Genomic DNA, 144,179 nt, shown 5'->3' with positions numbered 1-144,179 from the left:
CTCTCTCTCTCTCTCTCTCTGTAGATCTTGTAAAGAGTGTGCCCTATCATGCCAGTTCCTGCTCTCTCAATAGTTCAGAGAACCCGTATGCCACCATCAAAGACCCTCCTCTGCTGCTGGCCAAGAGCTCTGAGTGCGGTTATGTGGAGATGAAGTCTCCCGCTCACAGAGATTCACCCTATGCTGAGATAAATGCCTCCAGCCCTGCCAGCAAAAACGTCTACGAAGTCGGTAAGAGGATAATAAATCCAGCAATAGCAGAGACCTGCTCACTATTTGTGTTATTCAAAGCTGACATAATCACTGTAATAGAAATGAACCCGACTAGTAATATTTTCTCAAATATGTTTCAATATTTAAAAGTTCTTATTTGTACTTGATATGATGTTGCTCCATGGGAGAACAGTCTTTCCTTGATGGTGCTACACATGGGAATCCACTCCGTAAGAACAGTCTCTAGTAATTGCTAGAGATGTAATGTATGTCCAAACCTGGCAGGAGTGACTCCTGTGCTTCTGCTGTGTTGAGTTGTACTGCTCCTCTACACCTGAGAGCAGCTGTTGTGTTAATGTCATGTCGGCTGGGGAACGTGCACATACATTATAATCGGGGTCGCACGGCTGTCTCCTATCAGCCCTGCATCCAGATGAGGAGACCTGTTTAATAATGACACTTTCCAGCTGTTAGCCTATCATGGAAGAATCGGCCTGTCCACTAGGAAACCTCACCACGTCTCTCTATTACCTTTTAAACAGTTCTGATTAAAAAAGATATGACATCAATACAAGAAAAAAACTCTCCAAGATATTAAAAATGTTTTCAAAGAAGAAAAAAAACTTTAATAAATCTTCTTTCTTGCTAATAATTTTAGGTTCTTTGAATTACACAGCTGTTCACTATAGGAACTTAAACTACACTGCCTGACCAAAAAAAAAAAAAAAAAATCGCCTGTTTGGATTTAAATAGGCAAATGCTTAAGAGTCTATGATTGGATCATTATTGCAGTTCTCTCATGACAACTCTCGGGAGATTGGTATTCTTATAGAGATTGGCATGGTAATGAATATGGCAAAATTAATGTATTTGGTTTTGCTACGGCTTAACTTGCTACTGCTGTCAGGAACCAATCAGACTCAGCATCCCTCACCACACAACGATCACTCTCCTCAGAATACTAATCACCCGCACCTGTTCACAATCAGCAAGTCCCATAAGAACACTAACCACAGCCTCAGTCTTTGTCAAGCCTCCAACAGGAACAGACCATTACTCACCGTCCTCTGAAGTCTCTGATGCAACCAGTACCCGCTAAGTAAACGTATACTCACCTGTGAATTACTAACCTCTGTATCCTTGTTCTGCTGTCTTCAGAAATTCAGTCTGAATCCATGTTTCCTGAGACCCGGTGTTCATCTGAACTTCCTGTGTTCACGCTGAGTTTACTAGCTTGAGACTGCTTCTGAAAGAGAAGAGACAAGTATTAATGAACTGTGACTGCTTGACATCAACTAACCTGAAGATAACCTGCTCACCTGTAATCTGCCCAGCACGTTGTGATCTTCACCGAATCTGCACCTGAACTTTGAATACTCACCTTTGCACTTGTGTCACATTATAAAACTGTGTTTGGATTCACTTACCTCTGTCTCTGTGCCTGTATCCAGACAGAAGGCTTGACCGAACGAAACAGATCTACTACGGTATGGATCCAACACAACCACCACCCGCTGCCATTCCAGTACAGCCTCCAACCAACGCGGCGAATCCGCTACCACAAGCCACCAGCGCTTCTGCTAATCCCGCTCCCACGCTGGTCTGCATCGCTAACCCCACCTCCCGACCAGCACCATTCTCCGGCCGGGCGGAAGACTGCAAAGGTTTCCTGTTAAAGTGTTCACTCGCCATTGAACTACAACCTCACCTGTACCCTACGGATCGCTCACGAATCTCTTTCATCATTCAACAATTATCTGGAACAGCATTGAGATGGGCTGAGTCACTGTGGAGAAGGGAAGCTGAGGTTCTCACATCTTTGCAAAGTTTTGTTAACCATTTCAAGGAAGTGCAGCGGGGAACTTTATATCGGGACGGCTCTGTAAGGAACTCAACCTCCGGAAAATCAACACTCCCAAGCCATACTCCATCCATGCAGTGACTGGCGAGCGGATTAACACAGGGTATGTCACTTCTCAGATAACACCCATCCAGCTAAGTATTGAAAATAGTCACCACGAAATGTTCGAACCTCTCATTCTCAAGAATAGTCAAGTGGACATAATTCTTGGTCGTCCATGGCTTATTCATCATCAACCTACCATAAATTGGCAGTCTGGTAAGATCAACAGTTGGGGTTGTCATGGCCCTCTTGGTGAAGTCACACACCCTGCTCCACCTGGTGCCAAACCGCAAGAAGTGCTAACAGTGAGTTCCACATTCATCGAAAGCCCCAAAGAAAATCTATCTACGAATATCCCCTCCTGCTATGCTTCTTTCTCTGACATTTTTAATCCAGTTACTGCCTCTAACTTACCTCCACACCGGCCTTGGGATTGTGCCATAGATCCGGTTCCTGGCGCATCAATTCCCAAGGGCCGAATTTACTCCCTGAATCCATGCGTATGTACATCGAGGAGGCTCTGCAACAAGGCTACATTCGCCCGTCCACATCACCTGCTGCTGCTATCTTCTTTTTCGTTCCCAAGAAGGATGGGGGTTTAAGACCATGTATCGACTACAGAGCCCTAAATCAAATCACCGTGAAATTCAGTTACCCGCTACCTCTCATCCCATCAGCTCTTTAGCAGCTCCGAGAAGCCAAAATGTTCACCAAGTTGGATTTAAGGAGTGCATACAATCTGGTCAGAATTCAAGAAGGGGAAAACTGCTTTCATTATGCCTGCAGAGCACTATGAATATCTGGTCATGCCGTATGGATTGGTAAACGCCCCTTCCGTTTTCCAGAGTTTTATGGATGAGGTACTCCGGGATTTCCTCTGAAAGTTTGTGTTGGTGTATATCGATGATATTCTTATTTTCTCCAAAGATCCAGTTGAACATCAACTCCATGTGTCCCTGGTACTCCAAAGACTCCGAAAATTCACTCTGTTCCTGAAAGCTGAAAAGTGCACATTTCATCAGACCAGTGTCGAGTTCCTGGGTTATCATCTTAGTGAGAAAGAAGTGGGAATGGATGATCGGAAGACTGAAGCTATCCTGTCTTGGCCTACACCTCAGTCTGATAAGGAACTCCAGAGATTCCTCGGTTTCGCCAATTTTTATCGACGATTTATACACCAATACAGCACCTTAACAGCTCCTCTAACCTCCTTGCCAAAGGGAAAGCCGAAGACACTTCGCTGGACCCCATGTTTCCTGAGACCCGGTGTTCATCTGAACTTCCTGTGTTCACGCTGAGTTTACTAGCTTGAGACTGCATCTGAAAAGAGAAGAGACCAGTATAAATGAACTGTGACTGCTTGACATCAGTTAACCTGAAGATAACCTGCTCACCTGTAATCTGCCCCGCACGTTGTGATCTTCACCGAATCTGCACCTGAGCTTTGAATACTCACCTTTGCACTTGTGTCACATTTAATAAAACTGTGTTTGGATTCACTTACCTCTGTCTCTGTGCCTGTATCCTGACAACTGCCAATACATTTACAGACATTGCTGTGAGCACGTAAGACATGCTGCTGCTTGCACATGTAACATACACGATTTAACAAAAGGACACAACACAAACATCTAATCAGATCATTTACAGGTTGTACAGCCAATGCCAATAAATCTGTTGTGCCACAGCTGAAAAGAAGACTATTGCTATACATTTGTAAAGCACTCTACTAAGTTGCACATGGTAATGGGAGGAATAGACAATACAAGTAATATGTAAGTGTTGTTGAGTGAGAAAACAAGCTACTGCATCGACAGATATGCATATATCTGCACAATGATGCAAAGATCTGCACAAATCTCCCTACTGCTGCAGTGCTCTCTCCTGTCCTGACGAAATGGATAAAGTGGTGCCCATCAGAAAGCGGTTTACGATTCTTCCTTGCCTGTTCCACACCATCCGCCAACCGAGACAGGATCTTATCGTGACGCCACCGGAATTTCCCGTCTGCCAAACTTGACCGGCATGCTGAAAGGACGTGCTCAAGATTGGCTGTCTTTCCACACATTTTTCAATATATGAAAAGCAGCAATTCCTTATGTATTATTCAATATATTGTAATCCATAACACATTATATTAACGCAATATATTATTGCATCTTTTTTTAGTATATTTACACCATATAATATATTGATCATAAATATATGGAAATATATTTTCTCTCCGTAAGGGTGTAGCTTTTTCATCTCATAAACAACCATCATGGTCATATTCCAGGATGATAATGTCAAGATTGGCTCAGATTGTGAAAGAATGGTTGAGAGGAGCATGAAGAATCATTTTCACACATGAATTCAGAACTTAAATCCACTGAAAGTCTTCGGGATGTGCTGGAGGAGACTTTACAGAGTGCTGGATTCTTGCGTTGACAATACCAGATCTTGAGCAAACATTGATGCACCTCTTGATGGAAATAACATCAATTTTCAAAATACAAAGATCTTGTATTGACAATGCAAATCCAAACAGTGATTTTTTTTTTGGCCGGGCAGTGTATATGTTCTAAAGAATAAAAATAAATTCTACTATTCAGTCCGTTTTATTGTTAATGAAATAATAACATGAACTGTCACATTGTTTGGGCTCATCAATGTCCTAGGCATGTTAAATGCCGTCTTTTGCGTATATCTCATTTACACTGTTATTTTCTAACTTGCATCAGTGTTTTTTCTTGATGCAAATGAGAGCAGTGATCCAGCGGTGTTCGGCTGATCCGTGGCACTTCTGCATGTTCATCTAGTGCTGCAAACCGATAGGAAACATATTAATCATGATACAGTATTCTAGTATTCTTCCATATCTCATCTGCATCTCTGGTGGCTGAGCTCCTATGATATTAAATGACATTAAATGTAGCACTATTATATTATTGCTTTATCATCTTTTCAATACTTTAATAGTTTTTAAAACATCATAACTGTTTTTTGTATCACCGTGTTTGAAGCCACTGGTTTTCCCACAGTGGGACTCGACTTTCATGTGGAACAACTGTTGAGTTTTTGTCACAACTGATTCTTGGTATTGATAAATAATTAGTCAGATAAAAATATATAACCTCAAGTACCATGCACATAAGACATGTGACTGCTCATTATTGCTAACAGCTTGAACCTGTATTCTTCCATTTCCAGAGCCGACCACCAGTTCTGGTCTCACGCTATCTAACAACAACTGCAACGGGCCGTTTTGTCAAGATCCATACGACCTCCCAAAGAACAGCCACATCCCGTGCCATTATGACCTCCTGCCCACGAGAGACAGCAGCCCGTCGCCCCACGAGGACAAATGAGGACCCCACACGGACCGCAAATAACCGCTCGCAGACGTCAGAAACCAGCGTCCTCCACTGCCATTCATCATTATAAAAGCTCTTCTGGCTTACACATTTGAATAGTTCTCGTCAAAACAGTACTTGTTTTTCAAGTACCTGTCCTGTGGAGAAGAGTGTTTCAGCAAACATTCCCAATATTCAGCTCGAAATAAACTATTCATTCCATTCATTACTAACCACATATCAGAGACAATCCTTAATGGTGGTGATAGAAGATATCAGATTTGTGAAAGATATGATAGAAGATATGATATTTAGTATTTTAATACTGTTTATTGAGACCAGACTGTTGGCTCAATGTTTCTGTTCATATTTTTGTTTTTTGTCCGAAAGTATTTCAAGTTTACCAAAGATTGACGTGCCCTGATAAAGCACTAATAAAACATGTTGTATATATATTGACAGCTGCCCATTAAATATAGTTTACAGTCACAAGTTTCAACATTAACATCCTTTTTTTAGCTTGCGCCTTTTGATTTTATTTCTATAAATCATGATCACTGAAAGGAAGATATAAGGTAAGGACAAATACTTAATAGTGTTTAGTACTTTATAGTTTTCAAAGTAAAGCTAAAGCTGGACTTTTGCGAGGAAAGACAAATCTTAAAGATGATGTGATGTGGTGAGTTTGATATGAATAACTCTTTGGAGTATTTAGGACAAACATTCATATGTGTAATGAGTCTTAAAGCACTCTGAGCCTGAACTTTAACTGTTTAATTTTGTACATAGAACCAGTTAGTCTATGAATTGCATTTATTTGCTATAAAAATTTAACATAGTCCTAAATTCCTTTATAACTTGACCAATATTGTTCAAACCTGGACATGCAGTGAAGACATCCGTATACTGTGTTTTCAATAGATTTTTTTTTATTTAAGTTTACTATATGCCACACAGTGAAATGATTAATAATACTGATTCCCAAAACAACTGAGTGTGTATGAGTGTGTGCTGTATGTATCTTAAAACTGTATCTTTGTTTTGCATTTCTCCTGATTTTTTAAAATAAATGCACAAAGCTGCACAGTGTGTGATATTTCCCTTCCCAAAGAGCATATCCTTTATATGAGAAAATAGCCTCTAAAAACACGTTCTTTCTAAATTTTTTAGCTGAAATATCCTGTATTTTGAGATACAAAATGTGATACAATAAAATGACGAATTGTCAAGTTGACATATTTAGGCAAGCTTATAGTTATAATTCTTTGTTATTGCTTCTATCATTGATTTCAGTAAGGGCACAGTGAATCACAGTGAACATATGTTTCAGACAAACCAATTTCAATCAATCAATCACTGAATACACACAGCAAAAACTCCAGTGTTACACTCTCCTGGGGGTTTATTTGGCTCCACATTCAAGAATGTAAAAGTGGTCAAATATGAGTTTTAAATTAACACTGAAGCTGTGTTAAAGTGAATGAGATAATTAGGTGATTAATTGATTGATGATTGAGCATTATCAAAGACACCTGATGTTAACAAGCAGAATCAAAATATTTACGTCACCAGAGATCAGTGTTTGCTTTAGTTGGGCTCATGAGCTTCAAGTTATTAATATTAGATTTATTTTGACTACTGTAACTGAGTTATGACAGAAAAAGGAGGAAATGTGATCTGGTGGTGTTTTGACATAATCATCATTTAACCTGTTTCACAAACACATATAGAGCCTTATTTCTGAATTACGTTTACTTTATTGATTATAGCAGCACTGTGATTCTACAGCATAAACTCAAGCTTTTTCAAAATAATCCAAAGGATTTCTTAAAAGTTGCTCTGAAAGAAAAAAAATTCTTTCTTTTAGGCACACACAGACATCAAGATTAAGCGTATGAGTCTTAGCAATGGTGACAAACAGCATATGTCAGATAAACAGATCAACTCTGAATATTAGAAAACAAGCGACTTAAAAGTCACATTAAAACAGCAAAAATAAAAGAAAACATTAAGAATAAAGGAAATTACTAAGACACTTCAGATCCTAATTTATTCATACCGCAGTGCATGATGGGAGCCCTGAATGAGTTTTGATTTTTGGAGACTGCACTGCAACATGTTCTATAAATGTCACCATTACTGAGATTCACATGTTGATTCCTGATGTCTTTGTGTCTAAATAAACATTTTTTTCAAAGGTTTTGCATCAGAAGAAAGTTTAAATAATTCTTTGGATTACATTGAAAATGCTAAAAAATATTAAGCTGTACAAGGACAGTGCTACTATAATTAATGAAGTAAATCTAAATCATTAGGCTTCAAAATGAGATCAGGGATTCAGGTCAAATAATGATTATGTATATAATGATTATACAATAAAGAAGTGTAAAGCAATCTTCAGATGCCATCCTTATTTTTCTAGCTCAACTGTCACAGAATGGAAAGCACAGGATTGTGGGATATCAAAGGCAGTGATGGATACATCTATGCTGCTTTCAAATATCGATCAGATCATTGGATTCGGACGTGTCCTGAATTTCAGACCTCGGAACAAATCCTCCGAAGGCAGCATTCGGACCAAGCTTTCGGACACAGCCTTAGTTTCCCGTATTTATTACAGGGGTTCTCAACTTTTGCCCTTGAGGTCCACTTTCCTGCAGAGTTTTTAACTCACCAGCATCCTGGATAATGACCAGCCCGTTCTCATCCTTTGGCGTCATACATGTGACGCTTTGGACATTTCGTTGAAATCTTACGCACATGGCATCCTTTAGCATCAATATGAGACGCAGAACCCAAGGAGTCATACAGGTGACGCTCGTCTAAATCCAACGCACATGGCATCCTTTAGCGTGAATATGAGACGCAGATCCCAAGGCGTCATAACCGTACCCTACCCCAGACCTAAACCTACCCATAACAGTGCGTGTTATATTGACGCTAAAGGATGCCATGTGTGTAAGATTTCGACGAAATGTCATATGGCGTCACCTATATGACACCAAAGGATGAGAATGCGTTGTAATTACAGTTCCCCTTATGGGCTACAGAAGGATCAATATCAACCTTCTCTTTATAGGTCACTTCAACTTCATACTCAAAGTTTTTATTTTCTTCTACATCTTTCTTGTTCTGCTCCAGAGCTTCTTGAGTGTGTTTCAGCTCATTTTGTTTTTGTTCCATCCTTTGAACTATTTGCCTTTAACTGTTTCCACTTTTGTAAAACATCTTGTCATCTTCAGGGATTTTGGTTTTAGGTTCCACTTTATTTCGATAGTCCATTTTAGACATTCTACTAACTATGCAACTACATGTCAACTAACTCTCATTAGAGTATTAGTAGACTGTAGTAGACCGTCAGTAGACTGTTAGGTTATGGTCAGGTGTTATGATTCAGGTTAGTAGAATAAGTTGACTAGTAGTTGCCAAGTTACTTATAATCAGTTGAATATCTTTTGGGGATCATCAAAATAAAGTGTTAGCAGATATTAAGCAGACAGTCTACTAATAGTCTAATGACAGTTAGTTGACATATAGTTGCAAAGCTACTTATAGTTAGTAGAATGTCTAAAGAGGACTATCAAAATAAAGTGTTACCTGGTTTTATGTTTAAAAAAAAATTGTATTCCTTCAAAACAGATTCAGCGATCATTCCAGTATTTCATCTTCTTCATCTGCAGCTTCTGACTGGCAGTTGTCAAACAGGAAAAACACAGGCTGATTCTGCTCATTTACTACACACTTGATTTTAGCTTCTTTAACAGCCGTCAGGGCATTTTTAGGGTGAGCTCCAGTTGTGTGTGTGAACAGCAAGACAATGTTTTCAGCAATATCTCTTTCAAAATAAAGACTCAGCTTAAAATATGTATGAGTCTATCAGAGAGTCGATTTTGTTGTGCCATAATCACCAGACACACTACATCTATTTCATGAACCCAGTCATCAAATCTGCTTTAACTAAGCAAACGCATGGCAATCTCTTTATCAACTGCCATACCATGTGTTTCTCCGTATCCTGGAGTGTCAATGATTGTTAAATCAATTGAACTCTCTTGAAGATAAAACCCATAAACAGGGATGATGGAGGTCTGACTGTGAGCTGATGTTCGTTCACTCTGATAATCTGTGTTCTCAAACCAAACCTTGTTCTCTCTGAACACCCAACATGTAGTTAATCATCGCATTGATCAGGGTAGTTTTCCAGTTCCTGTTTCTCGGAATGGTTTTATGGCGTTTGTTTTTGTATCTCTCTCCAATGGTAATTTTTCTATGGTTCAGATTGGTTCAAATTGTCTGTAACTTGTTGCCAGACGGTATCAAGCAGGATTTCCCTCTTCAATTAACATGCTTGTCTTGATGATCGTGCAATTTTTTTTTACTTAAACTGGTAATATCTTTTATCTGTAATGTTAAAACAGAAAACAAATTATTTAAGATACATCATTGATACATTGGAATTTTTTAATAGCTCAGCAAAAAAGCTAAAGTACATTTAACATGATACATTCAAAGACCACTATAGACTTTTAACCAGCTTTTTAATGTTAGCATGCTTATTGTGCTTATATAAACTCAGCAGCTGAGTTCTTACCAGAACCAGGAAGTATGACCATATTAGACCGGTTCTGTCAAAACTTCATTGGCTCCCTCTTAAACATTGTATACATTTTTACATATTACTGATTACTTGCAAAGCACTAAATGGTTTAGCTCCCCAGTACTTGAGCGAGCTCTTAACACATAGTCCTTCACGTCTATTGCGATCTCATAATTCTGGCCAGTTGATAATACCTAGAATATAAAAATCGACTGCTGGCGGTAGATCCTTCTCTTATTTAGCACCAAAACTTTGGAACAATCTTCCTAACATTGTCCGGGAAGCAGACATAGTGTGTCAGTTCAAATCTTGACTAAAAACGCATCTCTTTAACCTGGCATTCACATAGAAAATTATACATTCCGATTATTCAAATCAGTTCAATGATTATTAGGCTGCATAATTAGGTACTATACAAATATGATGTAATAATTATGATGTACTCGTTACATCATAATAAGAATGGCATCTACACTAATGTTAGTCTTTCAGCTTATTCCAAGGTTTACTGTAATCAGCCGGTTCCAGACCAGCGCCTAGATACGACCACATCGCATCCCTGACGTGTCAGCAGAGATTGTGTCAACTAGACTCTCCCCTGTGAAGGCCTCATCAACACGACAGACTTCAAAACTGATCCTCAACAAACCATCTCCATAGCGACAGACTCTGATCTTCAACCAGATGGAACTGGATAATATTCTGATTGTTCCAATCCAATATGACTTCTGACCTTGTAATGCTGCCTGAATCATAGTCATACACTGTTTGGTCGTTGGCCAGAGAAGAACTGGCCCCCCGACTGAGCCTGGGTTCTCCCAAGGTTTTTTTCTCCATTCTGTTACTGATGGAGTTTTGGCACTGTCGCCTTTTTTCACCTTTATCGCATTTGGTGTTATGTGGATGGCTGATGAACCCAGGCACAGACAGTATGCAATCACAGAACGTTTATTGTAGACAGAAAACAGGGAAAACAAAACCCACTATGGGGTAAAACAAGGACAACTCTGACGAGGGAAGACTAAATTAGACTAACACTTGACAAACTAGACTATAAACTAATAACAGAAACAGGATCAGTAATACACTAGACAAAACTCTCAAAAGGTACTCACAGGTAAGTTAGCAATGACTCACAGAACGTATGACAAAGTCAAACAATGAATCGATACAGGACAGCAAACACAAGGGGATTATAAAGGGAACACTAATGACAAGGACAGGTGAAACTGACTAGACAATAATGACAAGACGAGGATAACAATGGGGCGGGGTTACGTGACGAGACAACACAAGCACATGGCCCAAGCAAAAGGCCATGTGCTTGTACACAAAACATGGGTCTGTCATGACTCTGCCACCAGACCAGAGAAATCAAAAGACATGATGGCAGAATCATGACATTTGGCTTTTGGCTTGCTTAGTCTGGGACATTAATTTAATATTCAACAATAATATTGATCTGCCTGCATTGACAGCATTATATGAGAACTGAACTGAGCTGGACGATGACATCACGTTTTTCTCCAGAGCTGCTATATATATATATAAATTAACTAAATAACTTTTTTACAACAAAAATTAAACATCACTGAACTCACTTAAGCTGGACTGTGACTCTATTTTCTTCTGGAAACAAACTTTGTTGCATTATTTTCCTGTTATCTCTGTAAAGCTGCTTTGAAACAATCTGTATTGTAAAAGCGCTATATAAATTAACGTGACTTAACTTATATCAAACTATTTTATGACTCACTTGAAATCTTTACTTATTAAAGATTTAATTTTGTTATGTTTTTTTTAAATAAACTTTCTTTAGGCAAATAAATGCTTGCAAACCAAAATCCGAATCCCATTCTGTCGGTCACGTTCGATGTAATATCGATACTGACGTATTGTGGTCTCACCTCTGAGTAGTAAAAAAGATTTTTGCTTTGGAGCCGAGTAGTTGCGCACAGTGATCCCTCTCGTCCAATCACCTCACAAAGAGCATTGTTCCTGATCTTAAAGAGCTTGCCTACATGAGGTGATCTCTCTTGCCAGTGAAAAGGGCACATTCATTCGCCATTCAAATAAGAGCTTTTTCACAGTTACATGCAGCGATTCCCCCCTGTGCGCTTTGGCACAAAAGAGCAGATTTCCCTAAAAGTGCAGTCTTTTTAAAGACACCTCTCCGTCCATGCATTTCTGGATGCAGTCATTTCCTGTCTTCATCTGACGGCCACGATCGCTGTCTCACATGTCTGGGCCATAAGCATGCTGAGACGCTGTTCATGGAGGGCGTTCTCACAATGAGAACATGGCTTTGTTAACACAGCGTTCGCGACTCGCCTTTCTCAACCTGAGGGTTATAGTGGGAACACTTCTACTGGGTGAATCCCCACGGACCTCCCCCTGCTCTGATGTGTCGTGTGCCGACAGCGCAGTCCCCATCACGGCGTCATTCTCCTCTCTGGATGAGGATCAGATGTTGATAGCTGGAATTGACAGCCATGCTTGCCTGGGTCACCACGCACATCGGACTCGAACCGAACATTCCACCGAGCACTCGCTGTTGGATGATAGGTTTCTGGGCTCAGAGCATGACGCGACGATTGCCCCGCCCCGTCCCCGTGTCTTTCTTCCCGTATATGCATGGAGGGCAAACAGTGCCAAACTCTGCTTCAAAAGTTATTCTTTTCTCCCTACCCTTGACAATGGGGCGGTCAGGGGGTTCGTGGGGATTCCCCAGTTGGAGTGTACAATTGCGATGCATTTATTCCCATGCCACCTGGAGGAATTTTCGGTGGCTCCCGTCCAATTTCTCTGAGGCGACCACAGTTCTGGCTGCTAAGCCTCACAGTGCCTCCACCTTGCACGCGATGGCCGTCCTGCAAGCCAAAGTGCCCTATCATACACCCAGCGTAATTCAGCCCCAGGCGTGACGCAAGTGTTTTTTGCTAGTTTCAGCCCGGCGCAGTTAAAATTTTCACGTCCTGCGCCACGTTGTTTAAATCGCAAATGCATTTGCACCCATTTGTTCTCCCATGGGCTGCTGGTCTGAAAACCAGTGTGTTCAGGTGCATTGTTGCCACGTTGCTATTTTGAGGAACTGAAATAGACTGAGCCATTGACCAAGTGAAACCTGGTCTAAAGTCAATGGTGCAGTATTTATTTTTGTTATTTAAAGAGCGCTTTAGTAATGTGCGTCTATTGGCGGGTCCACAACATTTTTCAAACCGTCAGATTCAGCTATGTGATTCAGTTCGCCAGGCATACCCCCAGCTTCGTGTCCTATTTACCTCGGTAAGATGTCTTGCGTGCGGAGATTGCGGTCCTGCTAGCAAAGGAGATAAAGCTTGTCCCTCCAGCCAAGATGAACAGTCAGGGTTATACAGCCCGTACTTCATCATACCTAAGAAAGGCGGTGGGTTACGGCCAATCTTGGAACACGGTAACGCTGCTCAGATTGATGCATATGAGCTTTAGTACTGGCTACACGGCTGAGTCCCGAGATCAGGCCCGGATTGATACAGTGTAGTGCCCTTGGGTGACCACATTTGAAGTGACCTTACCTTTAGCAAAACATTTTTTTTCTAGACTTTGTGCATGCAAAATCGTTAATTAAATCCTCAAAGTCCATTCCCTTGACTAGTTCGGATTCAATAGCCAGGCAGTGAGAGTGCAGACAGCCGCTTCTGTCTCATGGTTGTCCTGAGTTCATTCTGTTGAGCTCTCGCCCTTGCAGTTGGTAACGGGCAGGGTTAAGAACAGTCTGAGTGCAACAAATACACTTGGGAAAGTAGTCTGTAGCCCTTTTTTTTATTTATTTGCAGCATAACCTCTGGTGAACGATTTTCAAGTCTTTGTCCAGGTCATGTGGATATGTGGATGAGAGCGCAGCAGCACGTTATTGCACACAATCACAGTCTCTATCGGTCTGTATCAAACAAAACCCCCAAATAGTCCATTCAAGTCCCTATATGCATCAATGCGTTTAGCAAGACAGGACTGCAACTTGTCAATGATCACAATATATGTTTCCACCTTATATCGCTGACTTCCATTTAGGATCTTGTCATTCTATGTGGACTCATCTAAAAATATTTTTCTTTTTCTCACCCCGCTGTGTCTCATGTTGATAGAAATAAGTCACACACTTCGTGTCCCGAGATGACTTTTCAAACTGACAAAATTTATCTCTGAGTGTTACCACAAACAAATGCAGAGATTCTAGCAAACGCTGTGCAGTATCTAAGTTTATGTCAAGCTTCTGCAACGTGTCACTTGTGGCTTTGGACCTACTCAGCACAGTATTCCATAGATTTGCCATTATTGCAGTCTCCAATTTATTAAGTTTATGACAGAGCGCAGCTGCCTCACGCTTTGTGTCATTCTTCTACTCTGCATCTGTGGCGAACCTTCTTATAGGACTGTAGTTCCCTTTCGTCCTGGGAACTCCGACGTGTCGTCGGGGGAGTTCCCTGACGAATTGGGATCACGCTAGGGAGACCAATTGCCTTCGAGTGAATTAAAACGAGCCAATGAAAATTGGCATGCAAGATTTGCATTCCGCGACCCGCCTACCAGCGCGGGTATAAAAGGCGGAAGTAAACATTGCGCAATGCTTTTAGCTTCGGAGCCGACCGATTGTGTCCTCTCTGAGTGAGTGAGCTTTAAGATTGTATTTTTCTTACGGCTACGAGTCTGCTGTTTCGGGAGGGGATCTCTCTGTGTTGGTGAGATGGCGTTTCAGCGACCGCGCGGTTTCCTGTCTGCCGGCTGCGTCTATATGCTGTTGATTCAAAAGCTGTTTTCACAGCTGGTAAACGGTTGAGTGCGCACAGCGGGCTTGCAGTTTCCCCGCTGTGTTGCCGCGTTGGGTCCCTGTGTGCTTCAGCACGATAGAGAGAGTACTTTCTTCCTGAAAGAGCAACACGAGTGAAGATCGCGTCCTTTTCAGGATGACGTTTCACTCGTGCGTTTCTGGGTGCGATCGTTCCCTGTCCTTATTTGACGGCCACGTTCATTGTTTCACATGCCTAATCCGTGTGTGAGACTACGTTCGTGGGTGGTTCATGTTCTCTCAGGGGTGCATGACCACGTCGGCACGTTGTTCGTCTCCCCTTTCTCGTAAAGGCTTGAGCCGCTCAGCGTGCCGTGTGCCGTCGAGCGCCGGCTGACAGCGCGGGTTGTCACGGCAACCCAGCGCGCGTCATTCGGCGCTCAAGATGCGTGGTCAAGATCAAGACTCGCGTGCCTCTATGAGGTGAGTCCCTTTGCTTATTTCCCGATCTAGTTTCTCTTCTGGTGCACCAGAGGAGGGCTACTTTGGCGAATAACATTGGTGATCTGAGGGTTTCAGTGAGCACGAACCACTCACTCCTCTAGCGCATCGCAAACATGCTGAGACTGTGTTCGTGGGTGGTTTATGCTTTCTTATGAGAGCATGACCACGTCGGCACGTTGTTCGCCTTGCCTGAAGGCTTGAGCGCCCAGCGTGCCGTGTGTCATCGAAGCGATGGCCACGTTCACTATCTTGCATGCCTGGTTGACGGCCACGATCACTGTTTCACATGCCTAATCAGTGTGTTGAGACTGCGTTCGTGGGTGGTTCATGTTCTCTCAGGAGTGCATGACCACGTCGGCGTGCTGCTCGTCTCCCCTTTCTCGTAAAGGCTTGAGCCGCTCAGCGTGCCGTGTGCCGTCGAGGCTTTCGGATGGGATTCTGGTCCTTCTCATGAGGGACCAAGCATTTCATTCGGGGCCCCAGGGAGGACAGATGTCGATCGCTACATCGGAGAGAGGGCTGTTATACTCTGAAAATGATGCTGAGTTCCTACTATAATGTCGTGTTCTCATGCTGAAGATTCAGACTTAACAGCCACACTTTCCTGGGCTGTTCTAAAGCGCCTGGATGTGTGTGAAGAATTTTGGCAGTATGGAAGCGTTTTGGTGCCAATATGGCAAGCCAAACATGCCTAAATCTGCAGAAGTTTTTCCTCTCTCACTACCACTGCACGTGCGTAGTTCTAACTCGGGGTTCAGCTGTGCTTAGTGACTGACCGTGATTAGTCACAGCGCTGGCCCTCGGTTAGACGATGTCCACACTGGTGGTCCAGAAGCACCTCAAAACCAGCCCGCTCGGAGTTTGTTTTTCCCAAGGGAAGGGAAGCAACCCTGAGAGGAGCGACCCAGAGTATGTGACGATCTGCTCTTTGGGAGTGCGTGTCATCACCACTCCTTCCCCCGGGGGAGGGCCGGGTGGAGAATTTAGTTTCTGTTCCGCCGCTGGTTATCCAGTAATCAGCGGTACCCAAAGTTTGAGCAGTCCACTTCCTCTGAGTCGTTCACGGGCCCCAGCGCTCAGATGGCAGTGAGGGCTACGGCCTTGTCACTCTCGTCTCTCGCTGGGTGAGGGGAAACCAGGACTCGATGCCCCCGGGCCTCGTCCCTCGTTTTCCCTCACGGTCGAGACTGGCAGTATAATAAGACCAGTTTCCTCCGTCCGAGAGGGTCAGAATGGCAGTGCGTGCCGCCCCCGAGCTGCACCACTCCCGTTCCCCTCTCCCCAGCTTGTAGATAGCAGTGACGCAGCCTCAGCTGCGTCGCTCCGGTCTGCAGCTGGGCCCGGAGGCGCAGAGACCAGCATACGAGGAGTCAGGGCCTCGTTCCTCGTCTCTCCCCCTCCCCTCGCCACCGGACAGTCCGCAGCAGAACGCCCACGAGCCTTCTCTGCCGTCTGCCCCTCGGTGGAAGCAGGTTGGTGTCAGGCGCACCCAGACCCCCGCTCTCGGTCGCTACAACGCCACCAGAGCCGGGTCCCTGTCTTCCACCTCGCTGCCCCTCCGCGGGTACGCCGGTGGTTCGGGTGGGTTCATTGGGACGGTATCTGGACGCCTGGCTAGAAGCGCTTCCGGGTCCGTCCCGATGGCTCATCCGCACCATCCGGTTCGGCTAGGCAATTCAGTTTGCACGCCGGCCTCCCAAGTTCAGGGGCGTCCACTTTACCCGTGTGCGGTCGGTGGACGCCCCTGTCTTGCGGAAAGAGATCGATGTCCTGCTGGCGAAGGACGCGATCGAGCCGGTCCCTCCTGCCGAGATGAGGTCCGGGTTTTACAGCCCCTACTTCATTGTACCCAAGAAAGGCGGTGGGTTACGGCCAATCCTGGACCTGCGGGTCTTGAATCGGGCCCTGCACAAACTCCCGTTCAAGATGCTCACGCAGAAGCGCATTTTCGAATGCATCCGTCCCCAGGATTGGTTTGCAGCGATCGACCTGAAGGACGCGTACTTTCACGTCTCGATTCTCCTTCGACACAGACCGTTTCTTCGGTTTGCTTTCGAGGGTCGGGCGTATCAGTACAAAGTCCTACCCTTCGGGCTGGCCCTGTCACCCCGCGTCTTCACGAAAGTCGCGGAGGCGGCCTTGTTCCCATGAGAGAACAAGGCGTTCGCATCCTCAACTACCTCGACGACTGGCTCATTTTAGCTCACTCGCGAGATGTGTTGTGCGATCACAGGGACATGGTGCTTCGGCACCTCAGCCGGTTGGGGCTTCAGGTCAACTGGGACAAGAGCAAACTCTGCCCCGTGCAGAGGATCTCTTGTCTCGGTATGGAGCTGGACTCGGTCGCCCGGACTGCGCGCCTCACGGAGGAACGCGTCCAGTCAGTGCTCACCTGCCTCAGGTCTTTTCGAGGCAGGACAGCGGTTCCACTGAAACAATTTCAGAGGCTCCTGGGGCATATGGCAGCCGCAGTAACGCCGCTCGGCCTGTTACATATGAGACCGCTTCAGCGCTGGCTTCACGATCGAGTCCCGAGGTGGGCGTGGCACAGCGGCACGTTCCGGGTCAAAGTGACCCCGCACTGTCGCCAAACCTTCTCCCCGTGGTCGGATCCTGCGTTTCTACGGGCCGGAGTGCCCTTAGTCCAGGTTTCCAGGCATGCTGTGGTTTTCACAGATGCCTCTGCCACCGGTTGGGGGGCCACGTACAACGGGCATGCAGTTTCAGGTCTGTGGACGGGGCCTCAACTGCATTGGCATATCAACTGCCTAGAGTTGCAAGCAGTACGCTTAGCCTTGCGTCGCCTCAAAGGGGTTCTCAGACACAAGCACGTACTGGTCCGTACGGACAGCACTGCGACCGTTGCGTACATCAACCATCAAGGTGGTCTACGCTCCTGTCGTATGTCGCGACTCGCCTCCCACCTCCTCCTATGGAGTCAGAAGCATCTGAGGTCGCTTCGTGCCATTCACATTCCAGGGGAGCTCAACCGTGTAGCAGATGAGCTCTCACGGCTGCCTCCCCTGCCAGGAGAATGGCGACTCCATCCCCAGTCGGTCCAGCTGATTTGGAGTGTCTTCGGAGTCGCACAGGTAGACCTGTTTGCCTCTCCGGACACGACCCATTGCCAGTGGTTTTATTCCCTGTCCGAGGGGACCCTCGGCACGGACGCCCTGGCTCACAGCTGGCCCCGGGACCTGCGCAAGTATGCGTTTCCCCCAGTGAGCCTTCTTGCACAGACTCTGTGCAAGGTCAGGGAGGACGAGCAGCAGGTCCTTCTTGTGGCGCCGTATTGGCCCACCAGGACTTGGTTCACCGAATTCATGCTCCTCGCGACAGCCCCTCCTTGGCCGATTCCTCTGAGGAAGGACCTTCTTTCTCAGAGACGGGGCACTCTATGGCACCCGCGTCCAGACCTCTGGAAACTCCATGTCTGGTCCCTGGACGGGACGCGGAGGTTCTAGGTGGTCTGCCACAGGCAGTGGTAGACACCATCACTTCCGCTAGAGCCCCCTCTACGAGGCGCCTCTATGCGTTGAAGTGGAACCTGTTCGTCGATTGGTGTTTCTCCCGTCAGGAGGACCCCCGAACTTGCCCGATCGGAGTCGTGCTTTCCTTCCTGCAGGATGGGTTGGAGCGGAGGCTGTCCCCCTCCACCCTCAAAGTGTATGTCGCCACAGTAGTTGCGCATCACGATGCAGTGGAAGGTAAGTCCCTAGGGAAGCACGACCTGGTCATCAGATTCCTTAAGGGTGCCAGGAGGTTAAATCCACCTCATGTTTCGCACTCTGTACCCTCTTGGGACCTTGCTCTGGTACTTAGAGCTCTTCAAAGTCCTCCCTTTGAGCCTTTGCTGACGGTGAGATAATATCCTGTCCATTAAGACAGCGCTCCTGTTGGCATTGGCCTCTTTCAAGAGGGTCGGGGATCTGCAGGCTTTTTCGGTCGACGAATCGTGCCTAGAGTTTGGGTCGGGCCTTTCTCACGTTGTGTGAGACCCCGGCTCGGATATGTGCCCAAGGTTCCTACCCCTCCCTTCGTGGACCAGGTAGTGAACCTGCAAGCGCTGCCCCAGGAGGAGGCAGACCCAGCCCTGGCTTTTCTCTGTCCCGTCCGTGCCCTGCGGGTTTATATTAACAGAACGCAAAGCTTCAGAACCTCAGATCAGCTCTTTGTCTGTTACGGAGGCCAGCAGAAGGGGAGGGCTGTCTCCAAGCAGAGGTTAGCCCACTGGTTAGTGGATGCTATCATCCGAGCATATGAGTCTCTGGGTGAGCCTTGTCCTCCCAGGTTGCGCGCTCACTCCACTAGAGGTGTTGCCGCTTCCTGGGCTTTGGCTCAAGGCGCCTCGCTGACAGACATCTGTAGAGCTGCGGGCTGGGCGACACCTAACACGTTCGCTAGGTTCTATAGCCTTCGTGTGGAACCTGTTTCCTCCCGAGTTCTGGCTACGGCCAGTGGGTCGAGGGAATAGGTTGTGTCGGCTTGCTGCGCCACTCCGCCTCAAACAGCGGATACGTGCGTTCTTTGCTCCGTATGGCGCCCTACGTTGGTGAGCCTCGTGAGTTCCTCCTTCACCCCTCCGGTGCTGGGCGTGGCGGACCGCCCGGCACCAGGTCTGCTACCTCTAGTAAGGAGCTGCTAGTAGACTGGGTGCTCCAGTGGTTTCTATTTGTGACCCATGAGGCCACGTGCAGTTCAGCTGTGTCTTCCCCTTGACGGACTCGTTCGTCGTCCCTGTTGAGTACGCTCCCACTTCCCTTGGATTGGGACTACCTCAAGGACTGCCAAATGTTTCACTATTCCTTCGGGCTAGTACATATGTGTATTCCTGGCCTTCCTCAGTCAGGCTGGGGCTTCCGCAGCGTTCCCTCCTCTCTTGAGGGAACGCTTTCCCAGTGTTATCCAATATCCACTGTGCGGGTCTCGCGGAACAGCAGTGTGTTTCCCGTGCTAGCTCCCGCAACTTATTTCAAGAAACTGCTGCAGGATAGCTTTGCCGGGCGCTGGAAGGGGCCAGCACCATGGCGTTTTATTAGGGATCCCAATTCGTCAGGGAACTCCCCCGACGACACGTCGGAGTTCCCAGGACGAAAGGGAACGTCTCGGTTACGTATGTAACCCTCGTTCCCTGAGTACAGGGAACGGAGACGTGTCGTCCCTTCGCCATGTTGCTGTACCTTCGCGGAGGACTGGACACCGTTCGGCTCCTCAGCGAAAAGCATTGCGCAATGTTTACTTCCGCCTTTTATACCCGCGCTGGTAGGCGGGTCGCGGAATGCAAATCTTGCATGCCAATTTTCATTGGCTCGTTTTAATTCACTCGAAGGCAATTGGTCTCCCTAGCGTGATCCCAATTCGTCAGGGAACTCCCCCGACGACACGTCTCCGTTCCCTGTACTCAGGGAACGAGGGTTACATACGTAACCGAGACGTTTTCTCTCAAAGCTTTGGTGGAGTCAGCTCTACAACTCCATCTAGTATTTGAAAGTGGTTTAAGAGTACAACTGATCTTAAGATCCTTGTTGTTAAATATCCGACCCCAGCGGTGAGGGGATCCGGCACAAAACACATACAGTGACTGAAGTAGATCAAAGAAATCACTTGCATCTTTACAGCTGTTGTCAATGCTGTTTACACCAAAAAGATTAAGCGAATGTCCAGCACAAGGCACATAATGAATCGGAGGGTTAACCTTTTTCAGATGTGCCTGAAGACCGTTATATTTACCCGGCATGTTACTGGCGTTGTCATAACTTTGTTAGAGGCAATTTGACAAGTCTAACCCTAGATCATGAACCATATTTCACTAGTTCACACTTACATACAATTAGAGGGAGTAAATTTAATGCATATTTGGCGTGCTGTCCGGGGGGAGGGCTTCGAGCTCGGAATTCGGCCTGAACCCAGAGTTCCCCCCAGTTTCCCTTCCTCGCTAACAAATCTAAAAACAAATGTCAACTGGTCAACGTGAGACATATCAGGGGTTGAATCTACGATGACTGAGAAATACTTAGCATGCTGTAATTCTTCTACAATGAGGATAGCAGTTCTGTACAGTACTTTCTCACCCATCAAGCAAATTAACTCCTCACACACAGTGGATGACAGGTATGATGTTGTCCCTCGTCCCTTTTGACCATACTTTTCTATGTGTTCTCTTAAAAACGGATCAAACTGGGCAATAAGTTCCAGTAATCCGAGGTTATTGCCATTACTTGATGAGCACAAAAGTTCATCATCGCCTCTGAATGCTAGGCCTCTCTCACTCAAGAATTTATTTACAGCCACAATACGCCTCAAAACCTCCTTCCAATATTTTCCCTCAGCATCCCTGTGAGCAAAAGCAAAGCATCCACTGTGCATACTTCGATCTGCGCAGTAAAGCCAGCATGCTGTGCCTGTGGTTTGCACTCTTCTCATGGTCCGAAATTCGCTCAGGATGTCTCCAGTCAGAGACCCCAGATGTAAAAGCATTACATTGTGAGGATAGCAGTTAACATGCAAAGCAGCAAACCATACCTGCTGATGGTAAGTAAATGAACCACTCTCTAGACACTACCTCGTTGTTTGGGAGGCAACAATGCAATAAATCATTGGTAAGTGATCACGTTTTACTTCCAGTACAGATGTCCCGCACAGATGCTGGGTATTTAGGCGCCCTATTCTGATAGGGCGCAGGACCTTGAGAAACAGCTACTTCCCTGACGTGGTGCGTGATAGCTCCTCATAGTTCAGGGTCTGTTGAAATGATAAAATCCTCTGGCGGCTGCTGCACCTGATCCTCCGACCTACGTGTACTTGTATTTCCATCAATCTCGTGAGCCTGATCATCCTCTCTGTTGCCTCCACTCTCCAGCACCTGGATACCGTCTTTGCTCACATTTGCTGCTGATTGAGTCGTATTGGTTGAGGCATTAGTTTCGATGCAAGTGCCTTCTGCTGGTGATGCTGATGTCTCTGTCTTTTTTTCATTTCGACGAAAAAAACTTGATATCGCAGGTACTTTTTGAAGGGTGGCTATGTGTCATGTTATTTTCTCATTTTTTAATTTACGTTTCGCAAAAGCTGAGCTAAGCTGATGCTGCCTATCAATTTTTAATTCAATATTATAAATTGGCGGGCTCGACTCTCGACTGACTGGGGGGAGGGGGCAAATGACCTGACCCAATCACAATTCTTTATTCTGTATTTATTGTATCATTAACTGTTCATTTTGTATCTGCATCTCTTCCAGTAAAATAATATATAAACAAAACATGAAAAATATTTTAAAGTCTAGTCATTATCTTAATCACTTGGTGCACTCGCCCAATCCCGTCTATGGATAATCCGGCCCTGCCCGAGATACACTCCTACTGTGCTCTCCAGGTGAGTTCACCACTCGACGAACCCTGAGTTGAGTTCTTCCAGCAGTGTTAACAACACCGGGCAGAACAGGTGTTCAACAAGCTGTATGACTTACAGTGTCTTTTCTGAGTCTGTTCCCCTTGTTCCTCCTATATTTTACCTAGGTTAATGTTAGGGTTAGTTAGGCGCTACAAGGAACAGATAGGGGAAACATACATCCAATCACAAAACATTTTAGACCCAGTTTAGATGAGGTTTAAATGTGAAAAGATAAAGACTCATAATGGTCAACTGCTCCTGAATTATTCTATAGATTTGAAAACCAATAACAGCTTTTCTACTGAACCTTAATTAAGTCTTGCAATATTGTCATGTTATTTATACTAAAATGAGACTGATACACTTTTTTCATTTACCTTCTATTGGGAGGAAAATTGCACTGTTTTATTAATTATTTGTGCTGGGACGCGTCTGGTTTCTGAATCACACCAATTTTCTCAGAGTTCTATCCCCTGCAGCCACTATGGGAGATGCTGAATCGAGGCAAAGAGATTGTTACTGGCATGAGTTCCGCAGTTTGTTTGCATTACTCCGGCATATATTGCTTGTTGTATAGGCCTATATTTTCACTCGCATAATTATTACATTTGGACCGGTGAGTAGTTATATGATTCGGCTTATGTCAAAATGATTTATGACCCTATGATTGACAGGTGGGCGGGGCTAACCTTTGACCTTCCGGAGGGTGTTCCGGAGGTCCTTTGATGTAGGGATTAACCTTTGACCTTCCGGAGGGGTTGTTCCGGAGGTCGCTTAATGTAGGGATTAACCTTTGACCTATCGATCGATCAAGTTGACAGTTGTCTTTACCCTATTGACCTTTGTATGATATATGAAGTTGCCAGTTGTCTTTGCCAGTTGTCTTTGCCAGTTGTCTTTGCCCCATTGATTTTGACCTATTGACCCCGGGGGAAATCCCCTCCGTGTCGGGGTGAGAAAATAATTTTTCTAATGTTGCATATAGATTAGAATAGATTAGAATTACAAAAGTAAAATCATCTTACCGTTTCACTATGGTGAAGAATTGGATTAAAGTTGACAGTCTCCGCACTGTGTGTGTGTGTGTGCGTCTGTCTGTGAGTGTGTGCGTGTCATCCGATATCCTGGCATTCCTGAGCACGCTATATAAATAGGGATAGTGAGAAAAAGGTTTTCTAATACTCTCACACTAAAGTTGAAAAGCATGCTGCTCCTTTAAAATGGTTATAAATTTTTGTCATTTACAAATATCTTTCACTAAAGTTGAAACACATTCTGTTCTTTAAAAGTATATAAATGAAATGTACATTTAGTCATTCACAATTATCTTACACTAAAGTTGAACACATTGATCTTTTAAAAAGTATATAAATGATTATAAAAAATCTTTTCAAAACAAAAATAAATATCTTACTAAAAATCTACTGAAGCAGTCATTTCAGATTAAATAAGTTTAAAGTTTTTAAACACTCTGTGATTCAGAGTGGTGGAGGAATGTGTGTGTGTGTGTGTGTGTGTGTGTGTGTGTGTGTGTGTGTGTGTGTGTGTGTGTGTGTGTGTGTGTGTGTGTGTGTGTGTGTGTGTGTGTGTGTGTGTGTGTGTGTGTGTGTGTGTGTGTGTGTGTGTGTGTGTGTGTGCGTGTGTGTTTCATGACACCCTCCCTCCCCTCAGTCTCTCAAACACCAGCGCATGACAGCAATGGTCTCCGCGCTATGTGTGTGCGTCTGTCTGTGAGTGAGACACCACCCTATTCCTGCACCCCCTGCTGGGGAGTGAAAGTGAGAAAATATCTCCCAGTAACTAAAGTTGATAAAGCTTTGATCTTTAAAAGTATATAAATGAAATGTACATTTAGTCATTTACAAATATCTTACACTAAAGTTGAAACACATTCTGTTCTTTAAAAAGTGTATAAATGAAATGGTTGATAAAATATCTTTTCAAAAACACAAAATAAATAAATACATTTTCACCTGGGTTGAAGAAGTAAATCTACCGCCATATGTCTGGCCTCGTGGGTATAAGGGTTTGATTTAATGGAAGTTGTGAAGGTTTTATGTTTGAACTTTGACACGTGGCTTCGCAGGATCTCCCTCCATATTCCAGAGGACAGGGGATTGCTGAGGACGGTGGAAGTGAGAAAATATCTCCCAGTAACTAAAGTTGAAACACATTCTGTTCTTTAAAAGTATATGAATGAAATATTTATAAAATTTACATTTAGTCATTTACAAATATAATATTTTCACACTAACTAAAGTTGAAAACGTTCTGTTCTTTACAAGTATATATGAAACGGTTATAACATTTAGTCATTTACAAATATATTATCTTCACGCTAAGTAGAGTTGAAATACATTCTGTTCTTTAAAAGTATATAAATGATATGATTATATCGTTCATTTTAAAAATAACCATCTTTTCTAAATTTACTGAAACACAGTGCACCAATTAGTTTTGTTTTAGATGAACACAAAATAAAGAAAATCATCTTACATTTTAGAGAGTTGAAGAAGTAAATCCCATCACATCATTGTCCATATAACGTATGGATGTATTTATAAAGATGCAATAAGTTTTGATACAAAATATCCCAAAGTATTTTTCTCCCACACCGGTCATTTTGACACTCTGTGATTCAGAGTGGAGGAGGAATGTGTGTGTGTGTGTGTGTGGGTGTGTGTGTGTGTGTGTGTGCGTGTGTGTGTGTGTGCGTGTGTGTGTGTGTGTGCGTGTGCGTGTGCGTGTGTGTGTGCGTGTGCGTGTGCGTGTGTGTGTGTGTGTGTGTGTGCGTGTGTGTGTGTGTGTGTTCAGCCAGCAGTATGAGACGTTGAGGATGTTTGTATGTTAGTATTAATCTTAAAAGTTAATCTTAAAAGTTTAAAAATAAAAGATAATTTAAATTCAATTCAATTAATTATTTAAAGTCTTAATAAAAACGTTTTAATACAGTCGAATCTTCTATTTATCTTTTAGAAGATTACTGTAATGATTTTGTTTAACGGTGCTCTAAAGTATAATGTTTATTAATTTAGTCATAGCCATAATGATTTTTGTACTGTATCCCGTACACCTAAACACGACCATCACAGAAAAAGGCATTTTTACATTGTTTTACATACATTGCACTCATACTAACTCAGTTCCATAAATTAACTAATCTCTATATTTAAATTAAATGATTATAAATAAAGTATATAACTCAATGAATATTAACAAGTATGTTACTAAAATGAATTCAAACAATTTAAACATAGTTTTAGCTAAATGAATTTAAATAAAAAAGTATATAAAAATAAAAAAACCTTACATTTCCACAGTGCTGAAGATGTAGTTCTTTATGCAATGATAAAAACAATCCAAAGTCATAAACAAAATTGTATTCCTTTTTTATTCCTTCAGTGATAAACTACAGGGTGAAATGAATGCATGACCCCCTCACAGAGACGAGAGGAGTTACAGGACAGATGAGCCTCTGGGATGTGCCAATGTCATAGCATATGTAAAGTTAGTCTGCTTTCCAGAGTTTTATTCATACTAAATTCATTTGAAATATTAAAAGTTTAAATTAGATCTTTTAAAATTAAAAGACTGTTTAAATCAAAGCTTTAACGTTTTTTTAAAGTCGTATCTTCTATTTATCTTCTTAGAAGACTTCTGTATGATATAAATGATTTTACATAAATTTAACCTAAGGTATTATTTTTACTAAAGCGTCTGTTCAAAAAATAAAGCAAAAACTGTACTTTGGTATCTTAGATATTATACAAATTATTTCAAACAGTATTTTTGTCCATGCCGCATGAAATATGTTGTCAAAGTTTGTCACAATGTTTTTTTTTGTAGTTGTTGTTTTTGTTTTTAAGAAATCCCAGGACTCTACATTGCTCTTATTTAGATTAAGTTGTATCATTTAGAAAACCACTGTACATTTTCAGAGACGCGATGTACCTTTTTTGGTCCATCACACAGCATATTTAATTTTACTCCTCTTAATTCAAAGCATGATCTTACTTTTTCTACGGTAGCTATATGATCTATTGCACGTATAAGGTGTATATCATTTTTTACTTTTCTTGTATCTCCCAAACTATCCTTAATCAGTGTGGAAACACACAGGGTGAAACCCTTTACTGAGAATATACTATCGGTTATCTACTCAAAATATATGTAGAACTTTAAAATGTTAGCATTTGTTGATGCGACAGTTTGTCTGTAGGCTGCATGAACAGCCTTTGGGAGAGCAGCTGATGATACTATATAGCAGGAAAACATGCCCTTTGACCTCCTCCATTTTGGAGGCTTTTTTGTTAAAGACCCAACAATTTAGTCCTTAAGCGGCTATAGTAATTTATTGCCATGTGTGACCTGAAAAAAAAAAACTGAAAGAACATTGTGGACAAATAGCTCTGACGTTTTCCAAGAGTATTTTGCCCAGCCTCTTCTTTATAAACAGCCAAGACAAATCATTTCTGGACCAAAAACTTTTGCACCCTCACTCCTCTTACCACCTCATCAAAAGACATGTCTAAAAGTGAGTATTGTCTTTATAATTCATTTATGCTACAGTGTCTTATTTAAAAAGATTGTTTACACATAAGGAAAAGACGGTATAATTCATTAGTGTTTTAAACATGCTATTGCTGTTATAGCATGCTTTGTTGCTCTTACACATTGTTATATGTTCTATATCAAATGTTTTTGACGGCATATACGTTTCAGAAAAAAAAAAATATATATATATATATATATATATATATATATATTTCCCCCCCATCCAATCACATTTTACTGTAGTTGCCCGCTGGGGGGTTTCCATAAAGGACATTAAAATAAATGTTTTAAATATTATTTAGATTATTTGAGTCAAACATGGTTATATGTGCATAGGCCTATTTAATTATTTAATCTGTATTTTATTCCTCTTCAGTTACTTACTTTTTAAATTTCGGTAGGCTACTTTTTAATTCTTCCTTTACTTTGTCTTTGATTTTAACTTTTAGCACTTTGCATGATAAAATTGTTTAAAATGTAAGCTGTAAATATGAATGGCACAATGTGATAACCAAAATAATAAAAGTTAAGTCAAAGCTATTTATATAGCCTAGCGTTTTTCACAATACACATTCTCATAATTTAGTTATACATTCTGACGCTGGGGACCGTCCAGCGTCTTCTTTCAGATGGTTCAATATTTATGATATTATGCGCCCCTGAATTGAAAAGAACTGTAAACTTCATCATTGTACTGTAATGAACTGCGTTACTGCCTATAGGATGATTGCATGATTTTTTTCCATTTAAAATAACATGGTCTTTCCTTTTCTCTCTCTCTCTAGAGACAGCAAACACTGCAGGACGACCGGACATCCAAGTAACATGTTAGTGTGGTTTATATTTATTTTTAATGAGAAACATTATAGAGTGCAACAGGCGTTTTCTGGAAGTAAAAACACTTCCGGTAACCAGCGACAGTGAAAAAGGGGGCAGGTACTCTATTGGCTGTATAATGAACAGATGAACTGACAGATATTTTATGTAAACAGGCAAAATCTCTTCATCTGATGGTGTGTTTTCGCCTATCATAACTGGTTTAACTCATGGCTCCACCATTGATATCAACATGACTTCTGCCGAATCAAATGTACCGGCAAATTGTAAGTGTAATACATCAGTTTTGCCTATGCGATGTATTAAATTAATCTTAATTAAGCAGTCCGAGTTAACTATTTGGGGTCAATTGGAAATTTACATTCTGATGTAACAGCGTCATGTACAAATTTTTCATGCTCCTGGATTATTTTACTATACTACATTACTATAGCCTTTTATTTACTGATGATTTTATCAAAGCCACGAATTAACTCAATTCATGGTTGCAATAATAAAATAAATGAACAATTGACAGATGAACTGACAGATATTTTATGTAAACAGGCAAAATCTCTGCATCTGATGGTGACCATGTGTTTTCGCCTATCTTAACTGGTTTAACTCATGGCTCCCCCTTTGAGATCAGCATGACTTCTGCCAAATCAAATGTAGCGGCAAATTGTAAGTGTGATGCATGAGAAACTATTAAAACAGTTTTTCGCCTATGTAATGTATAAAATTAAGCAGTCGGAGTTAACTATTTGGGACCAATTTTAAGGAAAGTTACATTCTGATCTAACAGCGTCATGTACAAATTTGAAATATTTTTGGTACTATTGAATCAGGTTTTGTAGAATTAGCCATGATGAATTTATCTCATCTGGTGTCATGCTCCTGGATTATTCAGAAATGTTACTATAGCCTTTTATTTTGCGTCACTTATTTATTTTACTACAGATTTTATCAAAGCCAAATACTGTCCAAAAGGGGCGACTGGGAAAGAACAGAAACGGGTCAATACAAGGTTAGATTCAATCTTTATATTCTTTCCCCATTTTGCCTTCATTTTCCTTTTCCTGTTTTAATTTTTCAATTTTTATATTCTCAGATCATCAAGGGTTTCTGAAAGCAAACACCAGTCAGTTGGTTGAAAATATGAAGAACATTGATCCAATCATTGACGATCTTGACTTGCACAATGGATCAGTTGCAAATGTGCGAGCGAATCCAACACGCCGGATGAAGATGAGGGAACTGCTGGACTGTGTGAATTGTGAAAGCATTGCCAAGAACCTGGTCAATGCTTTGTGCAAGCCCATCATCAAAATGTTTTAACATATCGTAAATTTCAATTGTTTGATAAATTATCTAACGATTATACCTAACTATCAACAGTTATATGTGAAACGAGCTCAGTCGCATTAGAGATGGATTCTTGTTTATATTGAACATTGTTATTGAACCACATGTTTAACAGCTCTAGGGTTCTTAAATTGTTTACCGCGGTTTCATTTTGAACAACACTATCGTAACACTTATCTTATCGCCGGGTGTGATTGTAATGTTTTGTATGGTGTTTTTCTTTACACTTTCCCCCTGGATATCTATTTTACTACAGTTAGCGGTAATGTTAGTCAACTCTATGTCTTCTCTTTGTTCATATACGACAGTATTCGCATGAATTGGCGTGATTTAATAAAATGACGGTTTAAACCATCATCTTCGCTTGAGACATTTACATTATATTATACCATCCTAGTTTTAAATAGCGCTTAAATGTATATTTTACCCCCTTTATGCGGCTACAGAATACCGCACAAGGATCTCTGAAATATTTTTTGTGTAAAACATCTATGTAGATCTTTCTATGTTTTTACAAATACACCAAAACAAAGAATGAAGACATCTTTCTATAAGTGTCCCTCAAAACACAGTGCATCCGTGTACGATGATTTATCAGAAAATTACTTTTGTCGCTTTTTTCTGAATAATCTCGCCAAGTGCGGGTGTTTGATAACTATTGAACAACCCTGAATTCGGTTACTCAATAAAAAAACTCAATAATGCGCTAAAGGTCTATAACTAAACATCTTAATAGTTGGTAAAAGTTCACTTAAAGTCTGCGCAAAATAAAATACATCCTAGCTACTTTCTAAACAGAGCTTATCGCGATCCATTCACCCATCCATATGTTTTGAACTTTTAATGTTTAATCAACATTTTGTTGGAAAACATATGCTGGATTTACTCAACTTTTTATGTCAACAGGTTCTGCATAGCGGGGTAATGTTGCATTTAATTAACATTGTTTATTTCAGATATTTCATAATCAACATTTTGTTGGAAAACATATGGATTAAATATTTAAACATGGATTAAATATTTCAGTGAGCCTGTGGATTTCCCCATCCCATCATGCTGTATAGGGGTGTACAATTTGAAATAAAACGTTATTTATGTGTTTTAACAGCAAGATAAAAAATTTTCATGTTTATATTTAAAAGAGTTTCTGATATGTTAGTGTTTTACCATAAAGTGTAGACCATGATAATATTAATTAAAGCAGTTTTAATCATTATAAAAACAACTACTTTGGGGATGCATTGGATGCGACAAAACCAATAAGAGTCTTTACCGAGTAAAGATTTTGTAAAAGGTTATCTTATTAGATATATTTGTAAAGGTTGTTGAACACAATCCCTAAATAAACGAAACAATTGGATTATTTGAACTTAATAGTTTTGGACTAAATTAAGAATGTTAACCTGATTCAACTAAATGGCATTGAATGAATCTTATGTAATAAACTTAAAGGGTTAGTTCACCCAAAAATGAAAATTAAGTCATTAATTACTCACCCCCATGCTGTACCAACCCCGTAAGACCTTCGTTCATCTTCGAAACACAAATGAAGATATTTTTGATTAAATCTGAGAGGTGGATCACTGCTACATAGGCTGCCAGAGGGAATGAAACTTGACGGCCCAGAAAGTCATTAAAGAACATGTTTAAATATTCCATGTGCCTACAGTGGCTCAACTATAAGTTTATCAAGCGAAGAGAATACTTTTTTTCCGAAAAAAAAACACATAAATAACGACTTTATTCGACTTCTCCTTTTCTTCCTTGTGGGCCTGAGACGAGAGTTCAAGAGATTTCCACGACGCATGCGCGAGAACTGAACAAGAAGTATTAGAAGAAGAACGTCCTCTTCTCAGTTCTCGCGCATGCGTCGTGGAAATCTCTTGAACTCTCGTCTCAGGCCCACAAGGAAGAAAAGGAATAGTCGAATAAAGTCGTTATTTATGGGGGTTTTTTCGGGAAAAAAGTAGTCTCGTCGCTTGATAAACTTATAGTTGAGCCACTGTAGGCACATGGAATATTTAAACATGTTCTTTAATGACTTTCTGGGCCGTCAAGTTTGATTCCCTCTGGCAGCCTATGTAGCAGTGATCCACCTCTCAGATTTAATCAAAAATATCTTCATTTGTGTTCCGAAGATGAACGAAGGTCTTACGGGGTTGGTACAGCATGGGGGTGAGTAATTAATGACTTAATTTTCATTTTTGGGTGAACTAACCCTTTAAGTTTACTGAAATAAACAATGTTAATTAAATGCAACATTACCCCGCTATGCAGAACCTGTTGACATAAAAAGTTGAGTAAATCCAGCATATGTTTTCCAACAAAATGTTGATTAAACATTAAAAGTTCAAAACATATGGATGGGTGAATGGATCGCGATAAGCTCTGTTTAGAAAGTAGCTAGGATGTATTTTATTTTGCGCAGACTTTAAGTGAACTTTTACCAACTATTAAGATGTTTAGTTATAGACCTTTAGCGCATTATTGAGTTTTTTTATTGAGTAACCGAATTCAGGGTTGTTCAATAGTTATCAAACACCCGCACTTGGCGAGATTATTCAGAAAAAAGCGACAAAAGTAATTTTCTGATAAATCATCGTACACGGATGCACTGTGTTTTGAGGGACACTTATAGAAAGATGTCTTCATTCTTTGTTTTGGTGTATTTGTAAAAACATAGAAAGATCTACATAGATGTTTTACACAAAAAATATTTCAGAGATCCTTGTGCGGTATTCTGTAGCCGCATAAAGGGGGTAAAATATACATTTAAGCGCTATTTAAAACTAGGATGGTATAATATAATGTAAATGTCTCAAGCGAAGATGATGGTTTAAACCGTCATTTTATTAAATCACGCCAATTCATGCGAATACTGTCGTATATGAACAAAGAGAAGACATAGAGTTGACTAACATTACCGCTAACTGTAGTAAAACAGATATCCAGGGGGAAAGTGTAAAGAAAAACACCATACAAAACATTACAATCACACCCGGCGATAAGATAAGTGTTACGATAGTGTTGTTCAAAATGAAACCGCGGTAAACAATTTAAGAACCCTAGAGCTGTTAAACATGTGGTTCAATAACAATGTTCAATATAAACAAGAATCCATCTCTAATGCGACTGAGCTCGTTTCACATATAACTGTTGATAGTTAGGTATAATCGTTAGATAATTTATCAAACAATTGAAATTTACGATATGTTAAAACATTTTGATGATGGGCTTGCACAAAGCATTGACCAGGTTCTTGGCAATGCTTTCACAATTCACACAGTCCAGCAGTTCCCTCATCTTCATCCGGCGTGTTGGATTCGCTCGCACATTTGCAACTGATCCATTGTGCAAGTCAAGATCGTCAATGATTGGATCAATGTTCTTCATATTTTCAACCAACTGACTGGTGTTTGCTTTCAGAAACCCTTGATGATCTGAGAATATAAAAATTGAAAAATTAAAACAGGAAAAGGAAAATGAAGGCAAAATGGGGAAAGAATATAAAGATTGAATCTAACCTTGTATTGACCCGTTTCTGTTCTTTCCCAGTCGCCCCTTTTGGACAGTATTTGGCTTTGATAAAATCTGTAGTAAAATAAATAAGTGACGCAAAATAAAAGGCTATAGTTACATTTCTGAATAATCCAGGAGCATGACACCAGATGAGATAAATTCATCATGGCTAATTCTACAAAACCTGATTCAATAGTACCAAAAATATTTCAAATTTGTACATGACGCTGTTAGATCAGAATGTAACTTTCCTTAAAATTGGTCCCAAATAGTTAACTCCGACTGCTTAATTTTATACATTACATAGGCGAAAAACTGTTTTAATAGTTTCTCATGCATCACACTTACAATTTGCCGCTACATTTGATTTGGCAGAAGTCATGCTGATCTCAAAGGGGGAGCCATGAGTTAAACCAGTTAAGATAGGCGAAAACACATGGTCACCATCAGATGCAGAGATTTTGCCTGTTTACATAAAATATCTGTCAGTTCATCTGTCAATTGTTCATTTATTTTATTATTGCAACCATGAATTGAGTTAATTCGTGGCTGTGATAAAATCATCAGTAAATAAAAGGCTATAGTAATGTAGTATAGTAAAATAATCCAGGAGCATGAAAAATTTGTACATGACGCTGTTACATCAGAATGTAAATTTCCAATTGACCCCAAATAGTTAACTCGGACTGCTTAATTAAGATTAATTTAATACATCGCATAGGCAAAACTGATGTATTACACTTACAATTTGCCGGTACATTTGATTCGGTAGAAGTCATGTTGATATCAATGGTGGAGCCATGAGTTAAACCAGTTATGATAGGCGAAAACACACCATCAGATGAAGAGATTTTGCCTGTTTACATAAAATATCTGTCAGTTCATCTGTTCATTATACAGCCAATAGAGTACCTGCCCCCTTTTTCACAGTCGCTGGTTACCGGAAGTGTTTTTACTTCCAGAAAACGCCTGTTGCACTCTATAATGTTTCTCATTAAAAATAAATATAAACCACACTAACATGTTACTTGGATGTCCGGTCGTCCTGCAGTGTTTGCTGTCTCTAGAGAGAGAGAGAAAAGGAAAGACCATGTTATTTTAAATGGAAAAAAATCATGCAATCATCCTATAGGCAGTAACGCAGTTCATTACAGTACAATGATGAAGTTTACAGTTCTTTTCAATTCAGGGGCGCATAATATCATAAATATTGAACCATCTGAAAGAAGACGCTGGACGGTCCCCAGCGTCAGAATGTATAACTAAATTATGAGAATGTGTATTGTGAAAAACGCTAGGCTATATAAATAGCTTTGACTTAACTTTTATTATTTTGGTTATCACATTGTGCCATTCATATTTACAGCTTACATTTTAAACAATTTTATCATGCAAAGTGCTAAAAGTTAAAATCAAAGACAAAGTAAAGGAAGAATTAAAAAGTAGCCTACCGAAATTTAAAAAGTAAGTAACTGAAGAGGAATAAAATACAGATTAAATAATTAAATAGGCCTATGCACATATAACCATGTTTGACTCAAATAATCTAAATAATATTTAAAACATTTATTTTAATGTCCTTTATGGAAACCCCCCAGCGGGCAACTACAGTAAAATGTGATTGGATGGGGGGGAAATATATATATATATATATATATATATATATATATTTTTTTTTTTCTGAAACGTATATGCCGTCAAAAACATTTGATATAGAACATATAACAATGTGTAAGAGCAACAAAGCATGCTATAACAGCAATAGCATGTTTAAAACACTAATGAATTATACCGTCTTTTCCTTATGTGTAAACAATCTTTTTAAATAAGACACTGTAGCATAAATGAATTATAAAGACAATACTCACTTTTAGACATGTCTTTTGATGAGGTGGTAAGAGGAGTGAGGGTGCAAAAGTTTTTGGTCCAGAAATGATTTGTCTTGGCTGTTTATAAAGAAGAGGCTGGGCAAAATACTCTTGGAAAACGTCAGAGCTATTTGTCCACAATGTTCTTTCAGTTTTTTTTTTTCAGGTCACACATGGCAATAAATTACTATAGCCGCTTAAGGACTAAATTGTTGGGTCTTTAACAAAAAAGCCTCCAAAATGGAGGAGGTCAAAGGGCATGTTTTCCTGCTATATAGTATCATCAGCTGCTCTCCCAAAGGCTGTTCATGCAGCCTACAGACAAACTGTCGCATCAACAAATGCTAACATTTTAAAGTTCTACATATATTTTGAGTAGATAACCGATAGTATATTCTCAGTAAAGGGTTTCACCCTGTGTGTTTCCACACTGATTAAGGATAGTTTGGGAGATACAAGAAAAGTAAAAAATGATATACACCTTATACGTGCAATAGATCATATAGCTACCGTAGAAAAAGTAAGATCATGCTTTGAATTAAGAGGAGTAAAATTAAATATGCTGTGTGATGGACCAAAAAAGGTACATCGCGTCTCTGAAAATGTACAGTGGTTTTCTAAATGATACAACTTAATCTAAATAAGAGCAATGTAGAGTCCTGGGATTTCTTAAAAACAAAAACAACAACTACAAAAAAAAACATTGTGACAAACTTTGACAACATATTTCATGCGGCATGGACAAAAATACTGTTTGAAATAATTTGTATAATATCTAAGATACCAAAGTACAGTTTTTGCTTTATTTTTTGAACAGACGCTTTAGTAAAAATAATACCTTAGGTTAAATTTATGTAAAATCATTTATATCATACAGAAGTCTTCTAAGAAGATAAATAGAAGATACGACTTTAAAAAAACGTTAAAGCTTTGATTTAAACAGTCTTTTAATTTTAAAAGATCTAATTTAAACTTTTAATATTTCAAATGAATTTAGTATGAATAAAACTCTGGAAAGCAGACTAACTTTACATATGCTATGACATTGGCACATCCCAGAGGCTCATCTGTCCTGTAACTCCTCTCGTCTCTGTGAGGGGGTCATGCATTCATTTCACCCTGTAGTTTATCACTGAAGGAATAAAAAAGGAATACAATTTTGTTTATGACTTTGGATTGTTTTTATCATTGCATAAAGAACTACATCTTCAGCACTGTGGAAATGTAAGGTTTTTTTATTTTTATATACTTTTTTATATAAATTCATTTAGCTAAAACTATGTTTAAATTGTTTGAATTCATTTTAGTAACATACTTGTTAATATTCATTGAGTTATATACTTTATTTATAATCATTTAATTTAAATATAGAGATTAGTTAATTTATGGAACTGAGTTAGTATGAGTGCAATGTATGTAAAACAATGTAAAAATGCCTTTTTCTGTGATGGTCGTGTTTAGGTGTACGGGATACAGTACAAAAATCATTATGGCTATGACTAAATTAATAAACATTATACTTTAGAGCACCGTTAAACAAAATCATTACAGTAATCTTCTAAAAGATAAATAGAAGATTCGACTGTATTAAAACGTTTTTATTAAGACTTTAAATAATTAATTGAATTGAATTTAAATTATCTTTTATTTTTAAACTTTTAAGATTAACTTTAAAAGATTAATACTAACAAAACATCCTCAACGTCTCATACTGCTGGCTGAACACACACACACACACACGCACACACACACACACACACACACGCACACGCACACGCACACACACACGCACACGCACACACACACACACACACGCACACACACACACGCACACACACACACACACCCACACACACACACACACACACATTCCTCCTCCACTCTGAATCACAGAGTGTCAAAATGACCGGTGTGGGAGAAAAATACTTTGGGATATTTTGTATCAAAACTTATTGCATCTTTATAAATACATCCATACGTTATATGGACAATGATGTGATGGGATTTACTTCTTCAACTCTCTAAAATGTAAGATGATTTTCTTTATTTTGTGTTCATCTAAAACAAAACTAATTGGTGCACTGTGTTTCAGTAAATTTAGAAAAGATGGTTATTTTTAAAATGAACGATATAATCATATCATTTATATACTTTTAAAGAACAGAATGTATTTCAACTCTACTTAGCGTGAAGATAATATATTTGTAAATGACTAAATGTTATAACCGTTTCATATATACTTGTAAAGAACAGAACGTTTTCAACTTTAGTTAGTGTGAAAATATTATATTTGTAAATGACTAAATGTAAATTTTATAAATATTTCATTCATATACTTTTAAAGAACAGAATGTGTTTCAACTTTAGTTACTGGGAGATATTTTCTCACTTCCACCGTCCTCAGCAATCCCCTGTCCTCTGGAATATGGAGGGAGATCCTGCGAAGCCACGTGTCAAAGTTCAAACATAAAACCTTCACAACTTCCATTAAATCAAACCCTTATACCCACGAGGCCAGACATATGGCGGTAGATTTACTTCTTCAACCCAGGTGAAAATTTATTTATTTATTTTGTGTTTTTGAAAAGATATTTTATCAACCATTTCATTTATACACTTTTTAAAGAACAGAATGTGTTTCAACTTTAGTGTAAGATATTTGTAAATGACTAAATGTACATTTCATTTATATACTTTTAAAGATCAAAGCTTTATCAACTTTAGTTACTGGGAGATATTTTCTCACTTTCACTCCCCAGCAGGGGGTGCAGGAATAGGGTGGTGTCTCACTCACAGACAGACGCACACACATAGCGCGGAGACCATTGCTGTCATGCGCTGGTGTTTGAGAGACTGAGGGGAGGGAGGGTGTCATGAAACACACACGCACACACACACACACACACACACACACACACACACACACACACACACACACACACACACACACACACACACACACACACACACACACACACACACACACACACACACACACACACACACACACACATTCCTCCACAACTCTGAATCACAGAGTGTTTAAAAACTTTAAACTTATTTAATCTGAAATGACTGCTTCAGTAGATTTTTAGTAAGATATTTATTTTTGTTTTGAAAAGATTTTTTATAATCATTTATATACTTTTTAAAAGATCAATGTGTTCAACTTTAGTGTAAGATAATTGTGAATGACTAAATGTACATTTCATTTATATACTTTTAAAGAACAGAATGTGTTTCAACTTTAGTGAAAGATATTTGTAAATGACAAAAATTTATAACCATTTTAAAGGAGCAGCATGCTTTTCAACTTTAGTGTGAGAGTATTAGAAAACCTTTTTCTCACTATCCCTATTTATATAGCGTGCTCAGGAATGCCAGGATATCGGATGACACGCACACACTCACAGACAGACGCACACACACACACACAGTGCGGAGACTGTCAACTTTAATCCAATTCTTCACCATAGTGAAACGGTAAAATGATTTTACTTTTGTAATTCTAATCTATTCTAATCTATATGCAACATTAGAAAAATTATTTTCTCACCCCGACACGGAGGGGATTTCCCCCGGGGTCAATAGGTCAAAATCAATGGGGCAAAGACAACTGGCAAAGACAACTGGCAAAGACAACTGGCAACTTCATATATCATACAAAGGTCAATAGGGTAAAGACAACTGTCAACTTGATCGATCGATAGGTCAAAGGTTAATCCCTACATTAAGCGACCTCCGGAACAACCCCTCCGGAAGGTCAAAGGTTAATCCCTACATCAAAGGACCTCCGGAACACCCTCCGGAAGGTCAAAGGTTAGCCCCGCCCACCTGTCAATCATAGGGTCATAAATCATTTTGACATAAGCCGAATCATATAACTACTCCGGTGGATTACATACAATCCGATCTGAGGTTGCAACAAACCCAATAATTTAAGAAAACCCTTTGAAATAATACTTTAATGATAACTAAAGATTTTGGAAGTGATCCGTTCACTGAATGATGTTGAACATGTTGTAGGGATTTTTATTAGAACCAGGGTTAAAGGGTTAGTTCACCTAAAACTGAAAATTCTGTCAGTATTTACTCATCCTCATGTTGTTCCAACCCCGTAAGACCTTAGTTCATCTTCGGAATACGATTTAAGATATTTTTTGATGAAATCTGAGAGCTGGATCACTCCTCCATAGGCTTCTTCAGGGACTGAAACTTGCCAGCCCCAGTCAGTTAGCGTAGTGTCATCGGGTAGCGCTACGTCACACGTAGGCTCACTATTGGCCGACGCTGGTCATGTGTGTGATGTGTGTTACGTACAACAACAGAAGCTTACGCTATTATACTAGTGCAGTGTTTCTCAACCGGGGGTACGCGGACCCCTAGTGGTCCGTGGCAAAATTGCAAGGGGTCCGAAAAAACATTAAAAATATATATTTTTTTAAATATCCTAAAATGTATTTTTTAGCTTTATTGTTTACTTTAGTATTACTAAAACCACAATTAAGGTTGAAATTACAAATTATTTTAAATGACCTCTTGTGCGTTTTTATTTTTGCCGCGATTTGCCGCCATTTTATTCAATCCAGTACATTTACAGCACGTTGATTTCAGTCAGAGAACTGTCGCATGGGCCGGGGAGAGAAACAATCATGGACAGGTGGCCTAAAAAAAATTATGGGCCATCTGCCAGCGGGTCTGACACAAGACAAGTAAATTCCAGCCCACCAGAAAAGCGAATTAAAAAGGACAGAACAAAAGCACGTCAATATCAAGACAGTTACAAAATGTTTGGGTTTACCACAACAACTACTGAGCCTCCACAGCCATTGTGTTTTCTGTGTGGTGAGGTCCTGTCTAACCACGCAATGAAACCATCCCATTTACAGCGAAATCTGACAACGAGACATGCTTCATATGTAGGTAAATCTGCAGACTTTTTCTACAGAAAACTTTCTGAATTTCGGAAAAGTCAAGACACACTAAAAGAGGCAACACAGATGACCAGTTCTTCCCTGCTTGCTTCATATGAGGTATCTGCTTGTAGCCAAATCGAAAAAACCATACTCGGTTGCTGAGGAATTAATTGTGCCAGCAGCTGCCATCCTTGCAGAGACAATGTTAGATAAGAAGGCAGCAGATGCAATTCAAACGGTGCCTTTATCCAACGACACTGTATGCAGTCGGATTCATGATATGTCTGCGGATATCTTTGCGCAAGTGGTGGAAAAATTAAAGCAGTCTGACTGTTTTGCTTTACAATAAGACGAGTCAACTGACGTTAGTGGCAAATCACAACTGGTAACATTTGTTCGTTTCAAAGACAAAGATAATATCACCGAACATATTCTTTTCTGCAAGACAATGCTGGCCAGAACCACCGGCGAGGATGTTTTTAATGTTGTGGATTCTTTTTTCACGGAGCACTCGTTGAACTGGCAGCGCTGCTCACATATCTGCACGGACGGAGCAGCATCAATGACGGGGCGCACCCGTGGATTCCTCGCACGCGTAAAACAGGTAAACCCTGGCATTAAGACAGTTCACTGCATAATTCACAGGGAAGCTTTAGCTTCAAAACGTATGTGCCCCAAATTACACGAAGTCCTTAATGATGCTGTTAAAATCATCAACTTCATTAAATCCCGACCTCTAAATGCCAGACTGTTTGAAAAACTATGTGATGGAGCAAATTCTGAACACCAGCAATTGTTGCTTCACACTGATATACGCTGGCTCTCAAGGGGAAAAACACTCCAGAGACTGTTTGAGTTACGTGATCAAGTCAGTGACTTTCTCTTTGAGCACTTGCATTCACTTGCACCACTGCTGAAGAACAACAACAGGCTGAATGACTTGAACTTGGAATTGCAAGGTAAAGACACAGCTGTCCTACACCTGTATGATCGAGTTTCAGGGTTCATGAAGAAAATTGAGCTCTGGTGTCGGAAATGCCAGAATGGGGATGTCAGTAGTTTCCCTCAGCTGGACATGTGTCTTGTTAATGCTAAAGCTGAAAAAGTGAGCATTCTGCAGACAGTACAGGCACACTTGGACAAACTTTCCTCTGAGTTCAGATCATATTTTCCTGACATTTAGGTTCATAATTCTGCACTTGACTGGATAAGGAACCCTTTTGTGGCCACCTGCACCCAGACCGTTCCTGTTACTCTCCAGGGAAGAATTGATTTGTCCTCAGATAGGGGTTTGAAAATAATGTTTTCAGAAACATCACTGACACAGTTTTGGTGCAATGTTGAAAAGGAGTACCCTGATGTTGGGAAACATGCTCTGTATGAACTGTTGCCTTTTGGATCAACCTATTTGTGTGAGGTCACATTTTCAGTCATGGCACACATAAAGACAAAACAGAGAAACAGACTCAGCTTGGAGAGGAACCTTATTGCTGCTGTTGCTACACTTCACCCCAGGATGCAAAAGCTTATTTGTGATAAACAGGTGCAAATTTCACATTAAACAAAAGATTCAAGTAAAATAACATTCAGATGGACATGTTAAAAAGTTAAAGCCAAATTAAAAACAGTGTTGAAACTGTTCCATGTGTTGAAAGAGAATGTTGGTCCAAAGAATTGGTTATATATGAAGCATTTGTTGTGTAATTTTAATGCAGTAGAATTAAATTTTAGTATTAAAAAAGTGTACATTTTACAAAAGAAAGTAACATTCAAATGGACGTTGTTAAAATAATCTCAAATTGGACATTAATGGACATGTGATGTTTTATAGAATGCAGTAGAATATTGTTCTGAAATTGACAATGTTGCTGTGATTGATAGTGTAATGTGTTGTGCCATTTCAATGCAATCAAATTCAATGGCCAGATGCAATTCTAGTTGCAAGTCATTAAAAAAATAAAATAATTACTTAAATTGCATTCACTGATATTGCATTTATAGCATTTAACTGTGAAAATCATTGTGATTGGAAATCACACCAGCTATAGGTGGAGACAGTGCTCTCACCACAAACCAGCTATAGGTGGAGACAGTGCTCTCATCACACACCAGCTATAGGTGGAGACAGTGCTCTCATCACACACCTGCTATAGGTGGAGACAGTTCGGGAGTTCGGGATCAAATGTTATAAATCCACTGTTGCCATAGAAATCCGCAATGTTTGTGTGCACTACCATTCAGCATAACATAAGCTTGTCTTAGCCAGACACATCAGGCTCCCATTTTTCGATATATATATATATATATATATATATATATATATATATATATGGGTGATTCTTCAATTAGGGGAACTTTTATGTCCCCAGGTTATACATTCATGTTAAAAATAATATATTATAAAATAAATAGTTTAGTTATTTTAAATCATATTTATTGCACCACCAAAAAATGTTATACACTAAAATCAGTATGATTTCCATTTTTAAAAATGTTTTCATCACTAATATTTGGCTACTCAGGCCTTGTCCCCAACCCAGACTTTAAAAATTATCTGCTCTGAAAATGTGATAAAATGTTATAATTTCATTAAAAAATCACAATATATGTTTAAACAGTAACTTAAAAAGGCACTTGATGCATAATCCGGGTTCATATCTGTGCAATTTGTGAATATTTTTAACAATTTAGTATTGTCCACAACAATACTGTCATTACCGCAACAGTCTATGATTACAACAAGAATTTTTTTGAGGGGAAGACTTGTTTATGCCGTAACCATGGAAATGAAGACTAGCAGAGGAGCACATGTCAGCCATGAAAGAACAGTGAAATTTGATGTCTGAAAAAGTAAGTAATTTAATCATGAATTCCTTCTGATCATGGAGTAGACTTATTCAGCGTCATTACCATAAATGCTGTAGCAGCAATATTTTGATAAATATTTATATATATTCGCATGATTTATGTGTATTTAAAGTTATTTTTGTATTAGCTGTTGAGTAATGTTAGCAAAAGCATGACCTAGCATCTTTTTTCCTGAAAAAAATAAAAAATGTCATTACCGCAACACGTCATTACCAACACACAACTTGTTGTGATGGTAATGACAAGTGGTGGTGGTAATGACATGTTCTGTGTCACTATCTATATTATAATATGTGTTTATAAATTAAGTTAAAGAAGCATAATAGTGTGATTTATAGAAATTGTTCTCCCACTGATAAGAGATCTGTCAAGAGGGCAGTCCTTGGAGAAATATAGTTCTGGATATTCATGTTAGGTCCACTAGTTTGCTCTCTCCCTCAACTTTTTTACTACCTCTTTTTCTGTTAGTGGGCCCTAAAATAAAATGCAGGAAAAGTGCAAAGTCTTTATTTTATAACAAGGACAATTCTTTATGAAATTAAATTAGCTTATTTTCAGCTTATTTTAATGAGTAAATTTTCAGGACACTTTGCTCATTGAGTGACTACACTACGCCTGTCATTTAAACTAGGGCCCAGTATCTCTTTCACTCCACATCCCATCAATCTCCCTTTATCATCTCTATAATGTTCAAATGTTCAAATACATGTTTGAAAGCAAACACATTTCATTATGCATTGTTAGTTTTAACCCAATGCAACTTTTATGAGTTTTTAACCCAAAATAATATTTCACCTCTCAGTCATAGTTATGAAATGTTTATGAAGGATATTTTTATGCTGTTTTATCCTATTGTTACAATTGATTCTCTAGAAAATATTGTATGGTTTCTTCATGATTGAAATAAACATGTTCAAGTTGATGGTTGTGTCATATTTATATACTGTATATCTCCTCACATCTGTCCATTTCTTTCAACAACACTCACCAGAAGTCATCATTTAAGCCTTTAAATTTGCTTTATGTATCAGTCCACTTTTCATTTATGTCATTACCAAAACACTATGTCATTACCAGAACAGTATGTCATTACCGCCACATTGCTTAATTTACAGCAAAAATACCTTTAAAACTGTTTTATGCTCAATCTTGAGGTGCTACATGAAAAGCCTAATGAAATACTCATCCACCTATTCAAAGAAAAAACATCTAAAATTAATTTTCCAGAAATTAAACAAAAGTGTGCTTTGATGAACACAGAAAAACACATTTTGATGGTAAGAACAAGACAATATATGTAATTCGCTGAATGGAAACATTTTGTTTTTTATACGTATTGTTGAAGGTTAACAATGTTTGCAAGTTAAATTAGTTTAAATGATCTCCTTGATACATTCTTTGCATTATGAAACTTTTTGATGTTGTGATGGGAATGACGTTTTGCAGTGCCAGTTGGCAAATAGATATAAAATACTCAAATTATATTTAAGCTCAGTCGTGGCCATTATCATATCTTTACATCAAAGCATGTAAACATTGTCTTGACATAATTCTAACAAAATTCAACCAAATTTCATTCATCAAAATGTAAGATGGCAAAATAGCCCCCAATTGAAGAATCACCCATATATATATATATATATATATATATATATATATATATATATATATATATATATATCTTTATTTTTTGCTTTAAACAGAAAATCATTTGTTAATCAAACGTTTAGCTGTCGCCCTTTATGATAGAAGTATTGTGCATTTTTTTCATCGTTCTAACGGTGTATGGGTTGACTACATTTTTCTATGTTTTTTTTGTAGCAGTGGAAAAAAAATCTACCAACATTAGCTAGAAACAGTATTAAAGTAGTAGTAAACAGTAGAGAAGAGAGCCGTGGAGCTGGTCAGTTAGCTTCAGAGTCAGTAACGTTACTGGTAAATGCATTTACCTAACACACTGTAGCCCAATGTCAAAACGTTTTTATGTAATTATATTATTAGTATAATAATATACTAATAATATATATTACCCACAGCAATGGATCTATTATTAGGGGTGGCCCACCCCTAGTAATAGATCCATTGCCACTGAGTAGCTGATGGATGTATTCCGTCAAAATGGCTGACACGCGGCTACAGTGTCTGGTTGTTCCCTGGGTTAAACACTAGAAGTCCTCAGTTTTCACGGTGTCTATGCATTCTAACTACAATTCCCATGATCAAAAGCCCATCCAGCCCAGCGTCCTCTCGCTCTCAGAGACGGAGGAGGAGGAAGAGGACTTCCTGTGCTCTGCAATGCCCTGAGGTCCTTCCTGAGCCCCCTGTCAGCCCAGAGGCCATCTCCGAACAGCCATCAGTCCTGTCACGGCCAAGCGGGCTGTCTTCACATTTTATGTAGTGGCGGTCCTGCGTGCCTGGGGGGCACACACCTCAAGGGTGGCTGTTCCTGTGCCTGTGCCGGCGTCGGTTTCTGTGCCTTATGTCACAGTGTCTGGTTGTTCCCTGGGTTAAACACTAGAGGTCCTCAGTTTTCACGGTGTCTATGCATTCTCACTACAATTCCCATGATCCTGTCTGTCACTGATTGTTCATTGCCTTACAGCTGTTTCTCGTCACCTTGTTAGCACTTGTGTATATATATACCCTTGCCTGTTTCAGTGTTTGTCACGGAGTCCTTGTCTAATGTCCCCACACTTCCATTTTTATTTCAAGTCTGTTCCTAGTGTTTATCTTTTATGTTTTGGATTGCCTTTTTGGATTTTGACCTTTGCCTGGACTGGTTGTGAGTACGGATTACCCTTTAATAAACACTGCTTTTGGATCTCTATTCCCTGTGTGTGCATGTCGTGACATAGGGGTCACTTGACTGGGAGATCCCTATAGGTGGAGACAGTGCTCTCACCGCACACCAGCTATAGGTGGAGACAGTGCTCTCACTACACACCAGCTATAAGTGGAGACAGTGCTCTCACCACACACCAGCTATAGGTGGAGACAGTGCTCTCACCACACACCAGCTATGGGTAGAGACAGTGCTCTCACCACACACCAGCTATAGGTGGAGACAGTGCTCTCAAAACCCGCTAGCTATAGGTGGAGACAGTGCTCTCACCACCCGCAAGCTATAGGTGGAGACAGTGCTCTCATCACACACAGCTATAGATGGAGACAGTGCTCTCACCACACACCAGCTATAAGTGGAGAGAGTGCTCTCATCACACACCAGCTATAAGTGGAGACAGTGCTCTCACCACACACCAGCTATAAGTGGAGACAGTGCTCTCATCACACACCAGCTATAGGTGGAGAGAAGATCGAGTTAAAGAGACAACTCAATGGATGGGAATTATTAGGAGGCCATGATTGGCAAGGGTCAATGGATGGAATTTGGCCAGGACACTGGGGTTACACCCCTACTCTTTACGAGAACTGCCATTAGATGTTTAATGACCACAGAGAGTCAGGACTGAAGGGTGTATTTGTGGTTTTCTCATCAATATTTCACGACTGTCACTTTTATTACTATGTTGCTTACAAGAAGTTACTCAGTCGTACACATAACACTTTGCAAAAAGGCCATGATGCCTATCCACAGCAACGTATAAAAATTATTTCTTGTTAATCAAGATGAAATTATTAAACTTTTATTAAAATTATTTATTTAAAAATCATAAGAGCACAACCACAATTATGTGAGATATTTAATAATTAAAAATATAATTCCTGTATTCCTGTGAAACTAAATGTAGAATGGATACATGTGAACGCTTTATGCATGAGTTATAAACATTAATAACCTGTGAAAGTGAACCGTAATGTAAAGTGGGCATTTGTGAACCATTTGTTCATGAGTTATATTAATAACCTGTGAAAGTTAACCGTAATGTAAAGTGGATACTTGTGAGCCATTTATGCATGAGTTAGAAACATTAATAACCTGTGAAAGTGAACCGTAATGTAAAGTGGACATTTGTGAACCATTTGTTCATGAATTAGCCTATAGCTTAATATGAATAACCTGTGAAAGTAAACCTTAATGTAAAGTGGAAACATGTGAACCATTTATTCCTGAGTTAGAAACATTAATAACCTGTGAAAGTGAATGTTAATTGGAAACCTGCAAACTATTTATTTGAGTACCTTACCCTAACCTTATCCCATGTCCAACAAAGAGTATAGAAGTAAAAAAGTATAAAAGTTTCCAATGGGCAATACATGCGTGAGACCCAAATATTTAAGCGTACTGTAGCCATTAGAATCATTAATAAATCGGATATAATAAAATGAAAGAGAATTTCCAGAGCCCGTCTACGAGCCTTATTGCCGAGCCTTATTAGTCATTCTCTAGAATTGCTTTAGAGCTGTCAAAGCCGTCTATGGAAAGCCTGGCCACTCCCTATTAAGCCCTATTGAACCGAATTTTGGTTGTAGTTCCACCAGAGTTCCACTGGGGGGCGACCGTCCGAGTGCAAAATGAATGGGAGTCTATGGGACTAGACGGCTAAATTTGTCTCTTTCACCCGATTGCCGTTGAGAAATCTCAGATTTGAATGTAGATTTTGCAAGTTCAACATGGGTTATAGGTCCAAAGTTGAATGAACAAGTACTTATGTCCTTTCGATTTCTTACAGGTTGAGTTGCGGTTGCCCATAACATGCTAGCATTCTGCTAATGGACTTTGATTGGTCAGTGAAGGAGTGATTACGTCCAGAGATACCGCTTTGATGGCATCGTGGCATCCGACGTATTTTCGGCGTCGTCTTTTAAAACAACAAAACAAAAACTCTTCTAGCACGTGTATTTACTTGTGTCAGCCGTGTTGTCGATGCCGCGAGAGAAAGGAAAGTGCAGATCGCGAAAGCACCAAAGGGACTGAAGGATTGCCGTAAAGCAGTTCTCTGGTCGGACGATGTGTATGTCGTCATTGCCATTTTAAAAGACTTTTTAAAGCAAAAAAGTGACTCTAAAAATTTAACACCAAGTAATCTGTAATTTCTTTGTATCTCCTTTCGAAAAGAACATTCAAATTAGTAGACAAAAAATTATATCCTGAGAAAAGTGGATTTTTAGGGTTATAGCTCCATAGACCTCCATTCATTCTGCAATCGTCCTGTGAGCGCCCTCATATGGAGCCAGAGTGGAACTGCAACCAGTTCAGAACCCGGAAGTTTACTGCCAGTGAAACTTCTCCCCATATTAGACATTAGCCGTTTCTCAATGTCAAGGATACTTCCTTGGCAGGATTGATCCTTCCAAGTCATTTCCTTCAGTGCCTCTCCTCTTTAGCATTAGGAGAACATGTAAATGGAACAGGCTAGCAGGTGCACGTCATTACGTCAGTGAAAAGGTCCGCTTTTGGCGCTGCAAAAATTCAAAAAGATCAAAAATTTGTGATGTACACTACCGTTCAAAAGTTTGGGGCCAGTACATTTTAAATGCTTTTAAAAGAATTCTCTTCTGCAAATCATGTTAAATTACTTTGTACAACTTAACTAGTTATTTATAAAAGAAATGCCGGTGACGGCAACCAAGCTAAATGACAGGTCCGGTTCAGTTCCCTTTCAGTCGATAACGTCGGACGTAGTCGACGCGACTGAAATGGGATCACGCTAGGGAGCCTATCATCTTCGAGTACTATTGAACGAGCCAATGTAATTGGCGTGCGTGATTCGCATCACACACTCCGCCCCCGCGGCGCGGGTATAAATACGGAAGTGGATGCACGCACTAGTTGCCTTTCGCTTCGGAGCCGATCGTTTGATGTCTCTGAGAGTGCTGTTGTCTACAACGAGCGAGTGTGTCGGTGTTCTTCAGGAAGACTCTCCCAGTGCTGGTGTTCTACAGCGCGAGTGCAGCGGTGATCGCGAGCTTTGAGCTCTCAACTGCTGTTTTAACAGCAACAAATTTCTAAATGTTTGTGTGTGTTGATGGCTGGTTAGAGGGCGGAAAAGTGAGTGCTTCACTGTTTCAGTTCTCTGTTCAGTGTTGCCGCGGTCATTTCCCTGTGTGCTCCGGCACTGGTGACGGTCCTATTTTCTGAAAGAGCAACACGGGTGCGTTTGCGTCTTTTTCAAGATGTCATTCCGCCCGTGCGTTTCTGGGTGCGGTCGTTCCCTGTCTCTCTCTGATGGTCACAACTGTTGTGTCACGTGTTTGGCTTACAGCACGCTGAGACAGCTTTTGTGGACAGCTCATGTTTTCACTGTGGGAACATGACTGTCGCAGTGTTGAGGGCGAGACTCGCCTTCGTTCGCGGAGAGCGAGTCCCCATTACCATGCCCCACCCTCGGGTGCTGTGTGGGATGGGTGACCGGAGGATAGTGTTGGATGTCCCGCCCGGTAACCATTCCCTGTGGGCTCCTCACTCCTCCCTTCCACTGCAACCACTGGAGCCTCCTGTGTTGTCTGCTGGTCCATCTGTAATGGGTGGGCCAGCGGTTTCACTCGGGGCTCCCCTGGAGGACAGGACGCCGATTGCAGCATCAGAGGGTGAGCTGACTTCTGGAGATGATGACTCGGCTGCATTGTCTCCCTCCGGGAGTTCAATGTTGCCCGAGCCGGATCCAGAATTATCAGCTATGCTGAAACGGGCCGCCGAGGCTGCCGGGCTCGAGTGGAACCTCCACCGTGTCCCGTTCAGTCTCGGTTGGAATCTGGAGTTTGGTATCTTGGGGCGGGCCGCGCTGGTTCTCAGCTCGCCGCCCCAGTGCCTTTCTTTCCCGAAATGCATGGAGAGCTTATCAGGTGGTGAACAGCATCTTTCTCTGCCAGAAACTGCCTGAATAGCTTTTCCCCCTCATTACCCTTGATGGAGGAACGGTGAAGGGTTGCGAGGTGTCCCTCCATTGGAGCGGTCTGTCGACACAGGTGCACCTGTGTCCGGCGGCCGCTGCCTTTTGGGGGGATCCTCGTCTCCCCCCTAAGGCCTGTGAGTTTCGTCCGTTCCGACGGGCAGAGCTTACAAAGCCTGTGGGCAAGCCCCTTCCTCTTGCGTGCCATGGCATTGCTGCAGGCTAGGGCACCCATGGCATGCACGAGGGTAATCCAGACCGTGCGCTCATAGGTGAGCACCGCACTGCATCCGACCTCACCCTCCGGGGTACGGGTGTCGTAGCGTGCGTGATCGGTCTGGCGATGTCCACCTTGGTGGTCCAGTAGCGCCTTCGTTGGCTCAGCCTGGTTGGTATGGCGGATGCGGACAAGGTTCGGTTCCTGGTCTCCCCAATTTCCCAGGTTGGGCTGGTCGGCGACGCGGTGGAGAACTGCATCAAACAGTTCTCTGCCGCTCAAGCGCAGACGGAGGTCATCCGGCACATCCTGCCCCGGTGGCCAGCTGCTGCCTCCACCCGCCGGTGGCAGCTCCTCCGCCTGCTCGTCGCCGTGGGCGTTCTCCGGCCGCCGCTCCTGCTGGCCCTCCGCAGCAGCCTCCACCCAGGCCTCAGCAGGGAGCCGGCCGCAGTAGAGACGCCCAGCCCGCTCCAGGCGCTGCCAAGCCAGGTGGCAAGCGACAGCGAAAGCATTCCGGAGCGGGCCGCCCAGGAATGGATGAGATGCTCTTGGAGTGGCACGATCACTCCCTCCCCCCGGGTGAGGGCCGGGTGGAGCCTTTGTTTGTGTGTGTGTCTGTTCCGCCGCTGGCTCCCTAAAAAAAAAAAAAAAAAAAAAAAGCGGAGCAAGCGGTACCCACACTTCAAAGAGAGAGCAATTTCATCTGTTCCTGGGTCCCAAGAGGGCCAGTCTGGCGGGTGTGACCCTGTATAGCCTTACACCCCTCAGCTCCCCCTTGGTCGCCAGCAGGCAGCTTGGTGCGTTCGAGGACCCGGTCATCCGCCTTCTCACGCGCCCCCTGCCGCTTGTGGAGACAGGTAAGTGTTGCACAGCACACTAACACCACTCTCTCTACTTTGCTGCCCCACCTCAGGCTCGGCTACCCCGCTCAAGTCAGTGATAGTCATCACATTAGGTGTTGAGCAGACGTGCTCCTGAAAATTCGGTGATATTCATCACACCGAGTGTTGAGCAGTGCTCCTGACTTGTGCGTGCTTATCTTATCCTGCTGGCGAAGGATTTGATATAGCCGCTCCTCCAGCCGGTACGAAGGCCAGTTGTAAACTCGTTCTTCGTGCTACTAGGTGGTGGGTCGTGACCATCTTGGCCCAAGATTGGTCTGCAGCTTTGACCTGAAAGACATGTGCTTCAGATCTCTACCTCCCGCACCGCAGGCCATCCTGTGTGTTGCGTCTAAGGGTGGAGTATCAGTACAGTGTCCTTCCCTTCGAGTGCTCCAGAGCCCGTTGGGTCTTCAGGTCAACTGGAAGAGAGTAATCTCGCCCACGGGCTGAGTATCTCTTTTCTAGTTTTGGAGAGGTACTCGGTCCAACATGTCTCTCCAATGAGAATGTGTTCAGCTGGTGTTGAAGTGAGAAAGGGTCCCACTGAAAGAACTTTCAGAGGCTCCTGGGGTATATGGTAGTCGCAGCCTTTGGCTCCCTCCATATGTGACCGCTTCAGCGCTAGCTTCACGATCGAGTCCCGAGGTGACCGTGGCAGAGCAGCTCACCCTGTGTGACTATAGTTCATCCCGGTCTGCTGCCAAACCCTCTTCAACAGAGCGGCCATGTACAAAGGGCGTGTTTTAACGGGGGCCTGGGCGACCCCCGACTACACGGGCATTCGTGCCTCGAGTTGTTAGACATTGCGACCGTTGCGCAAGCTTCCCCTGCATGTCACAAACTCACCCGTCACCTCCTCCTTGGAGTCAGACGCTTCTGAGGGCGCCTTATTCCACTCCTCCCGCTTACTCAATCGTGCCGCCATCGAGCCTCACGACAGTTATAGCCAGGGCAAGTGGAGACTCCATCCCCTGGGTCCGGCTGGGTCATGACCATTCCGGGGCCGCTCAGTTGCCCCCCCGGTTTTATTTTTCCGCCAGTGTTTGGGTAAACCGAGCGGACTACCCTTGGACAAACACTGGGACTCAGCGGCCCCAGGGGCCCGCAGAAATGCGTTTAACCCCGGTGAGCCTTCTAAAAGTGACTGCGACTCATGGTCGCCTTGCGCCTGCAAGTCAGTGAAATCATCACTCTTCATGTTGAGCAGATTTGCTCCTGAAACTCAGTGAAGTTCATCGCACTCTGGTGTTGAGCAGCAATGCTCCTGTAGCTCAGTGAGTCCATCACAGGTAGCTCAGTGAATTCATCACACGCAGTGCTGAGCAGAAATGCTCCTGGTGCTCAGTGAAGTTCCTCGCACTCAAGTGTTGAGCAGAAATGCTCCTGAAGCTCAGTGAGTTTATCACACTCAGGTGTTGAGCAGTAATGCTCCTGAAGCTCAGTGAACTTGTCACACTCAAGTGCTGAGCAGAAATGCTCCTGTCGCTCAGTGAGGTTCTTCGTACTCAAGTGTTGAGCAGAAATGCTCCTGAAGCTCGGTGAGTTTATCACACTCAGGTGTTGAGCAGGAATGCTCCTGAAGCTCAGTGAACTTGTCACACCCAAGTGCTGAGCAGAAAATGCTCCTGAAGCCCAGTGATCTTCACATGTTGTGTTGAGCAATGCTCCTGTCTTTTGCGCCCGTCACTTGCACCTACGTGCCATGTCAGGAGAGGAACAGGTCTTCATAGTTGCCCCTCATTGGCCCAACTAGACCTGGTTCCCTTCAACAGCCTTCCTGACTTCCCCTGGATTCGGGGACGGGGCACGATGGCACACGCGTTCTTCCCCCGGAGATTCCGGGCGGTCTTACATCCGAACGCGGAGGTTCAGGTGGCTATCACAAGAACATGTGTTAGTTACCATCACTTCTGCGAGCACCCCCTAGAATTGGGTAGCGTGCTTACGCCTTTAGAAGTGGAACCTAGTCGTTGAGTGCGTCTTCTCCCCTGAGGAGATCCTGAAAGCTTTCGATCACTTCAGTGCTCTCTTTCCTGCAAAATGGGTTGCAGTAGGCTGTTTTCCTAAATCACCCTCAAAATGATGTTGCCTCGGTGTTTAAACGACGCTCATCGTGTTGCAGAAGTATGCAGAAGCACGTTCTGATCGTCAGGTTCCTGAGGAGCAAGGTCTTGTAAATCCTTGTGTCCCTCTTTATCCTCTTGGGCCTTGTCCCTGGTGCGACTGCACTGCAGAGACCGCCCCTGAGCCACTGCAGGTAGTGAGTTAAAAATTCTGTTATATCAGTTCTCCTGCTCGCGTGGTCTCTACTAGAGGGTAGGGACTTGCTCGCTTTCGGTCAACGTATTGTGCCTGGAGTCTGGGCCGGCTAACTCTCACAAGCTGAGACCCCGGCTCGGATTGTGCCCAAGGTTCCTACCTCTCCCGTAATAGGAGCAGGTGGTGAGCCTGCAAGCGCTGCCCTGGAGGAGGCAGATCCAGCCCTGGCTTCTCTGTCCGATTCGCTTGGACGTGTACAGAATGCAAGTCATAGACCTCAGACCAGCTCTTCAAATATCTGTTGGAATTCAGCAGAGAGGGAAGGCTGTTTCCATGCAAAGTTGCACTTAGTGCTTGCCTTCATTTCGGCAAAGATCCGAGATGCAACATGTCCACTTAGGTGTTGAGCTCCTCTATGATGAGTGTAAAGTGCTCCGCCTGGGCGTTGACGATATACTTTGCTAAACAGATTCTAGAGTTGGGGGCTGGACGACACCTAGTTGAACCGCTGCTTCCCGTGGGCTCCCTTCTCATGAAGCCAGTTTCACCGTGAGCCCGGTTCAAGTGTCGGCTTGCGGCGCCATTCCCCTCCTATGGACTGGATACGTGCGCCTTTCTACTCCAGTTGAGTTCCCTTAAAATTGAACCCTGTTGAGTTCCTCCACACCCCTCCGACGTCGGACGTGCGGAACGTCTGGTGTTAGGCCTACCACTCGTAAGCAGTGTGGAACCTGTGTTAGGCTGGGTCCATATGTTGCGGTCCCTTCGGTGACCCCATATGTGTATTCTTCCACGATACGACTCCCTGCGGTGAGCCCGTGTCTTCCCTCGGCAGAGTCTCTCTGCCGTCACTGTCCGGTGTGTCTCCCCCCGTCTTAGGCTGGAGCCACCCCAGTGACATTCCATATGTTAGACTGCCCGGTTTCCGCCCAGTTCATATGTGTATTCTCCACATTTCCTCCCTCGGGTTGGATGTGGCTTCCGCAGCGTCCCTTCCTTCCAACGTACGGGGAACGCTTTCCCAGTGGTCCTGTAGGAACAGCAGTGACTTCCCTGGCCTAAGCCCTGTCCTTCCCCGCCTTAAGTTTGCGGGGGCATCAGGAGGCTTTGGTTTAGGCACTGGAAGGTGGCAGCGTTAGTGGCGTGTTCAATGGTTGATCCCATTTCAGTCGCGTCGACTACGTCCGACGTTATCGACTGAAAGGGAACGTCCTGGTTGCGTATGCAACCCACCGTTCCCTGAAGGAGGGAACGGAGGACGTAGTCCCCTTGCCACTACCGCTGGACCACCGCTGACCCCGGGTTACTCTCGGCTCCTCAGCGAAAAGCAACTAGTGCGTGCATCCACTTCCGTATTTATACCCGCGCCGCGGGGGCGGAGTGTGTGATGCGAATCACGCACGCCAATTACATTGGCTCGTTCAATAGTACTCGAAGATGATAGGCTCCCTAGCGTGATCCCATTTCAGTCGCGTCGACTACGTCCTCCGTTCCCTCCTTCAGGGAACGGTGGGTTGCATACGCAACCAGGACGTTAGTCATCAATAACGTAATTTGTATATATTTGTATAATTTGTAATATCAATACGGTAGTAATTTGTACTGGCATTTAAACGTTAAACTTTACGTATATGTACAACGGTTATAACATATGTATGGTAACTTACATGTACAAGCACAGTGCCCCGTTATTGCTCCGAATCCGCTAACATCTGACATTTTTTATTTTTTGAACAAGATAGCAAAGCTGGCGCATAGGATTGTGGGTGATTTGAGAGCGCGAAGGCTACACATATGCATCCTTTCCTGTGTATGGGATATTTTTCGAACGAAGGACTCAGTCCTTGGTTGAAATTCTGAGGATCCTTGGAACAGAGAAAACTGTTCCACTTTTCGACATTGGAACAATCCTTCGACGGATGTCGATGACGTAGCATCCTCGAAATAACAGCTTCCGATGATCCTTCCTTGTCATTGAGAAACACCTAGGATGCTTCTCAATATCCCTCCTCGTCTCCTCGCTCCTCTGTCCTCCATGCTATGACCCGGAAACCAATCAAGCACAGCCATCTTGAAGGACATCTCAATTCTCTAATTGCACCGCGAGGAGTCGAGGATCGAGGAGTGAGGAGGCTTTCAGAGGAGTTATGAGCGAGGATACACAGGTGTATCCTATGCGGAAGTGTTTTATTGACTACACGTTGCGCACGTATACATTCTCCTCCCCCTTCACATCGGTCACAATAATTTGAATTTACACTTTACCCTTGCAGTTTATATAAACCACACATCTCACATATTTCAACAGGGTATCTTGCTTTATTATTGTTCATTATGAATTTCTTAAATAAAAAAACTTTAACAACATAACGGCAGATCCTTTGAGCGCTGCTGATGACGCTATGAAGTGACGCTCGAGTGATCAAGTATTCCAATGTATAAAAAAAGCTTTCATTCGATTCCTAGGGATGGCTGACGCGAAACAGTCATTCCGAAGCTTTGCGAGATCCCGAAGCGCAGATGTTTCGAAACACTGATTCGAAGCGTGATTCAAAACACCCATGTCACGTGACTATGGCCAAACGAAGCCTCGAAGTGTTTCACCTTAGGTGTACTCACACTAGGCACGGTTGCCATGAACCGGGCCCGAGTACGATTGTCCCCCCTCCCCACTCCCCCTCTGGCCTGCACTCACATAGGGTTTCAGCATTCGTGCCGGAGCACGCTTACGTCATTATGGTGCGACGGTTTCGGGATAAACAAGAAGAGCGGCGCTCTCTGAACACAATGGAGTCCATCGCTCTGTTTTCTTTTTGGATAATTTTGTGTCGTTTGGTCCACGCTGGTCCACAGCCCTCTCACAGCCTGTTGTTAAACAGATGTGTCGCCTTAGTGGCGCGAAAATTTTCACGTAATCGTGATGCTCGTATGAGGAGGTTTGCAAGGTACCAGCTGAAGTGCAGCAAGGACTTTGCAGCTTTGATTACGGACTACAGTTCCCGTACATCTCGTGTCCTGTTCCGTGCTCCAGCACGGTTAGCGCTCACACTGCATGCGAACCGCGCCCGAGTCCAACTGAACCGTGCTCTGGCCCACCTCTTCCAACCGGGCCAGGGCCGGCTAATCGAGCCGCGCACGGGCACGGTTCGGAGCACTCACACTAGTCAAACGAACCGCGCTTTGGTGGTCAAATGCACTCGGGCATGGTTCAAACTGGCTAGTGTGAGTACACCCTAAATGTTTCATCAGGTGTGATCCGCCGAATCAGCGTTTGATTGACATGGTCGGAAACAGACCACACAATCGCACATCTGCATAAAAGTGAAATCAACGCATATTGACCTCGTTGGTTTTTGTGAGAGGAGTTTGATTTTGAGATAGCTGGTTTTTGGTGATATAGTAACATTTATAGTGCGAGTTATATTTAGGCTTACATTTAAATATACACAACACATTGACTGATAGGCTAGAGACACAGAGTATAGGCTACAGTGACACATTAATAGATACATAGATATAAATATATATAGACAGCTAGATTAATAGATAGATAGATACGTATATAGATAGATTAACGATAGGCTAAATATATAAATACATAGATTATAGATACATTTATAGATACATATCTAAATACATAGCTAGATTACAGATACGTAGATTATAGATACATATCTAAATACATAGATAGATTATAGATACATATTATATATACATATCTAAATACATAGATAGATTTTAGATACATATATCTAATTACATAGATAGATTAGAGATACATATCTAGATAGATGTGGATAGATAGATAAAATGGAGGCTCCCCAGAAGAGATGCCGTACATCTGTGGTGTGGGAGCATTTCCATTTAGAAACCCCAAATAAAGTGAGATGTGTGTATTTTGATCACTTTCCTCATTTGTATGTCCTAGCTAAAAAAAATCTTTGCATGCCAGCAACAAGTGTCCCTTGTGAGAGGTTTTTTTTAAAAGGCTGGAGAAATTATCTGTAAAAAAAGAAGTAGGCTAAGTCCTTCCACAGCAGAGAAATTCATATTTTTGAATAAAAAAAATGTAAAAAAGTGAGACATTGTGGCTTGATTTATTTTATTAATATTCATTTTGCAGGACCAAAATAACATTATGCACAGTAAGGAGCCTATAGGTTACAAGATTCACATATTAGAAAAGTACAATAATAAAAAAACAACAAATTTTCATGGCTCGTCAAGGTTGTTTCAAATCAACACCTGCAAGTGACCACTAGGTGTCACCGTTGAGACGGGTGTCGGATTGATTCTAAGCCTCGAAACAATATGGACCATTTGGTTCAACTGTTTCATTGCTTCACGAAGCCTCGATCTGCCCATCACTATCGATTCCTCAGTCCTCATTTTCTTTCCTTGCGTCCTTCCCTCACATCCTACAGGGGGAGGAGCTGAGGCGCTAGGAAAGGAAGCGAGGAAAGGAAACGAGGATGCACAAATGAGAAGCACCCCTATTCTCTGGTGCTGTGCATGGCGAATTGGCGATATCCTGAAACTGATTATTTAAGAGAACCGATTCGCTAAAACGAGTGACCCGTCACAACTGAACAATAAAACATAAGTAACTTAATTTTGGCTTTGGTTTTCTTGTTAATATTTGTATTGTGTATGTCTACACTGTCTAAATAACTTCCACATTATTTAATGAAAGGTGACATCACTCTAAACTGTTTTGTTGAATCACACGTCCCATCTTTAGACGTGGCACTGTGCGACGTCATCAGAGCGCGGCCGCGTTCCACTGTTGTTTTCTCGCACTTCTGCTCCCGCTTCAAAACTTACACTACGTTTAATCGCGTCAGGTAAGAATTGTGATGTTTAATTAATTATTTAGTGAGTATTGTGCAGAAAAACACTTAAATAGCGCCGTCTGTTTGGAAAATGCTGTTATCCTTAAGCAAAATTCACAGAGACATTATATAGTGCGTATCACTATCAGATCTTGATATTTCATCATGAATGAGACATCAAGACGTCATGAGTGTAATCGAAGTAAAACGTGATTTGTGTAGTGTAATTTGCGTGTATGTGTGTGAGTGAAAATGTGATTTTGCAGTATTAATTGTAATCGATATATTACTATGAATCGATCAGTTATCAGCTGTGAGTTTTTCATCACATCACATATCATCACATACGATTCTCCTGAGGATCAATGCCATCATACTGTTTGGTCCTTTAAAAATATTATACGTGATATAACCAAGATTTATTCAAACAAGAACATTAGGCGTACTACACCGTTCTAAAAAAATTTCATAATTGAATTAAGTTAATGATATTATTAATATTATGGATGCCAACATTTCATCAATATTCATAATGTATTCATTTAAATATGTTGTCTGGACATGCTCATTTGTGATGAAAGTCCCGATCCGGATGTTCTCATGAGACAGCAGGACACACAGATGAAGGCTGTGTTTGACTACTTCTGACTGACCTGTTACAGCTGTGATGTGATTTTCCATTAATGATGTCATGTGACTGTGTTGCTCACACTGCAAAAAATGTTTGTTGTGGTGAGCTGGTGGCCCACAAGTAAGACTGAAAGAGACATTCACCAAGGGACTGTACCTTTAAGGCAAAGGTTATGTTAGGAGTTCCAGTTTAACGTTATTTGGTTGTTTTGATCTGACTGGCTGTACAGTTCTGATAGTAATATTGAAGTGGAGAGTAAAACTGACTCGAAGCATCTCTGTCTCTTGTCTCCTCACTTATTGCACTCCACATTGTCATGTTTTCCAGTAAAATATCTAAACATTCTTAAATCAAGATACATTTACTTGAGAAGCAAAATTACATAAGATATCAAGTCTTCAATATTAAGAGCTTAAAACAAGAAAAAAGAACTGAGATCGGGGTCAGAAAAATAATCTTGTTTTCCTTTTTATTTTTTCCCACCCCACTGGCAGATATATTTGTATTATTTTATGCATAAACAAATGCACTTCTTTTTGAAAAACAAGACTTTTCAAGTAAATCTATCTGCATTTAAGAATGTCTAGATTTTGGTACTGGGAAACCAGACAAAAATATTATGCAAGAATAATTTTTTTGTAGTGCAATTAGTCCAGATTATTCCTGTTAATCACATGATGGTTTTAGCCTATCAGCATACCTTATAGGGGTGTAACAATACTCTCATATCACGATACTGAGCTCACAATATAATATTATTGTGATACTCCAAGACATATGATAAAAGGTACAAAAAATGTACTGTTGATTAGAATGCTAAATTTGGCGTTACATTGTGTGTGTAAATGAATAGTCTTGGACTTGGTGCTTAAAACCCAATGCACAGGACAATAGAGACACCAGAATCACAATATTCATGATTCAGAAGCTGAAAATACCAAATTATTTTAGACTAATATGCTTGCACTCTTTCACTGACTAGATATATTTATAATAATGTATTCCACTTTTCCATTGGTAGGTAGCATAAGACATTTGGCATGGACACACAAATATTTCCCCATTACATTATTATTATATTCAACATTATATATATATATAGGCCTAGTAGTTTAATGTAGTACTGACACTAAAACTCTGTAAACTTCTCCTTGTTCAATTTTATCTGTCATATAGTCGTGAGAAAAGAGTGAACAAAAATGAGTGAGCGAATTCAGACACTGAAGTAGGACTCTCTGGTTCTTCATTTAACCAGACCTTAAAGGGTTAGTTCACCCAAAAATGAAAATTCTGTCAGTACTTACCCTCATGTTGTTCCAACCCCGTAAGACCTTCGTTCATCTTCGGAACACGAATTAAGATATTTTTGATTTAAATCTGAGAGCTGGATCATTCCTCAATACTCCTCCATAGGCTTCTTCAGGGATTGAACTTGCCGGCCTCGAAAAGTTATTAAAAACATCGTTAAAATAGTCCAAGTGACTAAAGTGGCTCAATCTTAAGTTTATCAAACGATGAGAAAGCTTTTTGTGCGCAACCCCCCCCCCCCCCTCCAAAATAACGACTTTATTTCAACTATTCTTTTCCTTCTCTCTGGGCCTCGAGTCAGGTTACTAGTTTAACAGCGTACACTTCTGTTGTTGTACGTCCAGGCATCACCCACATGACCAGCGTCGGCCAATAGTGAGCCTACGTGTGACGTAGCTCTACGCAATTACACTTTTTTAACTGATTAGAGGCTCAAAGAGAAGGAAATTAATAGTTGAAATAAAGTCGTTATTTATGTTTGTTTTTGCGCACAAAAAGTGTTCTTGTCGCTTGATAAACTTAAGATTGAGCCACTGTAGTCACTTGGAGTATTTTAACAATGTCTTTAATAACTTTTCGAGGCCGGCAAGTTTCAATCTCTGGAGAAGCCTATGGTCTAGTATGGAGGAGTGATCCAGCTCTATTTAAGATAAAAATATCTTAATTCGTGTTCCGAAGATGAACAAAGGTCTTACGTGGTTGGAACAACATGAGGGTGAGTAAATACTGACAGAATTTTCATTTTTGGGTGAACTATCCTTTTAACAGTGGATTATACATGGGTTGTAAACTACTTATGACTAGGGCTGCAACTAACGATTATTTTGATAATCGATTAATCGGACGATTATTTTTTCGATTAATCGATTAATCGGATAGAAATTAAATTAGATTTTTTTTTTATTATAACTAAATAAAAGTAAATAAATTATAACTAAATAAAAACCCTAAATAAGGGTATTTATGTGTAAAAGTGTACTTTAAAAAGTGCAAAAGCCACACATTGAGTTTTACTAATATCAATATTTGCATTGTTTTTAATGATAATTGCTGATGGCAAGTTGACAAACATGATTATTGTTAAAAAAATGATATCCAACATATTATGTTTTAACAAAATTTTTGTTAAAACAAATTTACACAGACATGTTGTTCAGATGTGAATATCTGAACTAAAAACAAACTAAAAACATCTAAAATATATAATTCATTTAATTTTTATTTAAAATTAATTATATATAATATAAGGATAAAGAATATAATATATATTATATATATAATATAGAAAATAATATAATATAAGGATAAATTGATTAAATAAATATAGAAAGACTGAAAACAATTGTGTGAATGTAGAGCCGCAGTAGATCGCGTTTGAAAAACAATTAAAACTTAGTAGACAAATGCTATAAAAAGAGAACGGAATGGAGGTAACGTTACCCAGCAAGCTAACAGGCTTGAGTAAAGGACAGGAGAAATTATGCATTAGTGCACAAGCATTCGCTGAAAACCACTGAGTACAGTGACTAAAAAACAATATTTTACTGCTGCTGTTATTAACTGCCTTTGTATTTAATGCTTCACTTTGTAAACACCGTTTTAATTTAACCTATTTCTGCGGTAGCGCTATTTTAATCCATCACTTACGTTGGGAGCGAACTGATTGCACAACCTGATGCTCGAGACAAAATACAGACATCCCGGAAGTCCCGGGAGTCTCCCGCATATTGATTGCGGCTCCCTGATGCCCGCGAATTAGTTCAAACTCCCGAAATCTAGAGCGCGCAAGCAAGAGCGCGCATGCGAGACAGAAGAGACTGCTCCAAACCGTGTAGCGCGCGCGCTCGGCAGAGCGCCTGAGGGAGAGAGACCTTGCGTGTGTGTGCGTACCAGTAAACGCTCCCCGTGACGTAAGCAGACCAACTAATCGGTAATGACATTCGTTGACAACGATTTTCATAATCGATTATAATCGATTTTATCGATTAGTTGTTGCAGCCCTACTTATGACACACATTTTAGGATTCAACGAGCACCAGAGAATTGCCATATCATTTTAGATTAACTATACACAACACATATTGTCACTATCCACGATAAATATTGTTGCATTTTTATATTGCAATATATTGTGACACGCTATATTGTTACACCACTAATATCTTATGTCAAATGTTTATTATAATTTTCTGCTTGTCATATTTAAGTCTTAAATAAGTAGAAGTTTACACTTTGTCATGTGTGTGTACAGGACAGAGAGAAGATGATGGAAGAGAGCGGCATAGAGAGCACCCCGCCGGCCACCCCTCCACCCCCCCCAACAGCGGCCGCCAGCCCCCCGCCACTCTCCAGCGGTAACCCCACTGATGATGATGTCACTGCGCTCTCTTTAACCCCACCCTCACTGATCATCATCATGATGTCACTGTGCTCTCATTAACCCCACCCTCACTGATCATGATGTCACTGTGCTCTAGAGATGCGCGGATGGGCTATTATTTCATCCGCAACCGCATCACAAAACTCATCATCCGTCCGCCATCCATCCGCACCAACATTTTTGACCAATTTTCCCGCCCGCCATCCGCTGATACAAGGCGCTGCTGATGACAGCCGCGAGACTAGAAACCGCCCGCCACCCGCCCGAATTTAATTCAAATATTTTTTTCGTCACGTCGTCTGCCCGATCTGCGGTTTATCCGCGGGGTCCGCGGCTATAACCGCCAACCGCGCATCTCTACTGTGCTCTCATGAACCCCAACCTCACTGATCATGTGAAGTCAAGTCACCTTCATTTATAAAGCGCTTTTAACAGTATGGATTGTTTCAAAGCAGCTTTGTAACATTATCACATTAATGTAAAGGTTTCTATGAGATATTAACTTTTATGGTGTCTTAGAACGTATTACATGGGTTATGGATAATGTTCATGAATGATGAATGATGAATGTCATGTATATGGTTCATATGTATTCCTGTTTAATATACTAAGTGTCTACTGTGTATTTTGGTAATAATGGTGGATATCCCTTTTGGTATATAATGGTGGGGGTTTCGGACGCCCTTGATTAGGGGGAAGGCGCACCTAAGTTGTTTTGAATGGTGGTGAGGTGTGTTTTGAGGAAAGAGTGCGCCAGTATTGTTTACTGCAGCGTTAAAGAGTTAAAGCTTGGTTTTCCTTATGGTTTGAGTGTTTTTCAACCGATACGTCAAGAGATGGCTTTAATGGGACAAAAAATATTTTAACCACCGGGACTGTTTACTCGGATGCGCGTTTCCAGCAAGAGAACGTGCTTTGACCCAAGTTTGATAACTGTGTGAGTTAACATTGCCCGAAGATCTACAGAGTTGGTGAGATCTGACTCATTCTTTTTTATTTTTATTTTTGAGTGGAACACCACAGAGCCAAAGCTCTATTCTTTCCCTTGTTGTGGATTACGTTTTTTGTCACGAAGCCAACAGAGGATTATTTCTCGCGAACTGACTGTATCTTGGTTGGGAAGACTGTAGCGTGATCTTGAGCCAGCCTGAAAATCTTTTCGGGTTAAGTTTATGGACTGGGACAGAAGAGTGGGGAGATTGTGGGGTTGCACGCACGGGATAAGTTTTTTTTTTTTTTTATAATATACGGCGCTCAGTGTGTCAAGCAAATGAACGGGTTGATATGTGGTTTTTTTTTGTTGAATAATTTTCAGCGCCGTCTGATGATTTGTTTTGGTGCGGTGTGTGTTATTAACTTCCATGCATTTGTGCTTGAGCATGGTTATCTGATAAAGAAAACATTAAGAATGTGTTACGATTGAAGTGTATGATTTTTCTGTTTACGGTTTGTATTCTAAAGATCCCCTTGTGCGTTTATAGTGACACATCTGTTGAAAACAAAGAGAATTAAAAGGCAGAGTGTTACGGATGGTGGCCCGTACGGGGACAAAGAATGCAATTTTGGTGACTTTGCTTTGTTGTTACCATAGTAATGTGAAATACTTCAACTAACAAGCTATACACCTACTCTGGACTGTTTGGATTGCAGTTAAGTACTGTTTAAAAAAAAAGACTGAAATAAGGGTCCTGGCAGGGCAGGGTCCTGGTGGACCTTGATGAATTCCCGGAGGAAATATCTGAGCATGGCACCAGGGCTTCTACACCTACATCAGGGCAGGTGCTTAGTGAACATTACCCTGAAATGATAGGAGATGCATGGGTCACTAGGAGAAATCCTGTGGGGGAGATAACATCGCTGATCAGTTCACTTTACATAACAGACCAAGAAAAGAATGAACAAAGCATTGAAGATGAGGGAGACACATCTTATCTCACACTTCCTGTTCTCACTACCATCACCAATGATTTAGGGTCAATCCTGGTCAGGTTAAATACACTTGAGACTGACTTCAGAGATTCTGTTGATAGTGTGTTGAACAGAGAAGTGGGCATACGAAGTTATGTTGATAGAAGTGTTGAGGCGCTTGAGCAAAGCATGATATCAACACTGCAACAGTTTGAGGGCAAATTAGTGGAGTGTTTAAAGAGACGTGATTAAATGTGGAAAGCAGAACATGAAAGGCTTAAACGAGCCAGCCTTGTTGCTCTCCCTAGGCCTCTGCCAAGCACAGGTGCTACTATTCATCAACCTCATAGTCGTTCTACTCCTGCTCAAGTTTCCTCCAGTGTTTTCCCACAAAGTACAGGTTATGAGCCCATCGGTCAGCAGAACCTGGCGTCTAGTTCTGACAATACTGTTCAGTCCTTGAATCCTAATGTTCAAAATCACATTCCATGGCAACCAGTTCCTAGTGGGTTAGGTGGTCAGCTTCAGACAACTTTCACTGAAGCATTTTTCCAGCCACCTATACAGCCTGTTATATCAAGCGCCAGCCTTTCATCTCCTCTGGGTGCGTCATGTAGTCAAGACATCAGACCTCCTGTTGTTTATTCCCGGCCGGCTATTCAGATGGAGTTTCCTTCATTCAGTGGGTCCAGGGAAGTGGCCGATGTTCTTAACTTTGTTGATCGTTGCAAAACGTTTTTTGCGGTACGGCCATTGTCTGATGCAGAGCTGATAGGTGCCCTGTCTAACACTCTTAAAGGGCCAGTACATAGCTGGTGGATGGTGGTGAAAAACAAGGTGCATAACTGGTCAGAGTTGAAAAATGCCTTTAATGGTGCTTTCCTCCCGCCGGATTATCTCACCGAGGTAGAAGAAAAACTTCGGGACATGGTACAGTTGCCAGATCAGTGTCTGAGGGATTTTGCTTACGATTATCCTGCTCTTTGTTTGCGGTGGAAGCCGGATATAACCGAGACCGAGTTGGTGCGCAAGATCCTTAATAACTGCAATCCTCGAATAGCTGGGTGCCTCCGGGGTACTGTCACAAATGTGGACCAGTTGGTTCAGACTGGCACCTTGGTGGAGAAAGACTGCACCTCGTCTAGAGAATACTGGGGAAAGGTGGACCAGCAAAAGACTAAAAAAAAAAGGTTTAAAGAAAATCCAGGAGAAGGGGCCTTCTAAGGAGGCTAAGAAGCATGCTGATGTGATGACAGTAGTACAGTCGGGTCGGAAGTCTCCAATGGAGCTCCTCTATGTCCCAGTAGGGGTGAGGGGAAAGCATTGCTATGCTGTGTTCGACACTGGATGCACATACTCACTTATGCGGGAGAGTCTCTGGCTGGAGCTGGCTCGCCAAGGGGAGCAGATGACACCGACTGACAACCAAAGTTTTGCCTTGGCCGATGGGAAGACCTATGGTGCGGGTGCGGTGGGGAAAACACAGATGGTGTACATATGGCATGAGGTGATATGGTCGATGGAGATGTTCGTTATGGCTGACAACCACCTGGCTTTCCCTATCATCCTTGGTTTGGACTTCCTCAGAAAGACTTCTACCATCATTAATATGGAAGACCAGACCTATGGGGTGAAAGGACCCAGGGGCTATACTTTCCATTCTTTTCTGTCTCACCCACTGGAGCGGACATTGAAGCAGGAGGCTGAAGGTTGTTCCAATGCTAGCCTATATGTAGCTGTTCCTTACCGGGGTTCTTTGGATCCATTGCCATACTCAGGAATGGTGTCTCCTGTTTTTCTAGACCACCCTTCAGAGATCAGGGAACTATTCCAGGCCTGGCCAAGAGTATGCTCTGGGACCTTGGGTAAGACAAGGGTTGAAGAACATCGGATTTTCACCACTGACGAGGTGCCTGTCCGCTGCAGGGCATACAGGGTTTCACCCTTTAAGTGGCAGGTCACCGCTGACCATGTGGAATAGATGCTCAAGGATGGCATAATTCAGCTGTCACAGTCTGCCTGGGGGGCTCCGGTGGTGTTAGTTAAGAAGCCAGATGAGTCCATTCGATTTTGTGTGGATTTTAGGCAGCTTAATGAAAAAACCCATCCAGATGCCTACCCCATGCCTATCATCCATGAATTACTGGAGTCTATGCATGGTGCTGCATTCTTCAGCACTCTTGACCTGAAGTCTGGATATTGGCAGGTCGCCATGTCCGAAGATAGTAAGGCCAAGACGGCCGTTATAACGACCATGGGCCTCTATCAGTTCCGGTGTATGCCTTTTGGGCTCAGGAATGCCGGAGCCACATTCCAGCGATTGATGGAGAAAGTTCTAGGGGAGCTTAGAGGGAAATTCTGCTGTGTGTACATGGATGATGTTATAGCCTTTCCACCACGCATGAACAACATCTTCGGGATCTGTATGCTGTCCTAGGGAAGCTCAATAAGGCTGGATTGACACTTAATCTCAAGAAGTGTGCCTTGTTTCGGCAGGAGCTGAGGATTCTTGGGCCACGTAGTCTCGGACAAGGGCGTGCAGGTGGATCCAGAAAAAACACGTGCAGTAATGGCGTATCCCAAGCCCACTAACATCAAGACCCTCCAGCGGTTCTTCGGCCTTGTTGGGTGGTACCATAAATTTATCGACCATTTTGCAGACCTGGCTGCCCCCTTGAATCGTCTGAAGAGGAAAACCGTGGAATGGGTCTGGTCAGAAGAATGTTAGCAGAGTTTTGAACAGTTGAAGAGGGCGCTGGTGGATGCACCTATCCTCATGCAACCTGATATGTCTATCCCATTTGAAATCCACACAGACGCCAGTGATGTGGGATTGGGAGCTGTGCTGGTGCAGAAAACAGTTGAAGGGGAGAAGGTGATCGCCTATGCATCCAGGGGAGTGCGGGGTGCAGAGTGCAATTACTCCACTTCTGAAAAGGAGTGTCTTGCAGTTGTTTGGGCAGTTGAAAAGTGGAGGCACTATCTTGAGGGGATTGAGTTCACCATATATACCGATCATGCTGCCTTGACCTGGGCCTTCAACTGTCCAAAAACCTCCTCTCGCCTGACCCGCTGGATCCTGCGGCTCCAACAGTTTCAGTTTAGAGTTCAATACAGGAAAGGACTCTATAACATCGTGCCTGATGCCCTGTCCCGAGCGGTTATACCTCCTTCATCTGCCGCCGTCTATTCTGCAGCGAAGGCTTACGCTTCTTCTGATTTACCTTCCTCCCTGTTTGAAATAAGGGAAGCTCAAGAAGAAGATTCATAGGTCACTAACCTAGCCAAAGGGGCGGACGATCTTAGTACGCGTGACCGGATAGGCTTCACCAAACTACAAGGCCTCCTGTATCGACGGTCCCCTGTGAAGGACACGGGGGACAAATATCAACTGGTCGTTCCAAAATCTCTGGTGCCTGTTTTTTTGGCCTATTTTCATGATCATCCTCTGAGCGAACATCTTGGCAGGTTGAAAACACTTTTGAGGATCCTTGATGTAGACTGGTGGCCTTCGATTCGAAAGGATGTTTGGACCTACGTCGAGGTGTGTGCCATCTGCCAGGTCTATAAGGCTGAAAATCAAAAGCCAGTTGGCCTCATGCAGCCTACTCCTGTGGAAGAACCCTGGGAAAAGCTGGGGATAGACCTTATGGGGCCTTTTCCCCGCTGTAAAAATGGTAACACCTTCCTTCTCGTCCTTGTGGATTATTTCACGAAGTGGGTGGAGATGTTTCCTTTAAAAGATGGCAAAGCACATCGAATTGTAACAATTCTGAAAGATGAAATCTTCACCCGCTTTGGGGTGCCACGGGAGTTGGTGTCTGACCGGGGGGCACAGTTTACCGGTCATGAAATGAATAACCTCTGTAAGACCTTGGGAGTGGTGCAGAAATTCACCACTAGTTATCACCCCCAAGCCAACCTCACTGAACGGTCCAATCGGACCATTAAGACAATGATTGCGTCTTACGTGGGGAACCAACATAAGAACTGGGACCAGTGGATCAGGGAGTTCCGTTTCGCCATCAATGCTGCATATCATGAGACCACGGGCCGAACACCTGCAGAACTGGCGCTCGGAAGGTCCCTGAAAGGCCCACCGGAGAGACGCATTAGTTCCCCTCCTACTCCTCAACAGTCACCATACACCCTACTGGAAACACCCTACTGGTTACCCTATCTGTAACATTATCACATTAATGTAAAGGTTTCTATGAGATATTAACTTTTATGGTGTCATAGAACATATTACATGGGTTATGGATAATGTTCATGTATGATGAATGATGAATGTCATGTATATGGTTCATATGTATTCCTGTTTAATATACTAAGTGTCTACTGTGTATTTTGGTAATAATGGTGGATATCCCTTTAAGGTTCGGACGCCCTTGATTATGGGGAAGGCGCACCTAAGTTGTTTTTAATGGTGGTGAGGTGTGTTTTGAGGAAAGAGCGCACCAGTATTGTTTACTGCAGCGTTAAAGAGTTAAAGCTTGGTTTTCCTTATGGTTTGAGAGTTTTTCAACCTATACGTCAAGAGATGGCTTTAATGGGACAAAAAATATTTTAACCACCTGGACTGTTTACTCGGGTGCGCGTTTCCAGCAAGAGGACGTGTTTGGACCCAAGTTTGATAACTGTGTGAGTTAACATCTACAGAGTTGGTGAGATCTGACTCATTCTTTTTTTTTTTTTTTTTTGAGTGGAACACCACAGAGCCAACGCTCTATTCATTCCCTTGTTGTGGATTACGTTTTTTGTCACGAAGCCAACAGAGGATTATTTCTCGCGAACTGACTGTATCTTGGTTGGGAAGACTGTAGCGTGATCTTGAGCAAGCCTGAATATCTTTTCGGTTTAAGTTTATGGACTGGGACAGAAGAGTGGGGAGATTGTGGGGTTGCACGCACGGGATAAGTTTTTTTTTAATAATATACGGACGCTCAGTGCGTCAAGCAAATGAACGGGTTGATATGTGGGTTTTTTTGTTGAATAATTTTCAGCGCCGTCTAAAGATTTGTTTTGGTGCGGTGTGTGTTATTAACTTCCATGCATTTGTGCTTGAGCATGGTTATCTGATAAAGAAAACATTAAGAATGTGTTACGATTAAAGTGTATGATTTTTCTGATTACGTTTTTCATTTTAAAGATCCCCTTGTGCGTTTATAGTGACAAATCTGTTGAAAACAAAGAGAATTAAAAGGCAGAGTGTTACAGCTTTACAGTGATAATAGAAATTATCGTTACAGATTGTTTAGGCTTTAGCTGGACAATAACTTTATCCTCAGAGCTGTGGTAAAGTTAGTTTTGATTGATTCACTTCCGTTATAAAGATCATTAGTTATTAACTTAGGGGCCCCTAACACGACACCGTTCTAACAGAAAAACCCCTATTGTGCTCCGGCCGCCCATCCGCACAAAACATTGCCTGGTGTCTCGAGAACGCACTCCCTGAAATAGGTTCGAAATTGCAAACGATTATCCGTTATCTCTGCGCAAACCCGAGAAAACGCAGATGGCGCACACATGCGCATCATGTTTTCAGTCGATAGGTATGCGTGTTTGAATATATATGTGCGCAGGCGTGTAGTCCTTCACAAATCAACCCTCAACAAACTACTTGTCTGGCCTTAAAAATGTATAATACAGAATTTTTTTTTGTTGTGTCTGCATAGCCTCGCGAACCGGAATTATCCCGACAACGTTTTATCTGTACAGAGGTAAAGGGATGGAGGCCTTCACAGGGGAGAGACTAGTTGACACTTCAGGACTGCGTTGTCGTTGTGTCCAGGCGCAGGTCCTTCCTCAGATCTGGATATAGCCTGGATCCGGCGGACTGCGGTAAAACTCTGGATAAACAGAGAGTCTAATATTAGCGTCGTCCTTATGATGTACCTTGTACATCAGGATTTATGGGAAGTGTTTCCGGTTCCGGCTGATCTAAACTATGCAGCCTAACATTGAATTATAGAAGTCTATAATGTGTTATGTGTATGCTAAGCCAAAGAGATGTGTTTTTAGTCTAGATTTGAACTGACAGACTGTGTCTGCTTCCCGGACAAAGTTAGGAAGATTGTTGCAAAGTTTTGGTGCTAAATAGGAAAAGGATCTAAAGCCAGCAATCGATTTTGATATTCTAGGTATTATCAACCGGCCAGAATTTTGAGATCGCAATAGACGTGAAGGACTTTAATGCGTTAAGAGCTCGCTCAAGTACTGGGGAGCTAAACCATTTAGTGCTTTGTAAGTAATCAGCTGTATTTTAAAATGTATACAGTGTTTAATACGGAGCCAATGCAGTGTTGACAGAACCGGGGTAATATGGTCATACCTCCTGGTTCTGGTAAGAACTGCATTTTGCACCAGCTGTAGTTTGTGTATTAAGCATGCAGGGCAACCACCCAGTAGAGCATTACAATAATCTAGCCTTGATGTCATGAACACATGAATTAATTGTACTGCATTTTTCATTGAGAGCATATGAAGTAATTTAGATATATTTTTAAGATGAAAAAATGGGGTTTTACAGATACTAGACACGTGACTTTCAAATGAAAGATTGGTATCAAAGAGCACACACACACACACACACAGGTTCCTAACCGACGGCGAGGACTTGACAGAGCAGCCATCAAGTTTTAGACAGTATTCTAGGTTACTACTTGAGGAAGTTTTTTGGTCCAATCATTCGAAACTCTGTTTTTTTCAGAATTAAGTAGTTGGAAACTACTAGTCATCCAGTTTTTTTATATCAGCTATGCATACTGTTCATTTTGTGGATTGGTAAGTTTCGTCAGAGTGTGAAGAAACATAGAGCTGAGTATCATCAGCATAACAGGAAAACTAATGCCATGCTTCCTTAATGATATCTCCTGAAATTTTGATCTATAAGACATCTCTTCATTTACTGCTACAAACTGATAACGGTCAGATAAGTATGATTTAAACCATGCTAGTGCAATTCCTCTAATGCCAACATAAGGTTCGAGTCTTCTTAAAAGAATGTTGTTATTGATGGTGTCAAATGCAGCACTAAGATCGAGTAGCACTAATAGAGAGATACAACCACGATCGGATGATAAGAGCAAATCATTTGTAACTCTAATGAGAGCTGTCTCAGTACTGTAGCGACAATGAGTCTTACATTAAATTAGCTCAAATTATATATAGGGAATTTAATAATTAATCATGAATGATTAATATATTGCATATTACAGTTTAATTATCCAAGCTGAAAATAGATCGATTGTATATATGAATGATCTACATAATGGGTTATAGTTCGTCATTAATATATCAATAGTCTTATTACAGATCGATTATATGAGATAACCTTAAATGGAATTAATTTAGTTATCGAACAATCTGTTTGTCCAGCAAACGGCCGTAGGATTAACTCATCAACTTCCCAATAAAAGTTATCACTTCTTATAAACTCCAAGAAATATTAATTTTCTGGCCGTGAACATTAATTTTCCTGTGTTTATAAAATTAAACTACTCAACGTAGTAAATAATAAAGCTTTTTGTAGCTAAAGGATCGAAGATTTCATTGAATTTGTAATACGAGCATTTAAACAGAAGCAATCATGAATATAATGGCTTTAATAAATGCTAAACTCATAATACATTGAACTACGATTCGCATAGAGTAAATATGTATATACAATCGGAACAGACAAAACGGAAAACATTACAAACACAAATTTACAATAGGATGAGAGAGGGAGAGAAAACGAGAGAGAGAGAGAAATAGAGAGAGAGAGAGAGAGAGAAATGAACTGAAGGTCAGGAAGAGAGAGAGAGATCACCGAGATGATCTCAGCATGGTAAAATCATAGACAATGTAACCTTAAGAGAGACAACTAGAAATCACGTCAGGTCATAACCAATACTTGCATATCGTTCTCGTTGTGTTGCTGAGGAACGCAGTCGTGTGCATGGGCCCTTGAGGGATGAGAAACGGGCGAGTTCCTCTTTTGAGGGAATCCCATCCCCGCCCCTTTTTGCGGGCAGGGCAAATCATCTTGGAGCATTTTGAACGGGAGAAGTTCTTCTTTGTTTTGTCAGGAGAACTTATTTGCATAGTTTATGATGGTATACAATTTCGTCGTTTCTAACTAGACAGGCTGTACACATAGAATAATACATTTTACTGTAATTTTCCATGTATGACTAGTTCAGTCAAAGCACGACGATCATGAGGCTACCAAACATGAAATATGAAACTAGAAGAAAACCAAAGTGACATTCATATGCAGAATTACAAGCATTTTAAAGTTTGATTATGACACAATAAAATTGTCAGTAGTTCCCGTGTGGCATGTGAAGACATCGACGCACAAAAGGAATACATTTAAAAATATTTACAGGCACTTTTTCTCTGAAAAGTGCCATGGCTGCTGGTTGCGTGTTAATGCATGCGCGTGTGTGTATTAGTTCATCCCGTGGTTGACAGGTGGTGAACTTTTGCTCATCCCTCGGGGAATCATGTGTGCCTGAGTATTCTTTAAATTGATGAGTGGACAAGTCCTGATTGTGGTTGGCATCTGGTTCACAATGTTCATCTTGTTTTAAAGTCACGCGGCGCTTCGGAAGACTTCAGCCAACGTGGCACTAGGGAGTTAACCCTAAGGCGGTTAAACAGAAGCTCTTGTGTTCTCCTCTGACAAAAGGGCCGTGTTTGAAAGTCATGATTCGCTAATTCAGAACATCTGGCCGGATAACCTGTCATTATCCTTACAGTCCCCCTTTTCGTCGGATGAAGTCCCTGTGTGGACATCATCGGACGACAATCATCATGATGGGCAGATGACAGGTGAATCATGATGGTTATGTAGCAGGTGGACCAGGATGGTAGGATAGCAGGTGGATCATAAAGTTGAGGATTCAGCTCGATGAGGTTCGACATAGTCTCTGACTTGGCACCCCCTTTCCGGGGATTCCGTCTGAGACCTTCAGGCACGGCTTTCGTGAGCTCGGCTGTGTCGCATCTGGTTGAGTCTTCTGTATAGAATGAATGCCACGCATAGTGTCAGAGTGTGGCTGATTACATGTAGAGATGCACAGCACAATGTCGGCTGAGGTCCAGGCTAGGACCGCAGATGAAGTGTTCAGAACGGGTAGTCGAGACAGTGCTTGGATGGCTGTGTTGACCGGAGCAATGTCAATGAATTGGGACCCCCTTTCCTCGATCCAGAGTTCGAGTTCTGGATCTAAGGTGGAGTTGTAGTTCTTGAAGGATGGGAGTTCCAGTGCTGTCTGGTACTCTTTGCTCGGAAGATGGTACAATGCCAGATCATTCAGGTGGAATATGGCACCTTTCGGGGCTTGAATCCACGTACTCTGGTTGAGCATGTTGACACGGCTGGTTGTGTCATGCTGGTCATAAGTGAGAGTAGCTGTACGCACAGGTGTTAACGAGCCACCTGTCACCTACAATCTCTGCTTGCATCTCTGTGACTTTTGCTCGAGGCTTAGCTTCGGCAGGGCAGCGTGGGAAGCTGACCAGGGGTTGCAACCCGCAGGTTCCTTCAGTGTTGTCTCTGAGGAAGGGTTTGCTAGGGCAGAGATAGTGAATGTCTTTGGTGAGGTACACATGTGCAGGTTTTAGCCAGGTGCAGCTGTGTGTCACTGTCGTGGTAGGCCACCACATCTGGAATGTGTGTCTTGATGTGGGTGTTGCTTTTCAAAAACCTGACATTGGCAATGTCTTTAAGTCTGTAGACTTGGTTTGACTCGCTGATGGATTGGTTCAAGAGCACATCCACTTCCCTCTGCTCGTGATCGACGTAGTGTGGGATGGCACTACCCAGAGAGTAGGCCAGGTGTATTTGTAAGAGGATCAGTTGGCCTGGTGATGGCGGAAACCAGCATAGTTAGCACAAGGCTTAAGGGTTTCAAGTACGGTGGGATTCTACCCGTGGCTGGGCTGTCATTTGAGGAGTTAACCTCTCACAGTATGTCTGTTATCAGGGCTGTAACCAGCTGAGTTTGGGCAAAGTCATTCTGGAAGACAGTAAACAGCGGTTTCATGGAGTTCGTGGTCTGATTCAGCAGGATGCTGTGAGTGTTGAGAATGACCACGTTCCTCTCAATGTCTTGCCGATGGTTTTCAAAGATGCACTCTGCGTGGTGAGTTGCTCTCTTAGCTGTGAAAGTTCTGTCTGAATTTCAACCACATGCCGTTTCTCCGTGGCTATGTTTGCTGTGTGGATACTTGGCATACCAGTGTCGAACAGAGTTCTGGCGGCAGCTACGGCTCCGCGCCACGCTCCCAGGAACCGTTTGGAGTGTTAGTTGGTGCTTCGGAGTCCTGATTGTGTAACAGTCACTTTACCAAGTTTGTTGGACATGTGTTCGACCTTGGCCTTGGCGTGAGAGAGGGAGTCCTCTGTCCATCGGGCACTTGCCCAGCCGTATTGGGCTACGGTGCTGGGGTAGTGTGCTCTGTAGGCCTTGTGGGGCTGGATGAGTCGAACATGCGCTTGATGGGTGTAGGTCCTGCAGTCGGTGATCAGGAGTCTCGGTTGTTCTCTCGGTGGCAGCTGTCCTCTGGATGGCTGACAGCACGGCATGGCGAACCACAGCAGCAACCTGTTACAGACAACAGGGAGAGAGAAAGAAAGGGGAGGAAACAGCCAGAGAGGGTTGTCTTTGGTTGGACAGGGCAGTCTTTTTATTTCATGGGTGGCAACTAGGTTTAGCTTGCCTTGGCCCATGTTTTGCCACATCTTGCTGCTGGCATGTCGCTTGCTACAGTGTATTGTCAGTGGCTCTGGTGCTGTGGTTTGCTGCGCATGATGCGTGATGGACTTACATTGGCCTTATCCCCCCTTTGCGCCGTTGCATTACACGTCTTGGCGTTGTGGTGTCAGACGGTGCACACATAGAATGTTGCTCTGTGCACGCAGCATGTGCTTGGTGTCATGCAGTGTTCTGAGTAACTGGTTGTCAGTGAGTGTAGACGGCATTCAAGGGTTTGTTGGAGGGGTCTGAGAGGTGGTGAAGCAAAGTCTTTATTGTGTGAGAAGCCCACACGTTCGTTATGTTTGTCTTTGTAAACAGCGGAGCTAGCGTAAACTGCTCTGAGGCAGACAGTTTAGTTTGTAAAGTTCTTATGCTGTGGGTAATCACTTCAAACTTCAGGGTGGGTGGGCGGGTTTGAAGTGACCACAGCTAGTCGTTTAGTGCGCCAGGCTTGGTGAGGGTATGGGTTTGGTCATGTAGCTGCAGGTCAGTCATGACCTTTGGGCAGCAGGTGTCAAAGTCTTTAGTGAGCTGTAAGGTGCTTGGTAGCGGATTCGAACCTACAGTTGGTGTTGAGTCTGTCTCTTCATGGCTGGCTGTGGGAGTTTCCGTGAACTCTGTGACTTGAAAGTCTGTTTTTGCTGGAGTTCCCGTGACCTTTGTGACCTGACCGTCTGGCTGTGACTGGAGGGGGTCAAGTTCTCGTACTTGAGCCCAGACTTTGAGCTGTTTCAAGTCCAATAACGGTTCAAAGTGATCTAGAAGGTCTCTGCTGCTGAGGAACGGGTAGTGTCCTTTTTTGAGATGAACACTGGATGGACTAGACTCAAAGGACCAATTGTCAGGTGAATGTGAGCTAACTGTTCAAGCCTGATGTCATTTTGGCTGTATGACTGCACATTCAGTTCACAAGTTTGAGGTATAAGAGTTCGATATTGTCTCTTAGCTTGAAATTGGAGTCTTTTTGAAAAGTTGAGATGAGATCACCGTAAGATGTGATGCTGTATGTTCCCTGCTCACTTCCTTTTCCAACGTGATGTTCAGGAGGAGTTACCGGCCTACCCCCTTTTCGACCAGGTTGCCCAGGAATGTTGTCATTGGGGCAGGTGTGACGATCAATGGGTGGTTAGGACCGGTTTTGTGTGGCTCTCTGGTACCTGGTGTGAGGGAGTGTGCCATCTCGTTCAGAGTGTGCAGCTTTCAGCTGTGGAGCTTGGGTGATGCTGTCACCTTGTGATGTGACAGTTAGCTCTGTGGTCTTTGGCTGACGAGCAGTGATCGGGGTGCTTGGCTCAGTCAGTTGGTAGTCAGACGGTGTTGGTTTCAGTTCTTATGCTTAGACATACGATGTGTGGTTTGTCTTTCTTGCGAGTTTTCTGTAAAGAAGCTCTTTCAGCACCTTCAGGATCTCTGCCCTCTCTGACGTGGCTGCACTGTTTTGATCTGATGTGGGCTCAGACTTGGGCTTACCAGTGGCACGTTGAGAGGGGTTCCAATGCCGGCTTTCTGGGCTTGATGCTCCGGACAATGGGGATCGGCTATTTCTGGGTCGCCGGCTTGCTTCCCAGGTGGCTCCACCCCTTGGGTTGTTGGATGGGTGTTGCCGGTCCCAGAATCTTTCAGAGCGCCCGCTCTGGTGCTTCAGACGAGCACCATTGTGGTTGTGCTGCCCTCTGCTGGCTTGCAACTGTCTTGACTCTCTGTACAAAGGTCTGTAGTGTTGTGGGGCGCCCTCTAGAGTCATCTCTGAATAGTGTTCGGAGACAGGGAAGATGGTGTGGTTTTTTGCAGTCTTTTTGGACACAGTCTTTTTCTTGACATTAGCTTTGTGGGCCAAGTCTCGTAGCTGTTGGGCAGACATGGTCCGTGAACAGGCCAGGTGATGACTCACTGTGGAATGCAGATTTCGGAGAAACAGAGTTCTGAAGTTGAAATCCTCTTCCATACCTGGCTCGTTCCGTGCTCCGAAGTAGGCTTGTCGGAATCGGCCGTAGTAGGTCTGTGGGGTTTCAAGTCTTGTCTGCTTGAGGTCCATGGCGATGATGAGCCCTTGGTCTGATTCTGGATCAGAAAATGCTCGGATCAAAGCTTGTCGCAGCTGCTGGTAGTCAGTTTTGACATTCTTTGTTTGACGGTCTAGGAAGCTGCGCACATCACCGCTGGACGTGATTCTTAACAGATACAAATTGTCCCAAGCTGTCAAGTTGGTGACAGTTTGCAAGTGAAAGTCAATGTCCTGTAGATAAGAGTGAATGTCATCACCTCCTGCAGGGTCTGGATTGAACGTAGGGATGTTTCTGGCCAGCTTGTCGAGTTCTTTGGGGGCCATGCCGTGGTTAGCGGCAGGGGTTGTCTGGAAGCTGGCTGGTGACATCTTGAGCAATGGGCTTTTAGCCCCCCTTTCAGCTTTGAGTTTGTGGCTGAAAGGTATGGACCGGCTGGTTAGGGGAAACTTTGTGGTGTGCGTTTCCCCTTCCCGGTCATTCTGCAGTCTATAAGAGTGTTTCAGCTCTCTGTGAACAATGTCAAGTTCGTTTTTAGATCGTGTCTCTGCTGAGTAAGCTCATGGATTTTAGCTCGGGCTAAAAAGTGTTCTTTGCAGGCCTTGGCTTTAGCGCCACTTTCTTTGAGTTCAGTCTCTGCTCTCTCTAGGAGGGCATCATTTTGTTGGAGTTTTGCCTCGAGTTCCACTCTGGCTTCCCTTTCCAACTGTTCTCGGTGGTCTGTGTGTTGTTGAGGTGAAGATCTTGCAGGGCATTTTGAAGTCTTTCTACTTCTTTCTGTAGCTCTGGATCTGTGTCGTCCTCTTTCTCACGCTGGTTCTGGGTCTCGAGGAGGAGCTGATCAAGACGACTCTGGGTTCGGGCCTGGTCCTTCCGGGCCTCCTCCGCTTGAAGCAGAAGCACTGCTGCTTGCTGCTCCAGGTCGATGTTACTCCGTTCGCTGAGCCTTGCCTGGGCGACGAGGTTGTGTGCGATGCCTCCGACGATTCTGGCCCAGTCTTTGTAGTTGTAGCTCTGGGTTGGATCCAGGGCTATCAGCTTGTCCAGCTCGGTGTCCAGCTGCGTTTGGCTCAGATGCTGCAGGTCACTGGCGTCCTTGGGCAGGAAGGGGGTCGTCATGACTCTCGACCATGACTGTAGGATCGGAACATACTGGCTCACTGTGGGCGAGAGGAACACAACACACACAAACAAAGAGACCAATGCAAGTTTGTTCCAAGCTTAACAAGCTATACTCATACGGGCTATGCCGTTCATGAGAATTTTGGGGCTAACTGATGTAAACAGTTAGCGGAGCCAATTAACTTAGGTCGACGAAGGACCCGAACTAGAGATTTGACAGGCAGTAGCCTAGCGGGTCACGTGATGACACCGGCTGCGTAATTGTCACTCTATTCTATTATTTAGCTTCCTTGGTGGCTCTCACAGGTTACTGTCTCTAAGTGAAATGAAAGAAACAAATCACAACAGAACACAGAGATAGAAGAGATCAGAGTGAAAGGAAACAATGAAAATGAATAGGTCTGAAATGAACTGGAATAAATACTAACACTGGAAGTGTTAGGGAGAATAAGGAGGCCTAAGCCTAGTACCGCTGATAGGGTTTAAGATAGGGCCTACTGGTGAGTGGGGTTGTCGGGATAGCAACCTAAGAAGGTGTGGCTTGGAGAAGAGATGGGCCAAACACTTAAAATATCCGGGAGATATCTAGTATTTTGTGGCTCATAGTAGGTGGAATGGGTTTTATTAAATTTAGTTTACCTGCAGTGAATTGAGTCCACTCCGGTGAGAACCAGTGGCATGGTCAACCTCCCTGGCGCTTCCCAAACACTCAACCGCGGTGTCCTCGGCCCTCCGTTACTCTGTGTCGCGTTGCGCCCTCCCAAACAGCCTTTGTGACTTTAAACACAACTCGGCAACGCCAAGATGTCAACCGCCAGACAACACTACAAAATTGGGCTGTTCCCCAGAACCCTCCAGAAGGAGTGGCCTCTTTTTAGGCCCCGGTTTAGGTACTGGTCCCAGAAATTGCCTTTTTGTGTCGGCTGGACTGGTTGACTACCTTTGGAGTGCTAAATTGCTGATGTCAGCACTGCGGGCCGCAACGACGGACAGAGATAAAAGAAACCGAGATTCACGCACAGCCAGTGTTGTTAACGCGGGTCGGACAACCCTGCTGGCCGGAACACCACCAGAGTTGACTTCAAATCACCAAGGGAGTACTACAATAGATACACAAAAGGATGAACAAGGGAAGCTTAAAGTGAATTAAGGCTTGTTTGTTTAAACCAAATTGAGTACTTATGTATGTAGCAATAAGAGTCAAAGGTTTTACTAAATAATGATAAAAAGAGGGAATTATGATAATGTTGGTAATTATCAAAATAACCTAACCCAAAAGAGAGGAAAAATAATAAAAATCAAAATATGAAGAGACAGGTTTGAAACACGGTAGAAAATAGGGGTGGGAATCTCTAGGCACCTCTCGATTCGATTACGATTCAGAGGCCTGCGATTCGATTCTAAAGCGATTATCTGAATCTTTGTGTGTGTGTGAATATAAATACTCTGCTTTAAAAGTACAAAGTAATGCCCCATAAAGAATTAACGTACAATATATTTTATTAACATTGCAAAGAACCAACAGGAAAATAAATGTGTGCCTGAACTAGCAGCATACTTGTAGTAAATTAATAATATAACAACATCAGGTGTTCTGACGATTCATGCTACCCATTGAGATGTGCTACTTACTGGTTATGCGCATGTACAGACTCATTTTTCTTCTGCTTACCACGCCCATAAATCTATGCATCCTTGCTGTGGAGACTTGTAGGAAACTTTGACAGGTCAAAGATGAATATTTGATGATAATTTTTACTTTTCACACCGTTTTAAAAATAAAAACAGTACATTATACTGTACTCTTAATTTCTAATTTTATTATAATTTTATTTCATATAATAATATCATTTTTACTTGTTATATCAAATGTGATAATTGCTAGTTCATTTAAAATATCAAAATATGCCCCCCATACACTTACCCTGATTAAAATGAAAAAACGATGTCATAATATTGTGAGATTTACACCATTATGGAAACAATAGAGAATGAATCAACATTATCTGTGATCGATTCGCGCATGGGTAGCATTTTTCGACCAGGCAGCAGAAATCGTCTGAACACCGGTACAGCCCAGAGCCATGAGAGAAACGGCTCTGGTACAGCCGAGTGTTTTTCCTCCTCTGGGTGGAAACGTGTCATATGGCTTCTCCTATTTGTCGTGTTGCCGAAATATTTTAGTTTTATTCTACAAAGCTTACAACTAGTGTGGCTCTTGTCCAGCTCCTTTCCCCCTTCAACTTCATAGAAGGCAAAATATTTCCACACGTCAGCTTTTAACGAGGAGGGTGTTTGGATTTCGCACTCAGCCATCGCGTCTCTGTTATGTGCACACGCCACAGACAGACGGTCCGGGCACTGCACTTCCGCGCTGCAGAGTTCCGTCTTTTGCGTTCCGTCAATATTACGTCATTATAAATAGGCTACATATAAATAAATAAAAAAAATTTTTTTTTGGAAAATCGATTTTTGACATTTGTGAATCGATTCAGAATCGTCCACGTCTGCATCGCGATGCATCTAAGAATCGATTTTTTTCCCCCACCCCTAGTAGAAACAGGCAGCAGTAGTGGGTTTTCACCACAAGGGGGCATACTCCTTCTCCGTACTTTGCCTGGGTAAACAGAACACTTGATTCAAATTCAAAATTCAAAACTTGTTTAAATTTAAAATTTAAAACAAGCAGGCAAGAATTAAAAGGGAAATCAGAATGATATCCTATAATAGCTAATGACACCGTAAAGTATCATTAATAACTATAAAATAATCAAAAGGGGAAGATGAGATAGATGCACAATTCAAAACAGAGTGAAAGGAGGAAAAGCGTGATACCGACTTAGTGAGGGAGGCCACAGGGTGGCGCTGTTTCCTCCACATGGATATTAGTGGCTGACAGGCAAACACAACGTAAATTTTCACTGGTTTAAAACCAAATTAAAATAAGTGTGAAAGGAGATTGAGAAATCAGGATAAAATTTTATAATAATTAAGGATAACAGTAAAGTATCATCAATGTTACATACTGCCGGCCTATGCAACAGAGAGGGGAGACCACGCGGATTATTTGATTTCAAATAATATATTTATTAAAGACAAAGAATGAGCAACATAAAATAAAGTCAGTATAAATGTAGCTACAACTTCAACCGATAACAAAAGCGATCAGGGTATGTGAAGTGTCATGCAAAAAGAAACAAAAATCAGCAAAACGGTGAAGGAGAGAAGGAGAAGCGGTCCCCCCTTTTCAACCAAGTCTGGAAAGCTTTTAACACCCAGGATACTGGAAGCAACCACACACAGTCCTGGAGCAATCATCTGCAACACACCACACCTGCGCTCCTCTCACCTATAGGGGAGACGTAATGAACAGCAAACCGCAAAGGAGGAGGAGCTGACTGGTCCGAGGCCGTCACACCCCCTCCCTTAAAACAGAGGCCCCTAAAAGGCCTCTGCAAAAACCTTCAAAACCCCACACAACAAAATAAACAATTTTTTTTTTTTTTTCTATCTAAAAGTGAGCACTTAACTTTAGTTCCGAGATATGGATAATCCGCATACATAGACTGGACAGAAAAACTCTTCTGTCCACAGGCCCCACACCCCTCTACCCTCCAGCAGCTCCAATCGCCCCTCCTCATCCCAGAACTCCAGCAAATCCCGGTACCTGGAAAGCTACATTTAAGGAGACTAAGCAGAAGAAGAGAGTGTAGAAACAGGAAGAGAGAAAAATGGGACAAGACAAAACATTCAATCCAGCCCACCCGGAGCACGGGACAAAGCGTCTGCCATCACATTGTCCACGCCCCGAATATGCCGTATCTCTAAATTGTATGGCTGTAAAAATAAAACCCAGAGCATAAGGCGCTGACTCGGACTCTTCAAAGAGTGGAGGAATGTCAGTTGATTATGGTCAGTGTAAACAGTGATAGGAACAGCACCCCCAGCCATATATACATCAAACTGCTGTAGACCCCAAACTAACGCCAATGTTTCCTTCTCAATAGTTGAATAATTAAACTTTCTTGAGAAATAACATGTTGGCCGGTCCACACCCTTCTCATCACTCTGCAGGAGCACCGCACCAGCCCTCACATGGCTTGCATCAACCTGCATCCGAAAGGCTGATCTAGACGGGGTGCCATCAAAACTGGAGCAGAGGTCAACAACAACTTGACATTATCAAAAGCAATCTGAGAGGTCACAGTCCATTCAAACTTCACTTTAGCTTTTAACAGGTTGGTCAAAGGGGCTACTACCGTAGAAAAGTTGGAACAAAAACTACGGTAATACCCTACCATCCCCAAAAAGCGCCGCAACTCTGATTTGGTGGTAGGAACAGGAAACTTATCAATAGCCACCACTTTTGCATGGACTGGCTTCACTTGACCCTGCCCTACGATCTTCCCCAAATATGCAACTGTAGCCTGGGCAAACTCGCACTTGGCCAGATTTATAGTGAGACGAGCATCAACAAGCCTAGCAAAAGGAGCCCGAACACGGTCCAGATGTTCATCAGGTTTACTGACCAATAAACAGGGAGAAGCCCAACTCGAATAGGAAGGCTTAGCCATCCCATTATCCAACAGGTACTTCACCTCTGCCTCTAAATGTCGCTGTTTATCTTGTGACACCCGATAGAACCGCTGTCTTATTGGTTCTACGTCACCAACATCAATATCATGCTCAATTAAATGAGTACATGATGGTGTATCTGAAAATAAAGAAGGAAAATCAGACAACAGAGACGACAGTTCTAATACCCGTTCCTCTGGCAAATGTCCAAACAATGTATTCAACTCCCCCAGTTTTTCAGAGTTCCTCAGACGAGGTTTCAACATACCGTCATCAGGACCTACCATATCCTCACCACTACAAGCTGCTACCATGTAGGGAGTCTCCAAGGCCCAAGGAGCCTCAACAGCAGCGGCTAAAGAAACAGCCATCACCCGGTCACTAGACTCTGCTGTCCCAGAGACTGAAGACCTGCTATAATAGGACTTCAACAGATTTATGTGACAGAGCTGAGTAGAACGCCTGCGATTTTGTGTAGAAAGTAAATAATTCAGGTCTGACACCTGTCGAATCACCCTATAGAAGGACCCGTATATTTTGCAAGGAAAGGAGAATTTAATATTGGCAACAAGGCCAAAACCTGATCACCCGGACTAAAGACCCTTGGTTCAGCTCGACGGTCATACCAACTCTTCATTTTCTGTTGGGCTTTAGTCAGGTTGTCCGTCGCCATCTCACAGGCTAAAAACAACCTACGACGAAAACCATTAACGTAGTCCAACAGATTAACAGGAGACTCAGGACTCTTTAGCTCCCCCTGTAAAACTGCTAAAGGCCCACGAACTCTATGGCCGAAGACTAAATCATTAGGCGAGAAACCCGTACTCTCCTGGGTTACCTCTCGTGCTGCCAACATTAGCCATGGGAGCCCTTCTTCCCAGTCTTTGTTAAGCTCAACACAATAACCCCTGAGAAGAGACTTCAGTGTCTGATGAAACCGCTCCAGACCCCTTTGCTCTGGGCGTGATAAGCACTACTACGTTGATGTTTCACACGCAACTGCTCGAGCACTTCTCTGAACATGCGTGACGTAAAGTTAGATCCTCTGTCACTCTGTATTGTATGAGGGATACCGAAAATAGAAATAAATTGTGAAAGGGCTTTCACCACCGATCTAGTGGTTATTGTTCGCAAAGCATAGGCAGCAGGATATCGGGTTGACTGACACATCACCGTCAGCAGGTAACCACACCCTGACTTAGATGGAGGCAATGGTCCCAAACAATCAATTAACAGATGTTCAAATGGTTTACCTACAGCTGGAATAGGGTAGAGTGGAGCTGGCTTTAACACCTGATTAGGCTTCCCTGTTAACTGGCATACATGACACGTCTTAATGAAGGATGCCACATCCTTCTTTATACGAGGCCAATAGAAGTACTTCATAAGACGGTCATAGGTTTTCCTTACCCCCAAGTGCCCAGCTACCTCCCCATGAGCTGTCTGTAGGACCAAATCTCTAAACTTAACTGGTACTATCACCTGAAATACTGGATCCTCAACCCCTTTGTCAGTGTGAGAAGACCACTTCCGTATCAACAACCCGTCCTGAACCAAATAACCCCTTACTGCATTGCGCAACTCCTCAGGTGGTAACACCCCAACGAACAGATCTTTTAATGTTGCATCCTCCTTTTGAGCTGCAACAAAATCACTATGAGAGAGAAGGTGGTAGATTAGGCACAATAACAGACTTAAACTCTCTAGTCTGGGAAACATCATCAACGGCACGGCTCATAGCCCGTGTCACTGCACAAGCCGTAAAAACAGATAAATTCTGACCATGAACGTCACTATCATCTGCAATAGAGGGAACATTCTTAACAATTACAGGGGGCGGTATATCACGCCAAACACGCCCTCCAGCCAGATTGTTACCCAAGAGAAGATGAACACCCTCTATAGGTAAGGAAGGGCGGACTGCTATTTTTACTTCCCCCTGTACTAAGTCAGACTGCAGATTAACTCTGTGCAAAGGAACAGAAACAACCTGCAATCCAATCCCCCGGACTAAAACATTGTTCCCAGTACTCGAGGCAACAGAAAAAGGCAACACAGACCCCAAGATAAAAGACTCAGACGCCCCTGTGTCCCTAAGTATCTTAACCGGCACCTGGATGGAACTATCCACCAGTGAAACTAAGCCATCTGTAACAAAAGGAAAATACCCACTTCCCCCCGTTACAACTAAATCAGCCCTACCATTTCTCTCACTAATTTCAGCAGAACTCAGGCCTGATGTCTGAGATGAAGTCACAACGTCTTCAGCTTTAGCCTCAGTCTCACCCACCAAAACTTTAGCAGGTATAACTGACTCAGATACAGCAAGTGTGACCCCTCCTAACAACATCAGTACCATTTCTCTGACTTTTCCCCTTTAAAACAGGACAGTCTTTCTTCCAATGCCCCTTTTCTAAACAATATCGACACACATCAGCATCGTTCTTAGCCTGACCACCAGGTGTAAACGCAGAATACCTAGAGTCTCTGCGAAAACTCACAGCACCTCTGTGTGACTGACTTGAGTGTGAATCTATTTTTCTCTGAGTAGTTGACTGCAATGGACCCAACGAAGAAGACCCCACAACTCTATTGAAACGTCCAAAATGTTGTTCCTGATAAACCTTACCTGTATTGCTTTCTTTTAAACTATACTTATGTGTCAAAGCGAAATCGTCAGCCATAACTGCGGCTTCCGCTGCGGTTTTCATCTTATGCTCAAATACATGTGTAGCAACACGCTCAGGAAGGATATTTCTAAACTGTTCTAAAACAGTTAAATTAGACAATTCTTCAAAAGTAGTGACTCCCACTGCAGAGCACCAACGATTAAAGTGGCCATTCAATTCCCGCGCTACTTCTGTATAGGTCTGTTTGTCTCCTTTTCTCCAACTACGAAACCGCAAACGATAAGCCTCAGGAACTAATTCATAGATTTTAAGCACTGCCTCTTTTACTCTGACATATATTTTCCTATCTGACACAGACAACGCAATAAACGCTTCTTGTGCTCTACCTACAAGAACACTTTGGACTAACAACGTTCTCTCAGAGTCAGACCATCCACGGTCATCAGCCACACTCTCAAATAAAGAAAAGAAAATATCGGGATCTCTCTCATAGAATTTCGGCAGCAACCTAACCATGTTAGATATATCCGGGAAAAGCACAAACCCCCTAAGAGCAGTACCCTCACCTTCATCAACTGAAAGCCTACCTTCAGCGCTCAGTCTCAACCGTTTTAACTAATTCTACAGCATACAATTCTTACAGATACTAAAGAAAACAAACAAGCTCACCTTTTCAAATTGTAAGTGTGGCCACAACACTGTGGATCAAGACGAGACAAAACGGAGCTGCCCTGTAAAAAAACAAACAAACAAAAAAAAAACAGCGATCCTCTTCATGCATATCCCAAGGACAGAGATTTTTAATACACAATATCAGCGGTGCTTTAACTCCCCCGACAAAATGCCATTAAAGCAGGCATCCACGACGGTGCCCTCTGCCCAGGATAGCACAAAAATAACAAACTAAAATAACAAACAAATATTTAAAACTTGACGGGCACTTGCAAAGCTCCCATAGTTATCTTATCGAATACTTTTCCAATAACCTCAATCTTGCACGCACAGTGCAGACCCACACCCACCAGACAATGGCTCATCGCAAACTCTTCAACCTGGCTTACTTCAAAAACAGCCCAGGCACAAATTTAACAAAAATATTCTCCTCCTCTCCGCACCAACAAAAATAAATAATTAAATAATTTTGAACGCAACTAATTTTCAAACTAATCCACATGCGTCTTCCCAATGATTCAAAACAAAACGTTCAACTCAATGAACTATCAAAGCGCTTTCCAAATCAAACGTATCTGAATGAAACGGTCCTAATATATTTAAAGCTTCCAACGCCCCAGGCCATTCAAAACCAGTTATAAATATCAAAATATATTTACCGATGACGTTTCAAATCCTTATTTTAACGAGCCCCCCAATCTGTTTGTCATTTCAGATCCCGAACGTTCCAAATCCCTTGACGAGCCACCAATCTGTTACATACTGCCCGTGCCGGCCTATGCAACAGAGAGGTGAGACCACGCGGATTATTTGATTTCAAATAATATATTTATTAAAGACAAAGAATGAGCAACATAAAATAAAGTCAGTATAAATGTAGCTACAACTTCAACCGATAACAAAAGCGATCAGGGTATGTGAAGTGTCATGCAAAAAGAAACAAAAATCAGCAAAACGGTGAAGGAGAGAAGGAGAAGCGGTCCCCCCTTTTCAACCAAGTCTGGAAAGCTTTTAACACCCAGGATACTGGAAGCAACCACACACAGTCCTGGAGCAATCATCTGCAACACACCACACCTGCGCTCCTCTCACCTATAGGGGAGACGTAATGAACAGCAAACTGCAAAGGAGGAGGAGCTGACTGGTCCGAGGCCGTCACACCCCCTCCCTTAAAACAGAGGCCCCTAAAAGGCCTCTGCAAAAACCTTCAAAACCCCACACAACAAAATAAACAATTTTTTTTTTTTTTTCTATCTAAAAGTGAGCACTTAACTTTAGTTCCGAGATATGGATAATCCGCATACATAGACTGGACAGAAAAACTCTTCTGTCCACAGGCCCCACACCCCTCTACCCTCCAGCAGCTCCAATCGCCCCTCCTCATCCCAGAACTCCAGCAAATCCCGGTACCTGGAAAGCTACATTTAAGGAGACTAAGCAGAAGAAGAGAGTGTAGAAACAGGAAGAGAGAAAAATGGGACAAGACAAAACATTCAATCCAGCCCACCCGGAGCACGGGACAAAGCGTCTGCCATCACATTGTCCACGCCCCGAATATGCCGTATCTCTAAATTGTATGGCTGTAAAAATAAAACCCAGAGCATAAGGCGCTGACTCGGACTCTTCAAAGAGTGGAGGAATGTCAGTTGATTATGGTCAGTGTAAACAGTGATAGGAACAGCACCCCCAGCCATATATACATCAAACTGCTGTAGACCCCAAACTAACGCCAATGTTTCCTTCTCAATAGTTGGATAATTAAACTTTCTTGAGAAATAACATGTTGGCCGGTCCACACCCTTCTCATCACTCTGCAGGAGCACCGCACCAGCCCTCACATGGCTTGCATCAACCTGCATCCGAAAGGCTGATCTAGACGGGGTGCCATCAAAACTGGAGCAGAGGTCAACAACAACTTGACATTATCAAAAGCAATCTGAGAGGTCACAGTCCATTCAAACTTCACTTTAGCTTTTAACAGGTTGGTCAAAGGGGCTACTACCGTAGAAAAGTTGGAACAAAAACTACGGTAATACCCTACCATCCCCAAAAAGCGCCGCAACTCTGATTTGGTGGTAGGAACAGGAAACTTATCAATAGCCACCACTTTTGCATGGACTGGCTTCACTTGACCCTGCCCTACGATCTTCCCCAAATATGCAACTGTAGCCTGGGCAAACTCGCACTTGGCCAGATTTATAGTGAGACGAGCATCAACAAGCCTAGCAAAAAGAGCCCGAACACGGTCCAGATGTTCATCAGGTTTACTGACCAATAAACAGGGAGAAGCCCAACTCGAATAGGAAGGCTTAGCCATCCCATTATCCAACAGGTACTTCACCTCTGCCTCTAAATGTCGCTGTTTATCTTGTGACACCCGATAGAACCGCTGTCTTATTGGTTCTACGTCACCAACATCAATATCATGCTCAATTAAATGAGTACATGATGGTGTATCTGAAAATAAAGAAGGAAAATCAGACAACAGAGACGACAGTTCTAATACCCGTTCCTCTGGCAAATGTCCAAACAATGTATTCAACTCCCCCAGTTTTTCAGAGTTCCTCAGACGAGGTTTCAACATACCGTCATCAGGACCTACCATATCCTCACCACTACAAGCTGCTACCATGTAGGGAGTCTCCAAGGCCCAAGGAGCCTCAACAGCAGCGGCTAAAGAAACAGCCATCACCCGGTCACTAGACTCTGCTGTCCCAGAGACTGAAGACCTGCTATAATAGGACTTCAACAGATTTATGTGACAGAGCTGAGTAGAACGCCTGCGATTTTGTGTAGAAAGTAAATAATTCAGGTCTGACACCTGTCGAATCACCCTATAGAAGGACCCGTATATTTTGCAAGGAAAGGAGAATTTAATATTGGCAACAAGGCCAAAACCTGATCACCCGGACTAAAGACCCTTGGTTCAGCTCGACGGTCATACCAACTCTTCATTTTCTGTTGGGCTTTAGTCAGGTTGTCCGTCGCCATCTCACAGGCTAAAAACAACCTACGACGAAAACCATTAACGTAGTCCAACAGATTAACAGGAGACTCAGGACTCTTTAGCTCCCCCTGTAAAACTGCTAAAGGCCCACGAACTCTATGGCCGAAGACTAAATCATTAGGCGAGAAACCCGTACTCTCCTGGGTTACCTCTCGTGCTGCCAACATTAGCCATGGGAGCCCTTCTTCCCAGTCTTTGTTAAGCTCAACACAATAACCCCTGAGAAGAGACTTCAGTGTCTGATGAAACCGCTCCAGACCCCTTTGCTCTGGGCGTGATAAGCACTACTACGTTGATGTTTCACACGCAACTGCTCGAGCACTTCTCTGAACATTCGTGACGTAAAGTTAGATCCTCTGTCACTCTGTATTGTATGAGGGATACCGAAAATAGAAATAAATTGTGAAAGGGCTTTCACCACCGATCTAGTGGTTATTGTTCGCAAAGCATAGGCAGCAGGATATCGGGTTGACTGACACATCACCGTCAGCAGGTAACCACACCCTGACTTAGATGGAGGCAATGGTCCCAAACAATCAATTAACAGATGTTCAAATGGTTTACCTACAGCTGGAATAGGGTAGAGTGGAGCTGGCTTTAACACCTGATTAGGCTTCCCTGTTAACTGGCATACATGACACGTCTTAATGAAGGATGCCACATCCTTCTTTATACGAGGCCAATAGAAGTACTTCATAAGACGGTCATAGGTTTTCCTTACCCCCAAGTGCCCAGCTACCTCCCCATGAGCTGTCTGTAGGACCAAATCTCTAAACTTAACTGGTACTATCACCTGAAATACTGGATCCTCAACCCCTTTGTCAGTGTGAGAAGACCACTTCCGTATCAACAACCCGTCCTGAACCAAATAACCCCTTACTGCATTGCGCAACTCCTCAGGTGGTAACACCCCAACGAACAGATCTTTTAATGTTGCATCCTCCTTTTGAGCTGCAACAAAATCACTATGAGAGAGAAGGTGGTAGATTAGGCACAATAACAGACTTAAACTCTCTAGTCTGGGAAACATCATCAACGGCACGGCTCATAGCCCGTGTCACTGCACAAGCCGTAAAAACAGATAAATTCTGACCATGAACGTCACTATCATCTGCAATAGAGGGAACATTCTTAACAATTACAGGGGGCGGTATATCACGCCAAACACGCCCTCCAGCCAGATTGTTACCCAAGAGAAGATGAACACCCTCTATAGGTAAGGAAGGGCGGACTGCTATTTTTACTTCCCCCTGTACTAAGTCAGACTGCAGATTAACTCTGTGCAAAGGAACAGAAACAACCTGCAATCCAATCCCCCGGACTAAAACATTGTTCCCAGTACTCGAGGCAACAGAAAAAGGCAACACAGACCCCAAGATAAAAGACTCAGACGCCCCTGTGTCCCTAAGTATCTTAACCGGCACCTGGATGGAACTATCCACCAGTGAAACTAAGCCATCTGTAACAAAAGGAAAATACCCACTTCCCCCCGTTACAACTAAATCAGCCCTACCATTTCTCTCACTAATTTCAGCAGAACTCAGGCCTGATGTCTGAGATGAAGTCACAACGTCTTCAGCTTTAGCCTCAGTCTCACCCACCAAAACTTTAGCAGGTATAACTGACTCAGATACAGCAAGTGTGACCCCTCCTAACAACATCAGTACCATTTCTCTGACTTTTCCCCTTTAAAACAGGACAGTCTTTCTTCCAATGCCCCTTTTCTAAACAATATCGACACACATCAGCATCGTTCTTAGCCTGACCACCAGGTGTAAACGCAGAATACCTAGAGTCTCTGCGAAAACTCACAGCACCTCTGTGTGACTGACTTGAGTGTGAATCTATTTTTCTCTGAGTAGTTGACTCCAATGGACCCAACGAAGAAGACCCCACAACTCTATTGAAACGTCCAAAATGTTGTTCCTGATAAACCTTACCTGTATTGCTTTCTTTTAAACTATACTTATGTGTCAAAGCGAAATCGTCAGCCATAACTGCGGCTTCCGCTGCGGTTTTCATCTTATGCTCAAATACATGTGTAGCAACACGCTCAGGAAGGATATTTCTAAACTGTTCTAAAACAGTTAAATTAGACAATTCTTCAAAAGTAGTGACTCCCACTGCAGAGCACCAACGATTAAAGTGGCCATTCAATTCCCGCGCTACTTCTGTATAGGTCTGTTTGTCTCCTTTTCTCCAACTACGAAACCGCAAACGATAAGCCTCAGGAACTAATTCATAGATTTTAAGCACTGCCTCTTTTACTCTGACATATATTTTCCTATCTGACACAGACAACGCAATAAACGCTTCTTGTGCTCTACCTACAAGAACACTTTGGACTAACAACGTTCTCTCAGAGTCAGACCATCCACGGTCATCAGCCACACTCTCAAATAAAGAAAAGAAAATATCGGGATCTCTCTCATAGAATTTCGGCAGCAACCTAACCATGTTAGATATATCCGGGAAAAGCACAAACCCCCTAAGAGCAGTACCCTCACCTTCATCAACTGAAAGCCTACCTTCAGCGCTCAGTCTCAACCGTTTTAACTAATTCTACAGCATACAATTCTTACAGATACTAAAGAAAACAAACAAGCTCACCTTTTCAAATTGTAAGTGTGGCCACAACACTGTGGATCAAGACGAGACAAAACGGAGCTGCCCTGTAAAAAAACAAACAAACAAAAAAAAAACAGCGATCCTCTTCATGCATATCCCAAGGACAGAGATTTTTAATACACAATATCAGCGGTGCTTTAACTCCCCCGACAAAATGCCATTAAAGCAGGCATCCACGACGGTGCCCTCTGCCCAGGATAGCACAAAAATAACAAACTAAAATAACAAACAAATATTTAAAACTTGACGGGCACTTGCAAAGCTCCCATAGTTATCTTATCGAATACTTTTCCAATAACCTCAATCTTGCACGCACAGTGCAGACCCACACCCACCAGACAATGGCTCATCGCAAACTCTTCAACCTGGCTTACTTCAAAAACAGCCCAGGCACAAATTTAACAAAAATATTCTCCTCCTCTCCGCACCAACAAAAATAAATAATTAAATAATTTTGAACGCAACTAATTTTCAAACTAATCCACATGCGTCTTCCCAATGATTCAAAACAAAACGTTCAACTCAATGAACTATCAAAGCGCTTTCCAAATCAAACGTATCTGAATGAAACGGTCCTAATATATTTAAAGCTTCCAACGCCCCAGGCCATTCAAAACCAGTTATAAATATCAAAATATATTTACCGATGACGTTTCAAATCCTTATTTTAACGAGCCCCCCAATCTGTTTGTCATTTCAGATCCCGAACGTTCCAAATCCCTTGACGAGCCACCAATCTGTTACATACTGCCCGTGCCGGCCTATGCAACAGAGAGGTGAGACCACGCGGATTATTTGATTTCAAATAATATATTTATTAAAGACAAAGAATGAGCAACATAAAATAAAGTCAGTATAAATGTAGCTACAACTTGAAACGAAAACAAAAGCGATCAGGGTATGTGAAGTGTCATGCAAAAAGAAACAAAAATCAGCAAAACGGTGCAGGAGAGAAGGAGAAGCGGTCCCCCCTTTTCAACCAAGTCTGGAAAGCTTTTAAAATCCAGGATACTGGAAGCAACCACACGCGGTCCTGGAGCAATCGTCTGCAACACACCACACCTGCGCTCCTCTCACCTATAGGGGAGACATAATGAACAGCAAACCGCAAAGGAGGAGGAGCTGACTGGTCCGAGACCATCACATCAATAAACAATAAAATAGTCAAAAGAGAAAAGTAGAAATAGGCAATTCAAACAGAATTGGACAGAGAGACAAGGAGAGTTGAGTGACCGGACTTAGAAGGTGGCGGCCACTAGGTGGGGGACTTCCAAGTGGGCTCTCTCTGGCTGTGCTGGGATTTAGGTTAAGTTTTAATTCAAATCTTATTTTTGAACCAAACTCAAAGTAAATGTACCAGTCAAAAGCAGAAAAATTTGTCTAACACAAAATAATATTCGCACGAGCAAAGCTGTAAATGAAAATAATTATTGAGAATTTAGACAGGCTAATTCACAAGGAAATGAATTCAGCAGTAAAGAGAGCATTATCTGAAACGGCCACGAGATGGCGTAATTGCGCTCATGCAGACTGAAGTCAGAAGGCGGGGTGTAATTCGAGACTTCTAAACACTTAAAGGACGCCCTCTGGTGTTTAGCAAGCGGAATTACAACCGACTTTAATGTGATTCAAACTAAGAGCTTTCAGCTCGCGTTGTGCGCTGATTTCCTGCAATAAATCACAAATAAACAAGCAGATCTCTGTGGATCTTTCGGTGCTGTACTGCACAAGAGCGTGAAACAGGATTTTTTCGCTGTGAAAACACGCAGATTTGAAACAACAGGAATTTTCCGTCTGTTGTTACTCACATAAACATTTTTATGTATTAGATTTACATTTAAATGTATCAGATCTTTAATTGGGTAGCTAAACCAATTTTGACCAGGAGTTTACCGTTTTTGTTGAATATCCCTGGGTTAACCACGAATTCAATAACGACATTATGTAAGGCCTTTTACCACTGAAGAGAGGAAACTCGCTCTCGATCAGATTTACGTCTTGCTCTGATAAAGAGATTCTCGTCTTAATCAGGCGTTTAAATAACATTAACATGTACCAGCTGCAAAGAGTTTGCTTCGTCTTTACAGGGACAGGTATAATATTATGAACTGCAGTTTAATTTAGCAATTAACAGTGTTCACATGTTAAACATATTTCACAGAGTCAATTTGCTTAACTGAGATCGGCTCCGTGCCGATCAGTTTTTCAGTGGGTTCACGTTGCGCGACTTTCACTGGAGCGTGCATAAAAAAAAATTAATACACAATATACTCATAGATTGAAACTGAATTTGCTCATAAAACAAAGTTTGAAATGCGTCGCGTTCTCCACCAAACTGTAGCGACAATGAGTCTTACATTAAATTAGCTCAAATTATATATAGGGAATTTAATAATTAATCATGAATGATTAATATATTGCATATTACAGTTAAATTATCGAAGCTGAAAATAGATCGATTGTATATATGAATGATCACCATAATGGGTTATGGTTCGTCATTAATATATCAATAGTCTTATTACAGATCGATTATGTGAGATAACCTTAAATGGAATTAATTTAGTTATCGAATAATCTGTTTGTCCAGCAAACGGCCGTAAGATTAACTCATCAACTTCCCAATAAAAGTTATCACTTCTAATAAACTCCAAGAAATATTAATTTTCTGGCCGTGAACATTAATTTTCCTGCGTTTATAAAATTAAACTACTCAACATAGTAAATAATAAAGCTTTTTGTTGCTAAAGGATCGAACATTTCATTGACTTTGTAATACGAGCATTTAAACAGAAGCAATCATGAATATAATGGCTTTAATAAATGCAAAACTAATAATACATTGAACTACGATTCGCATAGAGTAAATATGTATGTACAATCGGAACAGACAAAACGGAAAACATTACAAACACAAATTTACAATAGGATGAGAGAGAGAAATAGAGAGAGAGAGAGAAAATGAACTAAAGGTCAGGAAGAGAGAGAGAGAGATCACCGAGATGATCTCAGCATGGCAAAATCACAGACCTTAAGACCTTAAGAGAGACGACAAGAAATCACGCCAGGTCATAACCAATACTTGCATATGGTTCTCGTTGTGTTGCTGAGGAACGCAGTCGTGTGCGTGGGTCCTTTTTCGGAGCCGACGTGTTCTTTTGTGTCTTTTCCAGGCAAGCAGACTCGCGGGAAGTTTGAACTTTAAAGGTTCAACGGCGTGAAGTTACCAAAGAAATTATTCAGAGTTCAACTCCGTCTTAGAGGGAGAGGCGAATATGAAAATAACACTTAGTAAAGAAAAGAAAAGAAAGATCGGGAGGTGCGCGTCCGAGACGGTGGCCGAAGCCTGTCCGAAGCTGGCGTTTCCCGAATTTTGACGGAAGAGAAGAGGGATGAGAAACGGGCGAGTTCCTCTTTTGAGGGAATCCCATCCCCGCCCCTTTTTGCGGGCAGGGCAAATCATCTTGGAGCATTTTGAACGGGAGAAGTTCTTCTTTGTTTTGTCAGGAGAACTTATTTTTTATTATGCAAGTTAATGATGGTATAAAATTTCGTCATTTCTAACTAGACAGGCTGTTCACATAGAATAATTCATTTTACTGTAATTTTCCATGTATGACTAGTTCAGTCAAAGCACGACGATCATGAGGCTACCAAACATGAAATATGAAAGTAGAAGAAAACCTAAGTGACATTCATATGCAGAATTACAACCATTTTAAAGTTTGATTAACACACAATAAAATTGTCAGTAGTTCCCGTGTGGCATGTGAAGACATCGACGCACAAAAGGAATACATTTAAAAATATTTACAGGCACTTTTTCTCTGAAAAGTGCCATGGCTGCTGGTTGCGTGTTAATGCATGCGCGTGTGTGTATAAGTTCATCCTGTGGTTGGCGGGTGGTGAACTTTTGCTCATTCCTCGGGGAATCATGTGTGCCTGAGTATTCTTTAAATTGATGAGTGGACAAGTCCTGATTGTGGTTGGCATCTGGTTCACAATGTTAGTCACGCGGCGCTTCGGGAGACTTCAGCCAGCGTGGCACTAGGGAGTTAATCCTAAGGCGGTCAAACAGAAGCTCTTGTCTTCTCCTCTGACAAAAGGGCTGTGTTTGAAAGTCATGATTCGCTAATTCAGAACATCTGGCCGGATAACCTGTCATTATCCTTACAGTACTATGATACGGTCTGAGTCCTGATTGAAAATCCTTGCAGATATCATTTCTTTCTAAAGAGGAACATATTTGTTAAGATACTGCCTTTTCTAATATCTTTGACAGAAAAGGTAGATTCGAGATCGGCCTGTAATTGACTAATTCTGTAGGATCAAGTTGCAGTTTTTTAATAAGCGGTTTAATCATAGCCAGCTTAAAAGTTTTTGGTACTTATACAAAAGATGAATTAATGATATTAAGAAGAGGATCTATGACCTCTGGAAGCATCTCTTTCAGTAGTTTAGTCGGTATAGGGTCTAACATACATGTTGTCAATTTAGATGATTTAACGAATTTAGAAAATACTTCCTCTCCTATAGCAATGAACTAATCAAATTAGTCCTCAAGGAGACTACAATGCACTGCCTAATGCGATACTGTAGTAGACGGTTGCATTAACTTGCATAGTTATAATTTTCTCCCTGATATTATCAATCTTGTAAGTGAAAAAGTTAATAATAAAAAAATGACTCATAAAGTCATTACTGCTGTGTTGCTTGGAAACGTCTGGGATTGAAGCTTTATTTTTATTTAGTTTAGCCACGGTTCCAAATAAATACCTAGGGTTTTGTTAATTTTCTTCTAATAGGGTTGAAAAATAAGCAGATCTAACAGTTTTTAAGGCATCTCTGTATGCAATCATGCTCTCTTTCCATGAAATGTGAAATACCTCTAGTTTTGTTTTCTTCCAGTTGCGCTCCATTTTTCTGGCTGCTCTCTTGTGTGTTTTATCTGTACAGAGGTAAAGGGAAGGAGGCCTCACTGATGGCCCTCTTGAGTGTGCTCGTTGTACCATGGCATTGGACTATTTTCTTTAATCTTCTTTAGGTGCAAAGGAGCAACAGAGTCTAAAGTGCTGGAAAAGAGAGAGTTAAAGTCCCTGTAAAGGCAATTCTAAAAAAAAATCTAAACACATTATAAATGTTAGAAATGTATTGCTAAAACATATTACAAAGACTGTGAACTGTGAAGTACTGAATTGTGGAGTTAGACCATTGAACAGTTATTCACCATTGCTGTGTTCCGGACAGCTGCCGGAGTGAAAAGGGGAGGATATGAGGACATAACAGGCTGACGTGCGTACAGATTTTTCCTTCCTTTCCAAGTATCAACCAGGACGTATTTGCGTTCAGCTTGTTCACCTGCTCAATTTCGTACCTCAGTGGCTCTCGCGCTACAGTGATATCGTTGTCAGTTGACAAGAACATCGCCGTTAGGCCACCAGTAGGGCTGGGCGATATATCGATATAGTTCAAATTTGCGCTATGATCCTTGCTCCAAGCAAGCTGCTGACTGCTTTTGTAGAAATATGTATATCGTGCATTCTATCAGTTGCAGTTCTGGCGCCCCCGTCTCAACAGCATTGTGTACAACGCGACAAATACTCATATCAAATGTTAACGCAGAGGAATGGCCACATCTGTTCAGTGAGTTCACAAAAGTTCATTATTTGCATGTGCTTTAAAGCCTTGCCGGTTAAACATGTCATTCACTGCTGATGCGCTGTTCTAACATGCGCTTTACTGAGCGCGAACAGCCGACGCGCACATGCACTAAAAGCCTGTCTAACAGCGCCTGGTTACTGGACTAAATTATCTTTCAAGTCTTATTTCGCTAATACTCTCAAATACACACAAGGTTTACATAAGGAAAGTTGGTTATGTCCAAACTGAAAGCAAACCGAGAAAACTGAGAGAAATCTTCTTGTCAAATGCACGTGTATATTAGACGCGTCGCGTACAGGTCTTAAAGAGACAGTAGCCCTAATAATAAACATGCAGCCGCTTGTCCTTAAAGGGGTAGTTGACCCAGAAATAAAAATGATGTCATTATTTATTCACTGTAATGTTGTTCCAAACCTGTATTAATTTATTTCTTGTGCTGAACACAAAAGAAGATATTTTGAAGAATGTGGGTAACCAGACAGTTGCTGGTCCCCATTGACTTCCATAGGGAAAAATATACTATGGAAATCACTGGGGTACATCAAGTTACCCACATTCTTCCAAATAACTTCAACAGAAGAACGAAACTTATTCAGGTTTAAAACAACTTGAGAGAGTAAATGATGACAATTAAAATTTTTGGGAGAACTATCTATTTAATGTTAATAAAACAATAAAACACAGAGGAAATCACTCACTGCTCTTGACTGAGAACGTTCAGTAATAGTAGCTTTAATAACAATCAATGTATAATTTATACAGTGAAGACTATATTTGGCTTTGACTTTATATATATCGGTATATTTTCCTGCTTTTTTGTCCTTAGCCAATCACATGCCTGAGTTTTCTAGCTAGCTATGCCTTCGTCACGGAAATGCGTACTACCTGGATGCGATCACGTACAAAACAGATCGGTGTCCTTATTTAAATTTCCAAAAAACGATCACATCAAGAAGAGGTGAACTTATTTTGTGAAGAGCCAGCTTGATGGAGAGCTGAGGATCACCGCCAAAACGTAGTGATCATTTTACACGGGACAGTTTTATAAACTTTCGTTCGAGACAAGTTGAGATTCACTGATAACCCACTATTAATGGTGAATGGGGCCGAACCGACTATCTCCCGGCTTGGCCTTCATCCTCCCGTCGCGCCATCAACTGGTGCCATCATCGGCAGTGCGTGCCCACCGCGCGAGCATTTATTACGGCTGTATCGGTGACTGATACAGCTGTCCCGCGAGTGGGCGTGGTTTCAGCACAGCCAGCAGACATGCCCCCAGCATTTGAGAGCAGAGACTACTGCTAATTTTTTCAAGATTTTGATAGCTTATATTATGTACTTGCCGACTTTTTTTATCATTCAAATTTGGCTGGGTGGCTAATAACACATTTTTCTGTGGTATGACTTTACAGGGACTTCAAAAGTTTCTGTTGCAAAATCGAGTTCTTCTAAGCTATCTGGGATGCTGAGATAATTAAACTGATCATCATGATGATGTCGTAACCCCACCCTCACTGATGATCATGATGATGTCACTGCGCTCTCATTAACCCCACCCTCACTGATGATCATGGTGATGTCACTGAGCTCTCATTAACCCCACCCTCACTGATCATCATGATGATGTCACTGCACTCTCATTAACCCCACCCTCACCCATGTGGTGTTTAGGGTTCATATAAATAGAAATGTCAGAATCAGAAATCAGATTGGATTAATTCTGATTGACGAAAATGAGTGCATATATTGAAAATAGATCTTTCTAAATCAATTCTTGGTGACGCAAAACTTTGGAAAGCGTGAAATTTATACTTGACAGAAGACAAGACAACCCAAGAATGGACTGAAAATGTATCCCAAAAAATGTAGATATGCTGTCTACCCTGACTAAGGTGTATCATTGTGCAATATTATGTCATTTGATATTCCCATCATGCACTGATACTGCTTTTCATCTTCTATCGATAGTTCATGCATGTATTTGAGCGTCTCTTCTTGTGTTCAGGTGTTTCCGGCCCTCCAACCATCTCAAGCCCCTCCAGTATCTCAGCGTTTGCCCCGGGAGGGTTCTCCAGCCCTGTTCCTTCCAGCATCTCAGCGTTTGCCCCGGGGGGGTTCTCCAGCCCTGTTCCTTCCAGCATCTCAGCATTTGCCCCGGGGGGGGTCTCCAGCCCTGTTCCCTCCTCGCTGCCCCCCCCCTCTCTCTCTCTCGGCTCGGGGGCGTCTCCTCTGGGTCTGAGTGGCCCGTACGCCGGCCCCGGGGTCCCCTTCACCCCCCCGTCTGCCGGCCCTGCTGCCCATCTTGGCCCCGTCCTCTCCGCCCCCCCCATGGGCCCACCCACCACCGGCTTCTCTGCGAGTGCAGGATATGACATCACCCGGGGCCACGCTGGCCGCACCCCCCAGACGCCGCTGATGCCCAGTTTCTCCAGTGCCGCACCCATGCCAGGTATCACTCAACAATCTCAACCTGCCTGACCCCATTTACACCTTCCTAAGCGTCTCACGTGTTAAGTGAGTCTCGTTCTGCAAAAGTGCGTACGCAAGAATTTGTGTGTGAAATCTTAATTCCTCAAACTTTTGTGAAATTTATTCTAAATATATGGGAAAATGTCAGAACAGCTGAAACCACAAGTACACAAAAAACTCATACGTATAAAGGTGCCCTTATTAATGTGTTGGCATTGCTCGAGGATCTTGCTATCATGATAGAGCATGTTTTTAGAGAGAGTTATATGTTTGCTAAGAAGGATGAAAGGTTGTGTTGAAAGCACTTATATGAAGATTCTAGGAGTTCTATGCAATTGACTAATCTAATGATGTCAGTCATTTAGAATACTCAAAATTCATTAACAATAGAATGGAGTTACAAACAAATTCATGTGCGTACCACTGATCTATATAATGACTGGATAGCTCATGACATTCTAAACTGCCATCAGGCAGTGAAGCCACCGGAAGTGTTCGAGTGGCCATCTTACGATTCCCTACCAGCAGAGGGCTCCAACGGCCGTTATACAGATTTTGATAGCTCCGACAGCACTTTTAAGATAACCTGCTTTGCAGCATACAAATGTCAAACGACGTTCACAAAAGGATGTAGAAAAACTGCCCACAGGTTGTAATTCAAGCCCTATAAGTAGTAATTTATATGTACAATTGTTGTTATTCCTGTGTTGTTTTCTCCAAGGCAAGAGTAATGCTTCTACAAAGAAACAAAACAAAAAGCAATAACCACAATTAAGTGTCCTATAGCGAAACCATTTGACAGCTTCAAAAAGAGCTTCTTGCAAAGTCTTTTTACCGTAATGATGTCATTATATAACGATATAGATCAGTTAACGTTACTTACATTAACCCATACAATTTGTGCATTTCCTGAACATGTGCTTGCTACAAACTTTGAACAAACTACTGATCTATAAAACACAATCAGAAAGAGCAATATTTTAAGTACACATATAGGAATTTTTCTTTAGTGACAAATTTTTAATTGTTTTATTTGACTGTAAAAATTGTTAATCTGCCATTTGAAGTTTAACAGCTCTAATCAAGTGATGTTAAAAAACAGTCAAACCATGTGCTTAATGTGTAAATAAAAACTTTATTTGACTTATTGTGTACAACTTTGTAGATTTCCAAAAGATCTTGTCAGGAGGAGAGAATGGGTTGTAAAGCTCAGGAGGCAAAACTTCAGGCCATCTGCCTACTCCCGCCTATGTTCTGATCACTTCACTGCTGAGTGTTTTGATAGGACAGGACAGACAGTCAGGCTTTTCTCAGATTCTGTGCCATCAATATATTTAGTTTCCCTCCACATCTGCAAACGGTAGACAGAAAATTGCTTGTTCAAGTAGATTACATTAAGTCATTTTTGGTTAAGTGGTATCAGAGAAAGCTTATTGTCAATATAAATTCTAACACAAAAGGAACACAAACCTTGTTTCCTAGGAACAGACCAACAGAAAGGCACCTGTATTAAGGGACACACAGGCAGTGTTGGACAGCAGTGAGGGCACCTCTGACACCACAACTGATAGGCCTAATCCTCTTCAGACTACCAAAACAATTGAGCACAGCTACTGCTTTGCCAGTCCAAGGACCCTCAACAGAAGGCTGATTAAAGCAATTGAAACAATCAAAGATCAAAAAAGAAATCCATAATGTACAATAAAAACAACAACAAGAGAAGCACAAAAAAGTAAAACTTACAGAATATCATTCAGTCTCTAAGGCAATCTCAGATACTGTCAGATAATTGAGCATTCATGCTTGAAAACTGTCCTGGTGTGCCATTAGAAATCCTGAAGAGAGACAAATGTGGTAACACAAAATACCACCCAGCCCTTAAGTCATTTGCTCTTACACTGCAATTTTATTCAGCTAAGGCCTACAAGCATGTCAGGGAGACCTTCAACTCAGGCTGGGTTTACCTCACCCATCAACACCCATCAACACTAAGAAGGTGGTACAGCAGCACTGGAGGAGATCCTGGATTCAGTGAAGAGGTACTAACCTCCCAGGTTCCTTTTCTGCCAGTTTAGAGCGCTACATTCCCCATTTAGTTCATCATGACCAAACTGGGTTTATCAAATCTAGACTAGCATCGGATAATGTCTGTCGCTTGCTTCATATTATAGATTTTGCCTCCAATTCAGAAGATGAAAATGCTATTCTTTCTTTAGATGCTGAGAAGGCTTTTGATCGGCTGGAATGGTGTTACTTGTGGTCTGTTCTCCAAGTCATGGGTTTTAGTGATAGCTCTATATCTATGATAAAGTTATTGTATGCTAACCCCTCTGCGGTCGTTACAACGGGCAGCAACTGTTAAGCTAGGTTCCCAGTTACAAGATCAGGGTTGCCCTCTATCTCCACTTTTATTATCTTTATCTTTGGAACCTGTTGCCCAGACAATACGGCAGTCGGAGGCTTTAGAACCAGTCATTCTTCAAGACACATTACACTGCATTTCTTTGTATGCAGATGCCATCTTAATTGTTAAAAAAAATCCTTCTAATTGCCATCCACATCTTCTTCAAATCTTCAAGAACTTCAGCAGTATTTCAGGCTGTAAGATAAACTGGACAAAATCAGCTTTAATGTTGTTGGGGGGACTGGATGACCAGATTAGTAGTTTCTAGACCAATTAGACCAGTTGTTAGTAGTTTTACATATCTAGGAGGGTCCATCAGTCCCTCACTCAACTTGTTAACTGCTGACAATTATAATAAAGTTCTAAAAAATGTGGAGGGTGACCTGAATAGATGGGGGATGCTCCCTACTTCTTTTCAGTGTAGAATTTCAGTTATTAAGATGAACATATTGCCTCGTGTTAATTTTGTGAGTATTATGATCCCCCTAGCTCCACCAGGTGGTTACTGGAAGAAGCTACATTCAATAACTAGTTCTTATTTATGGAATAGGAAAAAACCCAGAATCAAAGCATCTACTCTACAAAGACCTAGATCTTCAGGAGGTGTTAATTTGCCAAATTTTGAGTGGTATTCCTGGAGCTTTGTTTTGCGCTCACTGGCTATATGGACGAATCCAGAGATTGTGGTGTCATGGCGCCCCATTGAAGAACATTTAACATATCCATATTGCCTGTCATTCCAACATCGTCTAACTAAGGGAACTTTACATTGTAGTTTATATACATTTCAAGGGGGAGGGATTACATATAGGTGGAGACTTCTCTGAAACAAAAGCATGTAAATGAGGAACGTGCCCTAGACTGAGAGTGTTACCAATCCTAATCCAATCAGCATAACAGTGTAATGTTAATATCCTAATCCAATCAGCCAGACACTTCACCGATACCTTCACATTATCTTAATGGCCAGGCAGCGCATAAAGACAAAAGGTGATAGTCTCAGTGCTCTGACCAATTTAACTTACAATAGAGAGAACAGGACTGGCAATGAATCTCTTGCTGATACTCTGATATCTAAATTCAGTCTACTAAACTTTCTCAGTTTCTATACTATTGTATTGGAAGTTCAATTAAACATTTAAATAAAATTTGTAATCCTACATTTCCCCCTTTGAGAGTTCTAAATAACTCTCACAAAATACAAATTTAAACACTTAAACATGCAATTTTAGGGTCCGTGACGTCCCTACGGGTAATAGTCTTTTCTGGTAGGAACTGTGATTTTCTCGAGAGAGGTGTGATTCATATGTTGAATGAAACACTTGATACTGTGGACGCATAGATAGTACGCCAGTAGAACAAACAACAACACAATTGCTATTTCCTTTATCCACAGCCAGGGTTTCCCAATCAAGTTTCCGAACCATGAAAAATTAACTTCAGTCATCTGGTGTAATTTTGCTGACAGATCAAGAATGTCTTGTTGGATTTTGTTCAAGTTCTCTGTTGGATCCATTAACCCGGTGCAGCACTCAGGTCCGATGATGGTGCAGGCTCCTCCTTGCGTTGCTAGAATGTAATCCAAGGCCACTCTGTTCTGTAAGATCATTATCTTGTGCGAAGCGAGAGTGTCTGTGATGTTACCAAGGGCCAAAGCCGTATCATTGGCCAATTTCTGTACAGAATTCGATAAGCTTCTGACTTGATCAAGGGCTTGCATGACACCATAAGATGGGATTAATGCTCCAAGAGTTCTTGACCACCATGTTTGTGCACAAGTGAGTCCTGGAATGCAGTCATCTTCGGATGTGACATGCACACTTTCTTTCCAGCAATCAAGGCATTTGTGACCTATTCATCAGCTCTAAGAATATGTTGTTTCTGGAGTCCGGACTTTGTGCGATCTTCATGATGTGTAGTAGTAGGACAATCTTGATCATGTCGATGGATGACGGAAGGTTTCGTATGTGAGTCTCTTCGTTGTGTATTTTTTTTTTTTTTTTTTATAGTTGGTTTTGCAGTTGGTCTAGTTGTTTTCTGGAGGTTGTGGCTTCATACGCAGGAGAGGAGGTTGATGCGTATGGGTCTCGGGACAGTCATCAAGTGGTGTCTGCACAGAGTAAGAAAGAAAAAACAAAAGACAGTGGAGCAGTATTTGTTCAAACACTAGGGTTGTAAACTTTTCTGAGTCTGCTATTGTTTTTTCCTCCTTCCCTATTTCTTAAACCTTTGACACCTAAGGAACAGTGAGGTAAGGATGGACTAGGATAGGGCCTATGAGGGAAGTCTTCACCCCAGGGTTAACCACCCGTAGACTGTTGCGTTGGGTTCTTCCCGGGGCTCCTCACTGGTTCCGTGTCCTAACCTATCCCTGTAGGTGGGGGAACAACCTTACAGTGTGTACAATGAGTCCAGGTTTTCCTTCCCTGACACAATACTGCAGCTGCTGTAATCAACATCACTTGATGTGGCCCATGCCACTTTGGTTCTAATGGAGGAAACGTCTTTGTACAGATCAATTATTGATTCAGGAGGCATAATTTTCTTCTGTGCTGCACTACCTGAACAAACTTGTACAGTTGCATAGAAACAAGCCTGTTTAGCTGCCATATCAGCAAGAGCATTACCTTTAGCTTCCGTAGATTTAGTTGTGAGATGTGCTTTCACTTTGATCACTGCTAATTTCTTTGGAAGTTTCGTGGAAAACATTAGATCTTTCACTAATTCAGCATGCTTAATGGGGGATCCAGCAGAAGTTAGAAACTGTCTGGTCTGTCTGGAACTGGGAACACTTCCCTCAAATCCTGATGTACTCGTTACATCATAAGAAGAATGGCATCTACGCTAATTTTAGTGTCTTTGTTTATCCTGAAGTTTTCCCGCAGCCTGCCGGATCCAGGCCGTTTCCAGATCTGACAAAGGACTTTCGCCTGGACCCGATGACAATGCAGTGCTGAAGTGCCAACTAGCCTCTCCCTATGGAGGATCCCTATACCACTCTACAGATAAAGAGTTGTGGAATTTTTCGGTTCGCGTACCTACCCAAAGTGATAAGATAAAATAAAAATTCTGCATCAAAATTTATAGACAAGTAGTTTGTTTAGGCATGGTTTGTAAGGAATTATAAACCTGCGCACATATATTCAAACGCACATAACTATAGAATCAATTCTTAATGCGCATGTGAACGCCATCAGCGTCTATCACAGGTTCACGTTTAAAGTCTGTTTAGAGAGAACGGTGTCGTCTTAGCGGCCCCTAATTTAATAACAAACTATCATTTAGATGGAAGTGAATCAATCAAAACTAACTTTAGCTGGAAAAAACATTTTTCAAGAGCCACTATAAAACCAAACCAATCTCTGTTACCTTAAATTATATCTTTATCTCTGTCAAGCTGCTTTGAAACAATCTACATTGTTAAAAGCGCTATATAAATGAGGATGACTTGACTTGGTTTGCCAAATGACACCAAAATCATGAATTACCCCAAAAGCATATCTGAAATAGTGTAGATATTAGCAACTGATCCTGAAGCTAGCGTGCATGCTCTGGTTAGGGCTACTAGTTCTGCAGCTTGAGCTGAAAAATGATCTGGAAGACGTCCTGAAGCTAACACTTCCGTGATGGACGTTACTGCATAACCTGCTCATCAGTAGTAATTTCTCCTTCATCCTCTAACAAAACTTCAGTCATAGCAGAAATCATACATGAGGTTGGATTTGTGACAGGTGCACGCTGTAAGACAATATTGGGCATTATTGTGGACACTGCATGAGGGCTTTCTTTTACGTTTACAGTCTGACCTAACACTATTAATGATGAAAGGCCTGTGCTGTAAAATAACATTTAAGGCTGTGAGTCTACTTTAGCCAGTGTCCCCCAAAGGAAAAACTGAGATAGTCACTTTCCTTTTGTTCTATTAAACAAAAACAGAAGTCTTTTATCTCTGTTGTAAGTTAGTGGGGAAATTAAGCACTCACAGCCCAACTGGTTAACAACTAAAACAGCTGCCCAACGAGCTTAATGACAAGGGGAGGGGCTGCTTCAGAGCAGCCAGCAGGCTGAGCAGAAGCTGAGTTACATTGTTAGTTTCTCTAACATTCTTTTTGTTTTTTCTACACTCTTTTCCCCAATGTCCATGTTTACCACAATAATAACAACTGCTGCCCTCTCTCTTAGGACATTTGCGTTTCTGTTGCTTCTCTGCGTTGACCTTAAAGGATGCTGCTGCAATTTTCACTCTTGCCTTGACATCAGAGTTTCTTTCCCAAGTATCTAAACTGTCCAAGTTGTTTTGCAGGGTTCTAGTGACCCATGTGACATTTAAGAAATGCAATGCATTTCTATGCTCTGACAAAAGACCATCACACCATGTGCGAGCTAAGGGGCCATTATCATTTAACACCTTCTCTGAAGTGTCTACTATTCCATTGTATGCAGCAGCTGACTGACAAAATCTTTCTGTGTACTGACTAACAGTTTCATTCTTCTTCTGTACACAACTAGTTATCTTTGACCAGTCCACTTTTGGTCCAACAATGCTTTTTAACACTCTCATAACTCCCTCTCTCAAGTCATCTTTTCTGGCATTTTGAAACTCAAAATAGTTTACAGCATTTTCAAAATCACTGAATTCTGACTCAGTCAAGATCTGTGATATTAGCTGGGTGACTTCAGCTAGAGACATATCGTAGAGACGCATCTTTCTGGACAATTCTCTCCTAAACTCAGAAAAATTTCTTTGCACTGATGGCAAATTTTCAGCGATTCTCTCGATTTCTTTAGGACCTAAAGATAATTTGACTGCTTGTAGCTGCAGTATGAGGGTTACAGATTGAACAGAGTCAATCCCTTTTTCCCTAGTCTGAGCCTTTTGTCTTGCTCCACACACTTCAAATGCATTTACATCTTTATTTATCAAACCAGAATTTCTAGTGTTTTCTAGTCTACAGAAAGACTGTAAATCAGGATAGCTTTCATCTGACTGTTGGTCTTCAGAGTCACATTTGGTTGAGGCCTGATTATGGCTCACCTTTGTCTTGAAACAGGACACTTGAGTCTGCAATTGTTTGTTTTGTTCATTTAACTTATCAATACACCTAGTTTGTTCTTGTGCAATGGATAAGCTATATTCTCTATGGCAACAGATTATGCCTTTCATGTTTTTCTTTCTGATACATGCACCTAACACCTTCTTGCATTCTTCAATAGACCAAACTTTGTCTGGATCAATACCAAATTTCTTTGTCAAATCCAATCTAACTGACTCAGTCACTATGGAATCAATTTTCTCTCCTAACAATGACTTGAACTCACTGTCTGTCCATAAAGGGCTAGCTAGTCCATTTTTCTCAGTTGATGGAACTAGCCTAGCATTTCTTCTAACCATTTTGTGGATTTATTTTGTTACCACACAATCAAAAAATAAACTTCTCTGACCAACAGAGGGTATACTTGTTAACACAGATCAAATCTTGTTAAACTTCCTTGTTACCAACATACCACAAACTATTAGCATGTTACGCTAATCTTCCCTAAAAGAAAAATTTCACCTCACCAAAGGATCTTTCACCTTCTTAACTTTTAGAGGATAAAACAAACAAAAACACTAAATCTTCTCTGATCAAAAGAGGCTACACTCGATAACACAGTTAACCTTCCTTGCCCAGAGCAAAGGGTAACACACAAAATATTAGCATGTTACGCTAATCTTCTCTAAAAGGAAATGCAAAGGATCTTTCACCTTCCTAACTTTTAAAGGATAAACACATCCCTGTTTGAACAGAGGTTCACCAATATTAACACGTAATGTTAAGCTTCCCTAACTTTAGAGGATGCCTTCTCTAGCAACGTAGAGGCTATACTTTCATCTTTAAAATAAACTTTTAAAGGGTAACTTTGTTAGCCAGACATTGCAGCTGTCTGATAACTGTTCTCTGATGGCGCAGATATTTGTACTGGTCTTCAGTGGTTCTTTGAATAGAGTGAAACTCACCAAATCGTTGTTTATACGGAAAGGATTCCGTCTGGAACTCAGTCAAAAAAAGTTTGTTCTTTGTTGAGCTTTGAAGTTTCAGGATTCAGTTCTGGAACTCAGTCAAAAAAGTTTGTTCTTTGTTAAGCTTTGAAGTTTCAGGATTCACTTCTGGAACTCAGTCTTTGTTGAGTGGAGATTTCAGTTCTGGAACTCAGTCTTTGTTGAGTGGAGATTTCAGTTCTGGAACTCAGTCTTTGTTGAGTGGAGATTTCAGTTCTGGAACTAAGTCTTTGTTGAGTGGAGATTTCAGTTCTGATTTCAGGTAAGATTCTCTCTGGAATGCAGTCAGATCTTTGAACTTGAATTCCAATCTGGATTCAGGTGAAGTTAATTCTATCCGGCTCACGGCACCATCTGTAGTGATCTTTTTCTTTGTAGAAAAGTTAGAAGCTCAGACCAGGAGATGTGGGAGTTTTCCAAGCAGAAGTTCTTTATTGCTTGTCGGTAGCTGCAGTCATTCCAACATCGTCTAACTAAGGGAACTTTACATTGTAGTTTATATACATTTCAAGGGGGAGGGATTACATATAGGTGGAGACTTCTCTGAAACAAAAGCATGCAAATGAGGAACGTGCCCTAGACTGAGAGTGTTACCAATCCTAATCCAATCAGCATAACAGTGTAATGTAAATATCCTAATTCAATCAGCCCTACTCTTCACCGATACCTTCACATTATCTTAATGGCCAGGCAGCGCATAAAGACAAAAGGTGATAGTCTCAGTGCTCTGACCAATTTAACTTACAACAGAGAGAACAGGACTGGCAATGAATCTCGTGCTGATACTCTGATATCTAAATTCAGTCTACTAAACTTTCTCAGTTTCTATACTATTGTATTGGAAGCTCAATTAAACATTTAAATAAAATGTGTAATCCTACACCTGTCTAGCCTGGTACTTTCTAATATACCCCATAGTACAGTTAAAGCGATTTTGGGCCAATAATCTCTTATTTTTTCACGGTATGGCATAAAGTCCACCGATTTGACAAAATTCCAAACACTTTTTTCGCTCAATCCCCTATCTTCAATAATCACTCACTTTTAATTGAGAAGAAACCAATTATGTTCCCTTAGTGGAGCAACAGAGGGATCTGTGTCCTTAAGGATATCATAGGGGAACAGGGTCTTCGTGGATTCCATGACCTAGAGAGAGCTTATAATTTACCGGGCACTTTTTTTTTAAAATTTACAGTTACGCACAGCAATGCGCACTCAGGGCGTTCCTTGGGGTATTGAGTTGGGGAATCATCCCCTTAATGTAATTTTTGACACTAAGGGTAAAATTAAAGGTATTGTCTCAGAGTTATATACGTTTATAACTACAGCTTCATATAAACCTTTATCATTTATCAGACTCTGGAAGACAGATATCAACATATCCCAGAACCCAGATTGGTTTGGTCAAACATTTCTTTATCATCTAGAAACCCTGACCATCAAACGATACATTATAGATTAATCCATAGGTCCTACTTAACCCCGCGAAGATTACAGCAAATGAAACTTAGAGACAACCCATTTTGTGATTTTTCTCCAGCTAATACCATTGCTACCTTTTACCATATGGTGTGGCAGTGTCCAGAGTTCAATAGATTTTGGCATAGTGTTTCATTCATCATGTCTAGTATTATTAAAGGAACCATTCCTTTTTCACCATGCTTGTTTCTGCTCAATGATACGTCGTCTTTAAAGCTAACTATTAACAATAGGCGTCTTTTGACAGGTTTGACAGTTGATAGTTTGTCGCTGAAAACCACCACATATGTTGTTAATGAGTAAATGGCTTTCTTCTTACCGGGAAATTGCTTGATTAGAGCTCTCTACAGCACGTTTACATTATGCCAAAACCGCTAATATTAACTCTTGGTCAGAGCTACTAGAGAAAATAAATGAAATGATGTAGATAAGGTCAGACTTTTTTTTTTAAATTTTTTTTTAAGAATTTGCAACTAATGTATACCATATGTAATGTTCAGTTCTGCTCTGTAATTATTAATTGGAATATTGTATTGACCTTTGTGGATTCTATAATATGAAGGAAGAAGTCAGGTTGCGCCTGATATTTTCACTGTCCAATGTCGTCCTCTGTGTTCTATGATGTTATGTGGATCTTTGTCGATATTATAATGATGGAGGAAGGATGGTCGGTGGCAATGGGAAAGGGTTGAGAGGTGTATGTGTGTGTGTGTGAGTTTTCATTTTTTTTTTTTTTACTTTTCTGTTCAATACCTTGAGTGAATCTAGTTAAGGGCTGGAGGGTGGGTTTGGGCTAGGTAGGATATGGGGAGGAGAAGAGAAACTGGCATCAGAATAAGCAACATTTTGTGCCTCTGTTATATTTTTAATGATGATATAATCCGTCTATTTCTCTCTTGTGAAGATGTTTCCTCTCCAATGTGTAAATAATGATTGTAAGAACATAAATAATTGATCACAAAAAAAGATTAGAACTGCTTCAATTTCCAGTAATCTTGCCGGCATGAATTCACTGAAGATTAAAAACAATTAAACCTCTAATTTTAAACATTGACCATGTATCTCTCTCTCTCTCGTTTTTTAAATGTAGCTATATCCATTTAAAAATAATTATTTATAAAAGGTCAAAAACAAGTGAGTCTAAGTAAATGTCTGTATCAAATGTCACTACTATATAAAGCACTGCAGTTTTACAACCGTTCTACTGTAATGTTAGGAAAAGTATCTGCATTGCCATACATTTTACCATCCCTTCAACTGACTGAGGCAAAAACTTTTTTACAAGCAAAGTAATTTAGGTATTCTAATAATCATAATTCTTTTATTACAATATAATAATTCGTTGTTACGATGACTTATTTGTTCCCTCGTTTTAATAAATCGTGGACACGTTGAACTTATTCCCTCCCTCATTTTGATTTAACGAATTACAACGTGGCCACAATATAATAAAACGACGGAACAAATTAGTTAAACGTGCTGAGGTATTATTTATTCGTGGCCACGAAACAATATTCACCTGATTATTCCCCAATTCACAAAAATATAGGACTTTAGCATTCACAATTTAATTAATAGAATCATCATCTTTATGCACCGACTGTTTTTCTTACCTGTTAAGATAGCTCTTCAGTGAAGGCCGAGTCCGACTAGCTTCTTCTTCACTCAAAGGGCAAATCACAAAATAAAACACGTCATTACTGCCACCTGCTAGCCTAGACAGACACTGTCCACGCTCCTCTCTCCAGTATCAAAGCAATTTTTAATAAGCAGGAAAAATTTTCGACTTTATATCCATTTAAATGCTTAGGGTGTTTGCGTTGTAAGAATGTACAGGGAGACTTTAGATTTTAAAATGATGTCTCCTTAGGCAATGTTTCCTCAGTCAAATCATACAATTTCCTATTGATTCAATAGAACGCGTGAGCTCACTAGGGAATACCAATATGGCGGCGTGGTGGCTTCACTGTTTATGACGTCATGAGCTATCCAGTCATTCTATATAGATCAGTGATGCGTATGCAATATGCTCGAATTAGTTTGAATTTCTTAAGAAGTCACTGTGAATATGAATAATCCACAAAATTATTTGTGAATGAGACCAAATGATTGGCACCAACAGTAAAAACTATTGCATTGACAGCAGGTCAGGCTGCATCTGAGAGTGATCAAAGGAAGATCCCCTTCTCCTTGTTCACTTTACACTGTCATATAGTCGTGAGAAAAGAGTGAACAAAAATGAGTGAGTGAATTCAGACACTGAAATAGGACTCTCTGGTGCATCGTGATATTTCATTTAACAAGACCTTAACAGTGCATTATTTATGGGTTGTACACTACTTATTACGGTGCATTTTAGGATTTAACAAGTGCACTAGAGAATTGCCACTATGGTTTCGGCCACTACTATAAAACAGTGCACTATATAAGGGGATCATGGGGGATTTCGGACACATCTCTTGTTACTTAAGTTCAGTCATGACAGGGAATAAATATCATACTCTCAGTATCATATAGTGCTGATGTAGTTGTGTTTTGTAGGGATTGTTACCAATCCCATGATGCAGCAGCCGGTGTCTGGAGGGTTAGACGTGAGCTCGCCCATCACGTTTCCTGAGGACACTGAAGATCCCCGAGTGACTCCGGACGGCAATGCACCTGGTGGATTATGGGGCTTCATCAAGGTACTGGACACACAGTGAGGCCATAATGCCGTGCTGTCGTTTCTCTGTGCGTCCTGATGCAGTTGTGTTGTATTCGCAGGGTGTAGCTGGGAACCCGATGGTCAAGACTGTCCTGGATAAAACCAAACACTCTGTCGAGTCCATGATAACCACACTGGACCCTGGGATGGCACCTTACATCAGTGAGTACTGTGTCCAGCACTGCAGAACAATACATTGTATTTTGCTTAGTTTTAGTTTTTCAGTTCATTAAAGGGGCTATATGTAAGAATTTTCATGTATTAATTGCTTTTTGTATTGCCAATGTGTGAACCGTTTTTAATGAGACCTTCCCCGGGTTCCTAGGTTGTGTATGAAAGTATGTAGACTGATTATTATGTGAAGGACTCGGGCCAGATTTGCCGGGAAAATCTAAAGGATGTGACGTTTAAGCTCCTCAGAGCCTCTCTTCAGTTCAGGGACACATGAACTGCAAGCTGATGTTAAGGATAATGCACAATTAATTCAAACTAGTCTCACATAGCCAGATCTATATAGTCTGTAGTCTCAAGTATACTTTATAATCAAACTATCATAACAGAGTAATTTTAATGACCTCGTCTGTTGACATGATGCTTGTGAATCGCAGAGCTGGAGCAGATATCCTCATCGATCGCTATGATCAGATGCTTTCTGAACTGCTGTTTTCCCTCTGCTGTCATTTTTGTGGTTTTTACTTTGTTGTTGAGGAAAGCACACAGCACATATTTTCATATTCATCTAAACGTCGCTCTCAGCAGTGTGGACAGTGTCAGCATGTTCGTTATAACAGTATATCGCTGTAAAGGTATTTCCAACTTTTTACTTCTAAGCGAAGAGCGGAAAAGACCTTCTCTGTGAGTGTATCGATGCCTTGAATAACGATCAGTCTCTTGTGCATTACTTGTGCACAAGTGCAATAAGTCGCTGGCTGCAGTTCACTCAATTGCCACCGGTGTCGCTAATAACACGGGTTTCTGAATTTTACAAATAGCCCCTTTAATGCGCAAGTAGGGTTTATTTTGTTTCTGAATAATTGACTATTTCAGTTCCATTCAGATCAGTGATTTTATTTTGTCCTCTTTACCCACAAATCATCACAACACCTCATCACATGACGTCGTATTCAAGCAATATGAAACTCTAGGTTTCATATTTTATATGTATTTCTAGATGTCAGTCACATCACTAAAATTGTTTCATACAGTACGTTTAGCTAACTGCTGAGAAATGTGCACCGAACCGCACTTTAATGGAAATCCCGTTGGAACCGATACTTGGCTTCCTCAGAAATGCTCGGTTTGATGGAGGGAAAAAACTTCATGTGATTATGTAATTTTTGATTGTTGTGTGTCTCAGAGTCTGGAGGAGACGTGGACATCGTTGTGACGTCAGATAAGGAAGTAAAGGTGGCAGCGGTCCGCGACGCCTTCCAGGAGGTGTTTGGTTTGGCCATGGTGACGGGAGAAGCGGGTCAGTCCAACATCGCCCCGCAGCCGGTGGGATACGCCGCAGGGGTCAAGGTGAACTCGCCCCTGCTTCATGTTCCCATCATCCAGTTACATTCATGAAAACAAATCATTTTTTAGATCTTTAATTTTACAGGAAACATAAAATCAGCTGACTTCTGAACTGACCTGAAGGTTTTGTGTGTGTGTGTGTGTGTGTGTGTGTGTGTGTGTGTGTGTGTGTGTGTGTGTGTGTGTGTGTGTGTGTGTGTGTGTGTGTGTGTGTGTGTGTGTGTGTGTGTGTGTGTGTGTGTGCGCGTGTGTGTGTGTGTAGGGAGCTCAGGAGCGCATTGACAGTCTGCGTCGCGCAGCTGTCATTCATGAGAAGCAGCCCGTAGTATCGGTGGAGAACTTCATAGCTGAACTCTTTCCAGACAAGTAAGAACAGTTCATCCTGTTAAGACAAAAACACCAAAAGGATCTTGCATTTAACCAAATACTTCAGCCATAATACTTTAGGCTGTTACCAAAAACATCTGGTCAACATCAACAAAATAAATCTGTACACTGCAAAGGTGTAACATAAGCTGCACCTGACTTGGCATGTTTATTTCACAGACTGTTTAATGTTACTCAAAGGTGGCATACATGTATTAACACATGATGTAAACAGCCTGCTTAAACAAAATCTCACTAAATGGTAGGGCTGAAATTTTCAATTGTTGCTCCTGATATTGTCAAGTCACATTTATTTATATAGCGCTTCTTACAATACAGATTGTTTCAAAGCAAAATACAATTTCCGGGGGGGTCCGAGAACCAGTCAGTATCTGGTGTAACCACCATTTGCCTCACACAGTGCAACACATCTCCTTCGCATAGAGTTGATCAGGTTGTAGATTGTGGCCTGTGTAATGTTGGTCCACTCGATGGCTGTGCGAAGTTGCTGGATATTGGCAGGACCTGGAACACACTGTCGTATATGCTGATCCAGAGCATCCCAAACATGCTAAATGGGTGACATGTCCGGTGTGTATGCTGGCCATGCAAGAACTGGGATGTTTTCAGCTTCCAGGAATTGTGTACAGATCCTTGCAACATGGGGCTGTGCATTATCATGCTGCAACATGAGGTGATGGTCGTGGATGAATGGCACAACAATGGGCCTCAGGATCTCGTCACGGTATCTTATAAAATGCACCAGTGTTCGTTCTCCATAACATACGCCTGTCTATACCATAACCACACCACCACCATATCCACAACGTTGAAATCAGCAAACCGCTCACCCACTCAATGCCACAAACACTGTCTGCCATCTGGCCTGTACAGTGAAAACCGGGATCATCCGTGAAGAGAACACCTCTCCAAAGTGCCAGACATCATCGAATGTGAGCATTTGCCCACTCAAGTCGGTTACGACGACGAACTACAGTCAGGTCGAAACCTGTTGAGGACGACGGGCATGCAGATGAGCTTCCCTGAGACGGTTTCTGACAGTTTGTGCAGAAATTCTGTGGTTATGCAAACTGATTGTTGCAGCAGCTGTCCGGGTGGCTGGTCCCAGACGATCTTGGAGGTGAAGATGCTGGATGTGGAGGTCCTGGGCTGGTGTGGTTACACGTGGTCTGCGTTTGGGAGGCCGGTTGGATGTACTGCCAAATTCTCTGAAGCGCCTTTTGGAGACGGCTTGTGGTAGAGAAATGAACATTCAATTCACGGGCAATAGCTCTGGTGGACATTCTTGCAGTCAGCATACCAATTGCATGCTCCTTCAAAAATTGCGACATCTGTGGCATTGTGCTGTTTAATAAAACTGCACATTTTCGAGTGGCCTTTTAATGTGGCCAGCCTAAGGCACACCTGTGCAATAATCATGCTGTCTAATCAGCATCTTGATATGCCACACCTGTGAGGATGGATGGATTATCTCGGCAAAGGAGAAGTGCTCACTAACACAGATTTGTGTACAATATTTGAGAGAAATAGGCATTTTGCGCACATAGTAAAAGTCTTAGATCTTTGAATTCAGCTCATGAAAAATGGGGCCCAAAACAAAAGTGTTGCGTTTATAATTTTGTTCAGTATATTAAAAAAACAAGACTTCACACTGGTTGTCTAGCATGAAAAACAAAACAATTATTCAAACTGGGAATAATTTTATGTAGAGAAAGCAAACAAGGAACATTCCCCATCTTTAGTCTACCGCAAGTTATGCAACATGCACTCTGGCAAAACCCCTCATTATAATCAATGTCTACACTGGAAATGAAGCGTTCACACTTAGCAGAATTGGTTGCATTAAAATTCTTTTCAGGGGTCTCTGTCTGCTTCCAAACAAACTCTGGTGCGGTTCAACTGTTTAACTTCGATATGAACGCAACATGAACCAAAGACATCTATATGAACCAAAAACAGGATGTAATGTCTAGGGGTGTGATGAGATTTCATTTCTGCACTTTATGATGACAGAATTCCTCGTGAATTCAGTCAGTGAGGACATTGTCAATGACTGCCTCATATTGTGATGCCTTGTTTTGCTAATGAAGCGTGTTGATTGGACCAGTTTTACAGACAGTTTTCCAAATGTACCTGGAAAAGGTTAAAGGAAGCAAAAGCTTCAGTTTTGCTTCCTTTTCATCTATCACATGTTTCATGTCAAAAGACATTCATAATGAGCGGGGGAAACTGAGCGTCTGTGTTCGTACTGTCTCCATCAGGTGGTTTGACATCGGCTGTCTGATCTTGGATGATCCTGGGAATGGGATTCACATTGAGACATTTACTCAGGCTACACCGGTGGCCCTGCAGCACGTACAGCAGGTAAAACCATTTCTGCTGTTCAGAGGGATGCCAATCACTGGGGTCTGAGGTTGTTCTTCACACCTGACTTATTTTGAGCGTTTTTTTTTTTGGAGATTGGCACGTTTTCTCTCTTAGTTCGTTTTAGCCATATTCTTATTAGTTCTCACCTGAATGAGGTGGTTTCAGCCTGATTGAAATCAAACTTTGGAGACCCCACCAACCAACGAACCAAGCTGTATCATAATTCATAAAAGGAAATGCGTTTCATAAAAAAGCAGCTTAAAAAAACAAATAGCTCCTCATCATCTTGTAAGCCCGTCTAGATCGGTCCAAAGGCGGCATCCGATAGAACGGGTGAAGGTCTCTGCGTGTTACTGTCTTTCCGCGTGGCAAAGTAATTTAATTCCATTTAAGCTTTTATCTGACTCCATTTTATCACGACCTTGAATTTCGGTTAGATTGCCAATTGGTTATTGGTCAATTATATAATAGTTTAGCAATACATTTGATTGTTCTATTTAACTCTTTACTCATATTTTACCCGTTCATATTAGTTTGCTATGTCGCTCAGAGGTCCTCACGCCTTGTTTAACGCGGGTCTCACGATCACAAGCTCACCAGCTTCGGTCACCAAACGGAGGTATTTGCTATATACCTGAGATCGGTCGCATTTACGCTTACACAATCAGAGATACTTTGGTATAGCCCCCGTGATTGCATACACTTGAAATTAAAGTAACATTTACTTCAGTAGAGGTATGTCCACTACTACAGATATAAGTCAACCAACTTTACTTTTCTTATAATAGGTTTCCCACGTACACTTATCTAGAGTAACATTAAATTAAAACAGAGGTAAGACACACCCAGATTTAGGTTGGTCAAGCAGAATTTTTGCTGCCCTAAATTTGTAAAAAAAAAAAAAAAAAAAAAATTATTATAAGAATGGGGTAGGAGTTTATAAGATTTTTTTCTTCATCCTACTCCTGTTCATCTTGTCATGGAATGTACTTTTGTTGTGTTTGTTGGATTTGTTAAATGCTGTTGTGACATTTCATGTTGCATTACCATGAAAAGAGAATACATAAATAAATGAAATGAAATTAAATGGAAATTCACTTCTTGTCTTTGCAAAACACGTAACACAAAACACTTGGATTAGAGCCAAATAGTAGTCGTCACAAATCTGATGCAAAACTTGCGGTAACATACAAATCCGTTTAATCTACCTGGGAAAACAATTTCAAAGTCATTCGGAATAAAATCAGATGTAGAAATTTATTATTTCAGGTAAATGTGTCATGCCAATTTCATAATCAGTTTAAAGATAATAAATACAAAACATCAAATGCTCTGGAATAAAGAGAGAAGATGCAAACCTGACATTATAAAATACATGATGTGGAGTGCCTGCATACACACCGCATCACGGGCTAAATTGAGTTACAGATCACCCTGAGCCTCTTCAGCATCTCCCTAAATACTCAGACCAAGAAACCTCTTTTCAAATGTAAACATCAGTTCACAGTGGGAGTTTGCATTTATCACCGTCCCAGACTTACTGAAGACAGCAGCTGATTTACATGGAGGCACACCCACAGCAGTTAACAAGATATCTCTAAACTCTCCACACCTTATTACCTTTCTGGTTTACTTCTGTGGGAATGAGATATTTGTACCAGTTGCACTGAGACATTTCAAATGATACCAAACATGTATAATACTGTATGATAATTGTTCATATTAAACCATATAGATTTTGGGTGAATTCAGGTAGAGATGGGTGAAGGGAATGATCGGGAAGCGTGATCGGTCTCGAACTGGGATGGTTATATAGCTAGAGATTTCAAATGTTAATTTCCTTTGTTTTCTCAGAGAACTGTTTTCTCTTCCAGTTCTTCCAGTTTCTCCAGTCTTACATTCTTAAAATGTTGTCTAATTGCTCTTCCAAGAAACAGGTGGATTGCAGGAATGTAGTCACGACAAAACCTTGATTCCTGCTCTAACTGATTAATTATACATCTGTTAATGTATTTGGTCTTGACAGACTAGATGTGAGCATGTGAAATATGCTGCTGCCAGATGTATAGGCATTCATAAATCCTGCAGCAGATCTAGACAGGTGGAGCTAGGGGAGGCGGAGGTGTTCAGAGCACTGCAGGACCAGTTTACAGCTAACACTGAACCAGACTGTTTAACTGTTGAGCATGCAATCTCATTGGCTGCAAAATCAACATTTGTGCCGTGTAGTAAATGATGCAATTGAAAACAGATTGCACAAAAGTTACACTATTAAACTTTTGGACCTCTAGCAGTAAAAAAATAAAACTGCACGCATTACCTGTCACATGAACATGCACTCAGATGTGTGTGTGTGTGTGTGTGTGTGTGTGTGTGTGTGTGTGTGTGTGTGTGTGTGTGTGTGTGTGTGTGTGTGTGTGTGTGTGTGTGTGTGTGTGTGTGTGTGTGTGTGTGTGCGCGCGCGCGCTGTTCTCCTTCAGGCACAGTCCCTGACTCCTCCTGACTATAACCTGCGCTGGTCCGGTCTGCTAGTGACGGTGGGGGAAGTTCTGGAGAGAAGTGTGCCCAACGTGAGCCGCACAGACTGGCACCAGGCCTTCACCGGGACGTCCCGCCGGCAGATGATCTACTCTGCTGCCAGGGCTCTGGCTGGCATGTACAAGCTGCGTTTGCCCTCCAGGACAGTGTGAACATCAGATGCCGTCGCGTCACACGGACCACAGATTTCCGGAACAGCACAGGAATCACCTTTCCATCTGTTGGTGTCCTGTGTTCTACGGTCATGTCCCATCACAAGGCTGAACTGACTCAATACCCAGAGAGAGAGAACCTTTCCATCAGCTGTGTTTCTGCATCAGGTCTGAAATAAACCAGCTACAGGGCAGAGAAATTAATGTCTCACTTTTAAATTATTGATTCAATTGAATATTGTGCCCTTGATTATACTTGAGTGTGATATGAATAAATGATGTTGTCCCGGTCTGTACAATGGAAATGAAAACCCTTGTTATCATGACCAGAATGCATGTGTTCCTACAAAGGGTCCGTCTCTTTTAAAATGATTAAATCTCATCTCGTAAAGGAAAAGATGATTCTGTCAACCAGATGCTTAACGCTTGTGTTTACATTTGTTGTACATTTGAGGTTTTTAAATTGAACCATTCATAACATTGTCAATACATAATTTTGATGTCACGGTTTTGGATCTTATTGTATAGCATTTTCTTTTCGTCCTAATCATCATCTTCAAACATTGTTACAATATTGTGTATGTCTGCATGTTTGTTTCTTTCACAACTTGGTCCATGTCGGTGATTACTGCGGTTTGATGAAATCCGATCTCTAGCTCTGCTGCACATATAAATAAACCAGTTACTATAGATGTTGTTACATAAAACAATCTTAAATCAATGTGCTGTGATATTCTGCAGTGAGCGATGATATGCAGCAGGATGGTTTGCTCAGAGCGACACAGGAACACACACACACTGACCTGAGCATAACCTCTGATGTCTAGCACATGGACCCAAAGAATTGATGGAGAATCTAGAACTGCCTTTAAATGTTTGTAATATTTCTCTAGAAAAACTGTGGATGATTTTGTTTTATGCCATTTTACAAACGTGCCTTTGACCAGCAGACGAGTAAAACATTTTTGTAAAGCCTCATGTTCTGTTGTGTTTTTGGTGCCTATAGAAATATCATCAGCCATGTTCTATTTTTCTCTGTGGCCATAAGTCAAATTTTAAGCATATATAAAGGGAATTTTGTTTTCCACTTTATTGTAAAGCTCATTTGTTAATGTGAGCTGTGTAATTCTTATCTATCGTATTACAGTTTAATATGCAGAATCACATTTCATGACAATAGCAGGGCAGAAATTACTCATTGTTCCTGTATTTCAGTTGTTTGATTATTAGTAACACTGACTGGTGGTTGAATGAGCTATTTCAAATATGTCAGTCATGATGATCAATGCCAGTCGAACTATAACCCAAAGAAATATGAACTAAATATGTTAACTAAATGACACAACCAAACAGATCTGAGATCAGCAACCTAGCCTACCAGAGACCAAGAGCTACATCACTAACAACTGTGAGGGTTTTTAATGGACTTGACCAATCCAGGGCTGTTTGCAGTTGTTTACTGACCCTCACAGTTAAATACTGCTTTTTTTTAATGAATTTGCGGACATTTTGGGGAATGTTGTATCAATGCATTACAAATTTTACTGTTGGGTGATTATAATATTCACATTTGCTGTCCCAGCAAGCGGTTATCCAAGGAGTTTTTTAATCTCATGGACTCTCAGCTTTTCTCAGCATGCTCATTTCTCATGCAGTCTGTGAGGATTTTGCTACTGCTTACAATGCAGTGGATGTGTCATCGCCAGGAAACTCTAATGCAGATGTGTTTATCAGTCAGTTTAGCAATACCTGCTTGAAAACTTTAAACACCAGGTCAAACATTAAATAAATAAATATCTGCACCTAATTTCTCTTCTGTAAAGTTATTATGTAAAATTTTTGGTCTACTTAAATCACATTCATATTTTTCCTCCACGCTTTCTTTAGGAAATTGTTGACACTAGGGCCTGATCTTCTGTTTGAGCAATGGCACAGTTCCTTACTGCCTAAAACATGCTTCAGTTACTCCATTACTGAAGAAACCTGAATGTGATGTGACCAATTTCAGACCAAAATCTAATCTCCTTTCCCTTAAAAAAATCTGGAAAAGGTGGAGCTCGCTCAATTACAGTCCTTTTTTAGTTTTTGAGCTTATATTGGACAACAAACATCATCAGCAGCACATCCCTCCTGTGATGTTCCCCAGGCCCAACTTTGTTTTCCTTGTACATGCTGTCCATGGGTTGCAATTTTCATAAATATTGGGTGTTATTTGATTTATTAATCAAATTCCATTAAAACGTAACGATAAACACTCCACATCGGCATTGCTAGCTTGCTTAGAGGAACTGAAACTATGGCTAACCCAAAACTTTGAGGCCTTTAATGAGAATAAACAGAGGTGGTACTGTTTGGACCAAGTGATTCATATGCACCTGTAACTTGGATCTCAGCAACCTAACTTCTTATGTTACTCCATGTACGAAAAACTAAGGCATTTCGATTTGATTTGATTCCAGACTTAAGTTTGATGAACAAATTAATGCTGTGGTTAAATCATGTTTTTTCCATTTACGACACCTTGCAAAAGTTAAATCTCTCTCTTTGATGAACTTTGAAACATTTAATTCACCTTAATTTCATCTTGCCTAGATTACTGTAATTAACTCTGCTATGGAATAAACCACTCAGCGTTTACAAATGGTCCAGAATGCTGACAGGCAGACGTAAATTTTAACATATCACCTGCATTTTTAACTTCCTTACACTGGCTGCTGATTGAGAATAGATTTTAAAATTGTAATTTTTGTTATTAAATCACTAAATGGCCTAGTGTCCTTTAAAATGGCTTAGGTCTTATGCCTTAGGATCTTTTGGATTGCTCTCGGTCTGTAGGTCTAGACTGAAACACAGAAACTTTGGAATAGCCAACCTGCGACATCTCTCTCTTTCTGTTTTCAAATCAAAGCTTAAAACTCATTTGCTTAATGTAGCTTTTAATCCTTTATGAATCTTTTAGTTATTGATTATATTGTTAGTTATTGATTATATTGTTCTGTCTGTACAGCACTTTATTTAACCTTGAGTTGTTTTTAACCTTGAGTTGTTTTTTCCGGACCTTTTTACAGAAGATAAAGTTGCCGTAAACATGATTACTGAGATGCACATTCGGGCGGGACTAAATTCACTGAGAAGCTTTGGTAATAATTAAACTAATTCCTTCCGAATAGGGCTTATGGTGTATCATCATTTATAAATGACGCAGAGAAAGTTGCATTTAAAATACAATAATAATATTCAACCAAAAGAATGGACAGTTTAGAATTATCATGTGACATTGGCCCTTCAGCCAATAAAATTAAAATCTATTTAGTCATGTTCTTGACATTTTTGGCAACAAGAAAGTGAAGGAGACATTAGCAATGTTAGGTCACATGCTGTCAAGGCTTCATTGTGAGTTCATTTTAGACTAGGAAATACATACAAATTCAATTTAAAGAAATATCATTGTACATCAAAATGTGTTTTCTAAAGTTTTTGGTGATTTTTAATGCACATTTTGTCAAATCAATAACTCAAATACCAAAAATGTGTGTGTTATGCATAAATGACAGTCCTTTTAGGGGATACATATTTTCAATAGCTGCACTATATTGTTCATTATCTGGCAGACGGTATAATAGCCTTCTTGTCTGTATTTTAGGTTGATGTTAGTAAGTTTTATAGAAGACAGATAGGAAAAACTGAACTGTTTCCAGAATGTATTGATGGCAGTGCATCAGAAAATAAGGTCGTAGTGAAAAAGGAAGAAGTTGAAGATCAAGGAGGAAAAAGCTACACTGAAGGAGAAGAGTCTTGTTGATTTTCACTTGTGCTACAATCATCGCTTTGGAGTTCCAAGAAAGAAATTATAGCATTTTTAACGCATTTTGAAACACTACGAAAATGGTTTTAACTTCTTTCCAGGCAGTGAAATTGCATCTGAACTTGTGTCAAGTTTTTGACATTTTACATGCAAGTTCCAAATGAAATATAGTAGCACAAGATGAAATGGAATGTTAATAAATGCTCTTTAATGTTTTTTGAAACATATAGACCATTTCACTGCTTTACAGATAGTGAAGATATTTCAGATAATTTGCCCAAAATTGTTAACCCTAATACACAAAGTCAGTTATAAATGACGAAACTCTAAAAAAAGGTTCAAAAGGGCAAATTTTGATTTTATTCGTAAATATATGTAAAATATAATGTAATTTATTTTTTATGGCAGTGATTTCATAATCAGCCCCATAGAGGGTTAAAAAAACAAATAATTTGGTGATATGGAACTGGAATGTGGTCAAGACCTGCCTGGAGCTTCTTTGGTTTGTATTTCTTGAAATGTAATTGCACACTTTAGCTACTTTTCTGCAGACATCAGTCTCACTCTGCTCCAACACCATTGAATTGCACCATTAGACTTAGATTAAGCGTCTATGTATAAACTAAATATTTAGGGAAGCCTCCGATGAGGGGTAGCCTAACGGTTGGACTAAAACGGCAGACTGGCTGAACTGCACCAATAAGCTCTTATTTTACCCGACAAACTTCAATCCTTTAGACACATATGATGATGATAACATTTACACGCGCTAATATGTTAAGAGTGGCAACATTATGTCAGTAGATTACTTTTTTAGCGGCCCATCAACACGAACCTATCCTAAACAACGCAACTCAGTGTGTATTGGTCCGTATTGCTCCGTATTGTGCAAGTGAAATAAATAGAATCTTATGTTTTTTTGAAGGCTGCTAGTAGATCATCGAGGGTAAATGTCATATTATGCGACTGAGCATTACTTTATGGAGAGCTTACGACTAACTTCTCCCTTAAGAACAAATGGGACAGGGGCGTCATGCAGGCCAAAAATCTTGAGACGTTGCAATTGTTTTCTGACGGGTGATCTCCGGGTTTCTCCCCCTGAAAATTTTTGAATTCTGGCTGCTTAACATACCAATTCAATGCAGTTTGGGAGGGACAGAAATACCTTAACAGAGCTAGCAGCAACCCTCCTCTATCTAAGGACTAAGTTAAATTATCTATTTTGTAAGTTTATGTAAAAGACAGGTTGTATGCTCAAATTCAAAAGCTTTTGAAGTCTACTTCATTGAAGCATGTTCACACACACACACTTACATCACGGTAATAGCGATCTGTATAACAACTATGCTGTAGCTTTCGAACGGGTAGCCTATCTTTTTTCACAGCATTTGAATGACTGATCCGTGTAGAACCGTCAATAACAGTTTATGGGAGAAACATCAAGTCGATGCCATGATAACGTTAGGTTGGATTTTTCAGTTAGCCTACAACAAATTGAACACCCTCGTTTCTATGTAACCGAAAACAATTGAACCAGCTGGAGACTTTGACACAAGACAAAACAGAACAGATGTTTCAAAACCGATCAGATAACGTTAATGGCTTATTGGCTTTGTATGGCAGGCAGTAACATTAGCCAACTAGTTAACGGTTAGACTAGGCTAGCTATCGATAACGTTACACTGACACAACTTAAGTTAATGCTCTGAATTCGCAGCTAATATCAAATCCATAACTTTTTGATCAAGTTAAAATTTCCAGGTCAACCACAAATAATCCCACTACCTTTTAATATCATCCGATAACTAATTCAATGCCGATTTGTTGCTTTGCCCACTTACCACTTCAAGACCATCTGTAAAACATTGCCAGCTCAACGTGCGAGACGAGTGAGTTGCTTGAACATACACAGCAAAGATTCTAAAGCGCTATGCGCGTAGCGCTCTAGATTTTATATACACAGACACCATATTAGGAAAAAGTGGCGGGCTGATGCTTACCGATTTATTACACATCCAGAAGAATACATTTGAGTCGTTATAGGCTCTAGGTAATTATGGAGCATAATAGGAATAAAGTTGTGACAAAATAATTATCAGGGAGGAAAAATCTGAGGGGGCACGTGCTTTGAATGGGCATGACGCCACTGAAATGGGGCAACGGAATAAAGTTCAAAGTTATTTACAAACTAGTTAGTATTAAATATGGTACCTCTAGTGTGGACTTTAAGTTCCAATTTAAGTAAATTAGGATGGGCTGGAGCAACCCAACCCAGGAGCAGGGTTAGTGACCCCTGCCATAGAACAGTCGTCAACCAATCCCAATTAAGCTTTCAACAGCCAAGACAAGATAATTAGCCAATCATAGTAAATGAGACCTTTAAACTACAGCTTATGTAATTTTTAGTGTGTAATGCTTTACACACTGTCTGATATACATTTTCAAAGTCTCTCCCATCGGGTCGTAGGCAGGGATGTTGTTGCAAATTATTTTTATTGGATTTTAGCTACGCTTCAAATTTTGCCTGGGAATAGCCTAGCCTAGCCTACTTCATTTCATTTTAACAAATCAATTCTTTTTAACTGAAAAATAAAGAGAGGTGCTGATAAGTGTAGCCTAATAAATTAAGCAAATAGTTGGTTTGGTCATTTGGTGACTTATAAAGTTTTAATGAAAAAAAAAGAGATTTTTCCAATCTCTACCCTAAAAGAGATTTAAGAGTTCGATTCAGTCCGATTCAATCCAAACGACTCAATGAAATGAATCAATTCGGGTCAACATACGTCAACTTTCATTCACGCGCACAGTAGCCTACACAGAGCCGAGGCGCTCGACGCGACCGTATGCGCAGTAGCGTCGCGTTCACGCTTCTGCAATAAAGTGGAAACAGTATTATCTCTCTCATTATTTTAAACTAACAAAGGTGAACCCTCTGGTGTCGGTCGCTGTCCACCGGTTGTGGACTGTGAGGATGTGACGCGAGAATGGGCGAATTCCGTTGGATTTGACCAACTGTGGAAATGGATCCCACATTCTCACTGGGAGACAAAGGTGCGAGTCAAACTATCAAACATCATTCACATAGCTGTCATCTGCACATTTATTCAATATATGATTATTTTTTTCTTTTCTTCATGTCATTCGATTGCTTTTTGTGTCGACTCTTGACATTTCACTTGTTGATCGATCGTGACAAAAAACCGCATTGACACCCGGCGCTAATTCAGTGATTCTTGCAGATCAATAAAGCTCATATTTCCTTATAAACCCGCTGTCGTTGGAGATGACACTGTGTGTACTGTATAAAACCACAGTAGGTCATGTTCACACCATCTGACTGCAGTAAAAAAAGGGTGTCGGCTCACGCACACATTCAACTTCATGTCTCCATTTTGCTCTTTTCACCTGGTATGCCCTGCAATGAAACCTAGGTGAAAAATGGACTCCACCTAGTAGGCTACAATGTGAAAATATGAGAAGAATTCAGATTCATGGATATTTGATGAAGGTCTTATTTCACATTATTTTCATATTTCTTACATTAACAGTCTCATTATGAATCTTCACGCGTTCACAATGTGTGTGTTCTGTTTATTATATTATATTGGATCACTTTCAGAATATCTTGTAAACTTGTTTTCATATAAACTGCAATTGAAGTCATCTCTACACAAACATATCAGTAACCTGGACAGATGAACATGTTCTCTGCTGTTCTGAGACCCAGTGACTGTGTTACTCTGTACTGAAGTGATTTACACCTCTCTCTCTCTCACTCTCTCTCTCTCTCACTGCAGTAAGATCTGCATTAATTTGCCCCTTCCAAGGAAACTTTAATCCATTATATGAATATCCACTAAGTATGTATATTTCATATTTCTCTTGTACTAAATGTTATATTAATGTAGACTATTCATTTTGTGAATATTTATTAGAAAGCAGCAACTGGATTTTTGTGTTCCAGATGTCAGAAATGAGTGATTTTGTTTGTTTGACTAGATACCATTTGACCAGTATGGGAATAACGGCGTTATTATTTTCAGGAAACGAGTAGCCTAATCAAACTAATTACTAATTACAAACTCATTACTTTGTTACAACGCCATTACCGTTACTGACAATAAAATGCGTCTTTGCTATAATTGAGCTCACTGAAGAGGTTTTCATCCAAGTAGGCTCTCTCTAGGGACCTGCAAAGTTTTTTTTCTCTGGTTATGTATAAATTACACATTTCAGCATTAGAATAATCTCTGTAGCATATTGGTATCATCTGCAACGTTTTAATTAGTTTACATGGTTATAAAATAAAAGTCCAAAATAACCTGCAGGGAATGTTCCCAGAAAACATATTTGTTTGACCAGTTGTGAACACGTGCGTCAAACACGACTAGAATTTGGCTTGACTTCACCTCTGATGAAGTTCTCTGCAGGTTACAAAAATAAAACCCAAAAATAATATATTTTTTATTATTATTTATGTGGTCACATTGTTCAGTATTATATTGAGAGCACTTTTTGTTAAACTGTTTACTTTTTTGAGGAAGAAAATACTTGACTATACAGTATTGTCGTACTCGGTTACTGACGTAACCTTGGTTCCCTGAGAGTAGGGAACAAGTATAACGTAGCTATATGCAGTGGGAATCAGATTTAAATCGACTGAAGCGACAGCACCTGAGCCAAGCGTAATGGCACGACAGGCTACGTAATACTCGTTCCCTACTCTCAGGGAACCGAGGTTATGTTAGTAACAGAGTACTTTCCCTTTCGAGAACGTTAACTTCATATACGCAATATGAAGTTAACGTTCTCGAAAGGGAAAGTACTCGGTTCATGGATATACGCAGTGAGAACCCATTTTAAAACGCTGTGCTATTAGCTAGCGACTTCGCCCTGAACCATTACCTGGGGCTAAGTAGCCCGAGGTCAACAGTAAAGTCTGAAAGTCACAATTCACCCTAGGACCAGACAAAGGTCGGACCCTCTATTAAGCTATAATGTCGGGGCCGAGGCCTTTAGATAGAAAATACCCGTGCCTGCAGAACATGGACCTCTAGGTTATAGAATCTTACAAATGTGGACGGTGAGGACCAGCCTGCCACCGCACAGATCTCTTCGATTGGTACACCACTGGATCAAGCCCATGAGGAGGCCGTGCCTCTAGGAATGAGCTCTAACACCTATGGGGCATTGAAGGCCTATGGAGGTGTAGGCTAGAGAGATAGCGCCTACTATCCATCTAGAAGATCTCTGTTTTGTGACTGGCAGACCTTTAGTGCGGCCACGGAAACACACAAAGAGCTGTTCCAACTGTCTGAATTTGGCGGAGCGCTCCAGATAGATTCTGAGAGCAGGGCAGACCAGATCCAAATTATTATCAGCTTCCGACGGGGGAAGAGCTGATAGCGATATCATCTGGGCTCTGAACGGTGTTGAGAGCACCTTAGGAACATATCCGTGCCTCGGTCTGAGCACGACTCTGGAGTCGCCAGGCCCAAACTCAAGGCATGCCGGGCTTATGGAAAGCGCTTGCAGGTCGCTTACTCTTTTGACCGACACCAGTGCTAGCAGGAGTGTGGTTTAAGTGAAAGCGGTTTAAGGTCAGCCGTCTGGAGTGGCTCAAACGGGGGTCCCCTAAGGACCCCGAGGACCGTAGATAGGTCCCAGGAGGGGACAGAGGGGGGCGGAGGCGGGTTGAGCCTCCTGGCCCCCTTGAGGAAACGAATGACCAGGTCACTTTTCCCCATGGAATGGCTGGCCACAGGGGTGTGAAAAAAGCCGCTATGGCTGCCACATATACTTTGAGCGTGGAGGGGGTCCTGCCCGCATCCAGCAGCTCCTGAAGAAAGGAAAGTACTAGAGGTACTTCACATATGTGTGGGTCTATGTTCGTGCTCCACACCAGCTTGCGAACGCTGACCACTTGAGGGCATAGACGCGCCTGGTAGACGGTGCTCTAGCTTCAATCATGGTATTTTGGACTCCTTCTGGGAGATCCTTGGGTACCTATTGAGGGGCCATGCATCTAGGGCCCAGATTGACCCTTTCGCCTGCGTGAAGAGGTCCTTCCTCAGCAGTATTGCGAGGGAGCTGCCTTCAGCAGCTTCGCCAGGTCTGGGAACCAAGTTTTGGATCTCCAGAGGGGGGCTATGAGGAGGACTGAGCATTTGCTCTCCCTGATTCGTGGTATGTGCTCGGAGGAGGAGGAGTCTGGCCATAGTGTCCAGGCTGGCCGATCTGAGGCCGCCCTGGCGATTTATGTAGGACACCACTGACATGTTGTCTGTGCGGACCAGTACGTGGTGTCCCGCCTGATCTGGGAGGGAGGTTTTCAGGGCTAAATGAACCGCTCTCATTTTCACTTCTCTGGGCTCGACCTGCCCCCCAACCCAGGTTGGAGGCATCTGTTGAAACCACTTTCCTTCTCGAGACCAACTCCATGTCTACACCTGACTGGTACCAGTCGGTGCGCCTAAAAGGTGTCTGGGCTTTGACACAGCCGTGATCCACCCTGATACGTAAGTGACCGGAGCGCCACGCATGAGCTGGCACTCGGCGTTTCAGCCATCGCTGCAGGGGACGCATGTGCAGTAGGCCTAGTTGGAGTACTGACGACACAGAGGCCATAAGGCTCAAAACCCTTTGAAACGTTCTGAGCGGCCTGTGAGAGCCCGCTTTGAACGACGTCATTAGCTGCTGAATAGTAAGGGAGAGAGACCTGGTGAGAGCCACGCTTTCATTTGTCTCGAGTCTATAAATGTTCCCATGAAGACTGTATGCTGGCTGGGAAACAGCATGCCCTTTGCAAGATTGATCCTGAGACCCAGGCATTCTAGATGGCTGAGGAGCCAGGATCTGTGGGTTAGCAACTCGCTCTCCGATTGGGCTTGGACGAGCCAATCGTCGAGGTAGTTTAGGATGCGCATTCCCCGTTGTCTCAGGGTAATAATCGCAGCATCCATGCATTTTGTAAATGCACGGGGTGCCAGAGACAGACAGAACGGCAGGACCGTATATTGATAACCCCCCCCTCGAAGGCGAATCTCAAGAATGGCCTGTGGTAGTGGGCTATTTGGATATGAAAGTAAGCATCTTTCAGATCCACTGAGAAGACCCAATCCCCTGGGAGAATTTGCACGAGGATTTGTTTGGTTGTAAGCATTCTGAATGGCTGTTTCATAAGAGCCTTGTTCAGGTGTCTGACATCTAGAATTGGTCTGAGGCCGCCGTCCTTCTTCGGAACGAGGAGGTAGCGACTGTAAAAGCCCGACTTGCTTAATGATGGGGGCACTGTCTCGACAGCTCCTTTCATTAGTAGGTTTGACACAGCTACGTTGCTTCCCACCTAGGTCTCGACTACTGCGCGGGATCTGCGAGCGAACTGGAGCGAGTAGCCTCACTTTATTGTTTTCATTACCCATTCTGATACCCCGGGGATGGCCTGCCAGGCCTAGTGTGGCTAGGGGTTGAATGAAATCTGGGGACGAGCTGCCATGTGACGGGGATCCGACTGCCCGAACCTTGAGATCTAGAAAAATGTTCTTTTCGAGTGTGTTCGGGTTTGCTATAAAGACAGCTTTGTTATCAATGGCGCGTGCTTTGTAACGGGCCTGGTGACTGATTTTTGAACATTTCTAGCCAGCCGAACTGTGAAGGCGGGCGGTTTGGAAAACACTCAGTTCTCGCTCTGGTTGAGCTGCTGCAAAGACAGCGTTTTTCTGCAGTAGTGTGCGCCTTACAGCGGGCCCATTGACTGCAGTTATATAGGGGTAGATGGAAAAGTGCTCTTTTTGTGCTTTATTTGGGTCGCTGTTAAAACAGCGTTTGTTTGTAGGGGTTCGTGCCTAGTAAAGGGCCCCTTTACTACAGTTAGAACATCCCCAGTCACCTGAACTGAAGAGGGGACTGAGAAGTGCACAAGCTTTCTTCGATGGAGGTCTGGCCGTGGCGGGACTTAAACACTCACTTTTCCCTCCTGTCATTCGACTAGGAGGGCTTCCGAGGCTCAGGGTCCAACACAAGCTTGTGTCGGGGGCCCTAACGTACTGGCAACGGGTAATGCTTTGCAGGCTTTTGGCATCTGTGAACTAACGTGGCAACGTGTTGTAGCCCTTCTCCTCAACACCGTCAATAGTTGAGAGCGTTGAGGAGGCTGACGTTTTTAACCAAGCCGAGTAAGGGACGCGCCATGATTTGGTCAGCTCGTCGTGTACCTCGGGGAAGCAGGGAGCTGGTCTTTGACGAGGGTCTGCTGACGCCCCGGTAGAAACCACCCGTCGAGACGGCTTCTGGTGGGCTCCTGAGGCGGGGACCATTCGATGTCGAGGCCTTTGACAGCTTTAGTGAGGACGCGAATAAGTTCAATATCCCTGCTCACTCTAACGCCGTCTCCGCTGGCTTGGGAATAGGGGAGGGGGGAGGGGTCAACTATCGAGCCCGGCCAGTCTTCTCCCTCAGATGCAGCCAGGGACAGGCTGTCATCGCCGTCTTCCTCAGATGCGTCAAACGAAACTAGGCTTGTCGCTTGAGAGGAGGGGCATAGATCCGTTTACTAGAAAGACACTGGTGAGGGGGTCTCGCGGGGAGAGAGCAAGGCACGCAGGGACTGGACCGGCGTGGGCTTGCTCGGTTCAGGCATCCTTTGGCCCTCACTGAAGTGAAAGATTGGTATCAAAGAGCACACCCAGGTTCCTAACCAACAACGAGGATTTGACAGAGCAACCATCAAGTGTTAGACAGTATTATAGGTTATTACCTGGTTTTTTGTCCAATAATTAGAATCTCTGTTTTCGAATTAGAATTATGTAGTAGGAAATAATTAGTCATCCAGTGTGGTGCGTATTATTTCCGCGCCCATGTTAGTCAAGTCAAGTCATCCTCATTTATATAGCGCTTTTAACAATGTAGATTGTTTCAAAGCAGCTTTACAGAGATAAAGATATAATTTAAGGTAACAGAGATTGGTTTGGTTTTATATTGGCTCTTGAAAAATGTTTTTTCCAGCTAAAGTTAATTTTGATTGATTCACTTCCGTCTAAATGATCATTTGTTATTAAATTAGGGGCCGCTAAGACGACACCGTTCTCTCTAAACAGACTTTAAACGTGAACCTGTGATAGACGCTGATGGCGTTCACATGCGCATTAAGAATTGATTCTATAGTTATGTGCGTTTGAATATATGTGCGCAGGTTTGTAATTCCTTACAAACCATGCCTAAACAAACTACTTGTCTATAAATTTTGATGCAGAATTTTTATTTTATCTTATCACTTTGGGTAGGTACGCGAACCGAAAAATTCCACAACGCTTTATCTGTAGAGTGGTATAGGGATCCTCCATAGGGAGAGGCTAGTTGGCACTTCAGCACTGCATTGTTATCAGGTCCAGGCGAAAGTCCTTCGTCAGATCTGGAAACGGCCTGGGTCCAGCAGGCTGCGGGAAAACCTCGGGATAAACAAAGACACTTAAAATTAGCGTAGATGCCATTCTTCTTATGATGTAACGAGTACATCAGGATTTGAGGGAAGTGTTCCCAGTTACGGCTGACCTAATCTAAGCAGCCTAATATTGAATTATAGAAGTCTATAGAGTGTTATGTGAATGCTAGGTCAAAGAGATGTGTTTTTAGTCTAGCTTTGAACTGACAGACTGTGTCTGCTTCCCGGACAATGTTAGGAAGATTGTTCCAAAGTTTTGGTGCTAAATAGGAAAAGGATCTACCGCCAGCAGTCGATTTATATATTCTAGGTATTATCAACTGGACGGAGTTTTGAGATCGCAATAGACGTGAAGGACTATAATGCGTTAAGAGCTCGCTCAAGTACTGGGGAGCTAAACCATTTGGTGCTTTGTAAGTAATCAACAATATTTTAAAATTTATACAATGTTTAATAGGGAGCCAATGCAGTGTTGACAGAACCGGGCTAATATGGTCGTACTTCCTGGTTCTGGTAAGAACTCTAGCGGCTGCGTTTTGAACTAGCTGTAGTTTGTTTATTAAGCCTGCAGGGCAACCAACCAGTAGAGCATTACAATAATCTAGCCTTGATGTCATGAACGCATGAACTAGTTGTTCCGCATTTGTCAATGAGAGCATATGACGTAATTTAGATATATTTTTAAGATGGAAAAATGCGGTTTTACAGACACTAGACACGTGACTTTCAAATGAAAGATTGGTATCAAAGAGCACACCCAGGTTCCTAACTGACGACGAAGACTTAACAGAGCAGCCATCAAGTGTTAGACGGTATTCTAGGTTATTACGTGTGGAAGTTTTTTGTCCAATAATTAAAATCTCTGTTTTTTCAGAATTTAGTAGTAGGAAATTACTAGTCATCCAATTTTTAATATCAACTATGCATTCCGATAATTTTGTGAATTGGTGAGTTTTGTTAGGTTTGGAAGAAATATAGAGCTGAGTATCATCAGAATAACAGTGAAAGCTAATTCCATGTTTCCTAATGATATCTCCTAAAGGTAGCATGTACAGAGTGAACAGCAACGGTCCTAGTACTGAGCCTTGTGGTACGCCATACTGAACTTGTGATCGATAAGACATCTCTTCATTTACTGCTACAAACTGATAGCGGTCAGATAAATATGATTTAAACCATGCTAGTGCAATTCCACTAATGCCAACATAGTTTTCCAGTCTATTTAAGAGAATGTTGTGGTCAATGGTGTCAAATGCAGCACTAAGATCAAGTAACACTAATAGAGAGATACAATCACGATCGGATGATAAGAGCAAATCATTTGTGACTTTAATGAGAGCAGTCTCAGTGCTATGGTGCGGTCTAAATCCTGACTGGAAATCCTTGCAGATACCATTTCTTTTAAGAAAGGAACACAGTTGTGAGGATACTGCCTTATCTAGTATCTTTGACAGAAAAGGTAGATTTGAGATCGGCCTTTAATTGACTAATTCTGTAGGATCAAGTTGCGTTTTTTTAACAAGCGGTTTAATCATAGCCAGCTTAAAGGTTTTTGGTACGTATCCTAGAGACGAAGACGAATTAATGATGTTAAGAAGAGGATCTATGACTTCTGGAAGCATCTCTTTCAGTAGTTTAGTCGGTATAGGGTCTAACATACATGTTGTCGATTTAGATGAATTAACGAGTTTGCAAAATTTTTCCTCTCCTATGGCAACAAATGAATCAAATTTTACCTCGGGGAGACTATAATGCACTCCCTGATGTGATGCTGTAGTAGACGGTTGCATAGTTATAATTTTGTCCCTAATATTATCAATCTTATAAGTGAAGAAGTTCATAAAGTCATTACTGCTGTGTTTCTTGGAAACTTCTGGGCTTGAAGCTTTCTTTTTCGTTAGTGTAGCCACTTTTTCAAATAAATACCTTGGATTATGTTTATTTTCTTCTAATAGGGTTGAAAAGTAAGCAGATCAGATGAAACTGATTAGGAAGATTATTGATAAAGCAATCTTTAGTGGCAGAAGTGATAGGTCTAACATACTTGTAACACGGAGTTGGCTTTGCAGCCTTGGCTAAATGTAATTTACATGAGACTAGATAATGATCTGAGATGTCGTCGCTCTGCTGCAGAATTTCAACAGCATCAACATTGATTCCATGTGATAATATTAGATCTAGAGTATGATTACGACAATGAGTAGGTCGTGACACGTGTTGTCTAACTCCAATAGAGTTAAGAATGTCTTTAAATGCCAATCCCATTGCATCTTTTCCATTATCTACATGTATATTAAAATCACCAACAATTAGGACTTTATCTGTAGTCAATACTAATTCTGATAGAAAGTCAGCAAATTCTTTGATAAAATCTTTATTGTGCCCTGGTGGCCTGTAGACAGTTGCCAGCAGAATTCTCAAACTTGATTTATCGTTTACATTATATATTTTTACATTAAGCACCAACACTTCAAAAGAAATATATTTTAAACTATATTTTTTAGTGGTTTTGAAAATATTACTATAAATTACAGCAACACCTCCCCCTTTGCCTTTCAGGCGAGGTTCATGTTTATAACAGTAATCATGAGGGGTGGACTCATTTGAAGTAATGTAATCGTCTAAGAATTAGTTTTTAATTTTTAGCCAGGTTTCTGTCATACACAGCACATCTAGGTTATAATCTGAAATCATATCATTAACTATGAGTGCTTTTGAAGTAAGGGATCGAATATTCAGCAACCCAAGCTTTATCGTTTGCTCATCTGTATTATATCTATTTTTTATTTGTTGAATATCAATTACATTTTTAACCTTAGATCGGTTTGGACATTTTTTGGATTTCCAAATTCGGGGAACAGACACAGTCTCTATATGATGATATCTAGGTGAAAGAGGCTCTATGTGATGGGATTTATCTGACCTTGGTGACGCGAGGCCGCTAGCAGACGGTCGGTTTAGCCAGTTTGTCTGCTTCCTGACCTGAGCCCCAGATTGTCATGTTTTGTCTCTAAGACTATGAGCCAAATTACTAGAGAGAAGAGCAGCACCATCCCAGGAGGGATGAATACAATCTCTTTTCAACAGGTCAGGTTTGCCCCAAAAACTTTTCCAATTGTCTATGAATTCTATATTATTTTGCGGACACCACTTAGACAGCCAGCCATTGAGTGATGACAATCTGCTAACTATCTCATCACTCCTTCGAACAGGAAGGGGGGCAGAGCAAATTACAGTGCCTGACATCGTACTTGCGAGTTCAAACACCTCTTTAATATTAATTTTGGTGATCTCCGACTGGTGGAGTCGAACATCATTAGTGCCGACGTGAATAACAGTCTTAGAGAATTTACGATTAGCATTAGCCAGCGCTTTTAAATTTGCTTTGTAAAAAATATTTTATTTATTTTCTTGTAGTATTTATTTTTATTTTTATTATTATTATTATTATTATTTTTATTATTATTATATTTATTTATTTTTATTATAATTATTATTATAATTACAATTATTATTATTATTTTATTCACTGGGTGTTAAGGGGGTAAAGGAAAGGAGAAAAAAGGGGAAAAATATATTGTGACTACTTTGACATATTAATTGTATGATTGTAATATGAATAATGTCACAATAAAAAAGTATAAATTTGCTTTGATGTCAGGCGCTCTGGCTCCCGGCAAACATGTGACTATGTTGGCTGGTGTCCCTATTTTCACGTTCCGTGTAATAGAATCGCCAATTACCAGGGCACAATCAACAGAATTCTCAGTGGGTGTTTCACTGAGTGGAGCAAATCGATTTGTTGTGGTAATCGGAACGGAAGAGTGGATTTTTGATCCGTGACTAGAGCGATCCCTCACTGTCACCCATCTGCCTGGCTGCACAGGCAATAATTCAGCCGGAACCGAATCATGTAAAGAGTTCACTATGCTAGGCGCATCCAAAGTAGAATCTAAAGCTCTAGCACACTTACTATCCTCAATTAAAGTTTGGATGCGTGTTTCTAATTCTGAAATCTTCTCCGTCAGCCTGACTGTTTCCTTGCATTTATCACATATAAACCCTATATTGCCGACGGGGAAGGCTATGCTAAACATGTAACATGAAGTGCAGGTGACAATAACAGGACAAGACATTACTCACCGTGTTTGTTGACTGATTCTTACTCACCTGGGCTTTTTATGAACTCAGAGGCGCGGGCGCGCGAGAGAAAAAATAAATAAATAAATAACTGAGCGCACGGGTGGCGCGTTAACAGGCTAGCGAGTTACTAGCGTGTTGTTCTAACAATAACGGAAGCTAGCGATGTCAGGTTAATCTGGGATGTTGTCTAAGCTGTATTTAGTAGTATAAACAACTAGAAAAAGTAGTAAATGATGGTTCAAAACAGAAAGAAATACAAAGCTAATACGAGGCTTTTATACAGCAGTGCAGCGATCGTTTCCACACAGTCTATTTCTGCTGTGCTGCACGCGCTGAATTAAAGTTACAGCGCATGGTTCTTGGTCAACATGAACAAAGACTGACATGAAAATATAATAATCTTACCATGAATGCATTTAATTAAATAAAATTTAGTAATCTCACCATAAATGTATTTTTGGACTTGCAGACTTGGAGGAATTCCGTCTTCACACACACCACACACACACACACACACACACACACACACACACACACACACACACACGATATGTTTAAATACATTTATGCTGTTAATAACAATAAATTGTTGTTGTACCGGCAATATCTCCCAAGTTTTGTTTTTCACTGTAGAAATCTCAAATGTCATGATTTGAGTAATGATTTGAGTCATGATTTGAGCAAGAGAGTACCGGCACCTTTTTTCCCCACTTAGAGCACTCAATGAAACATCATATTTGTTGTGTTCAACGTCGTGTTAACAGTCTTTGTTTACCGTATTTGCACACAGTTTGTGTTTTGTCTTTTTTTTTTTTACCGTTCTCCTGTCGACTAGGCCTAAGTGGAAAACCGAATTGCTGCCAGACGTCGGACTTGTAAGTGGACGGGGCATCCTCTATTTAAATTTCAGTCAAACTCATTTTGCCCTGCTACTGCTCTGTTCAAGCGATTCATTTGAGCGTGAATGCAGTGAATGCAAGCGTGACGCGGGTGCGGTAGCTCAACCAATAGGATAAAACGGACGTCATATCGTAAAAAAAAAAAAAATCGCCATAACTCTACGATACATATCGTAACATTTTTGCATCGCGATACATTTTTCAAATGCAATCTACTGCGACTCTACTATGTTCACACACTTGTTTTCACTCTTTTATTTGATCAATAAATCCTTATAATTCATTTAATTTTAAATAAAAATTAAATGAATTATATATTTTCAAGGTTTCTGGTTCATATCTTCACATCTTAACAACATGTCTGTGTAAATGTGTTTTGGCAAAATTATGTTAAAACATATGTTGTATATAATTTTGATTTGGTTCAATAGGCCTGTATTTCGGTCTTTCGACGCAGGCCACAACAACTTCGCCAGTCTTTTCTGTCTCTGGCCAGACCCATCCAGTCTCTGCCGATGCTTTTCCTGAGCAAGTCCCGCCATCAACCCGATGGGCGGCCGAGCGGTCTTTTAATGTCAAGTGGCAGCCATTCGGTCACGGTCCACGTCCATCGACCGTCCGAACTCCTGGCCACATGTCTGGCCCAGCGCTTCTTGGCCTGATCGGCCTGGTTGACAGCATCCTTGACCTTGCAATTGACCATCAGCAATTATCATTTAAAAAATCCAAATATTGATATTAGTAAAACTCAATGTGTGGCTTTTGCACTTTTTAAAGTACACTTTTACACATAAATACCCTGATTTAGGGTTTTATTTATGTCACGGTTGGTAAATCCTATGTCTTATTCTTGTCTCGTGTTTCTGTTGTTGTATGTGGGTGCGCTGATTAGATGGGCGTGGGCGCTCATCAGCACACATCAGCCATCCACTCATTATCCCATCTCCAGCTGCAGCTTGTCTGATTATGTGTATTTGTACTCACCACCTTCTCATCTTCCTTGTCATTTCGTTGTAAGTGGTTTCCCCGGTGTGTCTGTGTTCCAGTCGCGTTCGAGTCTCATGTCCATCCTGTTCCGGTTCTTGTTTCTGTGGATTCTCTGGATATCAATTCGTCATTGGACTCTCATCACCGCACCACTGTTTCTGCACTCTTATCATCTGACCATTGGAGTCCCTGCACCACTTACCTGTTTGTCTGTGTTGGACTTCCTCATTGTTACTACTTCAAATAAAGAGTTTATCTGCCATTGCTTCCGTCGATCTATCATGACAGAACGATCTGACCGTCAAAGCATGAAAGCAGTGGGAGACTCTTCAACCTCATTGGAGGCATTCGTGAGTAACAGCATACAGAGAATGGACACTCAAGAAAAAAATGTCAATGATACGGCTCGTGCTGTTCAGGCATTAGTGGCGCAGCTGTCGGGGCTCACCCAACAGACTCAACAGCTTCGTGTTCCCACTGTGCCACCCGCACCGCCGATTCCCCCACCTCCACCAGCGGACCCATCCCCGTCAGAGCCTCGTCTACCGGTCCCTGAATCATACTCAAGTGAACCTAACTACTGTCGTGCGTTCTTAACCAGATGGGATATGCATTTCTCTCTCCAACCCAGAACGTTTCAAGAGGAGCAGACCAAGGTCGCATTTGTACTGACACTTCTGACGGGGAAAGCGGCGCTATGGGGAACGGCGGTGTGGGAAAACCAAGACGAATGCTGTTCCTCGTTCCGGCGGCTCTCCGACGAGATGTGGCGGGCCTTTGACCGGGCCGCGATGGGCAGAGAATCTGCCAGGGTGCTGGCTGAATTACGACAAGGAGAGAGGTCCGTATCAGACTTTACGATCGAATTCCGCACTCTGGCAGCTGAGAGCCAATGGAACGAGGAGGCGCAGTGGGACATGTTCCTGCATGGGTTGGCTGACCGCGTCCAAAAAGAGATCTACGCCATGGACCTGCCCACCAGACTTAATGATATGATCGCGCTGGCTCTGAGAGTGGACGGACGTCTATCACGAGGCAGCAGACGATTTCAACCGGACCGTCTTTCTGGAGGGATCGAGGGACAGCGTTCGGGAGGCGGGGCGCGGTCTGCCCCGTCTACGATCACAAGCCCATGCAGGTGGGTCGAGCCCGGCTTGCCCGGGCGGAGAAGGAGAGGCGGAGATCCCTGGGCCTTTCCCTGAACTGCGGTGGAGCTGGACATTTCGCGTACAATTGTCCGTTAAAAGGCCCAGCCCGACAGTAAGTATGAAGCTACTGTCGGGTGGGATCTCTGCCGAGAAGTCCTCATCTACATCTACCTTCCTCCCAGTAAGACTCCGATGGTCAACTCACCTCCACGACTGTCGGGCACTACTGGATTCAGGGGCGGAAGGTAATTTCATGGATCACTCATTTGCACAAAGTTTTCAAGTTCCCCTCCGACACCTGTCACACCAGATGAGATACACGCACTCAATGGTCAAAGACTCCCCACCATTTCACTGATCACCGAAGACATCACTCTCAGCACGTCTGGCAATTATACTGAAACCACATCCTTTTACATTCTGGACACTCCACTGGCACCCATCGTTCTTGGTCACCCATGGCTCAACCGTCACAACCCCAAAATAGACTGGCAGCTCAAGTCGGTGGTAGCGTGGAGCAGTTTTTGTCATAAGTCCTGTCTTGTGTCTGCCTGTCCGTCTGTTTCTGTTCCTATGTTTCAGGAGGAGACAGTCGATTTATCAAAAGTGCCCACGGAGTATCAGGACCTGAAGGAGGTGTTCAGTAAGTCTCGGGCTGATTCTCTTCCTCCGCATCGTCCCTATGACTGTGCCATAGAGTTACTACCAGGTATGTCTCCGCCTAAAGGCAAATTATATTCACTCTATGTCCCAGAGAGAGAGGTCATGGAGAAATACATTTCTGATTCTATAGCAACGGGGTTCATCCGTCCTTCCTCTTCTCCAGCGGGGGCAGGGTTCTTTTTTGTGGGGAAGAAGCATGGATCGTTGCGATCTTGAATTGATTACCGGGGGTTGAACAACATCACGGTAAAGACTACTTATCCTTTGCCGTTGAGGTTTTCAGCTTTCGAGAGGTTGCAAGGAGTATCTATCTTCACGAAATTGGATTTACGGAATGCTTATCATTTGGTCCGCATCAGGGAGGGGGATGAGTGGAAGACCGCATTTAAAACCCCTAGGGGGCACTTTGAATATTTTGTCATGCCGTTCGGCCTTTCCAACTCCCCAGCGGTCTTTCATGCACTTGTCAATGACGTTTTGCGAGACATGGTCGATTGGTTCATGTATGTCTACCTGGATGATATATTGATTTTTTCATCGTCTCTCCAAGAACACGTGCAACACGTCCGACAAGTGCTTCAGAGGTTGCTAGAGAATGGGCTTTTTGTCAAGGCGGAGAAATGCACTTTCATGCACAGTCTGTTCCTTTCCTAGGACACATCATCTCGGTTGAGGGAATGCGTATGGATCCTGAGAAAGTTAAGGCTGTGGTGGATTGGCCAAATCCAGATTCCTGTAAGGCCCTACAGAGATTTCTGGGGTTCGCCAATTTTTACCGGCGTTTTATTCGCAATTTCAGCCGACTAGCAGCGCCTCTGACCGCTTTGACCTCCCCCAGAACGACGTTTAGGTGGTCAGACGCAGCCGAAGCTGCGTTTGCCAAACTTAAGGTTTGCTTTGTTTCAGCCCCCATCCTGATAACCCCTGATTCATCACGACAGTTTGTGGTGGAGGTCGATGCGTCAGAGGTGGGGGTAGGGGCAGTGTTATCCCAGCGCTCTCCTTCAGACAACAAGATGCATCCTTGCGCGTTTTTTTCCCATCGTTTATCCCCTGCCAAACGCAATTATGACATTGGCAACAGAGAGTTGTTGGCGGTCAAATTAGCATAGGAGGAGTGGCGCCACTGGTTAGAGGGGTCGGGGGTACCCTTTATCGTCTGGACCGATCACAAAAATTTGGAATACATTCGTACTGCTAAAAGACTTAACTCCAGGCAGGCTCGGTGAGCTCTCTTTTTCGGTCGTTTTGACTTTACTCTCTCGTACCGCCCGGGTTCCAAGAACATCAAACCCGACTCTTTATCGCACATTTTTGACCGTTCCGAACGCCCGTCTACTCCCGAGTGCATTTTACCAGAGACCCTATTCATCTCTACACTCACATGGGAGGTCGAATCAAAGGTCAAGAAGGCCTTAGAAGGGGTAACGCCTCCGACTCGTTGTCCACCGAATCTTTTATTTTTGCCGGAGGGTTTACGGTGCAGCGTTATTCAGTGGGGACACTGTTCCAATGTGGCTTGTCATCCTGGAGTCAATCGAACTAAATTTTTAGTTAAGCAACGATTCTGGTGGCCTCTCATGGCTCGTGATGTTCACAATTTTGTATTGGCCTGCTCAGTTTGCACCACGTGTAAGACTTCCAATCAACCTCCAGATGGGTTACTTCAACCGCTGCCGGTGCCTTCGAGACCCTGGTCCCATATCGCGCTAGATTTTATCACCCCCCTCCCACCCTCCTAGGGTCACACGGTAGTTTTGACCGTGGTGGACCGGTTCTCGAAGGCGTCCCATTTCATTCCCTTGCCCAAAATACCTTCAGTCAAGGAGACAGCATTGATTGTCGTTAACCACGTCTTTCAGCTTCATGGCCTCCCGACAGACGTGGTTTCTGACAGAGGACCCCAATTTGTGTCCAAATTTTGGCGAGAGTTTTGTAAATTTCTGGGTGCGACTGTCAGTCTGTCGTCTGGGTTTCATCCACAGAGCAATGGTCAAACTGAGCGAGCCAACCAGTATTTGGAGCGAAAGTTGCGATGTTTAGTGTCCAAGAATCCTTTCTCTTGGAGTCAGCAACTGTCTATGGTGGAGTACGCCCACAACACGTTGCTAGTGTCATCTACGGGCTTATCACCGTTTGAGTGTAGTGTACACTGTTAACAAATTTCTTGTATTTTTACAGTACCGTACTGGCAGCAAGGTTGCCAGCAAGTTCCTGTATTTTGATTTACAGTCATTGTACTGTAATTCAATTTACAGTACACATAAACAGTACTGTAAACTACAAAAATTTTACTGTATTTTTACTGTATTTTGTAATGTTTGTCTACTTCTGCTGTAATTAATTATACGATATTGTACAGTAATATCTATATTGATACATTATTGCAAAATATTATAATTTTCAAATTACTAATAATGATACTATAAATATGTAGCCTAGTCATTACAGTATATAAATCTATAGGTAATAAGAGTATAATGCAACTTCAGAATAACTGCAAATCAAAAGACAATCCAAACAATGTTCTTGTCAAAAATGTTTTTTATTCATAAATTACACTATTAAAACCATTTAAGAACATTGCATGTCCAGTACACCAGCAGTTTACAGGTATAAACAGCTTTTAAAGGGATAGTTAAAGGATTAGTTCACCTCAAAATGAAAATTTCCTAATAATTTATTCACCCCAATGCCATCCAAGATATCCATGTCTTTCTTTCCTCAGTGGAAGAGAAATGAATTTTTTTGAGGAAAACATTTCTGGATTTTTCTTAGAATAATGGACTTCAATGACAACCAGCGTTTTGAAGTCCAAATCAATGCAGTTTCAAAGGTCTTTGAAGAGCTTCAACAGTCTGTGCACGATCGCAGCTGAGGATGAGGGGCTTATCTAGCGAAACCATAGGTCATTTTCAAGAAAAAATATATATATATACTTTTTAACTACAATTGTTCGGATTGAGCTGATCTGCAACGCGCCGGGAACTACGTCATCATGTTGAAAGGTGACCCTCGATGTCGCGGGCGAAAGTACCGCCCCACTCGACCGTGCGAAGGAGGATAGTTCAAATTGTATTGGTTGCTTTGTAAACAGTGGGGTGGTACTTCCGCCGACACCGGTGAAATATTGAGCCTGACCTTTCAACATGATGACGTAATTCCCGGCGCGTTGCAGATCAGCTCAATCCGAACAATTGTAGTTAAAAAGTATATATATATTTTTTTTTCTTGAAAATGACCTATGGTTTCGCTAGATAACGATAGAAATCATTAGTCCGGTGATAGTCCGCCTCAACCTTCCTCCAGTGTACAGGAGGATTGATCCCGTATTTCATGTTTCCAAAATTAAGCCCGTATTTTTTGCTCGCATTAATCCGCCAGTCACGGCCCTTACCTGTTTTTCTGTGTTGGACTTCCTCATTGTTACTACTTCAAATAAAGAGTTTATCTGCACTTGCTTCCGTCGATCTATCATGACAATTTAGTTATAATAAACAAAAATCAAATTACATTTTTTAACTTTTTATCCCATTAATCGATTAAATAATCGTCTGATTAATCGATTATCCAAATAATCGTTAGTTGCAGCCCTACTCTAATGAGAGCTATCTCAGTACTATGGTGCCTAAATCCTGACTGGAAATCCTCACAGATACCATTTCTATCTAAAGAGGGACAGAGTTAAATTGCCTTTTCTAGTATATTTGACAGAAAAGGTAGATTCAAGGTCGGCCTGTAATTGACTAATTCTGTAGGATCAAGTTGTGGTTTTATGTGTCTTCAGGAGGACATATCGCCAGGTCAGCCTCAGCCAGACGTGAAAGTCTTTTATTCAGCCAAGCTTAGCTGTGTTTTGCATCCTGAGCCACCCACGTTCTTCTCATTATTTCCACGGCTGCTCACCACGAATTTTACTGTTTTTTGCCGGTATGTCGCTCTCTAACTCTGCCGCTTCTCCCGGAGACCGCCTTTTATGGGCCAGCCTGGCCGTGTGTGCTGCGCAGATCGCCATGAAAGTTTCTTCGTTTCACCTATCACGGCACATGTTATGAATTCACACTTCTTCCTTTTGGGCTCTCACTCAGCCCAAGGACTTTTTGCCTGTGTGCGGAGGCGGGCTTATTTCCCCGAGATTGTCAGGCCTGCGGATTTTTAAATACATA

At 42.0% G+C, this 144,179-nt stretch overlaps 3 protein-coding genes across 5 annotated transcripts in view; all 3 read left to right on the top strand.

The window, feature by feature from the left end:
- Positions 1-6,535, top strand: part of megf10 (multiple EGF-like-domains 10) — a 155,372-nt gene extending 148,837 nt beyond the window's left edge. For both annotated transcript variants that reach the window (XM_077243439.1, XM_077243438.1), the window contains 2 exons: positions 25-231; positions 5,309-6,535. In XM_077243439.1, coding sequence (XP_077099554.1) covers positions 25-231; positions 5,309-5,466 — 365 coding nt within the window. In that variant the 3' untranslated portion in view covers positions 5,467-6,535. The remainder of the gene's footprint in view (positions 1-24; positions 232-5,308) is intronic.
- A 50,488-nt stretch (positions 6,536-57,023) lies between these two features.
- Positions 57,024-119,907, top strand: prrc1 (proline-rich coiled-coil 1). 2 transcript variants are annotated; one of them, XM_077243443.1, is made up of 11 exons: positions 57,238-57,366; positions 57,505-57,607; positions 61,786-61,888; positions 98,877-99,003; positions 99,052-99,320; positions 111,805-111,947; positions 112,027-112,129; positions 113,325-113,488; positions 113,748-113,851; positions 116,134-116,236; positions 118,720-119,907. In XM_077243443.1, exons 3-11 carry the CDS (start codon positions 61,798-61,800, stop codon positions 118,927-118,929), a joined length of 1,314 nt encoding a protein of 437 aa, XP_077099558.1. In that variant the 5' UTR covers positions 57,238-57,366; positions 57,505-57,607; positions 61,786-61,797; the 3' UTR covers positions 118,930-119,907. The 2 variants fall into 2 exon arrangements, with proteins under 2 accessions (XP_077099557.1, XP_077099558.1); XM_077243442.1 differs by having other exon boundaries at positions 57,024-57,366; positions 98,877-99,320.
- Positions 119,908-123,310: 3,403 nt separating this feature from the next.
- ctxn3 (cortexin 3) overlaps positions 123,311-144,179 on the top strand; it is a 24,221-nt gene continuing 3,352 nt past the window's right edge. The window contains exons 1-2 of the mRNA XM_077243445.1: positions 123,311-123,425; positions 125,650-125,785. Of these exons, the coding sequence (XP_077099560.1) occupies positions 125,755-125,785 (31 nt within the window). The 5' untranslated portion in view covers positions 123,311-123,425; positions 125,650-125,754. The remainder of the gene's footprint in view (positions 123,426-125,649; positions 125,786-144,179) is intronic.

The sequence above is a fragment of the Siphateles boraxobius genome, unplaced genomic scaffold, assembly GCF_051911475.1.
Source record: "Siphateles boraxobius isolate OS27281-9 unplaced genomic scaffold, OSU_SipBor_1 25, whole genome shotgun sequence".
NCBI lineage: Eukaryota > Metazoa > Chordata > Actinopteri > Cypriniformes > Leuciscidae > Siphateles > Siphateles boraxobius.
This window is presented reverse-complemented; position numbering and strand designations above follow the sequence as displayed.

Coding starts and splice junctions, on each gene's coding strand:
- prrc1 (XM_077243442.1), top strand. CDS start 61,798: ATGATGGAAGAGAGCGGCATAGAGAGCACCCCGCCGGCCACCCCTCCA. Junction 113,489..113,747: donor GATACGCCGCAGGGGTCAAG/GTGAACTCGCCC, acceptor GTGTGTGTGTAG/GGAGCTCAGGAGCGCATTGA. Junction 116,237..118,719: donor CCCTGCAGCACGTACAGCAG/GTAAAACCATTT, acceptor GTTCTCCTTCAG/GCACAGTCCCTGACTCCTCC.